A 144,179-nucleotide genomic window follows, 5' to 3' on the forward strand; every position below is an offset into this window, starting at 1 on the left:
AGGTTACTCTTTCTGGGGAGAAAATATTTTCCCCAAGTGCACCATACACACGGGGTTTATCCATTTTCTCCACAATTATCAAAGAAAAGTTGCTTCAGTTTCTTCATCTGTAATAACGAGGGGGTTGGAATGGGTCATCTCAAGTGTATAAAGGAATTGGTGACTTCTAAGGTCCTTTTCAACAAGCAAATCTTAACAAGGAAACAGATTGGGAGGCATTAGGTAATTTGTCCAAGATCAACCAGATAATAGCTGAGTCAAGACTGTTTTTTTTTTTTTTTAACTCAGATCTGACTCTATCCAGGACTCTAAAGCACAGCCAGTCAGGGTTGTGTGGATGACCGCTGCCAAGCTCTGATAAATTCACCAATTATCTAAAGTTTTGTGCGTCCCCGAGCACCAAGTTCAGTACTTTATATACAGTAAGGCAGTAAATGTTTATTGTATTGCCCTCTCTGCCTAGCCCCAGAGGCAGCCAACTTCCATTCAAATCCCTTAGAAGACAGGAGAGCGCTGGGATTTGGGCTGCCATGCGCTGTCCACATTGCTGTATAAGAGGATGATGAAACCAACTCCGAGACTGCAACAGATTCTGCACTCCCGCCCAGACAGCTAAGCATGCCCGCAGGTGTAGATGTGAGGTGGGGAGCGGGGGCAGAGCAGGATTTTCATAAAACTGCACTTAAAGGAAGAGGGGAAGAAAGATACATTTCTACTGCTACAAGAACCGCGTACTCCCCAGATGTCCATCTTCCCTCCTTCCTTTTCTTTCACTGTACCCCAAATAACTCGCTGCAAGCCTGGAAGAGCGAGTCTGGCTCTTTCCCTCCCCGCCCCACCTCCCGCCAAACTTCGGGTTTAATGCAGTGCATCATGGGAACTGTAGTTTCTCCTCTATCTTGCACCTGCGCCACGAAACCCGCTCTGGGAACTACAAGTCCCAGGGAACGACGAGATGCTTTAGAGCCGGCTCCCTGACTTCTCCTGGTTGGAGTGGGAAAGAGGCTGAGAGGGCAGTCTTGTGAGTGGCTGCTGCGGGAATCGGGAGTCGGGAGCCAAGAGCCGGGAACCCGACGCGGGTGATGCTGCTGCTGCAGCCACCGTTGGTGACAGTGTCCGGGGCCAGCTAGAAGCGAGAGCGCCAGGCTTAGGCGCGGGGAGAAGGAGACAGGCATGTGGTGTCCTGCGCCGCCTCCTTTGCCAGCATCGGGTGCCCGGGCTCAGCTGCCGCGAATCGGGCGTACGGAGAGTGCCTCGGTGGCTGCGCTTGCATACGACCCTGCACCCCCGCCAATGAAATAACCCCTCCGCTCGGCCGGGGGGCGGGGGAGGAGGCTGCAGGGGGGCGGCGCCCGGGGGCGGGTGGGCGGTTTGCTGATCGAGGGTTTGTTTTTGCCAGGGTACCGGGCTAGTGGGGCGGAGGACCGCTAGAGCCATGCAGCGGGCAGCGGGGCTGGTGCTGGGGCTGCGCGCCGGATGCTGCCAGCGCTCCCCGGGCTGGGGCCGGAGCCGGGGCCGGGGCTGGAGCAGTGCGGCCGCCGAGGCCTCGACGGTGCTGAAGCTGCGGCCGGAGAAGAACGGACGCGAGCGTATCCTGACGCCCGAATCTATGAACCCGCTGGTGAAGGCGGTGGAGTACGCGGTGCGGGGGCCCATCCTGCTCAAAGCCGGAGAGATCGAGCTGGAGCTGCAGCGGGTGAGGGGGACTGGGAACTGGGAAGGGACGCCAGCCGGGGCAGTACGCTGGCATCTGTGCCCTTCCGCCGCCTCCCCCCCCCCCCCCATGTTCGTGAACTGAAGTTCATGGGGGAGAAGGGCAGAGCCTGGGAGGAATCCCCAGGTTTTAGAAATGGAAAGGATGAAGGGGTAGAGATCATGTCTTCTTTCCATAGGGTCCATTTATAGAAGAGGAAACTGAGGCCCAGAAAAAGAGAGTGACTTGCCTATGGAGGAGGCAGAGTTATCCCAAGTGGCAGAGATCCATTAGAAACTCGGTTTTCCAAATCCAAATCCTGACCTGTTTCTCACTGTCTCATCTTAACGTGGGCAGAATTGAATTCTGAGAAAACTCGTCAGTTTCCTGTGTCCACCCTGAAGATCCGCATTTAAATGACCAAAAAGTGACTCCTCAAGCTCATTACTCAGCTGACTCTCACAGGAGACCCTTGGGACAAGAGATGCCTTTTTGTTCCTTTGTCTTCCCAGGAGGCAAGCTTACTTTGATCTGGAGGGACCTCTCCCATCTGGCCACCTTGCCCTTTTAGTAACAGTTTAGAAGTTTGGGGAAACAATTCAGGTCAAGATAGGGGGAAAATTGACTAACAGAGCTTTCCAAAATTAGAATGAACTGCAGTCTTTTGGATGTCTTCATGCAGAACTTCTTTAGCCATTTGTTGGGGATTGTTGTAGAGGGGACTCGTCTAGAGGGTTTAGATGACCTTATTTGGACTTTTGAGGTCTCTTCCAACTCTTGAGGTTCTATGATTCTGTGGATTTGTTGGTGAAGAACCCCTACTCCCCATTCCTGATGATGGCTGGGTTTGGGCGTAGGTGGGGCTGAGAAAAGTAGGGTATTTGAATTCCTTTCTTCCCTGCCATAGCTTGTCATGTTTGGAACTTTGGGTTATTTTCAGAGTTTTAAATTGAGCCTGTTCCCCTGCTCCCAGGCTCTCTTGCCTTCTGTGTTCTTGGTCTGCTTAGGGTTGATTACTCTGGCCTTGGCAAATGAGCTCAACAGCTCTGCATTTCATTTTTTTCTGTAACCTGGACAAGTTTAGGCTGTTCTGCTGGAGTTCACTGTGGTTGAAATCCAGAATAGTATCAAAAGCAGCGCCATAATATTAATGACTTTCTGTCTCTAGAGAACAGGGCTAGTTAGAATAGGTGAAGCAGGGGACTAATGGCTTTCTGTTCCTTTCCTTTCTGATCTGGACTCTTCACCCTAAAAGTTCTCCTTGTTCTCTATCTGAGGCATTAGTCCAACCCTCTGTAGAAAGGTAGCTTCAATAGTCTGGCCCTATTCTGTATTCTGGGCAGTTCCTCTTCCAGGCATTACCAGTTGGCTCCCAACCCCACCTACAATCAGGCAAAGATTAATGATGGTAAATTTGGTCAAGATGTGTCAGGACACTCAGTTCTGCTGAGTCAAACTAACAGCAATTCAAAGTGCACAACTCTTCTGTTGTAGTTGTCATCATCATCTCCTTTCTGGTGTTTAAAGATCACTGCTGAAGGAGCTAGGTGGCACAGTGAATACATTGCCAGGCCTGGACAATGAAGGACCTGGGTTCAAATTTGGTCTCAGACACTTCCTTGCATTCTGACCCTGGGCAAGTCTCTTATACCCGATTGCCTAGTCCTTGCCGCTCTTCTGCCTTAGAATTACTACTAAGCGTTAGGTAGGGATTACAAAAAATAAAGAAAAGATCACTTCTGTTTTCTGGGAATAATTGTTTCTATTTTTTTTTTAATTTCCTAAACCAGTTGTGTTCTTGGTGGTAGGAAAGGACAGAGGGGGGGAATAAGTAATTTTTTACTACCCTTTGTAATTTGGTCAGCCAAAGACAGTAGTTGAATGTCTGCTCCTAATAAATTGGATAGAGACATCATTTAACTTTTTTTTTGGTGGTGGTGGGTTGTGTTACAAGGGAATCACTTTAAAAGACTGATATATATTAATTTAAGGTCGCCAAGGAATCAGCTATGTAATTCCTAAATGAAAAACTCAAGTCAGCCGTCAGCCTTTTTTGGAGTTTAATTACAATAGGAGCAAGAAAGGAATTAGAGATATATATATAGAGAGAAAGGGGAGAGAAGGGAATAGGGCTTAAATACCCCTTCTGTTTAGGCTGGGCCAAAAGGCCCAAGCCCTTAGATAACTGGGGCAAAGAAAAGAGACCAGTCCCTATTACTCACGTGTCCAAAATGGAGAAACAGTCTCAGAGGCCCCCACCTTCAGCTTCCTTCAGAGCAAGCTTCCTCAGAGCCCAGGAACCACACCGACCCAAAAAAAACTCCACCCCCCTTCAGTCTCCAGACCCTCCTATCTTTAAGGACACCATCCAAGTTGCCTCCCCTCAGTCCTCACATCTACCAATCACTCTTCATCAATTTCCCTGTCAATGGAGGCTCTCGCCAGGACCGCCCAGAGGTTTCTGGCTTTTGCACATGTCTGTTGAAGGTCATATTTTCAAATGATTAAATCTATACTCCTTTGCTACAGCCCTTTCTAAATCCTGTTAACTTGAGTATGGTAGAGATTGGAATAATTAAATTTTGATCTAGGCTGCAGCCCTTACTCAATCCTATTAGGACTGAATAGGGTGGAGATTTATTCCAAGTATCTCCATTGTATCAATTCTAAATCAATCAAGACTCAAAGAAATTCCTGTTCTATGCTTAAGCATAGGTCAAAGTCCTTTCCATTGTTCAGCAAAGGGTTTCTGTCCTAAAGTAATCTTAAGAAGGGAAGAGAAGGAACCTCCCATGCCAATGGAGTTCCCATTCCAATAGACTATCAGTAAGAAATTTTCCAAGTATGAAATATCCCAATGGTGAAATTTTCAACAATTATAAGTCTAAGGAAATTTGAGGTTTACAATCCCCCCTGATGATCATTGGGAGACTAGTCTCCCCATTGATCATTTAACATAATCATTTTGTAGTTCTAAATTCACTTCTAACTAAAGATATACACAATATTCAATTTTCTAAGAGAAATTAGAATAGTGAGAGAGGAAATAGAAAAGAAAAGAAAGCAAAACCAATGTTTGCTAGGCGCATTGACAGAAAGCCAAATTAGGGGCAGTCCCTTTTGGCATAAATGTTACAATAAATGTTCAATCAAAAGTTCATTCCAATCAATCACATCCAAAGTTCATTCTTGATCTTCTTGATGAAGTGTAGGTTTTTGGCATCTTTCTGCAACAGTTCATTCTCTGGATATAAAAGTTTCAAGCTTCTTTCTTGAAGATCTTTTCTCGAACAAAATCAAAATCTTTGAAAATTTTTTATAACAGTAAAATCTTAAACAAAAGTCTTGGATTTTTATAAAAATAAAATCTCAAACAAAAAAAATTCAAAAATTCTTAGATTTTAAATTAAAATACAATCCCCCCTGAAGTAAGTATTTAAAAAAAAATATCAAGTTTAGCTCAGAATGCAATGTTCAGTTATGGGGGTGTATGTGTCAATTATCAAAAGAATAGAAAAATAATCAAAAACATAAGAAAAATTCAAAATAGGCTTTGTATAGGTCCAGTTTAAAGTAATTTCTATCCCACAAGTATGTAGGACAGAATACAGTAATATTTCACTTAGCCATTTGTAGCCAAGACTACAGGAAGTTGCCATAATATAAGAAGGAAAGAATTAGAATTCTATTTTGATGGGGAAATGTCATTCCCTTGTCTGATTTTTTTTTTTCAGAGATATAGGGAGCCAGCATGATAGTCAAGCTTTGTACTTGTTTGAGTACTTCAAAAGGAGTGTAGATACAAGGAAGTCCTACGACTTAAACATAAGTTAAGCGTCGCAACCTTGAGTCTCACTTTAATATTTCATGTGTGCTCTATTGGCACTATTCAGGTTTAGTCTGTGCTCCTTGTTTTTATCCCTTTTCCTGGAATCAGACACAAACATTAATCACAGTCCTATAATATTTTATCAATAAATGGCAGGTTCCCATAGTTTAAAGCTTTTAGGCATATATTGATATTATAGCAAGAGTATATATATTAACTTGTATTACTGCAGGGAAAAAATATTAATATTAATTATGTGTACCTTCAGTACAAAAATGAGAAAAAATCAAATATTCTGATCAAAAAATAAAAGAAAAGAAATAAGAAAAAATAAGAAAAAAATCAGTAATTCAATATATTCTTGAAAAAAAACCAGCATCCATTTGTCTATGGATTATTATCTCCAATTCATATGATAAGATAGAGTCACAATTCATATGATAGGATAGAGTCAATCAGTCTCAGCAGAAGATGCTTTCTTCACATGTGAGCAGTGAATCCAAGAGTCTCTTTCTCCAATCTTTATAGATGTTGGAGTAGTTAATAATATTTGGAATGGTCCTTCCCATGAAGGTTCAGTTGCTCCAGTTCGCTTGAAATTCTTGATATAAACTTTATCTCCTGGGTTCAGGTCATGCAGAGAAAAGTCTAATGGTCCAGCTTGTACTGCAGCTCCGGATTCATGAAGTTCACGTAGTTTGTGCTGTAACTCCTGTATATAGGAAGCAATAGTAATATCTCCCCCTAATAGCGATGTATAAGCCGGGGAGAAAGGCTTAGCCTGTATAGGCGGATGTCCAAAAAGCATCTCAAATGGTGAAATATGTAAGTCTCCTCTAGGCCTGCTTCTAAGATAAAATAGGGCCAGAGGGAGAATTTCAGGCCATTTTAAATGGGTCTCAGTGCATAATTTGCCAATCATAGTCTTAAGTTCTTTATTCATCCTCTCCACTTGGCCTGAGCTCTGGGGGTGATATGGAACATGGAATTTTGGAGTTATCCCCAAGCAAGAATATATTTGATTTAAGACAGAATCGGTAAAATGACTCCCTCTATCGGAGTCAATACGTGCTGGTAGGCCAAAACGAGGAATAATTTCTTTTAAAAGTATCTTTGCAACAAAATCTGCTGTGGCTCGGGTCGTAGGAAATGCTTCCGGCCATCTGGTTAGTTGATCTACAATTACTAGACAAAATTTATAACGTCCAGCTTTTGGCATTGTAATGAAATCTATCTGTAGATGTTCAAAAGGTGTGTAAGCCAGAGGACGTCCCCCAAAGGCTTTTCCACGATATGCATGTTGGTTATATGCCTGGCAAATAGGGCAGGCTGAACATACTTTAGAGGCTACAGTAGTTATACCAGGGGCTATCCATACTCTCTTGACAGAGTCCACGATGCCCTGGGTGCCAAAATGACCATTTTTATGAATAGATTGGCAAATTTGGTTATAGAAACTTCTAGGGAGCAGGGGTTTTCCTTCAGGTGACACCCATACTCCCCTCCTATCTTTAAGGACACCATCCAAGTTGCCTCCCCTCAGTCCTCACATCTACCAATCACTCTTCATCAATTTCCCTGTCAATGGAAGGCTCTCGCCAGGACCGCCCAGAGGTTTCTGGCTTTTGCACATGTCTGTTGAAGGTCATATTTTCAAATGATTAAATCTATACTCCTTTGCTACAGCCCTTTCTAAATCCTGTTAACTTGAGTATGGTAGAGATTGGAATAATTAAATTTTGATCTAGGCTGCAGCCCTTACTCAATCCTATTAGGACTGAATAGGGTGGAGATTTATTCCAAGTATCTCCATTGTATCAATTCTAAATCAATCAAGACTCAAAGAAATTCCTGTTCTATGCTTAAGCATAGGTCAAAGTCCTTTCCATTGTTCAGCAAAGGGTTTCTGTCCTAAAGTAATCTTAAGAAGGGAAGAGAAGGAACCTCCCATGCCAATGGAGTTCCCATTCCAATAGACTATCAGTAAGAAATTTTCCAAGTATGAAATATCCCAATGGTGAAATTTTCAACAATTATAAGTCTAAGGAAATTTGAGGTTTACAATCCCCCCTGATGATCATTGGGAGACTAGTCTCCCCATTGATCATTTAACATAATCATTTTGTAGTTCTAAATTCACTTCTAACTAAAGATATACACAATATTCAATTTTCTAAGAGAAATTAGAATAGTGAGAGAGGAAATAGAAAAGAAAAGAAAGCAAAACCAATGTTTGCTAGGCGCATTGACAGAAAGCCAAATTAGGGGCAGTCCCTTTTGGCATAAATGTTACAATAAATGTTCAATCAAAAGTTCATTCCAATCAATCACATCCAAAGTTCATTCTTGATCTTCTTGATGAAGTGTAGGTTTTTGGCATCTTTCTGCAACAGTTCATTCTCTGGATATAAAAGTTTCAAGCTTCTTTCTTGAAGATCTTTTCTCGAACAAAATCAAAATCTTTGAAAATTTTTTATAACAGTAAAATCTTAAACAAAAGTCTTGGATTTTTATAAAAATAAAATCTCAAACAAAAAAAATTCAAAAATTCTTAGATTTTAAATTAAAATACAATCCCCCCTGAAGTAAGTATTTAAAAAAAAATATCAAGTTTAGCTCAGAATGCAATGTTCAGTTATGGGGGTGTATGTGTCAATTATCAAAAGAATAGAAAAATAATCAAAAACATAAGAAAAATTCAAAATAGGCTTTGTATAGGTCCAGTTTAAAGTAATTTCTATCCCACAAGTATGTAGGACAGAATACAGTAATATTTCACTTAGCCATTTGTAGCCAAGACTACAGGAAGTTGCCATAATATAAGAAGGAAAGAATTAGAATTCTATTTTGATGGGGAAATGTCATTCCCTTGTCTGATTTTTTTTTTTCAGAGATATAGGGAGCCAGCATGATAGTCAAGCTTTGTACTTGTTTGAGTACTTCAAAAGGAGTGTAGATACAAGGAAGTCCTACGACTTAAACATAAGTTAAGCGTCGCAACCTTGAGTCTCACTTTAATATTTCATGTGTGCTCTATTGGCACTATTCAGGTTTAGTCTGTGCTCCTTGTTTTTATCCCTTTTCCTGGAATCAGACACAAACATTAATCACAGTCCTATAATATTTTATCAATAAATGGCAGGTTCCCATAGTTTAAAGCTTTTAGGCATATATTGATATTATAGCAAGAGTATATATATTAACTTGTATTACTGCAGGGAAAAAATATTAATATTAATTATGTGTACCTTCAGTACAAAAATGAGAAAAAATCAAATATTCTGATCAAAAAATAAAAGAAAAGAAATAAGAAAAAATAAGAAAAAAATCAGTAATTCAATATATTCTTGAAAAAAAACCAGCATCCATTTGTCTATGGATTATTATCTCCAATTCATATGATAAGATAGAGTCACAATTCATATGATAGGATAGAGTCAATCAGTCTCAGCAGAAGATGCTTTCTTCACATGTGAGCAGTGAATCCAAGAGTCTCTTTCTCCAATCTTTATAGATGTTGGAGTAGTTAATAATATTTGGAATGGTCCTTCCCATGAAGGTTCAGTTGCTCCAGTTCGCTTGAAATTCTTGATATAAACTTTATCTCCTGGGTTCAGGTCATGCAGAGAAAAGTCTAATGGTCCAGCTTGTACTGCAGCTCCGGATTCATGAAGTTCACGTAGTTTGTGCTGTAACTCCTGTATATAGGAAGCAATAGTAATATCTCCCCCTAATAGCGATGTATAAGCCGGGGAGAAAGGCTTAGCCTGTATAGGCGGATGTCCAAAAAGCATCTCAAATGGTGAAATATGTAAGTCTCCTCTAGGCCTGCTTCTAAGATAAAATAGGGCCAGAGGGAGAATTTCAGGCCATTTTAAATGGGTCTCAGTGCATAATTTGCCAATCATAGTCTTAAGTTCTTTATTCATCCTCTCCACTTGGCCTGAGCTCTGGGGGTGATATGGAACATGGAATTTTGGAGTTATCCCCAAGCAAGAATATATTTGATTTAAGACAGAATCGGTAAAATGACTCCCTCTATCGGAGTCAATACGTGCTGGTAGGCCAAAACGAGGAATAATTTCTTTTAAAAGTATCTTTGCAACAAAATCTGCTGTGGCTCGGGTCGTAGGAAATGCTTCCGGCCATCTGGTTAGTTGATCTACAATTACTAGACAAAATTTATAACGTCCAGCTTTTGGCATTGTAATGAAATCTATCTGTAGATGTTCAAAAGGTGTGTAAGCCAGAGGACGTCCCCCAAAGGCTTTTCCACGATATGCATGTTGGTTATATGCCTGGCAAATAGGGCAGGCTGAACATACTTTAGAGGCTACAGTAGTTATACCAGGGGCTATCCATACTCTCTTGACAGAGTCCACGATGCCCTGGGTGCCAAAATGACCATTTTTATGAATAGATTGGCAAATTTGGTTATAGAAACTTCTAGGGAGCAGGGGTTTTCCTTCAGGTGACACCCATACTCCCCTCCTATCTTTAAGGACACCATCCAAGTTGCCTCCCCTCAGTCCTCACATCTACCAATCACTCTTCATCAATTTCCCTGTCAATGGAAGGCTCTCGCCAGGACCGCCCAGAGGTTTCTGGCTTTTGCACATGTCTGTTGAAGGTCATATTTTCAAATGATTAAATCTATACTCCTTTGCTACAGCCCTTTCTAAATCCTGTTAACTTGAGTATGGTAGAGATTGGAATAATTAAATTTTGATCTAGGCTGCAGCCCTTACTCAATCCTATTAGGACTGAATAGGGTGGAGATTTATTCCAAGTATCTCCATTGTATCAATTCTAAATCAATCAAGACTCAAAGAAATTCCTGTTCTATGCTTAAGCATAGGTCAAAGTCCTTTCCATTGTTCAGCAAAGGGTTTCTGTCCTAAAGTAATCTTAAGAAGGGAAGAGAAGGAACCTCCCATGCCAATGGAGTTCCCATTCCAATAGACTATCAGTAAGAAATTTTCCAAGTATGAAATATCCCAATGGTGAAATTTTCAACAATTATAAGTCTAAGGAAATTTGAGGTTTACAGTTGGTCCTGTCTTTGACAAATATGATTTCATAGGTAGGTCACTCCCAGTGTAGAAACTTCCTCCTTGAATTTGGCAACTTCTCTGTAACTTGAATGTTGCTGAGGGACCTGAGAAATTAAATAATTTGCCAAACTAGCATTTGGCAGGGGTAGGATTTGAATCCAGGTTTCCTGACTTTCAGTCTGATGTCTTCTATCTGTATGGCATACTGGGCTCTGGTCTGGGCTCTGCCAACAACTGACTATCACTGCGTCACCTTCTGCAATTCACATAGTTTCTGTGGGCCTCAGTTTCCTAGTATCATAAATTTAGAATAGAAAGGGTCCTCAGAAGCCATCTAGTCCAATCTTCTCAGTTTACATACAGAGGAGGAAACAGGTCCAAAGAAATTGTTTCTCATACCAGTGGCTAATAGTAGACCCAGGATTTGAATGTAGCTTCTCTAATGCCAAATACAGCACTCTTTCCACTGGACCAGGGTTTCCTAACTTTTAAATCAAGGGAGTCGATTCATTGGTCTCTAATTCTCCTCTCTCATCAAGTTTCCATGAAGTGCTTAATCTGTTTAAGACAGATGGTTCTGTTCTTTTTGGAGAATTTATGGACAGATACACAATAACTTTTTACTGTAGTTTTTTTTTCCCCCCCAGGGTTTTAATCCCATCAGTTAGATTCTTCCTGATGTCCAACCAATCTTCTTGTTTTTAATTTAAATTCTTTTCCTTCCTTTCTGTCCATTTATGAACCTGGAAATAATGGGTTATTGTTATCCTCATAAAATCTCTTCTTCATTTCCTTAAAAGCAATAATCACATTGCTGACTTCTTGTCCAGACTCAAATAGTCTCAGTTCTTTAACTTGTCTATTAACTCTATTTGCCATTATTTTTAATAATCTTTGTTGCTCTCTTTAGAGACAGCTCCAGTTTCTCTGAATCTGTTTTAAATTGTGACCAAAAGAGCCTATTGTAATGAGAGGCTTTACTCTTCTTAATAGTGTTCTGTAATTGCTCATTGGAGGCAAATGATTGATGCAGAATAGCTAGCTTTCTATGGCAAGTCTCTCTAGGCTTCAGTTTTCCCCTTTGTAAAATAAGTTTACATTTGAGTAAGGTTAATCAGAAGGTTAAATGAGTTGTCCAAGGTCCCATAGGTGACAGAGTAAGTAAGGCCTTGAAGTCAGGACTTCTTGTTCCAAATCTAGCACTCTTTTCCCTGCACCCTAAAGCATATCTGTGACTTTTCATCTAAGGATGTCCTAGGAACATTAGATGTTCTCTTACTAATCAGAGAACTTTGTACTGCTATCCAGATTTGAGTTCTTTGCAAACACCTTACAGAAGACAGTTTCTCTGTTCTTTGAGACTTGACTTTGGCATCTAACTTGGACATAGAAAGCTGATTCCCTTTTTTTTTTCCAGAAAGTTAACTAGAGAAGAATGTGTCCAGAGGCCCTAGAGCCCTGAGACTGCCCTTTCTGATAGAGATGAGAAAAAGGTCCATGGATTGAACTTTGTCTGAAAGAGAGACTATAAGAAAAAGAGAGAGGATGAAAGAAAAGTTAACTGAATCTAAATATGGATCATGGAAGCTAATAGTCATTGTAGCTACCCTCAGTGCACTTGTGCTGTTACTTTATGCCAGGCTTCATTTCTTCCCCCAGAATTAATGTAAAAGATGCCTAATAATTTTCCTTGCTACTAGCCTTATACCCCTCTAAATCATCTTCTAAATCAGTATCAAAGTAATTTTCCTAAGGCAGGGCCAGAAAGAAGGCTTCTGACCATGTCGCTCCCCTGCTCAAAGGCCTTCAGTAAACCTTTGTTGCATATAGGAATAAAATTCAAACTTTCCAGCTTAATTTTAAAGCTTCTCCACAATGTCTTCAACCTACCTCACTATGCTTCTTTCATATTACTGCTACCCTCTCTAATTTCCAGCCGAACTGGCCCGTTATAGTCACAAATTTAAGAATTCGAACGGACCTTGGAATGTATCTAATCTAACCTTTCCAATTTGCAATTGAGGAAACTAAGACCCTGAGAAATAAACTGATTCATCCAAAGACAAGAGAAGTTGGAGAACAGGTATTTCAGCCCTAGTCCTCTGACTACAATTCCAGCAACCTTTCCACAGCATCATGTTTTGTTTTTTTAAGCTGTTACCCAGACTTGATATTACATTTACTCCTTCCACAGATTCACATAAATTCCCTTCTCCTCTTTCCCCTCCTACCCAGCACAGAGTGGGCTGCCTCCTCCTTTTCACCTCTGATCTATCTTCAACAATTGTTCACTTGCTGTCTTCCATGATCATTCCCCAACCAGACCCTCGGCTGTCAGTATTCTCTCTTATCACAATCTTGCATTTAATTATTTGGCTTTCATTGGATATATTCTCTTGCCTGCTCTTCCTCTCCCAAGAATATAAGCATCTTGAGAGCTAGGATGCCTTTATTTTAACATTTATATATGTAGTATCTAGCTCATTGTTTTTTGTACCATAACAGGCATTCAGTAAATGTTTGTTGAATTTGAATTGAACAATATTCTGCCTTTAGTGGGTACTCAATAACTGTTGAATTGATTCCTACAATGGATCTCTTCTCCCTGATGTGGTGGGGGCTTTTTTGGCCATCTTAAAGTATTTTCACCCCGAATAGATGAGTACTGGGAGCACTGTGTATATTAATTCTTATTAAACAGGAATTTCAAAATACAAATAGAATAAATGTTGTGAGGTATTTTCTCCTTGCAAAGCTAGACAGTGGGGACAATATAGAGTTTAGGTAAGACATTTCTCCCTTGAGTATGTTTATTCAAAGTCACTAGGCATTTATTGAGCTCCTATATTATACACCACAAGTCTGGGATATTCCAAGATATACTCTATTAAGTATATTAGAGAGTTAAAAAAACAAAGTGCTTTGTGAGAACTAAGAGAAAGCCACCAACCTGGGCTTTTCTCCTTCTTATCTCATTTTTTGTTCAGTGTTTATCTAGCCCATGTTGTTTCAAAGGTCCTTAAAACTAAGACTGGCATGTAAGTGATATGCCAGGGAGATGAGGAGGATTAAATGTTTTTGTGAGATTTTCCTCTTCTTAGAGAAACCTGAAATTTGGACCTTCTGAAAAATAAAGACCAAATCTGGTTTTAGGCATTGAGTTCTGAAAGGAAAATTGTGAGCCCTGCTGGAGGCCTTTCCAGTCCATCCCCCTCTAGGGACTTTCTTCTGAAATTGTTGTTTTTGCTGTTCAGTTGTATCATGACCCCATTAGGGATTTTCTTGGACCTTGTTTACTGTTTTCAAAAACTGTTTGACAAGTGATTTTGCCATTAACTTGCTATGTGAAATTTGGACAGCTACTTAAGGTCTGGACCTTGATTTCTTCATCTATAAATTGAAGATGGCAATACCTACCTTCTGACCCCTGAGTCATGGTTGGGAAGTTAACATGACACCATGTATTTGAAGAGGCTTAGCAAAGCAGAAATCCATCTAGAAATGCAAAGAGTCATTTATCTTAGTTCATGTTGGACTTCCCTTTCTCTTGGACAACGAGGATTCCTTGTAGGAGAGACCTAGTTAAAGGCATTACATACATATCATGGCTTCCCCTTAATGTTGAAGATCACTGCTTCTCAGTCTTTGCTCCCAGCTATCCTTTTTCTTCACCCCCATTCAATCTGAGGCAAAGTGGGCTGACCCACTGGAGCTCCTGGTAGGCTGCTGATGCAGCAGTTCCTTGAAAACTGTCTGCTTGCTTCTTGTTGATCAGATGTACATGTATATTTTCAGTTCCTCTTGCTCCCTCACTGGCCTTTCTGTCCTAAATTAACCCTTCCTGCAGGCCCCCCTCTTCCCTTAAGTTCTGGTACTTAGGAAGTTTGAAAAGGATATAGAAATAAAAGAATTGGTTCCCAGTTATATGTAATGCCTTGTAGTTAATAAAGCTTTTTCTTTATGGCAGTTCTAGAAATCTGGGCCACTGGTCTTTTTGACCAGTCCCTTCTCCTGAAGAAACAGCTGCTACTTACTTAAAATTTTTTTTCCCCCAATTACATGTAAAACCCATTTTTAACATTCCTGTTTTTTAAAGCTTTAAGTTCCAAATCCTCTTCCATTCCTCCCTCTTCCCCAAGACTGTAAGCTGCTACTTACAAAGCACCATTCTTGCAACAACCCCATAAGGTAGGTAGTACAGGCTTATGACCTTTTTATAGAGGAGAATATTAAAGCTCATAGAGTTAAACCACTCAGGGTTATACAGCTAGTAAGTGTTGAAGCCAGGACTCAGACCCAGGTCTTTGACTCCTTCTTCTGGCATTCTTTCTACAATCTTAAGCTATGGGTACAGATGTCACTCTTTTGGGAGCAACTGGGCCTTTGGTGGCCAGACCCATCAAGGCTTCTCAGCTGGCACTGACAGAATACCTCAGCAACTGGCCAGTTTGAGCAGTCTTCCCCTGGAGACAGGGAGCTGCTAGAGTTTGGTGTATACTAGGCAATTAGACACTTGGAACCCTGATCTATAATCTCTTCTTAATAACCTGGTCAGGCTATTTCTGGCTTCTGGCTTCCTGGAAAGGGGTGGGTGGAGGACTTATATAATCCAAAGCCTTATTTCTTCCCCTTGGTTTCAATTGTTGATGTTGAGTCTTACTCCCTAAGTTTCTGCTGTCCTTCTGGGCTGCATATGTACCCTTGAGCCTGACTGCCATTTTTCTCATTGTGATGAAGTTTTGTGAATGAAACCTGGTTTCCTTTGGAAGCAATTGTTGATTGGAAGTTCTAAGGGCCTGGGCTCTTGGGGTGGGGGGGATTTATGAGGTTTCTCTTACACTGAATCTTGGGTTTCTGCAGGAGCCTCAGATGAGCTTTTTGCATTTCCCAGTCTGTGATCCTTTGGGTCAGGAGCAAAGGGCTTTGGCACCAAGGCCTTTGTGTAGTTGGGAGTCAAGGGGGCAGGGGGAGAGAAAGAGAAGAGAGAAGACAGAGTCAGTCAGAGAGATGGCGACAGAGAGAGGAACCTGTTCCTCTTAGTATCCTCTAAGTAAGGCGAGTTCCTTCTTAGTATCTTGTGGATTCAGCTCCACTATCTCATGGGCTGTCTGCCCTGATCCAAATGTTCTTTGTTCACTGTGAGCAGCAACATCAGTGATCAGTCAACAAACATTTAATGTGTTCCTATCATATGTCTAGCACTCTGCTAGGCCTTGGGGGTACAAAAACAAAAATGAAAGCCATCCCTGGCCTCTAGGAAGTTAGAGCAGACAACATGTATACCTGTAAGCACATATAACATATATATGAGGTTGGTAGAATTAGTAACTGGTAGGAGGTGGGAATCAAGAAATTCATGCAAGAGATAAATTTTAAGCTGAGCTTTAAAGGAAATTAGAGGTTTTAAGAGGTAGGGATAAGGAGGAGTACATTCTAGGAGTTAGGGTCAGTCATTACAAAGGCCCCAAGATGGGAGGTGAGTATTGTTTGAAAAGAACAGTAAGAAGGCCAGAAGGGAAATTACGGGTAACAAGCTGGAAAGGTAGTTTAAAGCCAAGTTGTAAAGGGCATCAAATCCCAAACAGCAGTACATATTTGAATCTAGAGATAATGGGGAGCCATGGGAATTTATTGACCTGGAAGAAGCATAGTCAGGCTTGTGCTTTAGGAGGAGCCTCTGTGTGCAGGATGGATTGGAGAGGGATGAACCTGGTAATAGTAATAGTAATAATAACAATAACCCCTTGTTTCAGTGTAGCACTTTGCATTTGTCAGAGCTCATTTACATCCATTAACTCCTGTGCTCTTGGCAAACAACCTTGTGGTAAAGTATGGAGTACAGAGACTTATCAACCCCACTTGGCAGAAAAGGAACCTTAAGCACCAGGATTTAGAAAACTTCTTCAGGATCTTTAATAGCTTGTGAAAGATAAAACTGTATTAAGAACTTTTGTTTTTACCCTGCCTAAATTGCTTTTTTTTAAACATTTAGCAATCACTATCACTAACAAAAAACACTTAACTAAACAAATGCATTAAAAAATTGTGTAAAGCTACAAACTTCACATTGTTTGCAATTTGTAAATTATATATGTGTGGTAATATAAACACCTGCTTTTGAGTACCCTTTGGATGTTTTACTTGGACACTTTTTTCTCCTGGTTTTGTGGCAATTTTTTAAAATGTAGTCATGGTATGTATGATTCTCATTCTCTTTTTGCCTCTTCATATAGTTTTCATTTCCTAAATTTCTCCCTGAATAATGTTCTCATTCTCTGTCTCTTGCTCTCTCTCTTTCTTGTTCTTTCTCGCTCATTCTCTCTCTTTCTATCTCTCTCTCTCATTCTCTTTCTCTCTCTCCTTTCCTTGCTGACTGCTATTGAATCATCTTGGTGGGGCTATGAGAGAAATGGAGACAGATATTGAGTACTCCACCCCTACCCCCCTACCCTGATAGGGTGTTAGTTAGGAAAAGGCAGATTAGACTGGATATTGAAGGAGTAAGAGTAGGACAATGAGGTATCTTCTCAACCTGGTAAGCTTTTTTTTTTTTTAACCCTTACCTTCCATCTTGGAATCAATACTGTGTATTGGTTCCAAGGCAGAAGAGTGGCTAGGCAGAAGAAGGGCTAGGCAATGGGGGTCAAGTGGCTTGCCCAGGGTCACACAGCTGGGAAGTGTCTGAGGCCAGATTTGAACCCAGGACATCCTATCTCTAGGCCTGACTCTCAATCTACTGAGCTACCCAGCTGCCCCCCTGGTAAGCTTCTATGGTTTTACCACTGTTAAGTTGGGAAAGGGGAGGACTATCTGGTGAGTGCTGTGGATGGATTTAGACCAGGGTCCTGTGGCTTGGCATGCAGCACTGGAGAAGGGAAATCGTCTCTGAATCACTGGGGTAAGATATATGTAATTAGGAGTTATAATCTACCCTTGAGGTCTTGATCTTTAAGTGCCAACATAAGGAGACACAAGTAGTTGTGGTCCAGGGAGAGGGGCTCTTGAGGTACTGATAGATGGTATGTACCTCCCCACACTGCCAGATCCCCAAGGGTTTGGTGGGGAAAGCATCCCTTCCCTTGTGGGAAAGCCAGACCTTGTATTATTTGCATCTCTGTGCCTTGGTCCCTGCCTCTGCTTCTGGGCAGCCTGGTATGCCCCTTCCTCCAAACACCCCCAGAAGGGCTCAATAGCCATTTGAAAGGAACTGGGCATGCTTTGGGGGTGGGGAAGTCTGTGGCTGACTTCCCTGCTCCTAAAACTATCGATCATTAGGCTGTGTCAAGGACACACAGAAAAGAGAAATTCAACATTCCCGAGCCCCCTACAAAGCAAGCTTTGAATCCACTGGGTGAAACTGCGAGTGAAGAAGTTGGCCAGGGGAAGAGGACTGGGGTGGGTAGGGGGAGGCTGTTCCCAAGTGTTATTCTTATGCAGGATAATGGGCCTGCAGTAAGGTCCTACAGCTGTGTTTTGGTTGCTTCCTGTCATGCCAGTGACAGATTTTCTTCCTTCCAGTGAATATATTAATTTGGAGCCATGAAAATTTCATTCATTTGGCCATGCCTGGGGAGTCCACAGCCTGGGGGCCAGGCTGACAGAAGGTCTTTGTGCCAGCAAGCCAGGCTGGTTTCCAAGGTGCTATGGGGGTGTGGGCTTAGGCTTCTTTTTTAGGGCCTCTGCTTTGACCCGCTCGTCCTGGAACATGTTGGCAGGGAAGACTGCTGGTTTGTCTTCTCACCAGTATATCACCCCCACTTCACTTCCCACCTCCTTTCTCCTAGCATCTCTGTCTTCTGGTTCTTAAACTACCCTGTGAGACTGGACTCAATTTCATTTATCTGGCTCTCTCTCCCAAGGCTGCCACCCTTTCCCTACCTCCCCACAGGCTGGGTTTGAAATAAGAGAATGTGGCCTAGATTATTAGGCATCTTTACTACTACTCTCTCCTAGGTTTGAAGGATAAACCTATTTGGCTTCCACATCACCTTAAAGGAAGACTTTTGGGGAATCTTCCCCAAGTGATTTCTGGGGACCCTAAAGCAAATGTAAGCTTCAGTGAGCAGGCCCAGATCACCAAGATGGAGGTCTTGGGTTCATAGCCCTCTGCTTGAGAGAGTGAGACAGGGAATCTCAGAGCTAAGAGGTGTCAACATGGAAATCTAGAGATCCCCAGTTTATTTAGTTTGAGGGTGGAAACCCCAGGTTTTGACCTTGTCACAGGAGAGGTTTCCCCAAGGGAGGGTCCCACCAGACAATAGACGTCTGCTTCAGCTTTGGCGTAGTAAGAGGCGCATCAGTCTCTCAAGCTGAAGGTCCCGAGTTCGATCCTGGGAAGGAGGGTGTGATATACTGGGAAAGGCTTCTGGAGACAAAAGAACTACTTGACTTCAGATGGGATCTACCTCCCACCTGAAGTGTTTCCATGTTGACAGGGGCGACTGCCCTTTCCCCTGTTCTAGTGGAGGTTACCTGGCTTTCTCCTGATGCATTAAACTTGTGTTTGTGTGATGACTGGTATTCTTGCTACAGCTTTGGAGGGAGGGGGGGTTGAGGTAGGGGACTTCCTGTTAGTCAACTAGCATATATTTAACACCTGCTTTGTGTCAGGCAGTGCACTAAACATTGGGCTTACAAAGAAAGGCCAAAAACTGTCCCAGCTCTCAAGGAACTCACAGTCTAAAGAGGAAGACAATATGCAAACAACTATTTACAAAACCAGATGTAAGCAGGATAAAATTGGAAGTTGTCTCAGAGGGAAGACATTGCGATTAAGGAGGCCCAGGAAAGGCTTCTTGCAGGAAATGGGACTTGATAGCTGAATCTTGAAAGGAAGCTAGGAGGCAGAGATGGGAGAGAGTTCCAGACATGGATGACAACCAGAGAATTGGAGACGGGAGTTAGAGATGGGAGTGACTGGAGGCTGGTGTCAATGGATTACAGAGTATACATGGGAAAGGTAGAAAAAGACTGGGAAAGTAGGAAGGACTCAGATTATGGAAGGCTTTCCAAGCCAAACAATATTATTTGATCCTGGAAGAAATAGGGAATTCCCAGTTTTGATTGAATAAGGGGATGGCATAGTTAGACTTACTTTTTAGGGAGATCATTAGGGAGGTCATTCCTAAAAATAATAAACAGTATATATCTAAAACCATCAGCTAATATCATCTGCAATGGGGATAAACTAAATCCATTCCCATTAAGATCAGGAGTGAAACAAGGATGCCCATTATCACCTCTATTATTTGACATTGTACTAGAAACACTAGCAGTAGCAATTAGAGAAGAAAAAGAAATTGAAGGCATTAAAATAGGCAAGGAGGAGACCAAATTATCGCTCTTTGCAGATGACATGATGGTCTACTTAAAGAATCCTAGAGATTCAACCAAAAAGCTAATCGAAATAATCAACAACTTTAGCAAAGTTGCAGGATACAAAATAAACCCACATAAGTCATCAGCATTTCTATATAATTCCAACACAGCTCAGCAGCAAGAACCAGAAAGAGAAATCCCATTCAAAATCACCTTAGACAAAATAAAATACTTAGGAATCTATCTCCCGAGACAAACACAGGATCTATATGAACACAACTACAAAACACTTTCCACACAACTAAAACTAGGCTTGAACAATTGGAAGAACATTAACTGCTCATGGGTAGGACGAGCCAATATAATAAAAATGACCATCCTACCCAAACTCATCTATCTATTTAGTGCCATACCCATGGAACTTCCAAAAATGTTTTTTACTGATTTAGAAAAAACCATAACAAAGTTCATTTGGAATAACAAAAGATCAAGGATATCCAGGGAAATAATGAAAAAAAATACAAAGGAAGGGGGCCTTGCAGTCCCAGATCTCAGACTATATTACAAAGCAGCGGTCATCAAAACAATTTGGTACTGGCTAAGAGACAGAAAGGAGGATCAGTGGAATAGACTGGGGGCAAGCGACCTCAGCAAGACAGTATATGACAAACCCAAAGATCCCAGCTTTTGGGACAAAAATCCACTATTTCATAAAAACTGCTGGGAAAATTGGAGGACAGTGCTGAGCAGAGTGGGGACTGGGGCAGGAGGTGGGGGGTGGGGGCGGGGGGTGCATTAGTGGAACTTGAAGCAGGCAGATAAACAGAGAGGCTATTTCAGTGGTCCAGGTTCAAGGTGATGAGGGCCTGCACCAGGATGGTGGCAGCATCAGATGAAAGAAGGGGTCATATGAGATGTTCCAAAGGTAGAAGCAACATGACTTAACAGCAGATTGGGTGTAGGCGATGAGAGAGTGAGGAGCTGAACATTACACTTGGTTGCCAGGCTGGATGGTGTCCTCAATAGTAATAGGGAAGTTAGGAAGATGTCAGAGTTTGGAGGAAAAGATGATGACTTGAGTTTAAGAAGTCTGTGGTATATCCAGCTAAAGATGTGTAATAGGCAGCTAGAGATGTGAGATGAGAGGTTTAAAGCTATACAAATAGATCTAATAGTCATCTATGCAGAGATGGTCATTGAAACGGCCCCTTTATCCAGCATTGGGCCATAGGGACAACAGCTGGAGGAGACCTTATAGATCATCCGCTCCAAACCCTTCATTTTACAGCTGGGAAAACTGAGGAAGACCTAGCGAACATGTGACTTGCTCAAAATCATCTTGGTAGTAAGTAGCTGCCTTGAAATTTAAACCCTTAGTTCTTTTGACTTCCAAGGACAGTACTTTTCCCACCTTATCATACTGCCTTTATCTATGTTGTCTTATCTCCTTAGAAGATAAGGGACTGTGCTTTATCTAACCTATTTTTCCCCATTGTTGAAAGTAGTGCTCTCTACACAGAATTAATGATGGCATGCACATGTTTGATAAAGAGGCGGTTTGTTAGAGTTAATAGTTGACCTAGGTTTCCATCCTGCTTTTGATATATGCAGCTTGTGTGACCCTAAGCAAAGAGCTTAATTTCCCAATGCCCCAAGCAACTCTTATAGTATGTGGTTGCTTACTTCCATTGGTAGAACATACTTGAGCTAGAATCCTAAGCTTAAACATTTTTTTTCCTTTCCCCTTTCTGAGTCTTCATTTTGGTATTTCTGCCCAAACACACTCCCTCCCTCCTTCCACAGCCCCTACCCCACCATAACTACTCTTTCATAGCAATGGAGGATTGCAACCACTTTCCTTTTGCAAGATTAGGAACAGAATCTTCCATTCTTGGTGTTCTCTCTCTGAGTCTCCCTTCCTGGGAGAAGGGAGCTGTCTGAAGAATCCCAGCTATCTGCTCAGCAGGCAAAGATGAAGCTGCCTTCATTGATAGAGATTTTTAATCAGAGTACATGTCTCCAGAGGGCCTGTGTGACCTGATCCTTCTCTGTTCTCTGTGTCCTCTCCTTTCTCTTCTTCTCAGTGAGAGTAGTTCTCTGGGGAGACCCCAAAACCTCAGGAACTTTCAAACCATGTGTATCTTGGGTGCTTCTGGGTGCTCTGAGAAGTGATTATGTCTCCCACAAAGCTATTACTGCAGCCTGTAAGGAATATGGATCTCCTGTGAAAATGGCATTCATCATTTGCCTTTCTAAATCTGAGTCCTAGGTTCCTATCAGTTGAGGAATGACTGAACAAGTTTATGGCATATAAATATAATGGAAATCATTGGGCTATAACAAATGAAGGAGTTAGTTTTAGAGAAAGATAGGAAGACTTATATGAATAGATGCAGGGTAGAGTGAACTGAGCTAGGAGAATGGTTTATATAATGACAACAATGTGGTAAAGACAAACAACTTTGAAAGAATTAGGAACTCTGATTTTTCTTTAAAATCTGGGTCCTACTGGTAGGTGGCTCAGTGGATTGAGAGCCAGGAAGTCCCAGGATCAAATCTGCCCTCAGACACTTCCTGGCTGTATAACTCCCCCTCTCCCCCCATCCTTACCTACCCCTTTATCACTCTTCTGCCTTAGGACCAATACATAGTATTAATTCTAGGTTGGAAAGTAGAGTTAGAAGGAACTTCAGAAGTCACCTAAGCCAGTCTCTCCTTTTTATAGATAAGGAAGTTGAGGCTTAGGGAGATTTAAGTATTTTGCCAAAGATCACAGATATTAAAATTTGGGTAGGATTTGAACCCAGGACCTCTGACTCTAGAGTCATTGTTTTTTCCCTCTGCCTTACCAGTAACCACTTGCTACATTATGTTTTCTCCTTAGGGCATCAAAAAGCCTTTCACTGAAGTCATAAAAGCCAATATTGGTGATGCCCACGCAATGGGTCAGCAACCAATTACCTTCCTCCGGCAGGTAAGGATTCAGGAACAAGCTATTTCTGTTGGGATAAGAGAAAAACAGTATTATTTAATTTTCAGGGGGTGGGATGAGGGTTTGGAGTAGGCTTATGAAAAAAACAAATAGCCTCTACATGCCGTAATCCATGACCACTCAACTTAGTTCTTCGTGGGAAAAAGGAGGCACCAAATGCTGTGATGGTTGTGGTTTTGAACTTGCTTGCATCATCTGCCCAACAGGAGTATCCTTCCAATTCCAGCTTTGTCCTCTTGCTCTTTATCTTCCATCTCCTCCTTTTTCACCACCAAGCCCCATGTTAGCTGACAGTTCTGCTGACCTTTTGAAGCAAGGACTCACCTCACATTGCTGAACTCCACTTCTGAAATTAGAATAATCTTCCAACGGCCCTGGATAAGACTTCATGGAAGAAATAAATCTGATGCTTTGGAGGCTTGATTGGTTTACGATTGAAGGAGACTTAGGATCAAAGATTAGAGCTGGAAGGGATATGAAAGGGCATGTGAGATCATCCCCTCATTTTGCAGTCCCAGTAGAGGTTGGGTGACTTGTTGAAGGTCACACGCATGACAAGTAGCAGGCAAGATTTGATCCCAGGTCTTCTCCATCTGAATGCAGCACTCTTCCCACCTACCACTCTGTTTCCCTTGGTGTGGCGGTACCAGTGGTAGGGAACATGCTTGTAGGCTTCAGGTGTGTGCCTCAGAGTCCATGGTCAGTACTACCCAGGTCATGGGAGAAGAGGGGACCAGAAAATGAGTCCTGGAAGGAAAGGAGATCTGGGGGCATGTAGAGAGAGCGTCCTAGAGGAGGTGGGAGTTAGACTTGGTCTCTTTGTAGCTCTTCAAACAGCCATGCAGGTCTTCTGCAGCACCACGTGGGCTGAATGAAGAAGAAATGGCCTAGAGGCAGTAAGCAGGGATGAGGAGTGCTTTATTTTAAACATTCTCTCTAAGGGATCCTGCTGTATTCTGCTGGGAGAGGTTATTTGTGAACTCACCTGGTCTGAGCAGGATCTGGAGCTGTCCCCAGAGAGCCATCCGTCCTCACTGAATCTTTTTCATCTTGCCCCATAAAATAACCAATAGAAAGATGGCCTAAGACCTATTTTTGTGTAAAATAACGGCCTAGTCACAATTTTTTTTTTTTATGGGCAGCTCATGAGACCAAGACAGCATTGTAAACAAGTATAGAAAACTGACCTGCCCCCACATGCCCTTTTCCCCCTGCAGCCTGCCTGGCTTCCCCCACAGAGGGAGTCCTGGCATTGAGAACAAGTGACTTCACTGTTCTTTTCCTCCTCACTGGGCAACCACTGTTTATATTCTCGCTGGGCTGGTAGGTGAGTGGCTAGCTGAGGCATGAACTAATTGTAATCATAATAATTATAGTAATAAAGAACTTATATTTCTCTAGCGCTTGAAAGTTTACAAAATGCTTTGCCCTGCAACCCTGTGAGATGAACTACTCGAATGTCCTTGTCCCTGTTGGAAAGAAATGGTCACTAAGGCTAAACAACTCACTCAGGGTCACCCGGGAAGTGTTCAAACTATCATGTGAAGCTGGGTTTCCTGATTCAAGTCTAGCCCTTTGTCTGCATCATCACATAGGGGAGACGTGTTACAAAAGGAAATAGTTTTCTTATCCTAAGAAAAGGAAGCTGGATCCTAAAGATCCCAATCAAATGTGACCCACTCTTGCTACATCTCCAGTGGGAGTGAGTAAGGAGTGGTCCAGAAGTGAAAAGACACCGAGGGACAGAGAAACTTTTCTCTCTACACCCTCTTCTCCACCCACCAACCCCACATACCTTAGCAAACTGTTCTACTGACCTTTTCAAACTAGGTTCTGGCCTTGCAATGGCTGGGGCAAGTTGCTGAAATCACAATAGTCCCTGATCCGAGTCCCAGGGCATGGCAAATCATTAAATAAGATTTCTCAGAAGAAACAGACAAAGTAAAGGGGGTGGGGAGAGGGTGAGGATGAGAAGTAAAGGGTGGAAAAAAGTCAAATGGACTTTTTTTTTTTAAGTGTACTGGAACTTAACTTGAGGGGATTTGAAATGGTTCTTCTTTAGAACAAACATTTCTGCACATATAGCCAGTGTGCCCAGGAGCATGGAAAGCTTTAGAACAGAGACTGGTATTATTTTAGCTTTTTTTTTTATCCAGCAAATTATTGCTAAATGCTATTCCTTCTGACTATGCCTCTTCCAAATTGGAAAGCTTTGGTTTGGAGGAGAGTGAGAGTGAGCAAGATAATAGGAAGAGGGGCCCGAGATTATGAAGGTAGATAGGGCATGTCCTCTCTGACTACCCCATATTAATTAGCTTTGGTCCACCTCCATCCAATGCCTTCTTTGGCTTCTTTGTTGAATGCCCATCAGGCTTTTGGTTTCATGCTCCATCAAAATGTATGGTTTGAGCTCCTAGCTCAACCAAGGGCTCTTAACTGTGAGGTCCCTCTCTCTTTTTTTTTTTTTGCTGTTGTTTTAAAAAAATGTAAATATTTAACTGTTTCAATACAGTTGGTTTCCTTTAAAACCCTGTGTATTTTATGCATTTAAAGCATTATGCTGAGAAGGGGTCCATAGACTTCACTAGATTATCCAAAGGATCCATTACACAAGAAAAGGTTAAGAACTCCTAAATCTTTTTTGCCTTCCCTGTCTCTCCACAGGAAACTCCATGAGTAGTTTTCCAGCTTCTACTAATAGAAGGAACTAAAAGATCAAACCATATTTCTCAGCTTCCCTTTTAATACCTACTCTGCCCAAGACTTAGGATGTTCAGACAGTGCCATGGAACTCAAAGGCTTTCTGCATTTCTCTTCTCTCCATTTCTTTCTCTGACAAAAGCATGAGATGTATTAAAAAGTGAATGTAGAACTTGAGGTCAGGAGGCATGAGTTCAAATCCTGGCTTTGAGTCTTATTTAGCCATGCAGTTGTTGGCAGATCACTTAATCAACTGCTCCAAGCCTATTTCCTCATCTCTAAAAACAAAGATAATTCCTGCACTACCTATTTCAGAATTGTGAGGAAAATCTGTTAATCTTATGATGCTATAGAAATGGTGTGTGTGTGTGTGTGTGTGTGTGTGTGTGAGAGAGAGAGAGAGAGAGAGAGACAGAGAGAGAGAGAGACAGAGAGAGAGACAGAGAGATTTTCTTTTTTTTTTTTAATTTTATAGTATTTTATTTGATCATTTCCATGCATTTTTCATTAAAGACAAAGATCATTTTCTTTTCCTCCCTCCCACCCCCCGTGGCCGACGTGTGATTCCACTGGTATCATATGTGTTCTTGACTTGAACCCATTGCCATGTTGTTAGTATTTGCATCAGAGTGTTCGCTCCGAGTCTTTCCTCTGTCATGTCCCCTCAGCCATTATAGTCAGGCAGTTGCTTTTCCTCGGTGTTTCTATTCCCTCAGTTTGTCCTCTGCTTTTGGATAGTGTTTTTTTTTCTCCTTGATCCCTGCAGATTGTGCAGGGACATTACACCACCACTAATGGAGAAGTCCATTACGTTCGATGATACCACAGTGTGTTTGTCTCTGTGTACAATGTTCTCCTGGTTCTGCTCCTCTCGCTCTGCATCACTTCCTGGAGGTTGTTCCAGTTCACATGGAAATCCTCCACTTTATTATTCCTTTGAGCACAATAGTATTCCATCACCAACATATACCACAGTTTGTTCAGCCATTCCCCAATTGAAGGGCATCCCCTCGTTTTCCAATTTTTGGCCACCACAAAGAGCGCAGCTATGAATATTTTTGTACAAGTCTTTTTGTCCATTATCTCTTTGGGGTACAAACCCAGCAGTGCTATGGCTGGATCAAAGGGTAGACATTCTTTTATCGCCCTTTGGGCATAGTTCCAAATTGCCCTCCAGAATGGCTGGATCAGTTCACAACTCCACCAGCAATGAATTAGTGTCCCTACTTTGCCACATCCCCTCCAGCATTCATTACTTTCCATAACTGTCATGTTAGCCAATCTGCTAGGTGTGAGGTGATACCTCAGAGTTGTTTTGATTTGCATCTCTCTGATTATAAGAGATGTAGAGCACTTCTTCATGTGCTTATTAATAGTTTTGATTTCTTTATCTGAGAACTGCCTATCCATGTCCCTTGCCCACTTATCAATTGGGGAATGGCTTGATTTTTTGTACAACTGATTTAGCTCTTTATAAATTTGAGTAATTAAACCTTTGTCAGAGGTTTTTATGAAGATTTTTTCCCAACTTGTTGTTTTCCTTCTGATTTTAGTTACATTGCTTTTGTTTGTACAAAAGCCTTTTAATTTGATGTAGTTGAAATTGTTTATTTTACATTTTGTGATTCTCTCTATGTCTTGCTTGGTTTTAAAGTCTTTCCCTTCCCAAAGGTCTGACATGTATACTATTCTGTGTTTACCCAATTTACTTATGGTTTCCTTCTTTATGTTTAAGTCTTTCACCCATTTTGAATTTATCTTGGTGTAGGGTGTGAGGTGTTGATCAATTCCTAATCTCTCCCACACGAGACAGAGAGATTTTCAGAGAATCATTCTTCTAGTTTGTCTCTTGGGACTTAAGAAGTAAAAGTCAAATGCCAGGATTGAGGTTCTGGGAAGGAGACCCATGCACTTTTCTTCCCTTTTAGGTGGTGGCTCTTTGCACATACCCAAACCTGTTGGACAGTCCCAGCTTCCCAGAAGATGCCAAGAACCGAGCCAGGCGAATCTTAAAGGCCTGTGGGGGGAACAGCCTAGGTGAGCCCTTAAATGAGATGTGCCTGAGTTGGAGAGTGGGGAGGACTTACTTGTATGTATCATGCTGGGGGGGGGGGGGTGGAACAAAAGGGTGTAGGGTAAATTGTGCATGCTCTTGACTAAAATAACAAATTCTGGGTAATGGTCCCAGAGGAAGAAAGTGGGTTACTACAGTCTTGGCTATGCTCAGGTTAATTTTCTGTATTCAGAGATAATTGTTTTAAGTAGAGACTTTCTTAGGTTGATAAGGGCAGTCTACAGACAAAAGTGTTTGTTTCATGAAGCTTTCATTTTACACCTGGGCAGGTTCTGTAAACAGCTTTCATTTGTTAGTGGCCCTACAGAGACTGAAGTCATTTAGCTGTTAGCCTTGGGAATAGGAGAGTAAACAGAAGCAGTTTACATTACTTGGCTTTACTAATCATTCCTTCACCTCAGGAATTAGTTCTAGTGACTTTATACACACATATACACACAGATCTCCTTTTGGCCTTTTTTTTCTGTTTTCTTTTTTAGGACTGAGTTTGTCTTGATCCCCACTTAAATTTTCCATTTCACTGAGTTTGAAGTTCTTCCCACCCTAGGGCTACTCTTGACCTGCTTTCTGCTGCATCCTTATTGAGAAAGCCAGTCTGCAGGAGGGCCTGGGAATTCTATGTACTACAAGTAGGGGGCCAGGAATCTGGGCCCCTTGAGCTGTTGGGGTAAAAATGATATTCTCTTTCCCCTTTCCCTACTGGGAAAGAAGTAAATAACCAGCCAGCTTCCCCCTTTGAAGCTGATGTGCAGCCTCTGAGGTCTTGGGAACTTGTTGTCTTCTTTTTGCCCTGGCCTGCTCAGAGGGGCTCCTCTTAAATGGAAGACCCTGTCTGAAACCAAAGTCTGCCCTATCCCCTCTTGCCAAGTGTTCTCCAGCTGACTTGTTTTTTTTTTTGAACATTAAAGTAGAAGCAGCAGGGAAATGGCACTCAGAATCCAATTGTTCCTCCATATGCATGATATCAACTAGGACATTCAGGAAAACAGAGCTTTCTTGCTGTCTAAAAAGCCTTTCCCCCTTTTCATTCTTCTCATTGCCTTTTATTAGTAGTTTTTGTGTGTGTGTATGTGAAAACATACAAATTTTATTGCATCTTTTTGGGCACAGTTAGTTGGAAATGATGTTGATATTAGATTCACGACAGGAAAATATTTTTTAACACAAAATTGGCTTGACAAAAGCATCTCAATTCACTTTGAGTATAATTGTTCTTCCTCTTTAGATTCAAAATATTTCTCCTTTGAAGTTACAGCTGTAAACCTGTAGTAGATTCTCACAATTCAATTTATCACTGTCTAAAAGATGGAAAAGTACCCAAAGTGACCCAAAGATCATGTGTCTGATCTAGGAAAGAACAAATATTTTTAAGATACAACAGGTCAGGAGGCAGCTGCGTGGCTCAGTGGATTGAGAGCCAGACCTAGAGACAGGAGGTCCTAGGTTCAGATTAATTTGGCCTCAGACACTTCCTAACTGTGTGACCCTGGACAAGTCACTTAATCCCCATTGCCTACACCCTTAACCACTCTTCTGCCTTGGAACCAATACACAGTATTGACTCCAAGACAGAAGGTAAGGGTTAAAAATAAAAAAGATACAACAGATCATAATATTTTACTCTGCTGCCATAAATTCAAATCTATTTATGACAGTAACAAATGCATATAAATTAGTAGCTTCTTTGCCCTCTGACCCTCAGACTAGCTGGGCCTTATCTTTTAAGTTCTCCGTCTTAGCTGAGTCCTTATGTTTCCTCTCATTCACTTCTATTCCTACCCCTCCTGCATTGTGTGCTGATCCAGCCTCCAGGCAGGGGACCAAGAGGCCCTGGGTCGTGGAAAAACTGTGCCTTCTCTTTCTTCAGTCTCCCACAGGCAGCCCCGACTCCAAAGGAACTTGGTGAAGGCCAGGTTGCTCTGCGCTCAGAACTCCTTTGAGAGTCCCTGTGGAACTCCAGGGGTGCTTCTAGGGGCTCCCTCGGCCATGACTTACAAGACGTTTGTTTGTTTTTTCTTCCCTGCAGATGTGTGTTCTCGATCTGTAGAGTGGGGGATCTGTACAGAGACATTTTTCCCAAATAAGAACACATCTGTACTCCTTTCTGCCTACTCCTCCATCTGTCACAGCATGTCTTATACCACGTCAGGTTTTCTTACAAGAGAAACAGACACTTGTCTTTAATTATAGAATGTAGTGAGCCACTCCTCTGCCCTTCCTTACTTTACCGAGGAGAATCTCAAGAACCCAAAGAGGGTCACGGCTGGCCCGAGCGCCCCTCAGTGGTCAGTGACAGAAGCTGCCCATGAGCTAGGGTCTTCTGACCACAACCCGCCTACTCAATCATGCTGCACCCTCATTCAGCAAACATCAGGTGGGGGCTGTGGAAAGAGCAGCCCCTGTGGAGGGTGCTAAGGGGATCATGTTAATAGAGAGTTCAGAGAAGACACTGGAATGCATACTTGTAGGTGATGAATGTAAATGCCCTCAGAGTCAGAAAGAGAGGTATGGAAACATAGTGAGAGCAAAGGCCAAGAAGGAAAGAGAAAAGTCTAGTATGTCTGCAGTGTGATGGGCAGTAAGACTCAGGAAATAAGGCTAGGGTATTGCCACATTTGTCATGGGCCTCGAATGCCGGGCTAATAAGGAGTTTGAACCGTAGGCAATCTGGTGCTGTTGTAGGGTTTGGAGTAGAAGAATGACATAATACATACAAAAGATTATTCTGACAGATTAGAGGAGAGAGAGGAGAGGTGGGGAGACTGTAAGAGACTGTTACAAGAGTCCAGGTTGATCAGATCTGCTTCAGACACTTCCTAGCTGTATGACCCTGGGCACGTCACTTAATTCCAGTTGCTTGGCCCTTACTACTCTTCTGCCTTGGAACTAACACTTAGTATTGATTTTAAGACGGAAGGTAAGGGTTTAAAATAATATTAATAATTTAAAAATAAAAGAGTCCAGGTTGAATTGTTTGTTGCTCTGAGCTACATTGGTTGGAATAAAGTGATGTTGCTTGGCAGCTGCAACTCCAGTTTTTGAAGTGGCTTTTTATAGCTATGTACCACTAGGCTAGAGGGGCCTGGTGGATGGGGTAATGGGTGGGAGGGACTCTACCTGTAGATGAACTTAGCCTTCTGGCCACAGATTTTTAGTTATGGCATCACAGCTCATTTGCCTCCAATGATCAGTAAAACATAAAGGAAGGAAGGAAGCAATAGGAGGTATCAGACCACTGGGTTTGAGATCAGAGGACTTGGAAGGAGGGAGGAAGGAAGATGAAAGGTAAGAAGGAAGGAAGGTAGAAGGAAGAGAGGAAGCTAGAAGGTAGGGAGGGAGGAAGGAAGAAAGGAAGGGAGGAAGGAAAGAAAGAAGGAAGGAGGGAGAGAGGAAAGAAATGAGCATTAAATGCACATACCAAAAAAAGAATCCCTGCCCTGAAGGAGTTTACATTCTAATGAAAAAGACCACATTCAGAAAGGACCTAAAAAGGGGGGAGGGGAATGAAGGTACCAGATGCATGGCCTTGAAGTCCATAAAGTCAGGAACAGATAAACAAAAGCTGGCTAGTCTGGGTCCCTTCATGAAATGGAGGCTCCTGGAGGAACTCGTTAGTGGAGAATGGAGGACTGGCCTTGCCGTGGGCCATAGGAGTGGTTGCAGGGAGGAGGTCCCAGGTGCTGAGGGAAGTTCTTCCATGAGACAGCAGTAAGTGACATGATTTAGAATACCAGAAAGTCAGGAACAGAGCCAAAAGAGAATAAAAGGCAGGCTGACCTGGCCCCTGTTCTAGTTTTTCTAGTTACTGTGGGGTGATCTGTGGCAATGGGCAAGCCACTTCTTTCTGGTTCTTAATTTCCTCTCTTACAAAAGGAGAAGGTTTGGGCTAGCTGATCTCTGAGAGTCCCTTTTAGCCCTTCTATCCTATTTTCCTAGTACCTGCTTAACTTGGGTTTATCAGCCTGGAGACTCTTTGATAGAGGCAAATGGGAAAGTTTTTAATGTCCCCAGCTAAAGTTAGACCTTCATCCCTGTACCAGGCACCTCGTGCTGATCGAGCCAGGCTTGTGACTTTTCTCAGTTGGGTAAAGGATGTGTTTACAAAGCCCAGGTTTATCATTTATCTCCAGTAAGTACTTTTTCCTTTTTTTGTTTGAAGAACAGGTCATTCTGGTATTTGAGCTTCAGTAGGTCTTTGGATCAGAATCTGTAGTTTAAGACGTAAAGCGAGACAACCTGAGTGGCCAGCATGGTGTAATAATAACTGACTTATATAAGGCTTTGGGGTACATATAGTGATTTCCTAGTTATTTCTTTTGACATGCACAACTGGCTTGTCAGTAGGTCAGCACTCACTGTGATACCATCCCCATTTTTGAAATGAGGAAACCGATTCTCAGCAATAGTAAATGACTTGCTCTTGCTTACATAGCTAATAAGTGTCAGAGGCAGGAAATGAACCTAGGCCTCTTAAGGATTCCAGTCTTAGCCTTCTCATCTTTATTTCAAGTTGCCACTTTAGGGGGGGGGGGGAAAAAGAGAGAGAAAGTACTGGCAGGACCACTAGGTAGCACAAATGGATTGGTCCCAGGCCCAGAGTCAGGAGGACCTGGCCTCAGATACTTCCTAGCTGGGTGACTCTGGGCAAGTCACTTAACACCAACTGCCTAACCCTTGCCACTCTGACAGAAGGTAAGAATTAAAAAATAAAATAAAATGGAACTGGAAGGGGCTTTACAGATGATAGTCTCTCCCCTCTCTCTGGGCCTTTGTTCTTCCCCATTTATAAAATAGAGATCACAGCACATCTGCAGCCTACTTCAGAGAGCCGTGAGGAAAGCTCTTCCTAAACCTTAAGCCCCCTAGAAAGAGGGGGTGTGACAATGCTAACAGGGTAAGAGACAGGGCCTGGCCTGGTGATTTCTCTGCTGTGGTGAGATGCTCCCAGTTAGCATATTACTGAGTTTCTTAGACTAACTCACTCAGCTGGGCGGTTGGGGGGTGTTGAGTGATTTGCCCACAGTAAGACGGCTTGTATGTGTCGAAGGAGGGCTTTGGATCAAGGTCCTCCTGGCTCCAAGGCCAGCTCTCTATTCCTTCTGCTGGTCTGCCTCGACTCTATCAGGCTGATAAAGTAATATAATATATTACTTATTATGTGATAGAGTAAAACACTAGGCCACATGAATACTATCTTTTAATACCATAGAAACTCCTAACATGAGCAGCTATCTAAGGGCAAGTAAGCCCTTTAGAACAAAGGTTAGAAGCAAGCTTTGTTGCTCTCCCAGAGCTAATAAACAGAACTGATCCAACTGATTGGAGTCTCCACTGCCCACTTACTAGGTTCCAGGCACTGTTCTAGACCCTGAGGGTCATAGAAATAGGAGAAGGCTTAAAATAAGGCCTTGGGGTGATGGGACTAATATCCATGGGGTAACTACCACCAAAAAGGACTTTGTGCTCAATCTGTGATTTCCTTGTTGTGGAAATCCCTCTCCCAGTGAAGATCTGCAAATGTTCTCCAATTTATAGTCTTAGAGGATGACTTGGTGCCTTTGAAGTTAAGTGACTTTCTCACAGGCACACAGTCACTAAGTGTCAGAGGACAGATTTAAAACCCTTTTTGCAGGCTGCTTCTCTAGTGCCTATACTGGCTTCAGTTTACTACATCTGAATTTGCAGATTCTGTACTGTGCCATTCCAACTCCTTGGGACTAGGCCAAATAAAAACCCAGGTCATATGCTGGAATTAAAGATCCCCCACTCCTCCCATCCCCACCCCCAGACCAATGTAAACTCCTTGATGGTACAGACTATTTCGTTTGTCTTTGTATCTCCATGCCTAACACCTGAAAGATGCTAAATAAAGTCTTGTTCAGTTGATTAGAAACCAATACAGGGGGGCAAGAGTCAGATCTGAAAAGAGGAGGTCCTGCCTGGGTTCAAATGTGGCCTTAGATACTTCCTAACTATGTAACCCTGGGCAAGTCACTTAACCCCCAATGCTTTGCCCTTACCGCTCTTCTTCTTGGAACTGATATCGATTCTAAGGCAAAGGTAAGGGTTTTTTAAAAAGGAAAGAAAAGAAAACAACACAGGTCAATTTATATTGTCTTTTTATCCAAGAAGCCAAATAGGATAGGTATCACATTTTAAGGTGAAAAAACTAAGGTCTACAGATTTACCTGAGGCCAGCCAGCCAGTTGGGAGAGAAGGGTCAAGATGAGAACACGGACTCGCTGGCTTTGTTCCAAACCTTTGCTTTTCCCACTCACCCACCCAGACCCAGCTGGTCATGGACCAGCTCTGCCTTGTTTTCAGGGCAGTGGGTGTGCTTTTGCCTAATGCTTGGTTGCTGTCTTGCAGGGGCTTACAGCGCAAGCCAGGGTGTCAACTGCATCCGAGAGGATGTGGCCGCCTACATCGAGAGGAGAGACGGAGGTGTGCCTGCGGATCCAGACAACATTTACCTGACAACTGGAGCGAGCGATGGCATTACTGTAGGTGCTGGCCTCCGTTGTCCGATCTGGGTGTAGGGAGGAGGGAGAGGGAGCAGGAAGGCTGAAAGAGAGAAAAGAAAGGATCCATCACCCTAGCAACCTGCCCCAGCAGCCTGGCCAATGAGAACGCAGAGTTCAGAGACTCCATAGCTCTTGAAAAGACATCAAATTACGGTGATAAAGAGGGCTGACCTCAGAGTTAGGATGGCCTGGCATCAAAGCCTCCCTTAGACACTTAACTGGATGTGTAACCAGGGTAACACCCTTAATTAACTTCTTTAGGCCTCAGTTTCCTTCTCTGTGAAACAGGAGTAATAACCATAGCTACCTCACAGAATTGTAAATATCAAATCTTCTCATAGGGCTCAGAGGCTTTCTAGTCCAACTCCCTCATTTTATAAATAAGAAAATTGGTTAAGGAGGTACTAGTGTGGGATATACTTATTTGCATTGTATAGATCTTAGTTTTTTAATTGTTTCAGTCAGATCCAACTCTTTGTGATCCTTTTTGGTGTTTTCTTGGCAAAGATACTGGGGTGGTTTGCTATTTCCTTCTCCAGCTCATTTCATAAACAAGGAAACTAAGGTCAACAGGGTTAAGTGGCTTGCCTAGGGTCATATATTTAGTAAGTTTCTGAGGCTGTATTTGAACTCAGGTCCCCTTGACTCCTTGCTCTGCACCATATCCTCTGTGCCACCTATCTGCCCCTATATGCAGGCTTTAAAGCACTACAGAAATTTGAATAATTATTACTTAGACAATAAGTAAAAACATGTGATACCCTATTAGTTGTCCTAGTCAGAATTTTACCTGCTTTAGTTCCTATGTTCAGTTCTAGAACATAAACTGTTACCTACATGTAACTTTTTTTTAAGCCCTTACCTTCCATCTTAGACTCAATACTAAATATTGATTCTTAAAGGCGAAGAGTCAGAAAGGCTAGGCAATTGGGTTACATAGCTAGGAAGTGTCCAAAGCTAGATTTGAACCTAGGAACTCTTGACTCCAGGCCTGGCTCTCTATACCAGGCTCTCTATATACCAGTCTCTATACCAGAACTAGCCTCCAGGGGAGGGAATAGAACTGCAGGCCACAGAATAGTAGAGATGGAATAGCTGGAAGAGACTGTCCAGTCCAAGTCTTTATGGAGAGCCTCCTGAGTCCAGGTACTGTGCTGGGCGCTAAGGATAAGAATACAAAAGTCCCCTGCTAGACACTTCTGAGCCGTGGGACCCGGGCAAGTGACCCAGTCTGTCTCTTTGTGCCTGCATTTTGTCCTCTATTAAATGAGAGAGCAAGACCTAGCCTTCAAAGAACCTTCCAGGTCTAGGCTCTTGGTCCTGGTGCCTCCCCTTGGTGGTGGTGCTGATGCCTCTATAGGTGTCAAGTGAAAACAAAGGAAGAGTACTCTCTCCTCTAGTCTCTGCCTTTGGAATTCCAGGGAGGCAGCTCTTCCAAAAACACAGCTTTGCCTTGAGGGGACAGGGCAGGGGGCCGGGTAGAACCCACTCCTTAGCCTCTGCCCTCATTAAAGGCTCATCATCAGACTCCCAGTGATTCCCAGGCTCAAGTAAACTCAAGGATGCTTGAAAACCCTCATCCAAGTTTTATTTGTTAAAATATAGTGTTCAATAGATTGGAAAACAATATGTGGGGGACAGTAGGGTTGCACAGTAGAGAGAACTCCAGGCCTGGATTTGTGACATCCTGGGTTCAAATCTGGCCTCAGACACTTCCTAGCTATATTTCCCCAGATAAGTCACTTAACTCCAGTTGCCTAGCCTTTACTGCTCTTCTGCCTTAAATTGATATTGATTCTAAGACAGAAGGTAAGAATTTTTAAAAAAGAAAGGAAATAATACAGAGCAATTCTATTACCTTTTTATCCTAAGAGGTAAACGGGACATACATTATCATTCCCAAATTTGGGATATTTTTTAAAAAATTATAAAAACAAATATCAACAAAATACTCTTGAAGTCTAGAACCCCCCCACTAAGGATAGAACCCCTTTGCTTTTTGGATGAAGGTTCAAGCCTGTCTCGTTTTCATCATGTCGTTGGGAGCATAGTTCACAGAGCCTTCCTGGAGTCAGGGAGAACTCAGTTCAATTTAACCTCAAATGCTTTCTAGCTGTGTGACCCTGGGCAAGTCATGTAACTTCTATCTGACTCCATTTCTCAGCTGTAAAATGGGGATAATAATAGTACCTACCTCCCAGGATTATTGAAAGAATCAAATGAGGTAATATTTGATCTGTGTCTGTTGCTTAATAAATGCTTGTTTCCTTCCTTCCTTTCTACTTTACTGTGAGGAGTGAATTACTCATTGGGCGATATCTAGATTCCAGGATTCCTGGGGACTTCTCCCAGGGAGGGAGCTGTCCCTGCCCTTAGCATCTAGCAATGGAAACTAGCCCTTTCCCAGAAGGTTTCCTTCCTCTCTTGCCCTTTTGTCAGATGGGGGAGGAGGGCAGGAATGCTGCATTTGGAGGGAGAAACCTCCCTATCTTTAGAGGAGGCCTGGCAATATTGTTTTCTTATCAGACAGCTGATTAAACTGATAACCAGAGGGGTGAGGTCACTTCTGTGAGGACAGAATGAGTTGAGTGCCAAGGCAGGGACAGAATCCGTGAGTCCTGATTCTCTGCTGGTTAGACCCGTTTTATTTGAGCTCTGTGCCTGTTTCCTTCCAGATGACATTTTGAGTAGGTGGCTTCTGCAGTCACTTGGTGTCATGTGTGACCCTCGGCTAGATTTTCATGGTTAATTTTTAAAAGTTCCAGTAAAACAGCCAATGTGGGAAGGAACAAAAGAGAACACAGGCCTGTGTATGGAGTGGGCGATTGTTCCCACCAGGAATGAGGTTTTAGCTTGTTAAATGAATGAATTATCTACCCCCCAGAAGACCCTGAATTAGGAATTTTTCTCCCACATGGTTTCAGCATGTGTCTTCCACCCACTGTGCCCTTACTGTTCTCTAACTTGGAAAACTGAGGTTACCGCTCCCTCTGCTGGATTAGCGCGGGATCGCGGTGGGCTGTTTGGTTTGGGGGGGCTTCCTTTCTAAGAGCGTAGGCTTTTAAAAAGGAAGGAACTGTAGAGAGTATCCTGCTGTATACCCTCCCTTCTAATTGTCTAGAGGGGGCCAGAAAGCTGAAGTAATTTATTCAGAGTCCTAAAGGGGGCAAACAGCAAGGATGGCATGTGAATCTGGGTCGTGGCTTCCAGAACCACAGTTAGAAGGGACCTAAAAAGCTATCTGGGCCAACCTATCCCCTAGCAGAGCTCGCAATCCAGACCAGGAGGGCAGACTTTGGCTCCTTCCTAATAGAGGCAGGTAAGGGGGTACAGTGGATGGAGCCAGGAAGACAACTTCAAATCCTATCTGAGACCCTTAGTGACTGGCAAGTCACCCTTCCTCTATGTCGGGAGAATCATAATGCAGTAACACAGATCAAGTATTTCGTAATACTTAAAGCGCTTTATAAATGCTGTTGTTACTCCTGGGAAGTTTTTCCTTCCTTGGACATTGAGTATGCCACTTTTGCTCCAAAGCCAAGGCTTTTTTCATTTGCCTTTTCATGATTTCTGAGAGTAAAAGGTCAGCCCAGGCCCTAGGGGTTTCCTTGAATGGGGTGGAATAAGATGATTTCCAAAGACCCTTTTACCTCTAATAACCTGTGAGCTGATACAGCTTGGCATTGTGTGGGAGTATTAGATGCTTCTTTCACAACCGGAACAAAACCACCCATTTGGTTGGTTGGCCTGAGTTTGTGAAAGGTAACCAAGAATAGTTGAGGGATAAAAAAAGCCTAATTCAACTTCCCACTCACTTTCTTCTTGTAGACAATCCTAAAGATTCTGGTATCTGGTGGAGGAAAATCCCGGACTGGAGTGCTGATCCCCATCCCCCAGTATCCCCTGTACTCAGCAGTCATTTCAGAGTTGGATGCCATCCAGGTAAACTATTACCTGGATGAAGAAAATTGCTGGGCTCTGGATGTAAACGAGCTCCGACGGGCAGTGACTGAAGCCAAGGAGTACTGTAACCCCAAAGTCCTCTGCATCATCAATCCTGGGAACCCCACAGGTACATGCTGTTGAAGAAATAACCCCAAGAACTGCCATTTTCACCTTAATCAAAGCATAGCTTTACTTCACATGGCCATAATGGAGCAAGCATTCAGCCCATTCTCAGTGCTGGGTGAGGTTAAACATTTTAATGCTCTTTGAAGGGGTAGGGGTGGGGGGAGAGGCAAATGAGGGTCTTTGGATTCATGGAGGTGTACAAAATAGAGGAGCTAATGGAGGGGTAGGAGGTAGAATCACCAAGGCCCAGCAGGCATGGACAGAAAGTTAAATGGGCGTGTCCATTGCTCCATTTGGAGGTAGCAAAGTTTTCCAGAAGAAGGCTTTTCCATTACTTAATTCACCCATACCCCTTTGCCCTGGCACTAAGCTTCTCCCAGTACAGTGAAGTTGGATTTAACTCGGGAAGATGAGCCTTCATGATTCCAAGCCCAGTGCTCTACCCACTGAGCCATCTGACTGCCTTAATGTATGTTAAGTGCCTACTGTGCTAAACCCAGGGGATATAAAAAGAGACAAAAAGATAGTCTCTGTCCTCAAGGAGCTTACAGTCTGGGGAAGGGGAAACCCAACATATAAATAAATATATATAACATACAAGCTACATATAAGATATCTCAGAAATATATAACAGAGGGAAGGCATTAGAATTAAGAGGGCATAAGGAAGGCTTCCAGTAGAAGGTGGGATTTTAGTTGAGACTTAAAATTCATCAGATTCTCCAGGGTCAGACAGACAGTACATGCTGGAGGCAGCAAGAGGATACTTGTTTTTGATGAGGCTGCTGGGTGCCCCATAAGCCACTGCAAGATGCTTTTCAGGGCAAGCCTAGGGTTTAGAGAACAATCTCCTACCTGCCTCTATAGAGTTAATTGCTTGGAGGCAGTTTAAGCTGAAATTTATCTACTGAGACAAAATCTAATCTGCAGCTCAGTATTTTCAAATTCTTACTTGGTTTTATATGAGCCTGTGTTCAAGGAGGTATGTGTCCCCTCCTTGACCCAGAGCCTACAGTATGTTTTGAGATCTGAATAAGCAATGCCAGGTGATTTCACTCTACTCAGAGGTGGAGGACTGTAGGTGCAGATGTTGCATAACCTATCTAATGTGGTTACTATGTTGGTGGGTTTTGTTTAACTTTCCTTTTCTCTCAGTATTATGAGTGTCCATTTCTGTGTGTATGGGTGAGAGGAAGACTTACCAGGAAATGACTTCTGTCCAAACAAAAGGTTTTTGCTTTTAAAAAAATGATATTTTTTTTAAAAAGAAATGCCATTTGGAAAACAACAAATGAATGAACTTTTTAGACCTTTACTTTTTGCCTTGGAATCAATTCAGTGTATTGGTTCCAAAGCAGAAGAGTGGTAATGGCTACACAGCTATTTTAACTTTCTAAAGTTGTGTTTGGGGGGCAGCTGGGTGGCTCAGTGGATTAAGAGCCAGACCTAGAGATGGGAGGTCCTAGGCTCAAATTTGGCCTTAGGCACTTCCTAGCTGTGTGACCCTGGGCAAGTCACTTAACCCCCATTGCCTAGCCCTTACCACTCTTCTGCCTTGGAACCAATACACAGTATTGATTCCAAGATGGAAGGTAAGGGTTTAAAAAATAAGTAAATAAAGTTGTGTTTGCAGATTGTTTTTTTTTTTGTGAGTTTGTTTCATTATTCTCTTTCTCCTACGATCAGTTCATATTGGTCTTTCTATGTTGCTCTAATCCCATACAATTCATGTACCACAGTTTATTAAACCATCCCCCTCTTGATGGACACTCACTTAGTTTCCACTTCTTTGCTCCCACATAAAGCTCTGATGCAGTTGATTTTAAACAAGTTGCTTGGGGAAAAATACTTTCTTTATCCATAACTAGTTAAAAGGGGAAAAAAAAAAAGACTCACTTGAGTTTGTAAAGAGATTCTGAGAGTAATAATAATAACAGCTAATATTTACATAGCTCTGACCATGTGCCAGGCACTTAACAGATATTTGTTCTTTACAACACTGGGAGGTAGGTGATATTATCTATTTTACACTTGAGGAAACTGAGACAAATAGAAGTTAGATGAAGAAATGGGATATTTACTTGGTTTGCATTTAAAATTAAGTTCAGTTGTCAGGAGGAAGGATGCTGGCCATATGTTTGCACAGCTTTATAAAAAAACAACCTGTGGCTAAGTCAGATCTGAAAAAAAAAAAAGCCTTTATATGGCCTTAAGCAAGCCTCAGAAACTATTCTCTCCTTTCTGTTATAGGCCAAACGGGGCTTTGAGTCTTCCTAACAAACCATGCAACTTGCATTATTCCCAAATAAGTACTGATAAGTTGTGGAAAACTTGGATTTTTCAGGCATTAAAAAGCTATAATTAATACAAAACCTAGATCTAAGGTACTAATCTTGAAAGGCAAACAATAAAACCTCTGTGACTTCTTAGCACCACTTTGAAGAACTGGAGCATTCCCCTGTGCTAATGCTCTAGGCACCTTAGCAGGTGAATAAGGACTTGACACCTGAGCCTCCTAGGTGGATGCCTGAACAGTGATCAGGGGGCGATAATAACTTGTTCCTGATCATGAGTTGGTTTGTGTTTGATTTTGGTTGATCATGAGTTTGGTTGCCTGAGTCTCAGGGAATTTCTATGACTCAGTAAGGCCTGACCAGAAGATAACTGAATTCATTTATTCATTTTCCTTGATTTTTACCCATCCTGCTGTTTGCACAAAAGTGTATGATAATTAACTAGTAATTTTCTCATCTCTGCGTACTGGGGGAGCTGGGTTCCTCAGCAGTTTAAGAAAGGGGACATCTTTGGGGGGAAGACTTATTTTCCAAAGCAGATCACACTGACTCGCATGTTAGTGACTAAAGAAAAAAGGAGAAACTCTGGACATTGTGATAACTGGAAGACTGTAGTGAACCTGGATGGAAATCTGGGCCTGGAGCCAATTTAAACAAATTAAAATTGACTTTCGGTTTTGTTTTCTTTTGCTGGGTGGGGTCCTTCCAGGTCAGGTCCAGAGCAGAAAGTGCATTGAAGAAGTGATTCACTTTGCTTGGGAAGAAAAACTCTTTCTCTTGGCTGATGAGGTAAGGAAGCTTGGACAGTTTCTTCTCTCAGTCGAGCTATGTTTCAGACTGGTCCTGGTGCAGAAACACATGGGAATGCCTCATATGTGTATAGTACTTTCCATCTTTCAGAGTATTTTGCATCCATTATTTTGTGTCACTATTATGACAGCCTTTTGATAGAGAGAGGGCAGAAATTCTTATCCCTGTTTCACAGATAGGGAAACTGAGACTCAGTAGACTCTCGTATCTACAACACTTTTATGGTTCTCAGTAAAAATCCTATCCTCACAACCATAACCCTGTGGTTATGTGTATAACCCAAAAAGGATTTCTGGCTCAAAAGTCAAGTAGTTTGTTTCTGGTCACACAGTTTGTAATCGTCACAGGTAGAATTAGAATTCAGATCTTCTTACTATAAAGTCCAAGTATCTTTTCAGGATACCATATCACCGCTTAGAAACTTGTTTGAGAAAGTGGTAAAGAAATCTTGGCTTCTATGGTTTTATCAGTGCGTGCCCCAAACTCCTCAATCTAAAAAAAAGACATTTCTGTTCCTCCTTCCCTTCCCTCAGGTTTTTTCTGGTCCTACTCAGTGTAAGCCTTAGAAGTACTTTTGTTAGCTAAGCTTTGCTGCTTGCTATAGAAAGTCTTTGTGGTTCTTCTGTAAATGTTAGATTTGTTTACTCACATCTGTATCTACTTAAGTTGTATCTTTATGGCACTTGGATTGTGACACCTTCAGGACTGAGGATGAATGTTAAGTGGGCATCATCAGTCTGTTTTGATGTTCTCCTACTTGGCTACTCGGCAGTTCTGCCTCAGGAATACTATCCTACCAAGCTCCTACCACAATGGTGCCATGTTGCTACCTCTGTGGCCTTGAGCAAGCCCCTTAACTTCCCTGGACTCGGTTTCCTTATCTGTAAAATAAAGGAGTTGGACTAGATGGTCTCTGAAGTCCCTTTCAGCTCCTCTGGCGCTTCTTCCTTCAGATTTTTTTCTTTTTTTTTTCCCAATTAACAAACATCTATCTTCTCTTTCATCTTCTCCTTTTCTCTCCCTTTGAAAGAGAAAGAAAAGCAAAACCCTTATAATAAATATGCATAACTAAGCAAAACAAATTCCCAAGTTGGCTGTGTCCAAAAAAAAAATGTCTGTCTTAGTCTGTAGCCTGAGGCTATCTGCTTTGTCCCTGGTCACATGGCTTGTCGGTGTGGTAGCACGTGTCATCATGGGGCCTTTGGAATTGTGGTTAGACTTCGGATGGACCAGAGTTCTTAGACCTTTCAGAAGTTATCTTTAGAGTTATGATGTTGTATAAACTGACTGTCGTGCTCATTTCAGTCTGTATGAATTCATACATGACTTGCTTTCTTTCCCCATGGTTGCTTGCTCAGGTGTACCAGGACAATGTTTATGCCAAGGACTGCCAATTCCATTCCTTCAAGAAGGTTCTCTATGAGATGGGACCAGAGTACTCGAACAACGTGGAGCTCGCGTCCTTCCACTCCACCTCCAAAGGCTACATGGGCGAGTATGTCGGCATGGACTTTTTTGCTACTTATTTAGGGATGTGGAGAAACTTCTTTTGTCCTGTACTACTCTGGGGTTGACCCACTCGAGCATAAGGCAAATCAGCTAATGTCATAATCCAGTAGGTGTTTTTACTTTACAGATCTGTGATTACATCAATATGAGCTCTTCCTCCATCAAGGCCCATTGCAGTATCTCAGGGCTTAAATACATTCTCTTCCAGAGTTTTTGTGGCCCAATAATGAGCCCCCTCAAAACCTACATAGGCCATTCCTCAGACAGGTTAACAAACCTCTGGTTCATCACGTCTGGTATTCAAAGTGTTTGGTAGTAAATACCAGAGCTTACTCTCTGCTAACATATCCAATGAGAACCAAAAATTCCCTCAACAGTTTTATATGATGTTCTTTCTCTTCATTAATGACTGGATGCATGAAAAAACATTTACTAAATGCTTACTATAGGCCTAGTTCTTTTTTTTTTTTAAACCTTTACCTCCCGTCTTGGAGTCAATACTGTGTATTGGCTCCAAGGCAGAAGAGTGGTAAGGGCTAGGCAATGGGAGTCAAGTGACTTGCCCAGGGTCACACAGCTGGGATGTGTCTGAGGCCAGATTTGAACCTAGGACCTCCCATCTCTAGGTCTGGCTCTCAATCCACTGAGCTACCCAGCTGCCCCCGGCCTAGTTCTATTCTTAGCTGTTGAGATATTAATATAAAAAGCACGGCAATAGATGCCCTCAAAGCACTCGCATTCTGATGAAGGGTGCAGGCCCCTATGAGGGAGTAGTAGCAAGAAGTGTTTTGGACTAGGAAATCACCAAGATGGTGAATGGAGTTATAGAAAATTGATTAAAAATTCTTTTAGGAATGGTAATGTTGACTTGATGACTGTTTCCAAAGCAAGATGGCGAAAGCAGGAGGAGAGATAGGTCTATATATGGCACCAAGGCAGGAAGATGACCAGAATGTATCTTGGAGGGTCTGTGGGCACCTAGCTATGACAAAGCCATCCATCAGCCATGTATCACCTCTTAAAGTTATGATATAAAAGGAAAAAAAAAACAAATATATGAGAATAAAACCCCATACTATTAGAACTGAGGTTCTGCTGGATAAACTAGATGAGGGGTAGCTTTAGTAGATTCTAGAGACTAGATCTAGCCACATGAGGAGGAACATATAAGTGGGCAACAGCCTAGCCTCAGGCATCTGAGGATCTATGAGCTGATAAGTTCTAGGCCTTAGAGAGGTGAAAACAATAAGTTCTTGATCTGTGAAAGATACAATAGACAAAGATCTAAGCAGATTTAGTTGATGTGGGTTCTGGCAGACCATTGTGGAAACTCCAAATTGGGACTAAATAATGGAGCTAGGACCTAGATCCTGCAAGACTTGGAAGAATGGAAGCTCCATGAAATTGTCTCCAATGCCTAGTGCATTGTTTTTTTCTTTTTAATGTATTTTTTTAAACCCTTACCTTCCGTCAATACTGTGTATTGGTTCCAAGGCAGAAGAGCAGTAAGGGCTAGGCAATGGGGGACAAATGACTTGTCCAGAGTCACACAGTTGGGAAGTGTCTAAGGTCAGATTTGAACCTAGGACCTTCCATCTCTAGGCCTGGCTCTCAATCCACTGAGCTACCCAGCTGCCCCCTTTTTAATTTTTAAAAATTTTAATTAATTTTTATTTTTAAATATTTTTCCATGTTTATATGATTCATTTTCTTTCCCTCCTCTCTTCCCTCTCTCCTCCCAGAGCCGACAAGCAATTCCACCGGGTTTTACCAAATGTCACTTGATACCTAGTTCCATATTATTCATTTTTTGGTATAGAGCAATCTTTTAAAGCCTAAACCCCAAATCACATACCCATATATACTTGTGATAAATGATGTCATATGTTTTGCTTTTGCATTTCTACTCCCATAGTTTTCTCTTAATGTAGTTAGCATTCTTTTCCATAAGTCATTCAGGAGTGTCTTGGCTTATTGCATTGCTACTAGTAGCAAAGTCCATTACATTGGATTGTCCCACAATCTTTTACTTTCTGTGTACAGTCTTCTTCTGGTTCTGCTCATTTCACTGCATCAGTTCATGGAGGTTCTCCCAATCCATATAGAAATCCTCCAGATCATCATTCTTTACAACAGAGTAGTATTCCATCACCAACATGTACCACAATTTGTTCAGCCATTCCCCAATCGAGGGACATCCCCCCCATTTTCCAACTTGTTACCACCACAAAGAGTGCAGCTATGAATATTTTTGAACAAGTATTTTTCCTTTTTATCTCTTTGGGGTACAAACCTAGTAGTGGTATGACTGGACCAAAGGGTATGCATTTTTTAAAGCTCTTTGTGCATAATTCCAAATTGCCCTCCAGAATAATGCCTGGCATTGTTGATTAATTGATTAGAATTTTTTAAAAGAGGGTTATGGATCTTTTGGTTACTTGAATCCCAGTTAATTGAGACTTTACCCTAATTTTTGCCCTTTTTTCCTTCCCTGGCTAGGTGCGGCTACCGAGGGGGCTATATGGAGGTGATCAACTTACATCCAGAGATTAAGGAACAGCTTGTCAAGATGCTCTCTGTCCGACTCTGCCCCCCAGTGTCTGGACAGGCAGCCATGGACATTGTTGTGAACCCCCCTGTGCCTGGAGAAGAATCTTTTGAGCAGTTCAATAGGGTGAGCATAAATGGGCACCCTCATCCTTGGCATCCTGGGTATGCCCGCATAGGCAAATAGGATCCTAGATTGTGGGTCTGTTAGGTATCTTAGAGATCTTTGAATTCAGCCTCTTCATTGTGCAGGTAAGGAAACAGAGGACCTGAGAGTTGCCCGAAGTCACACAGGTAGTAACTTATAGCAGAGCTGAGCCTCCCATCTTTGCTGACTGAACTACCAAGAAGAATTGAGGGTTAGGGTTAGGCTTAGGTGGTTGGGCCACCAAGAACACTGAACTTGAAGTCAGTAAGACGAGTTCAGATCCCGCTTCAGGACTCTTAAGCTCTAGGTCACTTAACTTTTCTCTGCCTCAGACTCCTCATCTGTGGGGATAAGACTTGATGGTCTCTTAAGGCCGAGTCCAGCTCCAGATCCTGGGATGCCACGTCCAGTCTTGTGGGCAAACGCCACTTTAGTTAGAATGAGAGAGGCTTTGGTCATGGTTTTCATCTTGGAATAGACCATTTAGCTTCACTGAGAGGAAAAATCCTGTTCCGTGGTAACAGCATTGACCCCCACACCCTGATCCGGCTTCTCTGGGATGTGGGAGAGGGAGCAAAGTATGAGAGTGGCCCTAATTCACCTCCAGGGCAGCAAACACAATTTAAAGCCTGTGCCTCCCAATATGGAGCTTACTGTATTGGTGAAGGACTCAGTGCTGTTCTGCCCACCTCCTTTCCCCCAGCAGTGTTAGGGCAGTTCTCCACCACCCCTGGGACCTAAATCTTGTGCTCTTCCCACTACACCGCACAGCCACAGGTTCCATCACCTTCTAAACTTCGTATTCTCCTACCCTTTGATTCCTAAAGCAATTGGAAGCCCCAGAGAATGACTGACATTGAAAAAGATCCTTCTTTCGTATCTCTCCCATCATAAATGAATAAGTGGTTTAGCTAGAGCAGGGGCTTCTACCCTTTTTGTGGGTCAGAGAGCCCTTGGGCAATCTGGCGATGCCTACTGAACCCTTCTCAAAATGTTTTTAGATGCATAGGATTACAAAGGAAACAGTGACAGGGAAATACATTTATCAACACTTTTTTTTAATGTTCACAGAGCCTCGGTTATGAACCTTTGATCTTATTCATCCATTTATAGAGCACTTTTCTAGACTTTCTCATTTAGGCTTCACAGAAACCCTGTGAGCCCAGCAGGCAGAGCCATTAGCATTACTGCCTCCCCCCCCTTTAAGATAAGGAAAGGGAGAATGAGAGAGATGGAATGCTTGCCCAAGGCTTTACAGTAATAGAGCTGGGACTCAGACTCAGGTCTTCTGATGCCTCAGTCTGTCTTCTGTATCCTGCTTAATCAGTGGAAGCAACTGGAAATGTGCAGCTTGTAGAAGACTCAGCAGAGACATGCTAACGTGTTCAATTTGAAGAACTGTCATGTGGAGGAAGGACTGGCTTTGTTCTTTTGAAGCAAAACTAGGAGCAGTGGGTGGACATTGCAAAGAGGAAAATTTAGACTCAGTGTTCAGGAAAACTTCCCAACCATTAGAGCTGTCAAAAAGTAGAATGAGCTGTGAGGTTCCTTCCTTCCCCAGAGGTCCGTGAGTGGTGGCTGCTGGGTATATTACAGGGGAATCGGTTGTTCGAGGAGCCACCAAGTCATTTCCAGCTCTCAGATTCTGTGATCAACAATGACTGTTGGGAGAGCTCTCCCACAGACTTGGCACACCTGGTTTTGCCAAGGTCTCCTAGTCCAAATGTGGGATGTCTAGTTTCCCAGGTCCTCTGCTACAGCACACCTGGACAATGCAGCAGAAAAGTCATGGTTTTATAAGGAGAAAGGTAGATCTTAAACATGGTCCATTGGTTTTCCATTCTCTGTTAGCAAAAGCAAGGAGATGCTCAGGATTGGTTAGTGAATCAAATTGGGGAAGCAAACCATGGTATGGAATTTCCAAGAAGAGACACAGGGAGGGAGGCATGTCCAAAACAGAGGCAGTTGGCCTCATGTGGGTCTTCTGGGTCTCTGAGAAGTAAAAAATAGCAGAAAGAGTTTTTGGAACTCCCGTGCTAAAAGAGATCAAATGGTGTAAGGCTTTCTGGCATTGGGGACCCTACATGACTAGCGGTGTCCTTTGAGTCCAGAGTCTGGTTACTTTTTTGAGAACCACGGAAGGGTTCCTGTGGGAATCATGGGCAATTCCAGGAAAATACGACGACTTCATTTTCAACTGAAGATCTGAAAGGAGGAAGAATTTCTGCCCAAATTCCAGAGCTAGCAGCAGGATAAAGAAATAATTCTCTCCTTATGAGTGGAATGAGCCATGGGATGGAGAGCAGGGTTTGGAGGGGAAGGAATCTCAGTAGAAACCTACCTGATCACTGCTAGGGCCTTCTCAAGTGTAGGCCACATGAAATCTTAAGACTTTGAGCTAGAAGGAGCCTTGGAGGTCATCTGATACAACTGTCATTTACAGATAGGAAACTGAGGCCTAAAGAGGGGAAATGACTTTGTCCCACAGTCTGGACCTTGAACAGAGCCAGGGATCCCAAGTCTGGTACTCTTGCCACTACCCCACACAGCCATCTCGTGGTTTTATCACCTCCCAAACCTCACACTCTCCTACCCCTCCATTCCTAGAACAGTTGGAAGCCTCAGAGTGACTTTCATTGAAAATAACATCTATTGAGAGCCAGACTTAGAGACAGAAGTTCATATTTGACCTCAGACACTTCCGAGTTAAGGGACCCTGGGCAAGTCCCATAACCTCCATCACCTAATCCTCGTGCTCTTCTGCCTTAAAAGCAATACACAATATTGATTCTAAGATGGAAGGTAAGGGTTTTTAAAAAGAAAGTAACATGTAGGGCAGCTAAGCGACTCAGTGAATAGAATGCTAGGCCTGGAGACGGAGAGTTCTAGGTTCAAATTTGGCCTCACACTTCCTAGGTGTGTGACTCTGGACAAGTCACTTAACCCCAGTTTGCTAGCCCTTACTATTCTTCTGCCTTAAAACTCAGACAGATGATAAAGATTTTTTTAAAAAGAAAGAAACATATGAATTGCACATATAAAATCAATGTCAAATTGCTTAACATCTCAGTGTTAGGGGAAGGGAGAGAATTTGAAGCTCAAAATTTTTTTTAGTGAATGTTAAAAAGTTGTATTTACATGTAATTGGAGGAAAATAAAACATTGTTTAAAAAGTTCAAATATTAAAAAAAGAAAAAAGAAAGTAATACGTGGCAAATGCATTCTGTTTTGGGACCTCCACTGAGCATCTCTGGTTTTGTTCCAGTCAGCTTCTTGGGTCCTCCCCCTGCTCATTTTCCTTCTCTGTAAAAAGGGGAAGGGAATATAATGAGATGATTTTAAAAGTCTGTTTTAGATCTTAAACTTGGGATGATCCTACAACAGGATGGTAACACCACACACATCCTTTCGAGGAAAAGGCTCCTTTCTGAGTTTCTTTGGTATTATTCTTACAGAAGGAACCAGTTCTAGAGACTCATCATTCTGTTACTTATTGCCTTAAGTAAACTTAACCTCATCCTCTCTCTTGCTTTTTTCCCACAGGAGAAGGAATTTGTCCTGAGCAATCTTGCCCAAAAAGCAAAGCTTACAGAAGATTTGTTTAACCAGGTGCCAGGAATTCATTGTAATCCATTACAAGGAGCAATGTATGCTTTTCCCAGGATCTTTATCCCAACGAAGGCAATTGAGGCAGCTAAGGTGTGTTGGTTCTTCTTGCTCTGACTCTTACCTCAATTCAAATCCAGCTTCAAACTACCTGTGTGACCCTGGACAAATCATTTACCCCTGTTTGCCCCAGTTTCTTTCTTTGGTAAAATGGGGATAATAATAACATCTACTTCCCAGCATTGTTTCAATTTCCATAATGATTGTAATGCACCTAGCACAGGGCTTGGCACGTAGTAAATGCTATATGTGAAGTATTATTATTATGGGCAGCTGGATGGTGCAGTGGACACCGTAGCAGTACCAGATCTTAAACTGTACTATAAAGCAGTGGTCATCAAAACAGTGTGACACTGGCTACGAAATAGAAAGGTGAATCAATGGCATAGACTAGAAGTAAGTGACCCTAGCAAGCTAGTATTTGATGAACCCAAAGATCCCAGCTTTTGGGATAAGAACCCGCTATTTGACAAAAACTGCTGGGAAAATTGGAAAACAGTATGGCAAAAATTAGGTTTAGATCAATATCTCATCCTTTACCAAGATAAGGCCCTCATGGGCATATGATTTAAACATAAAGAGTGATATTCTAGATGGAGCAGTGTAGAGGGAGCCAGGAATGGAAAATGGCCTCAAACACTTGCTAGGCTGTGTGATCCTGGGCAAGTGTGTCAACCCTGTTTGTTCCTCATTTGTAAAATGAGCTGGAGAAGGAAATGGCAAACCATTATAGTATCCTTGCCAAGAAAACCCCAAAGAGTCAGACACAACTGAAAATGATGAACAATAACAGTTATTATCATTGCTGTGATGGCTGGAAAGGGGCTACTATGGGCAGGGGATTGGGAGTTGCCCCTAGAGAAAAAGGGGCTTGTTCTTGTTCTCTGCTTGACTCTGCTGGGTCAGCCCCTGGATTATAAATCCAGTCGGTGGCTTACTTCAATGTGTCCTGGTATACAGAGTGCTAAGTTTCAGAACCAGGGCTGTGAGCATGACTGTGCCATGTCATTTTGGCCTATCTCAAGTGAAAGAAAACTCAAATCAGGCCAGATTTCTGGTTATCTTTCTTACTAGGAGTGAAGAAAGTTAATTTTCCAGTTAAGTCTCAAAGACTGTCAAATAATTCATACAGACAACACTGAGTGCAATGCTCAGCGCTGAGTAAGCATTAAATTGACATTGGGTCATCGAGCACCTTCTGGATGTAGAATACTGCGAAAGGTGCTGGACAGGAGTACAAGACAGTTTCTGCTGTCATGAATCTTCTGGCAGGGGAAGTAAAGCACAAAGCAGACAGAAATGATGAACAACAATCACGATAAGTGTATAAAACAGAGGGCTCCATCAGGTCTGACAAGTAAGATTGTTCCTGATGTCAGGGGGAAAGAAGAGCTGACGTTATGGACAGAGAGAGTGGTACTTACTAGTGAACCAAAAAGCAATTAGGAGCCTACTATGGGCTTGACACTGGGTTTAGCATGGGGTGGGGGAGGGGTGGTACAGAGGAAAAAGGGAAAGTCTTCTGTCCTCAACGAGCTCACTTTTTTAAAAAATTAATTTATTTAGTCAATTTAGAACTTATTCCTTGGTTACAAGAGTTACATTATTTCCCTCCCTCCCCTCCCCCCAACCTTCCTGCAGACAACGCATAATTACACTGGGTATTCCATGTGTCCTTGATCAGAACCAATTTCCATGTTGTTGGTGTTTGCACTAGGGTGATCATTTAGAGTCTACATCCCCAACCATATCCCCTCCACCCATGTATTTAGGCAATTGTTTTTCTTCCACAGTTTTTCCTCTGAATGTGGATAGTGGTTTTTCTCGTACATCCCTCCAAGTTGTTCAGGGTCATTGCATTGCTGATAGTAGAAAAGTCCATTACATTTGATTGTACCACAGTGTATCAGTCTCTGTGTACAATGTTTTCCTGGTTCTGCTCCTTTCGCTCTGCATCACTTCCTGGAGGTTGTTCCAGTTCACATGGAATTCCTCCACTTTATTATTCCTTTTAGCACAATAGTATTCCATCACCAACATATACCACAATTTATTCAGCCATTCCCCAATTGAAGGGCATTCCCTCATTTTCCAATTTTTTGCCACCACAAAGAGCGCAGCTATGAATATTCTTGTACATGTTTTTTTCCTTATTATCTCTTTGGAGTACAAACCCAGCAGTGCTATGGCTGGATCAAAGGGCAGACAGTCTTTTATTGCCCTTTGGGCATAGTTCCAAATTGCCCTCCAGAATGGTTGGATCAGTTCACAATTCCACCAGCAGTGCATTAATGTCCCTACTTTGCCACATCCCCTCCAGCATTTCTTACTTTCCTTTGCTGTCATGTTAGCCAATCTGCTGGGTGTGAGGTGATACCTCAGAGTTATTTTGATTTGCATCTCTGTGATTTTAAGAGATTTAGAACACTTTTTCACGTGCTTATAAATAGTTTTGATTTCTTTAACTGAAAATTGCCTATTCATGTCCCTTGCCGATTTATCAATTGGAGAATGACTTGACTTTTTGTACAACTGGTTTAGCTCTTTATCAATTTGAGTAATTAGACCTTTGTCAGAGATTTTTGTTATGAAGATTGTTTCCCAATTTGTTACTTCCTTTCTATTTTTTGGTTGCATTTGTTTTGTTTGTACAAAAACTTTTTAATTTGATATAATCAAAATTATTGATTTTACATTTTGTGATGTTTTTCTAGCTCTTGCTTGGTTTTAAAGTCTTTCCTTTCCCAAAGATCTGACAAGTATACTATTCTGTGTTCTCCTAATTTGCTTATAGTTTCCTTCTTTATATTCAGGTCATTCACCCATTCTGAGTTTATCTTGGTGTAGGGTGTGAGATGTTAATGCAAACCTAATCTCTCTCTTACTGTCTTCCAATTTTCCCAGCAGTTTTTAGCAAATAACGAGCTTACTTTTTAAAGGAGATGGGAGAGCCCAGCATGTGTTTGTAGTAGAAAGGAGTCTAGTTTGGCTAGAGAACTGCATGTGTGGAGAGAAGCAATATGGAAAGGAGCATTTGTAGAGGAGCTTGAATACTGGTCCAAGGCAGTTTGAACTTAGGTCAGTAATTAGAAAGGAGCCACTAAAGATTTTTGAGCAGACTAGAGCAAGGGTAGATTTATAGATAACCACAAAGGGTGATTTTTTTTTTTAATCTGAAAAGACTCTTATGAACTAATGCAGAGTGATATGAACAGAAACAGGAGAAAAATTTATACGACAACAGTATGGTAAAGACAAAACAACTTTGGAAGAACTAGGAACTCTGGTCATTGTAATTGTTAGCCATAATTCCAGAGGACTAATTGTTCATATTTTATACATGTATATATATTGAAAGGGGAAATTTATTTTCCTTTTTTATACAATTGGGCAGGGGGAGAAGGCAGATTTTTTTCCAATTGAAAATAATAAAACAAAAACAAAGAGAACCCTAAAACTCCACACATGGGGAAGAGAGAGTGAAAAGCAGGACCATAGTGACAGAAAAAGTGAAGCCAAAAAAAGGAGCAGATACATGATGGAAACTATACTTAAGCAGTTCATAAGAGTTGGAAACCAAGACCCAGAGAGGTCAAATTACTTGCCTAAAGACATACACAATTGCAGAATTGAAATTCTAATCTGAGTCCTCAGACTTCAAGTCCATTATTTTTTCCACAACAGTTTCCTTTGGGAAAGGGCAAAGTGATAAAAATTACTTATTAAATACTGCTAATATGGGCCTTTGGCAACCTTGATAGAATTTTGTTGGAGAAGTTGAAATTGGACAAAATTCTGTTGGGAGTTAGCTATGCCTTTCAGGTGTTCAGATTCTCCAGCTACCAGGATGCCTCTGTAAAGAAATGCCCTTTTACGTAACTTCAAGAAGGCTTAGAAAGTTGGGGATCCAAATAGTATTTGCTTTAATGACTAGATAAGAATTTTTGGCATACAGATAGATGGATGGCTTGTCAGAACTTGAAAATAGTTCACTTTCTTTTTTAATTTAAATATTCACCTTACATTATTTGAGTTGAGGTTACAAAGCTTTTTGTCTGTTCAGACAACCCCAAAGTCGAAGTTGATGACATTTTATTTTTGTTGGATGCCAAGTTATTGGCATGTTTGGAGGTTGGATAATTTTCTTGATTAACCGTAAGACTGATAGACTTTCTCATCTATGGAGACAATTCTTGTTGGAATTAGAATTACAGAGTAGGAGTTTCTTATCAAGTCCCATGTGAGCTGTTTTGAGATGTCTGGCTGCTGTTTTCTGGGGTAATCTCCTACCCCACAAACCTCAGTCTTTAGCTAAATTCTTGTCTTTGGCAAGGATGACAATACGTGGGTATAGTGCTCTGTGCTTTTCAGAGCACCTTCTTACCCTCTAGTTATCTCATTTCAACCTCATCTTAATCTTGTGAAAACCATAAAACATGTATTACTTTCCCCATTTACAAATGGAGAAACCATGATTTGGAGAAGATGAATTACAAGAATAGAGGTGTTGAGCTGGAAGGAACCTGAGAGATCTAATCCAGGCTTTCTTAACCTTTTTGGTGTCACAGGCCCTTTGGCAATCTGGTGAAAACTATAGACCCCTTCTCAGAATAATGTTTTTAAATATACAAAGTAGGGGGCAGCTGGGTAGCTCAGTGGATTGAGAGCCAGGCCTAGAGATGGGAGGTTCTGGGTTCAAATGTGGCCTCAGACACTTTCTAGCTGTGTGACCCTGGGCAAATCACTTACCCTCATTGCCTAGCCCTTACCACTCTTGTGTCTTGGAACCAATACATAGTATTGATTAAGGGGGAAGGTAAGGGTTTAAATACACACAGACACACACACACACACACACACACACACACACATATATGTAGATAGCTAGATAGACAGACAGACAGACAGACAGACAGACAGATAGATAGATAGATAGATAGATAGATAGATAGATAGATAGATAGATAGATAGATAGATAGACAGACAAAGTAAAATGCTTTGGGTTACCAAGGAAGTTAATTATATTGACTTATAGTTATAAAGAAAAATTAAGTTTGTGGACCACAAGTTAATCTAATCCAATCCCCTCATTTTATAGATGAAGAATCTGAGGTCCAGAGAAAAACAAATTGCCCCAGTGTCACACAAGTATTTAATGGTAGAACTGTAGAATGATATGATATAATATATATAATAGTAGAATGATCTGAACTCCGTTTTTGTGGCACTCAATCTAAGGTTCTTCCCACTGTAACACTGCGTCCCAGGGATGTCTTTGGGAGCAGAATATGTGTCTATTTCTTCTCTTCTGTTTATACCCAGCACCTCACCTCTTCCCAGGACCTAACACTTGCCCATGTGGGAAAGAGCAGTGTGGTACAATGAAAATTGTGTTGAATTTGAAGTCAAGGGACCCTCAGTTCGAATCCTGCCCTTGCCACTCACCCTTTGTATGACTTTGGGCCAGTCACTGTCTCTCCCCAGGCCTCATTTTGTCCACCTGCCAAATGGTGGGTTTGAGTTAGACGAGGGCACTCTTAAGGTTCCTTCCGTCTAATTCTGTGACTTGGGAGAGTAGGGAAGCATCCCTTTAAGTAAATCACTGCAACTTTACTTGAGTTTGATTATATGGCTGTAAAAAGAAAATAAATGACTCTTAACTCTGCTCCACTTCTCAGGCCCATAAGATGGCCCCAGACATGTTTTACTGTATGAAGCTTCTGGAAGAAACTGGAATCTGTGTGGTGCCTGGCAGCGGATTTGGCCAGAAAGAGGGGACTTACCACCTAAGGTACTGCGTGCTCTTCACACCAGAGGGGATGGTTTGCATTTGGGACACACTGTGGTTTCACATGCAGCTCCAAGATTAGCTGAAATTTTAGGTCAAGAGCAATTAAAAGCTCTTTGGAGAAAGACCATCTCTCTCCACACCACTCTTTTTTTTTTAAACCCTCACCTTCCCCCTTAGAATCAATACTATGTATTGGTTCCAAGGCACAAGAGTGGTAAGGGCTAGGCAATGGGGATTAAATGACTTGCCCAGGGTCACCCAGCTAGGAAGTATCTGAGGACAGATTTGAACCTGGGACCTCTCCATCTTTAGGCCTGACTCTCAATCCACTGAGACCCTTAGCTGTTCCCTACCCCATTCCTTTTTTTTTTCCCCACATGGATAGAATATATCTCCTGTGCCTAGAGAAGTCAAAAAATGTGGTTATTCTCTATCTCCTCTGGGGAATAATTTGTTTTCTCCTTGTCTGGTGTTAGTGATAATGATGGTGATAAATTATTGCTAATAGCTAACATTTCATATAGCATTTACTCTGTACCAGGCATTATACTAGGTGCTTTATAATTATTATCCCATTTGATCCTCAAAGAAACCCTAGGAGGTAGGTGCTATTATTATCCCCTTTTTGCAGATGAGAAAACTGAGACAAACAGGTTAAGTGACTTTGCCTGGGGTCACACAGCTAGTTAGGGTTTGAGGCTGGATTTGAACACAGGTCTTCCTGACCCCAGACGGGGTGCCCCATCCACTATACCACTGCGCTGTATAGACTTTAAAGATTTTACAGAGCACTTTTCCCCACAACCTTTCTGTGAGATCATTAATAACAGCAGTCATCTCCATGTTGCAGATGAAGAAACTGAGGTAAGAAATTGTAGATGGAGAAAGAGAGAAGTGACTTGGCTCGGGATATGCAACTGCATCATGTTAGATGAGGTCTCTGACCCAAAAACCAGTGTTCTTTCCCTTATACTAAGGCGTTTCCCATTCTAAAAAGGTGCTACCTTTATGGAAAGATATGATTCTCTTCACTTATGATAATACCACCTTCCAGTTGCATAGTTTCTTATTTTTTAAAATATATTTTATTTCTATTTCTATATACATCAATATCCAACTGGATTTCTGATTTCATCACTTCAGAAATTCTACCAATGCAGATTGCAGCCCATCCTGTTTTTGCATCACATTCATTTCCAAATTTAGCCAGCCCTCATTCTTCCCCTGCCCATTGAGCCGCCATTTGTAACCGCTTAAAAATCATACAAAAGGCATTTCAGCAAAATTAACCAACACGCTGACCAAGGCTTCTGGCTGTAGATTCAATCTACTCTACCACAGTATTCCCCCCTCTGCAGGGAAGGGAGAGAGGGGTATTATCTCCCGCAGATTTCCACTTCAGCTATCCCTTCTCCGAATCTTCAGCCTCCTTCCCCTCCCAGATCTTTCCCTATTTCCTTCACAATATGCCCAAGTCTCTTCATCTTTAAAAAAAGCCCTTCACTGGACGATGGTATTGCCCTATATCTTTCCTCTCTTTCTCAACGAGACTCCTAGAAACAGCTGTCTGTATTCACTGCCTCCCCTCCCTCTTCAGATCTTGGCAGCCTGGCTCCCAACCTCATCCCTCACTCTAACTGCTCTCCCCAAAGGCCCCAGTGATTGCTCTGTTGTTAAATCGGGTGGTCTTTTCTCAGTCCTCTTCTTTCTTGCCCTTCTTGCTGCCACAGCTCTTGAATGCTTATTCCCCTGAGAAATGGCTTTTCTAAAGGCCTAAATAGCTTGGATTTCATACCCTTCTCAGATGTTTGATACAAAAGTTTTCTGGGTTCCCCCATCTCATTTGATGGATTCTTTTCTTAATCCTGCTCCAGTTAGTTTTGTTTTGTTTGTGCAAAAACTTTTCAAGTTAATGTAATCTTTTGTGATTGCCTCTTTCCCTTATTTCATTAAGAATTTCCCTCTAGGGACAGCCAGGTGGCTCAGTGGATTAGGTTGATATCTGGCCTCAGACACTTCCCAGCTGTGTGACCCTGGGCAAGTCACTTAACCCTCATTGCCTAGCCCTTACCACTCTTCTGCCTTAGAACCTGTAATGTACAGTATTGATAAGGGTTTTAAAAAATGATTACTTTTCAGAAATATTTAATACTTATAATTGAATACTTATTTAGTTTCAGCAGGACTGAACTCCTAAAAATACTTCAGATAGAATCATCTATGATTGAGATACAGAAAGTACTTCAGATAGAATCATATATCTACTAATGATGTAGTCATGGAGGGGGTGGGGGTTTTCACATTCACACATCATGAATTTAAACAAATATTTCCTGAAATAACTTATCCAGAAAGACACTACCACATTTTAGACTTAGTACTTCTAAGCCAATGTGTGTCCACATAGAGGATTTCATTTGACTAGTATCGATAAAAATTTTTTCTTTGTAGAAACTGAGGCAGCATGGTTTACCAGAAGGATCAGGATAGGGATTCAGGAAACCTGGAAAAAAGATTAATTTTGCCATTTATTAGCTGCATGATTGTGGGCAAGCACAACTTCCCTGGGATTCAGTATTCTCTTCTTTAAGATAAGAGATCATGTTATTATTATCTTAAAATAAACGATGATATGTAAGGTTCCTTCCATTTATAAAAGTCTATTACCTAGAGACAGAGAACAGAAATGTTGGTCCATTTTCTTTAACATATCAGGCGCAGGGAAGTTGATGCTTCTAAGTTTATAGCTATGCAATTCTGCTAGATAGATGATCCAAGTTTGTGAAAAAAGGATTTTGAACTTAACCTCTGGGTACTCTTCTTCTGAGAGGGCGTTTCCTCCTCTGCAGTAGAAAGACCATAGCATACTGTGCCAGAAGTCCTTCAGACTTAAAGATGCACGGAGCCCCACTTTCTGCTTTATTTGGTGGTTTGGTTGCCTCATTTAAGATAGATCCTTTTTTTCCCCAAACTCTTACTTTCTATCATAGTAACAACTACAGGCCAGAAGGACAAAGGCTAGACAAAGGGCATTAAGTGACTTGCCCAGGGTCACACAGCTGGGAAGTGTTTGAGGCCGGATTTGAACCTAGGACCTCCCGTCTCTAGGCCTGACTCAATCCACTGAGCTACCCAGCTGCCACCTGATTTTACTTTTTATTTATTTTTATTATTATTCTTTTTTTTTTACTTTTTAGACAGCTCTCTCATTTCATTTTCACAATAGCCCTGGGAACTAGGCTGGGCAAGTGCTCTTCACTGGTTTTAAAGATGAGACATCTGAGACACCCAGTTCAGTGACTTGTACAAGGTCTTCCAGTATTTCAAGTGCTGTGTTTGAACAGGATTATCACCTAGGAGAGGGAGGAAGTTTGTTTTGCTTGGCCCAGTGGGTACAGCCAAGAGCAAAGAGTGGGTGTTGCAATGAAGAGGACCTTTGGCTCAGTAGAAGGAAAAGGTTCCAGATAATTATAGCTGCCCACAGTAGACTAGATAGCTTCAGGAAGTAGTGAATTTCCCACCACCGAACAGGACTCTTTGTCAGAGGTTTTGTAAGGGGGTGGGAGTGGGGGTGGGGGGTTCCTGTCCAAATAGGGGTTAGGCTAGATGACCTTCCAGAACCTTTCTGACTCAGGAAGACTGAGATTTGGAAGCAGCTGGGACTAGAACTCAGGTATTTGGATTTCAAAGTCCAAGGATTGTGGATTGAATATAATATAAACCATAAGCTTTGAGAAAGACAGAAAGAACATGAAAGCTATCAGGGAGGGATATGTTTGTTTAGAGAGGGCTTCCTGGAGGAAGCAGTTTGGCTTTGGAAATTTTTGCAAGAAGTTTGCTTGTAAAATGTGTCACCACATATTTTTAAAATAATTGTATGGGTTTGTCCACTAATGCCAGAAGTTTTGCTGAACCATAGATCGTGTGTATTTGGTTTTCCAAAAGGCTGCTGGCAATTTCCTTTTTTGATTTGGGGTGAGTCACTTGACTTTCCTCTATTGTAAAGTAGTAACCAGGCTGGAGAGTCAGAAGACTTGGACTCAGCTCTATCCCGTGTTGTGCTTGCTTAGGCTGTGACTTGGGCTAAGCCACTTCCTCTCCCCTTCACCTCAGTTTCCCCATCTTTTAAAAAAAATGTCATTTTTATTATAGTTCATTTTATTTTTAAAACCTTACCTTCTGTCTTAGGATCAGTGATGAGTATTGGATCCAAGACAGAAGAGCAGTAAGGACTGCAATTGAGGTTAAGTGACTTGGCCCGAGTCATCCATCTAGGAAGTGTCTGAGGCCACATTTGAACCCAGGACTTCCTATCCCTGGGCCTGGCCCTCTATCCACTGAGCCATCTAGCTGCTTCAACATAAATCACTTTAATGTGCATGCAAAAAACAAAACAAAACAAACAAATCTAGAGGCATTAGCCATTGTTGTTCCTGGACCATTGGAGCCATTTCAAACTTTGGATCTTGTTTCTTTTTCTTTGTCATCTCTATCCACCTACCTGCCTCAGTTTCCTCATCTTTAACATGAATGGACTAGACTAGATGATATCCAAGGATTCTTCTGACATGAAAATCTACGAACTTTCCGACCTGCAAAATGGGGTTCCTACTCCCTTCCCTCCCATGCTGGGCTGAGGGTCTGTTGAGATCATGGACACAAAGCAGCTCCTTAGCTAAGCAAGGCACAGACAAAAGGGTTTAAGGGCTTTCCCGCCTTCTCTTCAAGCCTCCCCTGTAAAGTAAGGGGCTTGGACTAGAAGGCCTCTACGGCCCCTTCAGGCTCCTCATACAAGGGGATTGATTGTCGCCTTTCTTTCCTTCTAGAATGACCATCCTGCCTCCTGCAGAGAAGCTGAAGGTTGTCCTGGAGAAGGTGAAGGACTTCCACATAAAGTTTCTCCAGAAGTATGCGTGAGGCCCAAGACCGCACTGTGCACGGAACAGAGACCCGGTGGTTCTGCTTCCGATTTGAGCGTGGCTGGGGAAGCTTGTGGAACCAGAACCGCTCTTCCCCTACAGCTCCGCCGAGCATCTTGCCTGGGGAACTTTGTGGCGTTCATCTTTGTTTTTGCCGTAGGAGACTTTTCGTGCCTTGATGATGAGAATACTTCTCTTCCTGTTCTCTTTCCTATCAAGCTGGGAATTGGTCACCGCGCAGAGGGCCCCGCAGGCCCTGGGGCCCACAGAGCACGCGCGAACTCGATCAGCACGTGTGGCCAGTCAAGTGTCCTCTGGTTTCATTTGAAAATCCTCCTTGAGTTTGTAAAACGAAAAGAAAAAAACGTTATGTTGTTCTGAGTGGTTTCAGGTCTAGGGCAAAAAGCAGGTGCCGGAGAATGTGGTCACTACAGTAAGCATTGAGTAGCTGAGATCTGGGGCTGTGCTGATGTTATCTGTAAAATAAAACACTTGTCCTTATAAAAATCTAGTCATTTGAGGAGGCCTATTCGGAGAGAAGGCTGAGGAGTGGACAGTGCAGAGGCCAGGCAGAGCGCCTTTCCTTTGAGAATGTCGGTGGGGTTCAGAACGGGAACAGGCTTGACTTCTCCAGGCCTTAAATGGACGGTGCCCAGGTAGGCTTGTGGAAGAGGAAGGAGAGGGAGACTGAGACACTGAGCGCAGCACCAATGCCACTTAGCAACATCAAGGGATACACATTTTGTCCACAGGGAGGCGGCAGCCAACATTAAGTGCCCTGTTGGACCCAGTTGGACCATTAGCCCTGTTACGTGGTTGGCTTCTTTTAAGGGTTTGGAGTGTTGCACTAACCCTGGCACTCCTGTTGGGAAAATTCTTGGGTTTAAGGGACTCTCTCTCTGCCACCTGCCATTTTACTGCTCCAAAAGAATCTCTTCATTTCACCTTTGCAGATTGTCTCAGGGGGTGTAAAAAACCGACTTAGCTGTCCTTCCTGTCAGCATAGCTGGAAAGGGGGCCCGGAAGAATGCAGATACGGTCACGCCTGTGTTCGGAAGGCCCTTCAACATCTCTTTATTGGCTAAAGTCTTGAGCATTGAGGGGCCAATAACTTTGCGTCCCTCCCCCTCCCCCCCAAAGCAAACCCAGGCCCAAGGATTGCAAAAGTATTTTCCTTGTCTGACCTTAGAATTACTATGAAGCTAAGTCGGGTTCCATCAGAAGCTGCTTTTCCTCATTAGGGAAACTTCCATGTAGAGCTGATTAGAGTGGAGGGAAATGTTGAGGGAGAACCCGGATCAGATAGCTCCCACGAGGTAGCTGTAGACTGGATCTCAGAGTTAGAGGCCGGTGGGCAAGGAATCTTCCCTCTTCCCTCCTCTGATCCCTCGGCCCCTCAGTCATCTCCGTATTCAAGTTGGGCAGCCAAGAAAGGCTCAATCTGCCATGGGAGGGGGAGGGGCCCTCCCATAGGCCATCTAGTTCCCCGTCTTCCCCTATAACGCAGCTATCTTCTTTTTATCCTAACCCTCTTTGGTGTATCTTAACAGAAACCTGGGATAGAAGCTTAGCTACTGATCACTTACTCCCCCTAAAAGGGGCCGTCGGGGGGAAGCTGAAGAAAAGCGAGCTCTTCAAAGTGGTTTTCCTTACTGAAGCTTCCTATCTGTGACCCCTTGGGCTGGGAGAGGAAAACCAATGGGAAGTCCAATCGAGACTTTTAATCTACCATTATTCACAAGCATCAGATTCATTCTGAAGAAAGCAGTAGAATTCTTAGATATCAAAGGGAAGCATTGAAGGCCCTTTTCCCCCTTAGAAACTTTTGCACTTTTACACGCTCTACGTAATAGCAAAATGTCCAAAAGTGGTTGGAGACTGCCAGTTGGCAGCTTGGAAAAGGCAGCCATGACTGAATATGCTCTATTTGAAAGAAAAGGTTTAACAGTGGAAGTTAGTATATTTTTTATATTTTTGTAACAATTACTTTTTTCATGGGGGGCCGGGGAGGAAGGGTTCATATTTGTAGTCTTAACAAGTTCAATAGATTTTTATATTTCCCTTCAGACAACAGTCCCAAAAACTTTGCAAGGTTTACATGATTTTTAAAGATGCTATACATTTGTTACACACACACACGCACACACACACACACACACACACGCTACAGTTAAAAACAAACAAACAGGCTGTTCTAAGGAGGTTAACTTCATTCAAAAGGACTGAACTCAAAAATTTGAATTTTCTACACCTTCTGTTTAGGTGTCTTAATTTTTTTCTGGCACCAAAGTTGTGGGGAGGAGGGTTCAGCGAACAGCTAGTCAGTCATTCATTGATTCCTGTGGAGCTCTTAATCAAAAATGTAAGGTTTTTTCTACTGTGTCATTTACCACATCTCTGTATTGTAGCCAGGGGAGCCACCCCAAGCCTAGAAAATCCACTCTCATAGTAAGTCCCTGGAGCAGCAAGCCCAGGTTGTTGAATTCTGTGTCCATTGTTAACTGTAGCTTGCCACCAAGAGCAAATACAGGCTTACTTCTGCATGTTTCCGGTTTGGATTCTCAAAGGGATCTCCTGATATGGTATTTAATGATGTTAGTTATTCTATTGGAAGTTTCAAAACAATAAAACGCATACAAAATAGGTGGTTGTATTTAACTTTGTTGCAGAAGCCCCTGACGCAACAGACCGGGCTTTGTGTTCTAAAAAAGCTCATGAGATTTTCTCCAAATACAAACACCAGGCTAGTCTCCTCAGCATCTTACGGCAGGGTTTTCTCTAGGGAAGAGAATTTTATCTCCTGATGTACACAGCTAACGTGTTGTGTTAAAACTGCATTGAGATATAGAGGGGAGGGAGAAAAAACAGCTTCTTTCCATGCTTATTTTCACTAACCTTTGGTTTTCTTTGTAATTCTACAATTTATTTTGTGCCTCTAAAAATATTCCAAGGCGTTCATACGCTTCACTATACACCGGACACAGGAAAAGTTCACTCTAGGTGGATTTCCGCGTAACACACTTGATTACAAATATCTTTTCCATCGGCAGAGGGGCTTCCTTTAGAGGCAGCCAGGTGGCTCAGGATACGGTGCTGTGCCTGGAGTCAGGAATGCCCCAGTTCAAATCCAGACTTGGACACTTTCCAGCTGTTTGACCCTGGGCAAGTCACTTAGCCCCCAATTTGCTTGACAGAAGGACCCCCGGGAGAAGAAAATGGCAAAATACTCCAGTACCTTAGCAAAGAAGAGCCATGAAGAGTAGGGGCTTCCTCCTTCAGGAACACCTTCTCCCGGAGGGGATGCAGCCCGTCTCTGACTTGGAAGATACATTCCTAGGGAATTTGTTGTCTGAGATTAAGTGATTTGCCCAGCGTCCCACAGCTAAGGAAGTCTCAGAGGTGGAATTTTGAACCCTGTCTTTCCTGACCCCAAACCCAAGCTTCCATCCAACTCTAACCAGAGTCTAAGCCCAACATGCCATCTGGGTTGCCTCTGGCTACTTGATTTCTGGACTAATCTGTAATTTCATTGGCATAAGGAAGTGAAGAATCGGCATACTAGTGAGGAGGAAACTTCCTCAGCCTCAGTAGTAATAGCTAACACGTAAAGCTTTTAAGGTTTGCAAAGCCCTTTATCCATGTTATCATTTAATCCTCACAACGACAGGTGGGTGCTATACTTCTCATTGTACATGCATGGAAAAGAGGGACTTTCTCAGTGAGGCAGGGCTCAGGGTCAAGGTAGCCTCTCCCTTAGAGGGTTAGCATTGCCTAGGGCCACGACAGGCCACTTTCTCAGAGCTACGGGGTCCTTACTTTGAGAGGCAGAACTGGACTCCAGCCCTGGCTCTATGCAGCAAGCCACGCTGCCTCTCGGATGGTTGAGTAAGTTGCAATAGTTTCCAACTGTGGTGATGAAACAACTGATAACTTCTTTGTAGTAAACCAACCAAGTATTTTTTTTTTAAAACCCTTCCCTTCCCTTCCCTTCCCTCTTGTACTTAATACTGTGTATTGGCTCCAAGGCAGAAGAGTGGTATGGGCTAGGCAATCGGGGTTAAGTGACTTGCCCAGGGTCACACAGCTAGGAAGTGTCTGAGGCCAGATTTGAACCTAGGTCCTCCTGTCTCTAGGCCTGGCTATCAATCCACTGAGCCACCCAGCTGTACCCCCCCCCCCAAGTCCTTTTGTAGTTTATACAGTATATTAGTTATTTGGTAGAGAGGGACCTGGAGAAAGCCTTGATTGTTCACCATTATTTAAGATTTGTTTTAATCAAGTTAGATTAATTAGTCTAATTTGCAGTATAATGTGATCTAATTAATTCATAAAGCACAGTTTCTTTGTGGTACTTGAACCCTTCCCCAGTCTTGGATTTTATCTCATGCTGGCCTTACCCTGGGATGTGGAGAGATGGCAAGAGGTAGTGGGGCGGGAGGTAAGGTGGGATGGCTTTTTAATGGGATCTAGCTTAAATAAGGATTCTTTTTTAAAAAATGTATTTAATTAGTCAATTTAGAACATTTTTCCTTGGTTACAAGAATCATATTCTTTCCCTCCCCTTCCTTTACCCTTCCTGTAGCCAATGTGCAATTCCACTGGGTATTCCATGTGTCCTTGATCAGAACCTATTTCCATATTGTTGATGTTTGCACTCGGATGTTCATTTAGAGTCTACATCCCAAATCATATCCCCATGGACCCAGTTGTTTTTCTTCTGTGTTTCTATTCACACAGTTCTTCCTCTGAATGTGGATAGCATTCTTTCTCATAAGTCCCTCAGAATTGTCCTGGATCATTGCATTGCTGCTAGTAGAGGAGTCCATTACATTTGATTGTACCACAGTGTGTCAGTCTCTGTGTTCTCTCACTCCGCATCACTTCCTGGAGGTTGTTCCAGTCTCCATAGGATTCCTCCACTTTATTATTCCTTTTAGCACAATAGTATTCCATCACCAACATACACCACAATTTGTTCAGCCATTCCCCAATTGAAGGGCATCCCCTCATTTTCCAATTTTTTGCTACCACAAAGAGCACAGCTGTGAATATTCTTGTGCAAGTCTTTTTTCCTTATTAAATAAGGATTCTTAACTTGAACTCTTCTCAGAATTTTACTTTTAATTTACCTTCTAAATTTTACTTCAAAAGTAAAATACATAGAGGGGCAGCAGGGTGGATCGGGGTATAGAACATCAGACCCGGAGTTGAGAGGACTTGGTTCTAAGTTGGCCTCAGATACTTCCTAGCTGTGTGAACATGAGCAAGTCACTTCCCCCTGTTCGCCTAGCCTTTGCCCTTGAGTCTTAGCATTGTTACTAAGACAGAAAGCATGAGTCATAAAGAAGTTGCATAGGTCTACAAAGGGAATCTAATTTTGTTTTGATACACAGTAATAAAAAAAAAAACAATCTTTTTTAAGACCCCAGACCCTAGTTTAAGCACCTCTAGTTTAAAAGATTGCCACCTCTACTGGGGAAGGATGTGGTCAAATAGCTGGGCCCCAAACCTGAGCTTCCCCATTATGGGAAGCTTTGCAGATTTCTGTCCCCCTTTCACAAGAGGCAGCCAAGTGACTTGCTCGTAGTAACACAACCAATAAATAGAAGGGCTCTGAATCATGGGATTTAGAACTGGAAGGGGCTCTAAGTAATCCAGCGTAGTTTAGATAATCCAGTCTTTTGTTCCACAAAAGGGAAATTGAAATCTTAATTAATCTTGGCATTTCATGAGGGTGAAAAGTGGATATTTTGTTTACAAGAGAGTCCAGAACCTTAGGACTTACTGGCTGGAGTGGGATTACTTCCAACCTCTTCCAGTTCTAAATCCCATGATTCAGGGCCCTTCTATCTGTGAACAAATCACTTGGCTGCTTTTTGTAAAAGAGGGACAGAAATGTGTGTCCACACCTACCTCAGGGCTGTTGTGAAGATCAAATGAAATCATATTTGGGAGAGTACACTGTAAGAGCAAGGTATGGCAACAGGGGGTGGTATTATTCACTGTAAGGTGAGGCAGCTACTGTTTTAAGGCCTTTTATAATTTTGCAGGTAGGATGGAGGCACTTTACAGACGGCTTAGATGGTTTGGGGGACTTGGTTTACCTTCTCATCTCTAATGGCTGCTTATTACACCCAGAGAATTATAAGAACTGGATGTACCCCTGGACCCAGCAATGATATTTTTTGTTTCCCAATATTCCCAATAGATATTGTCTTTCCCAAGCAGACCAGGGAAAAAAGGAATATTTATAGCAGTTCTCTTTGTGGTGGCAAAAATTGAGGAGATGCCCATCAGTTGGGGAGTGGCTAAAACTGTGGTATGTGATTATGATGAAATACTATTGTACCCTAAGAAACAATGAGCAGGCTAATTTTAATAAAACTTGGATAGAACTACATGGGATAATGAACAGTGAAATGAGTAGAACCAAGAGAACACAGCTACAGATTTAATTCTTTTTCTTTTATTTTTTATTGTCATGCAAAACCCACTTCCATATTGGTCATTATTGTAAGATAATCAAAACCTCAAAATAAAACCAAAGATACACTGATGTGAAAGATAGTATGCTTCAATCCGCATCCATTTGATCCAACAATTCTTCCTCTGGAGATGGATCGCAATCCCCATCATGTCTCTCAGGATTGTCCCAGATCATTGCTACAGATTTAATTCTTGAAGAATAAATTGTGAATGTTACCTCTAAAGAGTGAACCGAGACGTGGAAATAGGAAAGACATCATTTTTATGAACATGTCTGTCTCTCGGATGATGCCTTCTGTGATTTGGAGGGTAAGAGCGGCTGGGACACTTGTGGATAAATTCTATTAATAATTTTAAAAATAATATTATTAGAGGAAAGACACAAACACATGGTATGTGAAAAGCACATTACAGATGAAAAGTGAAATGCTTTGATGCTCAGGTCAAATTTTTAAGGAAATTTGAATAAGATGGATTAGTATTGGGCTTCAAAGGATGTATAGGAAAGAATTCAATGAGCAAAGAGAAACATGACACCTTCCAGGTGGAGGAAAGAGCACAAACAAAAGCATAATGGAAGAAGATTATTATTATTAATAGTAATAATAGCTAACATTTTACTTTAAGATTTTAAAAGTACTTTACATATATTCAGAAAAAATAGGTGAATAGAAATCATTTGAAAAAATGAAAATGGAAAGCTTAAAATATAATATTTCACTCCCCTCCCAAAACAAATAAATACAAAGCAAGCTATATACAGCATAAATAGGAGATAATGAATTAAAAGGGAAAGTACTAGAATTTGGAGGGGTTGGGGAAGGCTTCCGGTAGAAATTAAGGTTGTAGTTGGGACTTACAGGAAGCAAGGGAAGTCAGGAGTAGAATGGAAGAGGGAAAGCAAGCATTCCAGGCATGAGGGACAGCTAGAAAAAATACCTGGAGCAGAGAGATGGAGTATGCTGTTCCTGGGACAGCCAGCAAACAGCCAAAGAATACGTATCAGGGAGCATGGCATAAAAAGCCTGGAAAGGTAGGAGGGGGCTAGGTTATGAAGGGTTTTACAGGCCAAACAGAACATTTTGTATTTGACCCTGGAGGCAATAGAGAACCACTGGAATTTATTGAATATGGAATACATTATTGAAAAATAGTGCAATTAGATTTGTACTTTAGGAAAATCACTTTAGTGACTAAATGTAGGATGGATAGGGGAGTGGGGAGAGACAGTGATCGTCTAGCATTATTAAATGCCTATTGGGTGCTATTCATTGATCTAAACTACAAACACAAAAATTAAACAGTCCCTGCCCTTGAAAAACTTACTTTCTACTAGGCAGGAGAAACAACCCATGCATAAATAAATACTGTAAGCCCTGTATACAAAGCAAATGCAAAGTGATTGGTGGAGGTGTGGAAAACAGGAAAGGCCTCCTGTTGAGGGGTGGCTTGAGCTGAGCTTTGCCAAACACTAGAGACTGGGGCGGAGAAGTGCGTTTGACTTAAGATTCTCACTGCAACTCTGTGATGCCAGAATTTAGGACTACTTACTTTATTTGAGTTCCAGGTGGCTAGATTAGTTTCTCCTACCTATTTCCATTTCTTTATTTGGTGGCAAATGCCTCTCCCAATGAATGGTTCTGTGGTAACTCAAGCATCCTCACACAGAAGGGGCAAACCAGACTTGTGTGACCAAAAGGGATTTACTGAAGGATGTCCTCCATAGCCACTTGAGACAACAGTGCGATGCTTTTGGCTTCCAAATCTCTTCCAGATGCAGTGGTACAGCAACCCCTAAATGGCTTCCCATCTTTTCTTTTTTGTGTGTGTGGGAAGGAAAAATTCCATCTGACATGTTAGATATTCTCCTTCGTTTGGGGGATATCAGGATGGTGCTCCGTGGCAAATAAGGTATTATCTGATTCCTCTGCTTCCCGATCTACACTGGGGGGATCTTTGAAGGTAATAAGAAGAGGATGAGAAAGAGTATGGGCCACAAAGGCAGCCTCACCTGTAGCCTCTTCTAGAGGCCAAGGACTATTAACCATTTAACACATTTGAAACTGTACTACCATTTTTATTAGCCCTTATCTCATCTATTTTTTTTAACTCTTACCTTCTGTCTTAGAATCAATACTATATATTAGTTCTAAGGCAGAAGAGCATTTAAGGGTTAGGCAATGGAGGTCAAGCAACTTGATCAGGGTCACACAACTAGGAAGTATCTGAGGTCATATTTGAATCTAGGACTCCAGATCTGGCTCTCTATCCACTTAGATTCCCAGCCGCTCCTCTCCTTATCTCTTTTTAAAAACTTGTCACTGAAAAAAATGTGTCACATCAAAAAAAAGGCAAAGTTTTTGAATGCTGTGCCCTGAACTCCATTTTTTCTGTAAGCCCTGTGGTTTTTATTCCAGATGTTTATATATATATTTACATAGCATATTTATATTTATATTTTTAATATATTAATTATACATATTTAATATATATTTGCATGTATGTGTAGCTTGGTGAATTTTAGGAATGAATATGTCTTTTTATAGCACAATTGACTATTTCAAATATTTGGAGGGTGGTTCTGTGAAGGGAAAGATGAACTTTTTCACGTTGAGTTCAGAGGACAAAACTGGGAGCAACAAGAAGTTTCAGAGAAGCATATTTAGACTTCTAACAGAACTATTCAAGGGTTGCCTGAGGATAGAGGGCGTTGCCTTTGGAAGCAAATGAGGAGCCTGTCATTTTGGAGGTCTTCAAGCAGAGGCTGGATGACCGCTTAGGAAAAGCAAGAGATAAAGATTTTTATCCACAGTCATACAGTTTCTAAGTAGTTGAAGCAGAATTTGAACTTGGGTCTTCCTGACTTCAAGTCTAGCACTCTCTCAGTTTCCTGCAGCTTCCCAGGAGCTGAGCATTCTGGGATGAGCCACACCTGAGGGCAGGCTGTAGCGTAGTAGTACACAGTGTTTGTAGGGGCAGCATGGAAAGATGATCCTTTCTAAAATGTTCCATCCCTAAGAGAGACAAGACAGCTTATTGTAGTGGCTGGTGTAAAATTGGACTTGAACTCTGGACTTCAATCCCCACAATTCCTTGCTCCACTTCCCCAGAATGCTTTGTAATCTCACCTGGGCCCAGATTGAGAAGGTATTTAACCTGATTGCAAAAGCTTTTAGCGCTTTTTTGGATTTCCGTTTTGGAGCAGAAGCGTCTCTTCCGTGATGTGAGGTTATTTTGTCTAGGCCTCTGGCCTAGGCACATGTTTCTTACTTGTATATTCTTTAATCTTTAACCTTTAATAAACCTCTAAAAAATATAATACTTCTTGCAGAGAGAAACCAATTTCTACCTGCCTCAGTCTCCCCAATATTCCCTAAATTTTAATCTTTACACTGGGACACTAGGCTAGAAATCACTGGATGGCCCCTGAAGGTCCCTCTAATCCTGTGGCTTTCTGATTTCACAAAAAACCGGGCCAAAAGATGGGCATCTCTTTAGAATGGGAAAACTTGAGTTCAAATGTGGATTTAGAAATTTTGTAGCTATGTGACCCGGGACAAGTCACTTCACTTCTTCCTGCCTCTGTTTCCTCAACTGAAAAATGGTGCTAATAAAAGCATCCACCTTGCAGGGTTGTTGTGAAGATCAAATGAGGTATTTGTTTTTTAAAAAAGGCATAGTGCCTGGCACAGACTAGGTGCTATATGAAGGTTTATTCTCTTCCCTCCTTCAGTAAATCAGCCTTGAGAAATGGTTCTGAGGCCTGGGCCTGAGACATCACTGCTCAGGAGAAAGCAGGCAGAGCCCAGAGCCAAGTCTCTCTGTCCCTGAGGCGGGACACAGTGGAGACTGTGCTCAGGATCACATAGTGACTAAGTGTCTCAGGCCACACTTGAACTTGTAATAATTAAAATTAAATTATGAGGCTGCTAATAGCTTTAATAACTTGATTAAATCAAAGTAGTAGAAGTAAAGAGAGGGAAAGGTAGGAAAAAGGTAGAGAGTTAACTTAGCTCACTACTCTATTGGCCGACATGATGGGTTGAAGCTCACCACTGAAAGGGTTCCTTTAGGTTCCCTGCTCCAGCCAGAAGACCAGAAGATGTCCTGGCCTTCCACTTATAAGCTGTTTTCTCCACCCACTGGCTCTCACATGTCACACCTCAGGAACCAACCATAGTTTCTTAATTTGCCTGGGCTGCCCAGGGGGACAGTGCCCATGGAATCAGCTTCCTGTCTCATTGGTTCTTGGGTTCTCTAACTTCCTTTCTCTGAGGGCCTGTCTATACCTGCACATCTCAGTGGTCTTTGACCTCCAGGTCACTGAGGGGGTGACTTTAAGCAAAGCGACATCATGGAGAGAGAAATTCTCTTCCAACAAACTCTATTATTTGTGGTGTATTGGATAGAATGAATCAGGAAGGCTCATTTCATGATTTCAAATCTGATCTCAGATACTTACCCTGGGCAAGTCACTTAACCCTGTTTGCCTCAGTTTCCTTATCTGTAAAATGAACTGGAGAAGGAAATGGCAAACTGTTCCAGGAGCTTTGCCAACAATACCCCAATGGGGTCATGAGGAAGAATGACAAAAGTTCCTGACTTCAGCACTCTAACTGATGTGCCACCGATCATCTCCAGAATCAGTGTCATGTGCCTCAGGAAGTAGCTCCAATAGACCTGTAGAGCAGTGACCAGCGGAATGGCATCCCATAGAGACCCCAAGGCAAAAATCAATGGGAACAGGGAACAACATTTCTTTGGTGTTGCTGAACTGAAAGTGTGAATGGCACTTCCTCATATTGAAATGAGTGAGTTATTTGACCCTTAAAGATGGTCAAGTACTACCCTGGATTGCAAAGCCAAGCCTTTCGCAAACCTTCTCTCTTGCTTTTTCTCATTCTAGTAATATGCATCCTGGCCATGTGTCTCCTATCTCTATTTATAACCTTTTTATATGTCTATTTTTGTGCTGATGTTGTGTGTGCTTGTGGAATGGTGGGCCCTAAGTTTATGAGTAAGGTGTTTTGCTATGGTATTATTCCAATGCATGTAGTCTCTATTCTCTGGCTGTTGGAGGTAGATACATCACTGAGGGATCGCCAAATATGGTTCTTTTTTTTTTTAACTCTTACCTTTCCTCTTAGTAAGAACTTTTAAGACAGAAGGGCAAGGGCTAGGCAAATGGGATGAATGACTTGCCAGGTCCACACAGTCAGGAAGTATCTGAGGTCACATTTGAATCCAGGTCCTCTCAACTCCAGGTCTGACTCTCTATCCACTCAGCCGCCTAGGTGCCCCACAAAAAATAGTTTTAGGAGCACATAGATACAGAATTCTTAGAACCTGGGGTAGTTTTCTCTGGGGTGATCTAACCCGCCTGTGTCCATAGTAGAAGGTAGAAGAGGAAACTGAGGCTCTGAGAATGGGAGTACAGACTTCAGTGATGTGTAGGATAAAAACTGATCACAAGTGCCTCACTCAAAAAACGAGCACAAGCACCTCATACCAAGCCAGTGCCCCACTCACTCAAATAAACAAAACCAGAGTCAGAAGGTAGGAGTAAAAAGAGGCAGTTGTTTATTCCCCTTCATGAAAGAGAGCACTCCAATGACGGGCAAAGAAGTGGCGACTGGCTAGGTAGCACATAGGCAGTATATAACCAAGGTTTCTCTCCCCTTCCCTGTCAGATACCAGCACCAGGCTTTGACCTACAAATCACCTACAAACCTGTGCTTCCAACCCAACTCAAGTGAGGCAAGGGAAGGAACTGAGCTGTCCAACCTTCATCAGTCTCCCTCCCAAGTCTGTCCCAAAGGCTTCAACCAACAAAAAGGTAACAATCTAACGTTTATAAGCTAAATGCTCATTCTGACACTAGTACAGTGATCAATCCCTGTATCAGACCCTGGGATAGGTGAAAATCTGCTCACTGAGCCAATCAGCGCCCAAGATATAGAATACAGCGCTGTGGTTGGTTGCCCTTCATACCACCAGCCAATAGTGTGACGTGTACAATCTTACCTTGGCAAACTTGCCCAAGCACTAGTGGGATGCAGCATTTCTGATGCGTAGAGTATGGTATTCCTCTGCAAAATTCCTCCATATAGCGAGAAAATTTGCGATACAGAATTATATTTATATCTATATCTATATAAACCTGCGATACAGTGAAGCCACTGTACACTCAATTCTGTCCCATGAAGTGACAAAGTTTGGAAACTGGGGTTCAGAGACTCAAATTTTTTTCCGGCAAAATAAAATTCTGGTGTATTGTTGGACTACAGCTTTTACACTTACATCAAGCAGTCCAAAAAAAAAAATTTTTTAAGCAAAAAGAAAAAAACCCAACAAAACAAAAACCATCCCAAAAGAGAAACAAATGCTTTTGGCCTTTTTAATCATCTTATTTGAACCAACCACCCTATAGCTAAGTACAGACACACTCTGTACACAAAGTTGCTGGAATGCTTGGAGTAAGACTGTATTTTTTGTTGTCTTTTTCAGTCGTCCATGCCGTGGAGTTCAGTGCTCTTTCCATTATACAAAAGGAAGAGATTATTCTTGCGGTTTTGGTCAGGCCCAGTAGTACTTAAAGGATCACAGAACTTAAGTAGAACTTAAAAGATCACAGTATCTATGGATACTGGTGATAATACAAGTGGTCATGCCACTGATGTGACAGATGAGGAAAGTGAAACTAAAGTAAGTTAAGTAATCCCCAAGTTCAGTGTCCTAGCTAACCCCTACACCAAGTTGCCTCTGGGAGATGGAACATTTTCCATCATTCCAACCAGCATTTCTGGCTGCTCTCTTGCAAACTCCAACCCGAAGTAAAGGAGGTTGACTAACCCAGATGAAATTCCCCTAGGGAAATGAGTATTGTCAGACTGGAGAGGGCAGGAAATGAGGAAATTAGCCAACCCTGTCTTGTGGCTCATGGTGCAACCACTCAGCTCCTGGAATGGCAGTGGGCAGGTGACTCGGAGCAAGGAAGCCGAGTTTAAATCCTGACTCTGGCTAAGCCTGGCTAAGGGATCCTGGGCGAGTGACAATCCCTCAGGCTCCATTTCCCTACGAAATAAGGTTATTAATATCACCTGCCTTCCAGGATTGTTGGGAGGATGAAATGAGATAACTATATTTGTATCCTGCTTTGCAAACCTTAAAGCGCTATGCAAATGCTAACGTGGATTATTCTGGCCGGGCTTTTTGAGAACGAACCGGGTTTCCCTTATTCCTTCAAGATTCCTCTTTTTTGTTGCCCAGAAACGGTTCTCCGCCGTCTCTGCACCCTCCTCGGCCTCCATCCTCGGGGTTCGGGTCGGATGGGAGCAAAGGGAGGCCTTTGCTCCAGTTCCGAGGCAGGAGGCAGGAGGCAGGGCCGCGGAGCTCTAGAACCCAGCCTTTGGTCGTAAATAGGTGGGCTGGTCCTGGATCGTCTTCCACGAGGTGACCCGAGAAAGCCTCAGCCCGGGGCAACTGAACAGTCTAACGAAGCGGGGATTATGGGATGGAACTGGAAAGACTCGTCCGCTCCCGGGGCCACGGCCACGGCTGAAACTCAGCTTCCCCACCCTAAGAACCGGTTCTCTCTCTTTTTTTCTCCTCCTTCCCTTGGAATCAACAGTTTTCACTCTTTTAATTGATCTTTTTGTTTTCATAGAAGGGGCGGGGGCGGCTGCGGCTGCGGCGTTGGGGCTGGTGATTAACAATGCATTGAACTTTTTTCCTGAAGAGTTTGACAGTCTAGGTGAGGTTCTTGGTACCGAGTACCCCCGAACGTGAAGGCGAGGTGCCCCGGATGGGCCCCCCGTGATGGTGGGGGCAGGAGGAGGCCCAGGCTCAGCTGTTAGGAGGGAATTTGTGGGAAGCCCCCTCCTCACCAGGGAGGGGCGGGGGGGGGGGGGGGGGAACCGGGTGGGGTGGGAGGCGGGCAGCGCTGGGAAATTTCTGGCTCCCGGGTGTATTCCTAGGTCGGGGAGTAGGGGGTTAAACGCGTGACTCGGTATTGTGGTACCCAGAATTCAGCCTCCGATTCTGTGGGCGCTGCCCCTTCTCTATTGTCTTCTGGATTCTCTCACTTCTCTCTCGCCCTCTTCTTTTCTCCTGCATCCTTCCTCACGCCCCCTTCCGTATTAAATCCCTTTCCTCACAAATCCTTTTTCCTCTTTTCCTGCATCATCCTTCCTTTCCCCCCTCCCATCTCCACCCACAATCCTTCTCGGGAGGAGAAGAAAGGAAAGAAACAGACAGAACAAAACCAAACAAAAAAACCACCTTATTTAAATTCTTAGAATCAATACTGTGTAGAGTTTCCAAGGACTAGGCAATTGGGGTTAAGTGACTTGCCCAGAGTAACACAGCTAGGATGGGTCTGAGGCCACATTTGAACCTAAGATCTCTAGACTTGGCTCTCAATCCACTGAGAGCCACTACCTCGGTGCTCCGAGAAAGAAACATTTATTAAGTTCCTACTAGGGCCGGGCATTGTGGCCAACAAGCTACTTTGATGGGAGAAATGAAACAGAAAAGTGACTATATTAAGGTTCCCCATCCCTAAGAACTGGCTCTTTTTTTCTTCTCCTTCCCTTGGAATCACAACTTTAATAGATCTTTTGGTTTTCATGGAAGGGTCATTCTTTTGATTCTGCATCTTTGCTTTGACTTGGATGCTTAGGGAAGGGGAAGACAGGAAAGAGAAGAGAATGGTTAGATTGATCAAAAGCTCCAGAACCAGTATCTCTGATTAAACATTTCTGTTATCAGTCAGTCATTCTATATATATTTAAGTGCCAAGTACTGTAGGGATCCTTGGGGAGACAAAGAAAGCACAAGATAATCTTTTCTCCCAAGAAATCTACAGTCTAATAAAGGATGGACATGCTTCAGGCTTCTACAGGATAAGTAGTCATGTTTGCATGTCTCTTTTCAGAATGAATACTCCATGGGAGATCTTCCAGCATGAGCAATAAGAGAGGAGGTGGGATGTGAGGCTTGAAGCCTTAACAGCTAACAGTCAGAAATCTCATTAATTTTTAGGAATGAAGAGAGACTGGATGGTATATGTAACAAAAAAACTATTTGGATTTGGAAGTCAGGAGACCTAGCTTATAGTCCTAGTTTTGCCAGGACTCTCTATATAAGTTTGGGCAAGTAGCTTCCCCTTTTTGTACCTCAGTTTTTCCATCTGTAAAATGAAGGGGTTGGATTAGATGACCTTGTCCTTTCTGGAACTTGTGCTCTATATATCTGATTCTATGGAATTTTGTTACAATCCTAGGAAATAGTTCAGAGTTCCATGGAGTCTGCCGTGATCTGCTGGCAAGATCCCATTGTCTTCTGAGGAGAATCCCTGAGCATGAAGGGGAAGTGATTTGAGGCTAATAGAGCTCTCCTATTTGCTTGTCTGTAGAGCACATAAAGGAGAGTAATGTGCAGTAAGAGAGGCCTTGCCTTTCTATGAGGCCAATTAAAAAGTTCTGTGTTTTTCAGTCATGCCCATTTGGAGTTTTCTTGTCAGAAATACTAGAATGGTTTGTTATTTCCCTTTCCAACTCATTTTACAGATGAGTAAACTGAGGCAAACAGGGTTAAGTGATTTGCACAGGGTTACACAAGAAAGTCTGAGGTCAGATTTGAACTTGGGAAAATGAGCTTTCTTCTTGACTTCAGGGCAAGCACTTTAGCCCCTGTGCCATCTTGATGCCCAATTAAGAAGTTAAGATCCCTTAATATTTTTATTTATTTATTTTTTAAGATCCCTTAATATTAACAATTCATTGTTTTCACATAATTTTCAGGAGAGACACTGTTGTATAGCAGATAAGGGACTAGATTTAGAGTCAGGTTCAAGTCTCATCTTTGACATATGCTGGCTTTGTAATCCTGAACAGGTCTCTAAAGCTCTCGGAGTCTAAGACAACTATCTTTAGGTTGCAAATTGCAGTTAATGTGCACTGGCAGGAGTTTATCACTGGGAGCTCCCTAGGTCAATAAAGTTACAGATTCTACCCAAAACCAAACTAAAAAATGTGTTTTCACATTCACTTTCTCCTTTGCTTTTTATAATAGGAAGGAAACAAGTATTTATCTCAATAATGTGGATGAGGAATCCCAGGTGCAGAGAAATCAAGAGATTTGAGCAGTCAGTCATTCAGGCTAGGGCAGGGCAGGGACCAGGACCCAAGTTTTCTGGCTCCTAGCCCATTGATTTTGTTTTTGTTTTTGTTTTTCATCTGACCTTTCTATTTTAGTAACAATTCTAAGACACCCAGCTGCCTTGCCCACAGTAGAGCTTCTCTTTGATATCTCTGATGTCACTAAGGCAGGACTTGTCTCTCCAGGGCTGAAGTATTGGGGGCTAGATTTCCAATTAGGAGGACATTCTGTAACCATCTATCTTTCAGAGAAAGGTTACTTGTCCTTTGGATCTAAAAAGACTTGAACTTTCATTTATGTAAATATCAGGATCTATCTTCATGTTAAGGGTCAGGCGTGGCATAAGAGCTGCTCCTCAGTGCAGGCTGGGTGGCCTTGAACCAGTTACTTTATCTATTTGGCCTCACTTTCCCCATCAGTAAAATGAAGGTAGTAGACTTTTTTTTTTTAAAACCCTTACCTTCTGTCTTGGAGTCAATACTGATTGGTTCCCAGGCAGAAGAGTGGTAAGGGCTAGGCAATGGGGGTGAAGTGACTTGCTCAGGAGTGTCCGAGGCCAAATTTGAACCCAGGACCTCCGGTCTCGTTTATGGGCCTGGCTCTCAATCCACTGAGCTACCCAGCTACCCCCAAGATAGTAGACTTAATGGTCTCCGAGATCTAGTTCAGTCCCAGATACTGCCATCAAGTTTTTACAGCCAATCAAGTCCGAGTCTTCTAATTTCTCTCCCATCCTATGAAAACACATACTTCTGGGTCTCTCCTTTCACTTCCTTCGACTTCCTGTCAGAGTCCAGCCACCACAGGGGACAAGCCCCTGGCTGGGCTGAAGCTCGAGTTTGGACTGGATGAGATTGACAGGTAAAGGAGTACAGGCCACTGCACCAACAGCTATTCCTGAGGTTAAGGCCATTTCCAAAGAATATGCATTCCCCAGGTACTCATGAATTTACATCATCCACTGCATCAGGGATTATTACCAGCTGTCTGGATTTTGGTCTTCCTATTGGCCTTGGATGACCAGAAGAGAGAGTAAGGCTGATGATGACTTGGTGCAAATCTGCTTCACTGAAATCTTGTTTACACACAAGCGGAGACATCACTCCATGATGTCATTGGTCCTCTTTAAAGAGAAGTGTGAACAACATGACAGGACCCAGTTCTATATTGGCTATGGGAATCAAAGAGTGAAAACAGATTGGTGATTTCTCAAAGACTATTTCATTTTAGCTGCCAATTGTTTTTTTCTTCCTTTTTTAAGGAGAAACTTTGAAAGCCAGGAGAGTGTCTGGCTTTAGTCTTTTTTCAAATTTTATTCAAAGGTATTCTGTCTTTCCAATTACATGTAATGATAATTTTCAACGTTTTCTGCAATTATAAGATTCAAATTGTCTCTCTCTCTTCCTCTCTTTCCTCCCTCTCTCAGAGATAGTAAGCAATTTGGTCTAGGCTATACATGTTTTATCATTTTAGCTACTCATTCAAATTCATAGCTTTGTTAAGAGAGCAAGGGGTCAGAGCATCAGCACTGGCGATTTACCAACCCGTATCTTTGTATTCCTTTCCTTCTTGTTCTATCTGTCCCCTAGTCAGAGGCAAAACATACAGAGCCAAATAGTAATATAATAGCAGTATCAATATTTTGCTTTAAAGTTTGCAAAATGCAATAGTTGTTGTTAAGAAGATTTGATTTTTTAAAAATTCCTAATTTGGGGCTTGCAAGGTTAAGCTAACAATTCCCTCCAGAACTACAAAATGACCTTATTTGCATTCAGTGTACTAACTTCAGTGTTTTAACCAGCAGTATATTAGAATATTATATAATACCAGTTGTTTAGGGACCAGAATACCAACCTACTTTTTGAACTTTCTGTGTCATACTGAGGGAGATAAGCTGTATACTGTTATAATGTGGGTTAAAAGAAGGGTTCAAACTAGTTTATATATACATATATATATATAAATATAATAAAAGGTTTATTTAACTAAAGGGAGAAGGGAAGGGAAGGGGATCAGGAAATGACTTACTTCTAACTCACACCAGATATTGAAATCCTAAACTTTCTATAAACATTCTAAACTAACTAATTAATTAAAGTTAAGGAAGGATTGGTAGAGGCAAGGACAAAGGACCCAAAGAAATCTCACAACACAGGAGTCCTTTCTTTGATCCAAACAGCAATCCCAGTAAGATGTCACCAGCAACAGCAGAAATCCACTTCTCTGTACTAGCAGCAGTAGAAACAGGAAGTATATCAGGACAGCCAAAGAAAGAGGCAACCAATAGTTCTTTGGGTCCCCCCCAGAAAACCAGACAGATACCCTTCGGGGTTATCCTGACAGCTAGAGAAAATGCAGCCTCTCACTCCTCCAGAGTCCACCAACTGCCAGCAACTGCCTCTATGTTCAGTTCCTCATCTCCTGAGAGCTCTGGAATGTTGTCCCTGTCATTGCCCTGTGGGATCTCTTTGCTTCTTGCTTTTTGCAAAGCTAATCCTTTATAACAATATGCAGGGGCCATAGTTTGCAGATGGGTTTGATGGTTCAGGTAGGTATTGGACTAGCTAATTTTTTTTTAAACCTTTACCTTCTGTCTTAATATCAGTTCCCAGGCAGAAGAGCAATAAGGGCTAGGCAATTGGGATTAAGAGAATTGCCCACAGTCACATAACTAGGAAGTATCTGAGCCAGATTTGGACCCAGGTCCTCCTGTATTCAGACCTTGAGCTCTATCCACTGTGCTACTTAGCTACCCTTGAACTAGCTAATCTTTAAGGCCCTCTTTATCTAAGGTTTACAATTCCTTAATATGTCACGAAGCAACCCTAGTTGACAATGCTAAGATTATGACCAGGTTCTCTTGATTTTAGGTCTTTTTTCCTGGTTCTTTTCCCTTTCCTCTTTTTCTGGTTCTATTCCCTTCCCTATTTCCAAGGGACTAAGTCTGAGATAGCATGTGGATTTGTGGCCTTAGAATGTGGGTGCCAGTGTTTATGATTCTATTTTAGGCTATTTTGTTCAGTTTTTTTTCAGTCACGTCTAACTCTTCATGACCCTATCTGGGATTTTCTTGGCAAAGATACCGGAATGGTTTGCCATTTCATCTATAAAATGAGTTTGAGAAGGAAATGGCAAATTATAGATGAAAAACAGGGTTAAGTGACTGCCAAGGGTTTATAGCGAGTAAGTGTCTGAGGCTAGATTTGAGCTTGGGAAAATGAGTCTTCCTAATGTCAGGCTTGGCACTCTATCCACTGTGCCACTTACCTGCCCAGAACCTTGCTATTTTTATATATATTATAAATAAATAAATAATATATAACATACTATGTAAAAGATTAGTAAAATTATATATAAATATATATTTATATAATATAAAATCAATAATATATATTTATTTAAAATCCTTACCTTCCATCTTAGAATCAATACTTGTTCTAAGGCAGAAGAGTGGTAAGGACTAGTTAAGTGTCTTGCCCAGAGTCACACAGTTAAGAAGTATGAGGCCAGATTGGAACCCAGGACCTCCAGTCTATGGGTCTGGCTCTCAATCCACTGAGCCAGCCAGCTGCATCTTATTTTTGATTATATAGTCACTTTAGTTCCCAGAGAGCTACTTAAAGAATGAGAAATCAGAGTTTCTCCATTTGAGTTGTGCATTTTGTAGTTGCAAACCTTCCAAATTAAGATAAAATGAAGCCTAGGTAATCCCTGAACCCTCTAACCCAGGAAATAACCTGCCACTGCTCTGAGGCCAGATCTGCCTTCGGTATAGGTCAGGCACCTTTGAAATGACACCACCACTTACTAAAACACAATCCTTCTCTGGTTGATGTTCTCTTTTTCTTGAGTCTCTTTTTCTTCCCCTTAGTTCTTTCTTTTGGATTTGGCTGTGATGTTTTCATTTCTTAATTTGTTTTGCTTCAGTTAGGTTGCTGGTTTGCTGTAGATGATCCCCTTGCAGAGATTGGAGTTTCCTGTAGGCTCCCTGGTAGAGATTCTCTGTAGGGTGGTGATTGTGGCACTGTGCATGACACATAGGAGGTGCTTAATAAATGTCTTTTAGCTAGAGGAGACAGCGCTCTCTCATAAGATTCCTTGGGGGCAGCATCTTCAAGATCCCTTTCAGCAGGAGAAAAGGGAAGAGCCCTGTATTTTCAAAAAAGAAACTTTTCAGGCTGCATTGAAACCATTCCATTCATTCCATTCATTAATATCCCAGTGGCCAGGAGTAGCTGGGCCTTCAAGGTGTGAGGCCTAGCTGCCCTGGGTGGTGTTGGGTGGAGGCATGGGACCCTCCCATTTCTGCTCTCCCTTTCCAAGGTCCCCTGAAACTAATGATCTCTAACCTCTTTGCTTCATGTTGAAATTGCTGTGCAACTAGCAATTTAATTCCATTGCAGTCAATAGAAAACATGTGGCACCACGGGCTAATTTTGACCCTTTGTTAAGGCAGTATCTTCTGGTTTAGTGGAGGGGGGTTACTTGTCTTAATTCTTATACTTTATCATATATCAGGGTGTATACTCTTATTTAGAATGAGGCGGCAGGGACACTGTTCACACATCTTTATACTGTAAATTTTCACTTAAAAAATAAGGATAAGGGGATCCCTGAGGCTGTGATTTCATTGGTGTGGGGACTTCTGGGTATGGAAAACTCCCTCCACTGAAGCAAATCATCTACACAATTATAACTTAACTTCTTGATGTCCCAAGCAATTTTATGTGTATATGCATGTACACACACATACACCCATCCTTGAAAACCCATTTGTAAGACTGGACTAATCCTCTTCTCTATAAATTTATGAAGCTCTTGATATTATGAATGGTGCTCTGATTAAACCATTCCACATTGAAGTTTCAAGGTTCTTTAGCAGTGGAGAGTCTGAGAATAAACCAAAGGTCAGTTTAAAATGCTGAAATGAAAAGAACTACATATTACTTAACAGATACTAGCTTCTTTTGGCACATGGTAGAACTTAGCATCTGGACATTCCCAAGTAATCACACATATATCAGAAACAGGACTTGAACTTAGGTCTTGCTCTTAGGTCCCTATCTGTCCTCTGCCATGTTGCCTCTCATGTTTCTAGGGGAATATATGTGGAATTTGGTATCCATGGAGGTAGGCACCATGTCCCATGGTAGCGGGAAAGCATTGCGATCAGAATATTTAATGTCCAGATGCTAACTACTAGTGAGCAGAAGTTAACTCCAAAGAACACAAGTCTTGCTAGCAGTATTACTTTTTTTAGATCCAGCATTTTAAAATGGCCTTTTGTTTATTCTCAGACACTGTTCCACTGCTGAAGAACTTTAAAACATCAATGTGGACTGACTTAATCAGGACAGTCATCATAAGTTTGTAGAGCAAGGATTAGTTCAATGGATTTAATTCAAATGAATTAGTTCAAATGGATTTTAAAGGTGTTTTTCTTAAAAAAAAAAAAAACCCCAACCAAATCAGACTATAACACTGCTGACTGACTCAATTTCCTTTAACTCTTTCACCCTCACTGAAAATTAAGTGGAATCTTTTGTTTACAAAGTCTCATGAAGGAATTGAAGGAAATCTCCTTAATCTGGAGAAATTTAGGCAGGAGATCCCTAAATGTTATCTTTCAACATTTGTAGGGTTCGCCATATGTAAGTGGGATTAGTCATTGTGCATGTCTCCTAAAACTAGGCCCAATGGGGAGAAGTTATAGATGTAGGTTTCAGTTCAACATTAATGCAGAATCTGTCAACATTTAAAACTATACAGAAGTGAAATGGGTTGCCTTGTCAGGAAGCAAGTTCTCCAATCATTGGAGGTATTCAAGTGGAGACTGGATGATAACTTAAGACAAAAATAAGGATTCCTACATCAAAAAGGTTTATTGATTTCTAATTTTCTTACAGAGGTCAACTATGAAGGTGAATTATTAAGTCACTACTACAGAATATAGAATATTGGACCTGAAATCAGATTTGTACTCATAAAGATGAGCTGGTTTTAGTTTTTTAAATAGTGAGGATGACTTTGTTCAGTGAACCTTGGGGAACTTGAGACATGCAGTTGAGATCAATGTTTTTGCTAGGTTTTACTGAAAAATCTACTAAGTAGTAAGCAGCTGCCTTTCATAATGTGTAATATTCTTCAGATTCTGAACCAGCTTAGTTTGTATTTCTGTGGCTATCTCCCTAAAGCCAATCCCTACATTTGGGTTCTCTGGCTTTAAAAACTGAAAACACAGTACCCAACCTGGTCTGTTAGAATTTAATTTAGTCCCCTACTATAAGGGGGAATGTTTTCCACCTCCAGAGAAAGAACTGTTGGATTTGGATGTGGATCAAAGAATACGGTCTTTCACAGCAGTATATTTAGTTTTGTTTTGGGGTTGTAGTTTTGTAAGAGTGTGCTCTTATAACAATGACCAGTATGGAAGGGTGTAATACATGTATGGCCCAGAAATATTGCTTACCATCTCTGACTTGGGAGAGAAAGGAGACAATATGGATCTTATAATTCTGGAAAACATGTTGAACCCTTATTACAGTATTGTCAAAATGATCTTTTTCAGGAAGCATCTTCTGTTTAGAGTAAGCACTACATTTCTTCTCTAAACTAATTATTTAAATAATCATCTATTCTAACTGAAGCTTAATTGAACTTTTGGATGATAAAAGAGAAACAGAAATACAACTGCGCCCTCTAGAAGTCCGCGTCATATTATCTAGGACTCAGGATTTCACCTAATTACTAGTCTTTTCCACTTGAAATGATCAAATGTCCTGCCATTGTCCTCAGCTTCTTGTAAACAATATTTTCACAGTCCAAGTGCTAATGGACATTTTATATTGACATAGACACTGAGAAATAAAGCAAGGACAGCTAGGTGGCATAGTGGATAAAATACAGGATCTGAAATCAGGAAGACTGTGAATACAAATCTGGCCCCAGTTTCTCATCTGTAAAATGAGCTGGAGAAGGAAATGGTAAACCACTTTAGTATCTTTGCCAAGAAAACCCCAAATGGGATCATGAAGTTGGGACACTATTGATATGACTGAAGAAACTAAAACAGTATATTCCCTTGAAGCTCAAGTACTTTTAATGAGAATGCAGAGGATTTAACTAGGTCAAGTGCTGTTTTAGTACCCTAAAATTTCCTCTAGATGGGAGATGGCAAAGTGTCACAAATCCAGTAATGAGACGAGAGTGAAGATGCTTCCAGAGAAGCTCCACACTGTTGGTAAAGAGAATTAGGTGGGGTCCACGGGTCAGATAATTTCATTTGTAACTTGATCTGACAAATTGTAAGTTAGATAAGCATGTACCATGTTGTCTACAATTAATTAATCCCATTTTCCCAGGGCTCATTATGGGAAAAAAGCAGCTTCTAGATCCCTCTAGTGAAAATACTGGTCAGCTTGCCTGGACTGTTCATTTTGGATTTGTAATTTTATTTTCAAGTTTCTTCAATTAATTTTCTTCAGCCATAGTCTGAGTAATACTAACATACTATAAAATCAGTCATTTTATCTTTACCCAACTTTTCAATGATCACATTATTTGATTAATTACCACTAAACCTTATCCATATACCTTATTATGGCAGGAACACCATGCTGCATTTTATATTCTTAGAGGCTATGCCATCAAAGTGTAAAGTGGCAAGTACTTTCAACTCAGTAAAACATTTATTAGTGTCCAAAATGGGCAAAACATTAGGAATCAAAGATGGGAAAGGTCCCTCACTTTAAGGAATTTATGATCTAGGGGCATAGAGCCAGAAGGGACTGTACCCCTACTTCTAGTCCAATTCCCTCATAAAAAAGAGGCCTCGAAAGGTTAATAACTGATGTGTCCAACTTCCCACAGCGATTAAATAGCAGTTTGGATCTGAACCCAGGTTTTCTAATTTCAAATATAGTGCTCTTCACATTTAAATTATAATACACAAAGTTAGGAAAGAAAATGAGCAAAATGCTCTAGGTAAGGCTCAAGGGAAAAGTGCAGGTAAATAGAATATAAACTCCTTGAAGATAAAGGTTTATTTCATTCTAGTATCCCTGGCTTAGAGGGTTTATTAACAAATGCCTCTTGACTTGAATTTAGATCACTTTTAGTAGAAGCTGAATAAACCAAGGCTTAAAGGTAGGACCACTGGGCTTTGAGCAACTGTGAGGGGAATGGCTTCTGGGAATACACACTAATGTAGAAGATAAGACCTGGGAAAAATGGGACATAGACTGCCTTTGAGGAGACAGTAGAAAATTGATTCTCAGAAGACTGACCAAAACAATTCATAGAAACCATCTAAGCAGACAGGCTGTTGTCCATTCATGCCCACATGAAATTTCAAATCTTGTAAATAAACCCATAGGCTTAAAGTAAAATACCACTTCAAAATCTACAGCTGTTCTTTTGTCTCTCACACTACTTAGCTTCAACTGGGTAGAAGACTGAAAGAAAGATTACACTGAAACACTGTTTTATAAACCTTTATTGGAAAGGCCACAAACTTTAATGTTAAGTCACTGTATTTTGTTTGTTCAGTGCTTATGGGGAAGTAACCTTGGATACAAAAACTATTTTGTTGATTTCTAGCCAAGGCTGGTTTTATTTTTTGGTACAGTGGAGGTTGTTGGGTAATAACTTAAGTCTCATAGGCCCTGATTATTGTCAGGAAATTTTCCCTGAAATTTTCACTCCTTCAGGTTTTACTAGACCTTGGAATTAATTAACCCAAAGTCTTGGTTAGCCAGGCTAATGGATGGCATAACACATAATTCAATAGTTTGGCTTTGTTTCACCTCCTTTCCTATGTATCCCATTTATAGAAGCTATTAAATGATGTAATAGATAATTGACTTTTACCTTCCCCCCTCAAATTAGTATGTTCAATGAACATCTACTTGGGAGTAAAGGAAAGATCAAAGAGAAGAAAGAACAGAAACATAATAACTTCAAAACATTTTTTACACCTTCATGGTATATAGTTTTACCCGATTTCTCTTACACCAATTTAACCTTCTTACTTTTCTAAAATACTAGTAACAATCATTGCTCCCCCAGTTTCAAATACTCAACTGAAAGTGGAAGACAGATCATTATTAACTTACTTAACACTTATGAATACAGCACTGTAATAGGTTCTATATAGACATGGTTTTACTACTGATTTGCTGTAACCTTAGTTGAGCCCTATAAAAAGGGAATATAGAAAGGCATTAGCCTGGCCAGCATTGCTGGGAGGATCAAGACTTTAGTGGTTATATAACTTGGATATCCTTGGCTGACACACACTACAAAGTCTCATTTTTATACCAATAAAGCCTGTTTCTATGAATGTCCAACTCTTGTCATTTATAACTACAAAATGGGCAGGTGCTTAGAGCACAACAACTTTACACCAATGGGTCTTTTTAAAAGGGCTGGTTAAGAAGCAGAAGAAAAAAATTTTTTCCCTCTCAATGTGTGTGCTTCCCTTTAAAAATGTGACACTTGGGAATAATTTCCACCAACTGATTTTATTACTTAGTTTGGAAACTTTCACAAGATGGCTAAAAAAAAAACAACAAAAAACAAAAACAACCAAAAACAAAACAAAAAACCTAAACCAAACCAACCCTCCCCCCAAAACTTTTCAACTTCTTTCAATGTAGTTTTCCATTGTTCCCACTCAGCTCCAAGCCCATTGTGTGCAAAGCCCATTGACCATGCATCTAAATGATAGATACAGGCTATGAAATTCTTTAAACTATTTGTAGCAGCTTATGCAAGTGCAGCCAAATACAAAGCCTCGGGACAAATTGTACACAAACTTTACAATGTAGGATTTGAATTTAAAATCGGAAACAAAATCTACACAACCGTAAAAATCAAGCACAGATACCAGTACTGAAACTTAGAACCCATGTGAAAGGGAATCTTGTTTTTCCTTTCAAGTGCTTTATTCTGCTACAGAACAGTCAAAATGAAGATGTAAAGCTTTGTGGTTAGTTTAAATTATACACTCTGTAGATACTATAACCAATTTTGAAAGTTACACATACAGTAATAGATGTCCATCAGTTCATTTGGATTGCTTAGACAATCCATCTGGATCGCTGAAAACAAATCAGGCAAAACTGGAAAGTATTTCCTCTTGTGCAACTTTTCTTTCTTTCTTTTTAAAGCAATGTTTACTGATGGGCACACTGTACTCCAGGTCCATGATGGCTACTTTCCTCATCAGAGCTGTCGTTGTAAGCTTCCCTCCTCTGACCACCTGCAGGGCCCCGAGTGCTATCAAATTCCTGAAGATCCACCTCTTCTGTGTCACCAATCACACTAGGAACTTCAGGTCTAGCTGGAAGAAGGTCTTCAAGTTCCTTCACCAAAAAAGTGGGAGATAATTGTTAGGTTCTTCGAGGTGAATGTTTCAGATTATCCTTTGGACAAAATCTAGATGGAAATGGCTTCTCAGACTGCTAATGTAAAAGGATTGACTACTGATCTTGAATTTAGCCATTACCAGTATAAAATCATATCAAGTGGGAATGCAAATGCCCTAAATACAGAATTTAATGAGTAAATCATGAAAAGACACTAGAAAATTTCAAAATCTTGGCATTATTGTAAATTTAGCAACTAAGGACTACCAAATAAAACCCACCTTGTATCATTAATGATATAACTACTAGATCGCTACTTAAATTCATTGGTAAAATACTTACAGAAAGTTTCTCTGGGCTAATCCAGTTGTTTTCAGGAAACTGTACATCAAACTTTATGTAAAGATCACCTTTTTCAAAGGGATTTCGATACTGTGGCATTCCTTCTCCTCGAACTACACGGACACAGCCTTTATATTTGGGAATCCAAAAAGAAAAATACATTATCAGTATTTTATTCAGAAAAAGAATTAAAAGTAATATGCTCCAGACATATTAGCCTACTTTTAACACCACATTGTTATTAACACATCAAAAACAGGATTACATCTAATTATTAGATCTTTAAAACAAAATACCTGGTTCAATTACTTTGCCAGGTGGATATTTCACCACAATTTGACGGGCATCTAGGTGCTTAAATGTGAATTGAAATCCACACAGTGCTTCAACAAGTCCTATCTTATGTGTCATATGTAAATCATTCCCATCTCTCTGGAACACCTGTAGACAGAAAAATAAGGAAACAACTTGACTGTTAACTACAGAAATCATGGGCTAGCATACTACACTCTGGAAATATACAAAAGTCGAGACTGCTATTAGAAAATGCTCTGAAAACTTTCATTAATGTTTAGTTAACATGGTGTTCAGTGTACCAAAACCCCTAGATGCCCAAAAACTAGCACCTCTTTTGCCTACTGTCCTCAGAGATGATAAACTGCCCAGGGTAGGAAGCAGGACTGGAGGCAAGTACCTTTATTGGTTAAGCATACTGGGATCCATCCTGAGGTCATCACTGCTCTGACAAGAAGTGGTTCAGGTTTGAAGATTGAAGTTAACAGTATTGAAGCAAAGTGTGAGGGGCTATATTTGCTATTGTTTGCTTTGTTTTGTAACAGGACCTATGCCAGGTCTTATCAGATTCCCTGACCTGGGGACCTGCATAACTATTTGTTCACACCCATATGTCCACCTTTGTGCTCAAGCTACAATAGAGATTAGTTGGGACAGGATGTGACACATTGCCTTGCCTTAAAAAACTTGCAATCCTTTGGTGGGAGTTAGGAAATGAGAAATGGACCTGAAACAAATACAGAATAAGAATGGATAACTATAAAAGTTAAACTGTGTGGTATAGATTCAGGTAATGAAGGAAGTAAAAAAGAGCAATCAACAAAGGCTAGAAAAGATAGAGAAAACTTCAGATAGTATCTCTTAAAAGAATGGACAGGAATAAGGACGAGGATAGGATATTTTAGTTAGATAATATAGGGGTAAGACAAAATTAAGATGTGTCTGGAGAAACTTATTAAGAACACACTGCTTGTAGAATAATCTGTTAAGGAAGACAGGGTAGAGGGTAAGAAAGATAATGCATAGGTGTGTTTTATAGAGTCATGAAAAATTGTTAATAGTTTAATCTTGAAGTGGTAGGAGATAGGAAATCAAAGATTTCTGAGCATGAGTGAGAACAAATTAGTATGTTAATAAGATTTATCTGATGGTAAGGTATAAGGCACAAACTGAAGAAAGAAAAAAAGCAGAGAGGTCAACAAGAAGGCCACTGCAATAATATAAATGTGTAGTATAAGTGGTGTAGTCTATTGCCAAAGGAATGCAAGCTACTAATTTTATCCAAGTACCACCAATATATTATCATGAAAACTGAAAAATTTCAACGTATTCAAAGAGCTAGGTGGCATAGTGCACTAAACGCTTAACTTTAAGCCAGGAAGACATCAGTTCAAATTTTGCCTCAGACTTAAAAAGCTGTTTGTGACCCTGGGCAAGTCACTTAAACACTCTCAGTCTGTTATCTCATTTGTAAAATAAGAGCAATAGATAGTACTTTCCTCAAAAAAGAGCCCTTAAGAAACAAATGAAATAACATTTTGCAAACCTTAAAGTGCTATATAAACACTAGCTATGAATAATTTTTATGCTGTATATTAAAGAAAAGTTAATATCTTCCTTGCCCCAAATTTTTGTACAAATTTGATTTTACAACTTTGGAGAATAATGAACAAGAGTCTCTAACCTCTAATTATAGTTGGCTCTAAGTGAATAGGTGTATATTAATCAACACAAGACAATTCAAGACAAACTGTAATAAAAAGCAATAGTTAATATTTCCGTTGTAATGTTTTACCAAGCCCATTATATCCGTTTTTGTTTAGTCCTCTCAAAACTTTATGAAGTAGGTACTACAGACAGATATTATGCTCATTTTATAAGAGGAAACGGAACCAGGAAGACTAAAATGACAACCCCTTAGTCACATAGCTAGTTAAGTTTCTAATGGGATTCAAATTCAGATCTTTTCTTACTCTCTTAAGTCCAGTGCTTTTCCCACCAAATGACGCTGACTCCAAACCTACTAAAATGATCTTCATTACTAGCCTTTTGTCTGAAATCTCCACCACTTCTCATGAATTAGGGAGGCCCTCATTTCAAATGGGAATATAGGTAGACCAGATTTATAAGCAGGTCATCAAAAAAAACAATTCAAAAGATGATCTGGAACTCTGAAGCCATTCTCATTATGAGAAAGTTATAACTGGTCTAGTTTATTTATAATATTAGGGACAGGACTTATAGTATTTATTTAGTGAACTATATATAACAAATACCAACTCTGATTAGCCCTTTCTTTTGAAGTCATACTTCTGAAGTTATAAGAGCACAGAGAGTTAAACAATTTAATTAAATACATAAGAGTATTCATCTTGAACTTGGTGAAACTTGAATCCAGGTCTTCTTGCCAGCTCTTTATGTACTACTTTACAGTGCCCCTTATAACATAGGTGAAATATGAAAAATGTTAGAAAACTGCTGTATTTTTAACTCTTAGGAATAAGATAAAACTGGATAGGAAAAAAAAAAGATCCCGAATGCTAATACTTTGGGAAAAGCAGATTTAAATGAAAGAATGGTGTAGCAAATGTAAAGAGAATAAGGAGCAGCAGATTTTAGAGATCTGGTTCTACTATATAAGGCCTATATGCCCAGGGAAAATCCTCCTCCCTATCCCAGGGGCCTCCGATTTCTTTACAAAATATGGTGATAAATGCCTTTTGCTTTAAAATTACAAGACAAGAGTATATATTACCTATACCCCTCCCCAGGTTAATATCAAATCAGAGACTTTGCATGGATAAGTGATATCAAGTTTAGGTTGATAAATGTTGATGTGCAAATCACTTAAGAGTTTCTGGTGTATGCGTAGGAAGAATGTTTGGCACTATAAAAAGTATCAACAAATTTCATATCTGTACAACACACAATATGGGAGTTCTGATGTGAAGAACTTTATTTTTGCCTTTACTTAAATTGTAGCTTTTAAACTTTATCTGGAAAGTAAACTGGGATTTTATTATTATATTAAATATGTTATAGATAATAATTATTATATGCATCTTCTGAAAAAGAATGTTGTTTATTTATCTATTCTGTTAGCAGGATGGAGAAGTGAGTCATGTGCCATTAAGAAATTTGAAGCAATCTCTCTTTGCCAAAAGCATAGCTTGCTGCATGAGATCAGGAAAATTAAAACACCTAACATAGCCAGCTCATGACTATCTATACTATGGTAATATATGCAACAAAATAGCTGATTAAGAAAAACACATTTTAAAATCTCATAGAATATATTATCTGATGTTTTGACAGTAAACTTGGTAGGGAATTATGGTGATGCTATAGAATTCTAAGAGATGTTAGTTCATAAGTGATAATACATGTATTCAAAGTCTTTCATGGCTACTAAAGGTATTGTCTTCTAGGCTAAGACTTCAATAAAGCTTGTGGTCACATTTTTAGGGAAGGGATGGCTATGGTGGCTCAGTGAATAGAGGACCAGGCCTGGAGATGGGGGCTACTGGTTTCCAATCTGGCCTCAGACACTTCAGACACTTCCTAAACTATAGGATCCTGGGCAAACCACTTAATCCCAGTTGCCCAGCCCTTACTGTTCTTCTGCCTTGGAACAAAATCTCAGTATCAATTCTAAGACAGAAGGTAAGCGTTTTAAATAAAAAATTAATAGAAAGAAAGAGAAAAAAGAGAAAGTAATATAATAGGGAAGCACTACCAAAAACCACTTTTTCTACAGCAAATTATCCCTGGAGATATTCAAATTTGTTTCTGCTACAACATAGCATTCCACGCCTAGAGGTCCTCACTACTTCATAAAACATAAGCTCCGTCCCACCCACCCCTCCCCCGGAAAAGCCCTCTTCTCTTTATACTATTTTACTTGGTGATCTCATCAGTTCCACTAATTTCAATTATTACTTTTCTTTAGATGATTATTAGATCTATACATTTAGTCCTAGCTTACCTGACCTATAGTCTACTATCACTAACTGCTTTTTGGACAACTGCATGCCCTGTCCTTTTGACATCTCAAATTCAAAATGTCCCAAACAGAACTCATGCTCTTTATCCTAAGCCCTCCTCTTTTAACTTACCTATTACTATTGAGAGTACTACCACTCTCTCTTTAGCTATCTATATTTCTATATCTAGGCTTAAAACTGTAGTGTCACCTTTGATTACACTCACTTTTCCCACACTAATATGTTGCCAAATACTGGTTCTATGTCACAACGTTTCTTGTCTATATTCCTTCCTTTCCACATAAACAACTATCACTCTAGCTTAGCAAGTCTCATCTGAATTACTACAATAATCTTCTAACTAGACTCCCTCCTTTAAGTCTCACATCACCCCAAGCCACTCTCCATTCAACTGTAAAGTTCCTAAAGAATAGGTAGGCCTCACTCATGCCATTCTCCTCTATTCAAACTCTAGTGGCTCCCTATTACTTATAGGATAAAGTATAAAGTTCTCTATGTGGTATTTAAAACCCTTCACAAACAGATTCCTTTCTATGACCTTACCTTTCCTTTCCAGTATTCTTACATTTTAATTCTCTCTAAAAAGACAATTCAGTTATACTGGCCTATTTGCTATTCTGCACAATACCTTTGCATTGGTTGTCATGCCCACTATGGCCCCCTTATTCCTGCTTCTTCGTTTCCATACTCCTTTAAGACAGCTGTGAAGATTGGATTTGGTTACCTCCTGATTGTAATAATGAAGGTACGTAGCTCTTCCTTTATTGGGAAGATTGAATTGTAACCCCCAGTCTACTTTTAGATTTTTATCCCCCAAAAGTGTTAACTCAGTATTTAAAGTAGATCTATCCATTTTAACTACTAAAGATACAAACTACTAAAGGAGCTAACTAACCACTAAAGGTGATATAACCAAAAAAGGTATAATTTAACAAAAAAAGGTGTGAACACCCATTTCATACATTGAGTGGGCAGTCCTGGAGAGGAACATCTGCTGTGATTGGTAGATATGAAAACTAAGGGAGGTAACACAAAAGAAAAAGGTTTTTAAATAGAGGAAACAAAGACTAAAGGAGATAGAGAAATTTGACTCAAATTTGGTCTGGAGGATCAGTCTTTTGAGCTTGGAGTGAAGAAGAGTCACTGAGGAGAGACTGGAAGACAGACACTCAGACTTGGCTATGGAATTCAACCCTAGAGGAGCTTGTACAGGAGACCTCAGACTGCTTTCCTTTTAGACAGTCACCATGGTGAATGAAAGGCTGACTTAAATTTCCCTGCCTTTCTGGAGGTGTGAACCTCGGAGAAAGGCCCATTGTCTTGAGATTCCATTCCCTAATTAGGGCCTTAAAACTTCTACCTGGCTCTGAGGAAGCAGAGCTCTCTCTCTCCCTTTATCTCATTCCTTAACATCTTCCTAAAAATAAACTACCATAAATTACATTTTGCTTTATTTATTCATTTTGGAATTTGGAAATTAAATCCCTGGCGACCACCAAATTCATATATTCAAGCCCAACCAAATAAAATTCAACACAGCTCAAATCTCACTTTCTTCAGGAGGGCCTTTCCAGAGTTCCCCAACTGACATTGCCTACCCCTCTTAGATTAATTTACATTTACTCTGTATACTTTTTATATATACCTAATTATTTACATGTTCTCTTATTTCCCACTCTTTGGAATGGTTGAAGCTTGAAGACAAGGATTATTTTAATGTTTCTTTGTATCCTCAGCATTCAGCACAATTCCTGGCACATAATAAATATTCCTTGACTGTTAAGCCAGATATGAAAAAACTGCATCAATGCCAAATATATTTATAAGACTTAACACATATTCCCAATGTAACAGTGGACAAAGGTCATAGAAAGACAAAAGGAGAACAGAAACAACTGCATGAAAAAATGCTCCAATTGCCTAATAATCTGAGAAAAGCAAATTAAAACTTTAAGAGAATGCCAAACTAGCTAAAACAAACAAAACAAAACAAGAAAAGAAAAATGAAGCACTAAAATCTTGGGGAGCAGTAGGGAAAATGACCTGTTAACTATTGTTGGGAATGAAGTTTTGATTATCTATAAAGTATCATGAAAAGGCCCTATTATACAAAAATATTTATATCTTTCCTGTTTTTAGATCAATTCATAGGTCTAATTAGAGAATGACTTCTAAATCTGATATAGCAACAGACTGAGAATTATTAAAGTTCTATTAATAACAATAACTATGAAGTATACAAGGAATTAGATGAAGGAATGCATCATAAGTGAAATCAGAACCAGGACCAAAGGTAGCAAAACTTTGGTTAAGGTCTAAAGTGGCCACAGAATGGAATATTTTTTGTTGTTCATGAACTCACATTTGCATTGTTAAAAGGTAAGGGTTCAGTGGAAGAAATCACCTCTTGATTTGTCTGATTTTGTGTGTGCTGTTGTTAGTAAATCAATAATTTTAAAAAATGGCTACTGCATGTTCTAATCAAAAACATTCTGGTTTCCACAGAGGGTGAAATACCCCAATTCTGAATAACTGCTCAATTTCTTTTTAATGATTTGAACAGAAATAAGAAAAAAAAAGAAAACAGGTATGTTTCCATAGTGCAATTCACTCTCTTGTTTTAAGTAAAAAACAAAACAAACGAACAAACAAAAACACAACCAGGCTAATCTTTATCACATCCTTCTCTTTTGTTTTCTGCTTTAGATTTGGTTCATCTGTTCACCAAGCAAAAATCCTATGGTAAACCATCCTCCATTAAAATGCAATGTTCTTCCTACTGTATAAATGGAGATTTTGAACCTTTGACTCCATTCCCCAGAAGTCCTTAGTATTTCCCCAAATTCCCTATAATCTTTCCTGCATTTCCACGTTGTCCAGATCATGTTATTGGTATTTAACTGGCTGTAACTCCTCCCATGCTTTTTTTGACCTGTGACCAAGGCTGAATACAGGCAGTTCTTTTGCTTTAGTTATTATTAATAAAATGATATTCAATTATTTATTTATTATTATATTTAATTTAGTTTATTTTTATTTTATACTGTACCCACAGTTTAATATAAACTAATTAAGCACCTACTTATAAGCACTAATGCCAGCTAAACTAAAGGTACTGAGGTTATCCTCAGTCACACCTCAACCTAAAACCACCCTCCACATTTCCCCCAATAGGAACCATTTTGCCAATTTCTCTCCTCAGGCTCAACCAAAGCAATCTGGTTGCCATCACATATACAATTTGTTAAGAGAAAGAATGTAAGTACCACAAATTTAATTATACCAATTCAAGAAATTACCTCATGCTCCTTCTCTTGTAGTAAAAGAACAATGTCGCCTGGTTCCACTCCTGGTGCTTGATCTGCTTCTCCAGTAAATGTAATTCTCTGTCCATGTTTCATGCCTTTATCTACATGGACTTCAAGAATCTTTACTTCTTTTATCACCTTCTTTCCTTCACATTTTTTACAACGGTCTTTCTCATTAATTACTTCTCCTAGAAAGAAAGGGGGATGGGGGGGGGTGTGTGATTGCTGAGCTCAAGAAATGCATTACAGTATTTTTTGAAGCATATATATATATATATATATATATATATATATATATATATATATATATATATATATTCATTCACTTTTTTTTTGTTATTTCAAAACAAAAACACCAACTTCTTGCTTGAAGTTTCTTTTAAAACATACATTCTATGTTAAAAGGGTGCCATGATGGCTATCAAAGAGAAAGAAATATTCTACTATTTATCACTGAGAATTCAGTTACTTATTCAGATGGTTATTACAATACTACGATATATAGGAAACAGAAAATCCTCAGTTCCCAATGGCTTAAAGACCTTTACCCCCCCCCCCAAAGCTACCTACCTTCATGTACTTTTTATCACTAACAAATTTATTAAATATTTTTAAATAAAAAAATTTTTTAATGAGGAAAAATCCATTTTCTGTCCCTAATCCCACCAACCCAAACCTCCAACCCTGGAAAAGGGGAGGGGAACCCACCACTTTTGTAATAAATATCAAAAGTCAAGCAAAACAAATTCTGTCTGGCCATTTCCAAAAAATTAATGTCTCAATAATTACCCTGAGTCCATCACTTCTCCTATAAGTAGTGGGTAAGCACATATCATCCTATAATCCCAAGTATTTTAGCTAGTCAATAAAGCTTTATTTTGTCTCTACCTCTACTTCTACCCTTCCTGGAAATAAAAATTAATTTTAAATCCTTCACTTATCTAAATGTTAGCTGATTCTAATTTGCTTTTACCCACTCCATTAAATAACCTTTAAAATGAAAGGGAAGAGTGAAATTATTCTAGGACTTGTATTTCAAGAAAGAAATAGAACTGTTTATCATCCATCTTATTAGAGATGAAATATCTCAATTAGTTTAGAACACATGGTAATACTATCATTTATTTAGCCCATAAAAGATTACAGTACTATCCATTCTTCCTGTTAGTACTAAAGCTATTTGTTTCTTATTTTATAGGCAAATAGGTGAATAAAAACACTGAAACATAAAGCAAAATGAAAGCAATGCCTTTCACTGGCTTTTTAGAACCCTTTTCAACAAAAGCAAAGGAAAGGAAGTGTTGGCATACCTTCTCCGTTACAATCGGAGCACACAGACTGCATCTGCTGTACCATCCCAGGAGCCAGCTGTCTTATCATTATTCGTACACCTCGACCCCGACATGCACTACATTTCTGAACAGCTCCTGTTTTGCCACCTTGGCTAAAGATGAGGCAGATTTCTTAATGTAGGCCATTATACATACTTCACGACAAACTTAATAAGTCAAAGCGTGTTCTTCAACTTCATCTTAAACATACAATGTGTATTTGATTCATATTGGTTTTTCATAATTGTGTAAACTTCTTTATACTGGGTTGCTGCTTTCTTGAAAATAAAAACATCTTTAAATACTGCTTTATTTTTACAATAGCATGAATTTAGGAAATCTTCCTAATAAGACAAAAGAAAAATACACTTACCCACTGCAAGCACTGCAAAGAACATTTTTGCTAAGTTGCAGTTTGGTGGTCTTGCCATTATAAAGATCTTCTAAAGATACCCTGAAAATAGACAATATGTGTTTTTATATCTAATTCCACAAAAGCTTCTTATAATACGAAGAAACCTTTAAAAACCAATTAAATCAAGTTTATTTTTGTGGCTAGAATATGAAGAAGTTGATTTTTTTACTATCAGTAAAATGTTAAGTAGGACTTCTCATATACCAGAGTATAAAGCCAAGAGTGCTTTGGTTTCTGTTCCTCTAAATGCACTGATAAGCCTGTTGACAGGAACATTCCATTATGGCTTAGAGGAGAGATTGGTAGCCAGGCAGTTTGTGGAGGGGTCTGACCATATTCAGATACGGGAGGCTTAGTGCATTTAAGTCTGTAGTATAGCAGATACAAAGAGAATCACCCTCTAGATTAAGTCAAACAAAAAAGATGGCAATTTATTCTACTTCCTGTGTTTCAATTCTTTTCAACCAAATCACAGGAAAGGAAAATGGGCATACCTTCTCAAGTTGCAATCAGAGCACATTGCAACTGCTGTACTATCACTGGAGCCAAAAAGGACCATTTAATCATTCAACTTTAGGATGTCCACCTCTGTGTCTGAGCTGTCATGATGGGTGCTTCAATAGGTGGTTGAAGACCATCCTTAAGGCCTTCCACCTTTGCCACCTGTCCCTATGACCACTGTCCTCCCCTTGCTCTGGGAATGGTAATCAAACAAATACTCTCATTGCCTCTAGAAAGATCAATGAAATCAATAAACTCCTTTCATATTCTTGAGGCTTCCCAAACCAAAATACCTACTTTGGTTACCACTTCTCATCAGAATGTAAATAAATTCCTTGAGGGCAGAGATAGCCTTCAACTTTATTCTCAGCAATTAGCACAGTGCTAGGCATAAAGTATCTAATACATGTTTTTCACTCAAATAAAGAAACCTTTGAAGACTATAGTAGATATAACTTCAAAAAAAAAATAAACCCTAAAGTTCCACAATCTTTATTCTAGCCAATTTCAAGGTAGTTTTTATAAACCTTTATGCAATGAAATATTTGAAAAATAATTATAAATGAGCAAGCATTTAGTAAAAAAAAAAAACCCACAAAACTACTTATACACAAAATAGTCTTTAACAACTATTTCCTGTTATACTTTACAATCTTTTGATGAACTGTCAGTTTTTAAGACTTGAAAAATCAATCACTCTGCAGTCAATTTAATGGTCATCACAATGGACAATCTGTCTGAACATGTGCTAGAAAACTTTCTATCTTAACAGAATCTACTAGATTTGTACTCTACTTGAGAACCCAAGATGGCCACCACAAATCCCTGAAAAAAAAGCAGAACTTTAGTTGGAGAATCAAACTAATCCTAAATTCAATTCAGTTCAAAATGATCAATTTGTGCCACTAATGTGTAACAGGACCTACAGGACTTCCTGGATCAAACACTGAACAACATTTATAGTTGATGGCATCTCTACAGCTCAGACAGTACTTCAAATTTGAAAATATCTAATGGTATTAAAGGTAAACATAGCAAAGAAATTTAATACGCATCCCAGTTCTTCTGGCTCTAAGTGACTTTAATATTACAAGTAATGGAGGAAACTCAATATCTTAAGATTGTTCAAAGAATTGCTAGTCATAAAACTGGAACTAAACAGGCACAAGTTTTGTTCTAAGAAAATATAGAGGAACCATAAAACCAAGAGGTACAGTATTTTCAGCCATTAAAAAAAGCAAACTCCCAAACCACAACACTCCAAATTATCTTAATATCAATCCTAGTCTCAAATTTGGAAGCTATAAAGATACAAAGGTATTTCATCTAAGAAAATGTAAGGGAAGCACAAAACCAAGAAATATAGTATTTTCAATCATTTTGACACCAAGGACTAATGATGATGGACTAAACCACTATTTTGACAGAGATCAAAATGAAGTTCAAATAAAAACAATGTGACTGTCTTTATACCTCACTAGAATAGGGCTGGATTTTTCATAAGGTTGCCTGCCCCCAAAGATTAAAAACCCCCAACAACAAACCACATCCTTTAAAAGTATTTTTGAAGATAAAAGACAAACTGATTAAGTTCATAAAAGCTTCTGTTTTTTATTCACATGTAAAAGCTAGATAACTGAAGTATTTGGATAATGACAGTACTTAAATTTTCTGAAACTTGGAATTTCTCTGAAGTTATTGTTGGTCCACAAAACATTTAACAATTAATAAAACCTTCCATGTTACATAATGTGAAACAGCCATTTTCAAATCTTAAGAGGACTTCTAGATTCCAAGTGTAAGATCAAGGTCAGAAACTGATCATATGCTGGCAGGTTAGTGTAGGCTAAAAGCCAACATACTCTACCAGAAACCAATTTAGGGCTTATGCGAAGATCAAATAATCTGTGATTTTACTTGTAAACAAAACCAACTGTCAGATGAAAATCACCCAACTTGATGGTTTCTAACCAAAGTTCAAATAAATATTTAATTGCTTCAAAACAAAACAGCCGTAGGTTTTGGTCATGTAACAAGCAGCCTCAGAAGCACTCTTCCAACATGTAGAAACTAAACACAGATCAAAATCTGAACTAAAATCCAGTCAAGTACCTCATTCTCATAATATTAGTTTCATGAAGGGGCATTAAAAAAACCCAACAAACCTTTTTCTGATACACACTATAGGTGTGTATTTATAGAAATGATTTTAAATTCTCAAATGAGTATATGAGTGATTAACAATTGGATTATTAAAAAAAAATACTCACTTGAGTGGATGCATCATGTCCTCGCCTCTTCTTCTACCGTTTCGACTTCTATTTTGATTACCCATAAAACTGAACAATCCACCACCAAAAATGTGAGAAAAAATATCATCCATGCCACTGCCTCCACCACTACCTTCTCGAAGGCCTTGTTCTCCATAGCGATCATATAACTCTCGTTTCTCAGGATTTGATAAAACTTCATATGCAAAACTTATTTCTTTGAACTACAAAAGAAAATAAAAACAAGTAAGTTTTAGTGCTAGAAAGAACCTAGAGTCCTTTTTAGTTTCTCTCATATTTGGAAGAGACAGGATTAGAATCTGGATCCTCTAATTTTTTTTAGAATTCTCTGTATTACATCTGCTTTCTCAGGCTTTTAGAAGGGGGAAAAAAAAACCCCCACCATCAACTCTCCAGTACCATGGTAATAAAGATTAAAATATTTTAATTTTGTTTTATATTTTCTCCCTGCAGCAAAATGACCCTCTGAATTTGTTTTGCTTTGGCTAACTTTGCTTTCATTCAAGTTTAAGCAGATAGAACCTCTAATTAAATAAAAACCTGCTGTAATGTATCCAAATATTGATAACCAAAACTTACAGGAGATAAGAGTTGATAGTTCAAGGTTGTTATTTTACACATGAGCAAACAAAGGCCCAGAAAACTTAAATGATTTGCTCAAGGTGACATCTGTAATAAGTTTTTTCTATTATATTATCATGTCTCTCTACTTTTGCTCATGCTGTTTTTTTTTTTAAAACATATTTTAGGAACTGTCTTTTCTCCGCTCACTGAATCATTGACCATTCCCCCTTAATGTCTCACCATAGTCTATAAATGCCATAAGGACAAAGGCATTTACTATGATGATTTAGGGAGGAGAATCCAAGATTATGTAGCTTTAAAGCCCAAAGTATTAGAAGCTACAATTTTTAGATCATAATTACTTCTAGTTTTACCACCTTCAACTCTTTAAAAAGTGTTTCCACTATACAACTACATTACTCTTCATGTCAATAAGACCTGGTATTGTTAGCATAAATATGAGAAGATTTTCATTTCAAAAGAAACCATTCAGAGTAAAAGTGAAAAGTGAAACACCTTGGAAAATGAAAAAAAAAAAAACCACAAACATCTAAAACTTACTTTGTCCCCAGCATTTGGATTCTTATCAGGGTGGTATTCCTTGGCCAACTTTCTATATGCCTTTGAGAAAGGACAACAAAAAGTTATTCACAGGAACAGTCAAGACAAATTTAACTTGCATGTGTTTTGGGGAAGAAATCTTAAGTAAAAAAAAAAAACAGCAAAAACCCCACTGGTTTATATCCTAAATACATGCCTCTTTTCCATTAAGGTACTTATTTAATAATTTCAGTTTCAATATCATTTGCTTATGTAACCAAAATATCCCATGGTTACAATTATTGTTGAAGAGTTAAAAATGAGATACAAATAATACAGTTAAAATATAATGTGAACATTGTTTCATTCTCTCACTTATTCTTGAGTGTTTTATTGAAAGGAAATATAATAAAGGCAAATAAATAAATGTTAGTGCTAGTAGTTAATGAATATTCTGAATGGACTGTAAATAAACGGGCTCCAGTAGAAGTCTGAGGGACAGATTCTCCCTCAAAATCAGGAACTGAGCAAAATGAAACTACTGAGTAGTCTTCCAATTTGTTTTCATACAAGAATACTCTGGCTAATTTAAATGATATGGTGTCTCAGTAAAAATGGATAACATACTAAACTATGCGGTTAAATATGTATTTTACTAAAGACTTCAAGCAGAGAAATGAATTATATAATAGTAAAGAACTTCCGGTAAGGTGACAGGAAGCCCATTTTTCTGAGATTTTACTCCCAGTAGTCCTCAGCCTTATTGCTGAGGGCAATTCCATTTCACCCAGCTCACAAACTTTGATACTACCTCCAAACAATGCCGTGAAAATTAACAAAAAAATCTTAAGTCCTCTGAAATTTTCAGATGAAAGACTGCAGCATAATAAAGAAATAATGTCTTCCATTTCTATTTATGTGAGGGCTTCAGAGTTTACTTCAGACTAAGTGCTAGTTTCATACCAGGGGAACCAACAATTTGAATGACCAGGCTTCACAACAATGCACCACAACATGCCCATGTACGACGCCCCAGTTTAATCATCCATGCCGAGGCATTTGCATGGTATGAAACAGCAACAGCGCCCACGAAAACAGTTCTCACATCATTCACGGATGCTCCAATGTCGGTAGGAGCTCGGAGCCAGGTGACACAAGGAGCCCTTTCCTAGTACCACCCCTAAAGTCCTCGAAAGGGGGGAAAGGGTTTTGACAGAGTGCAAAGATCCTTTCCCAACTAGCCGTCCTCATCTCCCCTTTTTCCCCAGTCCAAACGCACACACCCCCTTTTATCTTTGGCTACTTTAGTAAGGTGGAGATAAAAGGCCAGGCCGAGGATGCACCCATGTGCATTGGTTCAACCTGTTCTTCAAGGGGTGGTGACCTCCGCGCCGGGATGCGAGAGGTGGGGCGGTTAGGGGCCAGCCACAGGGCGGAGGTTTCAGCGCCTGGGCCTCAGGGGTGTTCCCTGTTTAGGGGAAGGTGCAGCATGAAAAACGAGTGGGAGGACCCAAGTCGGCTCCCCGGGGAGCCCCGGCCTCCATTTCCGCCCGGCATCGCTGCTCCCAAGGTCAGCAGGATGAGCAGGATCCGAAAGGGGGGGATGAGGGGGGGCGAAGCACCGGTGCGACGGAGGCAGGAAGCCGGAGGAGGAAGGGAGCCGCCTGGAGGCCGAGGCCCTGGCGCCGCATGTGGGCCGCATCCAGGCCTGCTCCGTTTTCGCTGGCTGGCCCCGCGCAGTCTCAGACTCCGGACACGATACAAATCCTCATGGGGCCAGGCCTGCTCGCCTCGCTGGGACTGCTCAGCCCTCAGCCCGCCCCGCGCCAGGCCCGAATGCGAGTCCCAGCCCCCCACCGCCCGCCGGCCAGCCCCGTACTGCACCGCCCGCGCATGCCGCTACCTTCTTGAGTTCGTTCTCGCTGGCGCCTGGGGGGACTCCAAGGATGTCGTAAAGCTTTGTATCGGCCACGTTCGCCATCGCTGGGCAGAGGGCGGGAGACTGCAGAAAGCGGTGGCGAACCGGGGGCCTTGAGCAGCGGCGGCGGCGGCGGCGGCAGCAGCAGCAGCAGCAGCAGCAGCAGTAGCAGCGGCTGAGGAGAAGGAGACGCGAGAGGAGGAGGGAAGAAGAGGCGGGGCTGAACTCTGACCCCACGTATAGCGTCGGAAGCTAACCCCGCCCCTTGGGCGCCGGACGCGCCGGCGCAACCAAGCCCCGCCCATCCGGGAGACGGTTGGGATCGGCAGTTGGAGGACTGGCTATTGGGGGCGGGGAGGGAATCTGGTTTACGGTGGGACTGACTTTCGTGGGTCTTATGGTCGAATATATATCAGAGGGTTTTTTTTTTTATTTTCGGGGTGTAAAAAACTAGGAAAAACTTCAGAACTCCCCTCAAATTCGGAAAAACGCTCACGCGTCATGAGGGCTGCGGGGGACTTTGGAAACGTCAAGTCCTGACTTCTCGGTTTTGCAGATAGGGAAACTGAGGCTCAGAGAGAAGGGAAGTGATTGGGAACCCCACCACCACCCCGAGTCTTTCCAGTTGTGATTTATTACGGCTGGAAGGGATATTAGGAAACCCCCTCACTTTTACTGTCTTCCAGACCTGTGACTTTATCCACGTGGGGACTTCACGGATGCGCACTGACAACTTTCCTGTAACTTGTAGTCAGAGTTAAGTTGTCTTGGACACGAAGGTTAGTTCCCACGGCCCCACAGTTTGTGTGAAAGTCAGAATTTGAACCTAGGTCTTCCTGCCTCCAGGAGCAGCCTCGTTCGTGTCTCCTCTTTTACTTTCCTTTAATATCTCTCAAATTGCGAAACACTTCTTGTTCATTTGATTTTTAATGAATTGCTTTTGTCCATGTGTTGCCCCATCTTCACACCTAATGACAAAATGTTTACCTCTTACGTTATGGAATTTTTCTCTTTTATTATCTAGCCAGGGTTTTCTTCAATCCTTTGCCCTACTGGACACCTTTTCCCCCTTCCACATTTAAAACTCGTGGTCCTCTGTCCTTTTCTCAATTTTTTTCTCCACCTCCCTACCATCTTGACAAAGTTAGTTTCTATCTTTGAATTTCATCTTTCAGAATGAATAGAGATTAGTTTTTTCTATTGGGTTAGGTTTTAGTGTTTGAAGGGGAGGGGGGAACACTGTATATTGTCTCAGTTTTAATTGTATTGAGAAAGAAGGTGAGGAAATTCCTTCCTCAACTCTTGTTCATTAACTTTAGGATGGTGCCAGGTAAATATAATTTTCTCCTTTGTTTCATTGTAGCCTACTTGGTTATTTGTGAATAATAGGCCAACAATCTTTGTCTTGGGGAATTGAGGCCAACTTTGTCTCCTTTTGACACTGTAATTCCACTTCATTTAGTCCCATGTTACCTGTTGGTTACCATGTACCAAGTCACAACCATTTATGCACTAACTACTAAGTTTTTTCAACTATTTGCTTTTTTTTTTTTGTGGTACCTTGGACTCTGGCTCCACATTTAGCCTGCTTAATTAAAAGAAAGGCCTTTATCACACTTGTTTCTGGCATTGTAAAGTGCTGAGTCACAGTGCAGCTGAGAACTGAGATAATTCTGCAAGTGATTTAAAGTTCAAGTCTAGAGGCATTTCAAATTTCTGCCAGGTTTATTTTGTTGCTTCATTTCTTTGTATACTTACGTAGGGGATGGGAATGGGAAAGAAAGGGAAGGAAGGATATTGCAACATTTACAAAATGTTTGCTTATAAATTTAGTCCAGAAGCCTTTAGTGCTGAAGCATTAAGGGAATCCTGTATACCTAATTCTTGTTACTCCTGGAAGGGCAATATTGCATTTTGTAATTTGGCAAAGTTTAAGAGACTGAGGCACTTATCTACAATCACAAAGCTAATAAGTCTCTGAAGCTAGATTTGAAATCAGGTATTCCTTGACTAGATCTAAGGCCTCTTTCCACTGTGATACCTAACTCTGTGTTGTCTCTTCTCTCTCTCTCTACCTAAGTACCTATCTAATCCTATGATAAAACTACCTTTTTATATGGCAACTAATTAAGTAGCATTTTTGTAATACTATTATAGTCTATAGCTATTTACATTTAAATGAGATAATTTATATGTAAAACTTTGTTAATCTTAAAGCAATATAGACTAGGATCCTAATGGTTTTTGTCCTATGTATGGCAAGACCAATGATCCAAGACTGTGTCTTCTAACCTGAATGGGAAAGACTGGATATTAGAGTTCTATTGTATCTTTGCCCTGCTAAATTATTATTGCTGCAGAAGTTAACTTTTGTCAATGCCAACTCAGAACAAGAATGTGAAAATAATAGACCGTGTCAATGACAGAATTTCTTTGTGTCAATAGCTAAATTTGATCAACAATTAAACTGTATAATAACTTCTTTAGTTATTAAGGGCTTAGGTTAGTAAGGGCTTTAGATTCTAAAAAGCCCTTTCATTTCTATAGTAAGATATCATATCTCTTTCCCTCTTCAAACCAATTAATATTTAATGCTTCAGTCAACTCTTTTTAAAGTACTAAATTTATGATCCTAACCAATTTTTTTTTAATATATTTTATTTGATCATTTCCAAGCATTATTCGTTAAAGACATAGATCATTTTCTTTTCCTCCCCCCCACCCCCCATAGCCGACGCGCAAGTCCACTGGGCATTAGATGTTTTCTTGATTTGAACCCATTGCTTTGTTGATAGTATTTGCATTAGAGTGTTCATTCAGAGTCTATCCTCTGTCATGTCCCCTCAACCTAACCAATTTTCTAAATAGAAATGAAGAAACTTTGATTGCATCAGTACTTGAAGCTGTACTTTAACAAAATTTTTCCTATACAATATTATTATTCCAGATAAAATTAGGATGAAATTGTTGGCCAGAGAAACTCAAGACAATAATAGTATTATATATATATGTGTGTGTGTGTGTGTGTGTGTGTGTATATATATATATATATATATGGTAAAGGGTTTTGATCTGTTGGTTGCGATTTGTTAATGGAAGGAATAGCCACACTTAGAAAATCACAGATCTTTGGGATCTTGAAGAAAAACAACAAAAGTATGTAAATTTAAGACTAAATCTAAGAAAAATCTGTCATACTTCTTGTTTGCAACGGCAGTATGACAGTTGAAAGTACTTTAGGTAGGGTTATTAACCTTTCAACTTTTAGGAGATCATATTAGTTTTTCCTATAGCATTCTCCAAGTCTGAATGTTATTTATCTTTAATAGTTTGATTTTTAACAACTGCTTGATCACATGGTTCGATGGGGCTATGATTGGAGATGTAGACTTTAAACAATCACCCTAGTGCAAATATCAATAATATGGAAATAGGTCTTGACCAATGACACATGTAAAACCCAGTGGAATTGCTCTTTGACTATGGGAGGAGGGAGGGAAAGAACACGACTCATGTAACCATGGGAAAATATTCTAAATTAATTAAACTTTAAAAAATAGCTTGGTTTTTAAATAACTAGATTTAATCTAAAGAAAATTACAAATTTCCTTTCAGTCATTCAATATATGTTAAGTGCCTATTATGTGCCAGGAACTGTGTTAAGTGCTGGTGATATTCTAATGAGGGAACCAACCAAAAAACATAAAGCAAGCTATATGCAAGATTAATAGGAAATAATTAAGAGAGTGAAGGTACTAAGATTAAGAGGGGTTGGGAAAGACTTATTATAAAAGAATGAGATTTTAATTGGGACTTAAAATGAAGACTGGAAGGTTCATAGAGTGGTAGGGAGAGCATTCCAGGTGTGGGGGATAGCCAGAGAAAATGCCTGGAGCTGAGATATGCATTATCTTGTTTATGGAACAGCCAAGAGGCCAAAGAGTACTTGGGGTTGGTGGGTAATAAGGTGCAAGATGACAGAAAAGATAAGAGTTATGAAGGGCTTTGAATACCATACAGCTATATTTTCAGCTAGAAGGGATTGCCTTTTTTTTTAACCCCTTATTTTCTGTCTTAGAATTAATACTAAGTATTGGTTCCAAAGCAGAAGAGTGGTAAGAACTAAGCCTAGGGTCACACAAGAAGTAATAAACTTTTAAGAATCAATCTGAAACATATATTAGATCTTGATGTTAGATTCATTTCTAATCAACCAACAAGCATTTATTGAACACATACTATGTTCCAGGAACTGGGATCGGATCTATGAATTTATATGTTCATTTGTTTGTCATGTTCAATGCTTTGTGATCCCATTTGGGGTTTTCTTTGCAAAGACATTGGAGTGATTTGCCTTTTCCTTCTTCAGGCCATTTTACATATAAGGAAACTGAGGCAAACAGGGTGAAGTGACTTGTCATAGTCACAGATAGTCAGTATCTAAATCCACATTTTAACTCAGATTCCAGACCTAGAAATCTATCCACTGTGAACTAGCTATTGCGCTCCTATCATTCCCCACCAACTCTGAGGCTACAAAGACAAAAATGAAAAAGGTCCTATTTTCAAGGAATTTGTAGTCTACTGAGACACAAAATGTACATAATGTAGTATATACAAAATAAATATAAATCAGATGTTTTAGGAAAGTGCACTTGCAACAGGGGAGATCAGAAAAAAATTCATAGGTGTTGCTTGAATTGAGTTTAAAGGAAACAAGGAATTCTAAGAAGCAAAGGCAGGGAAAGAGTGATTTCCAGGTGTTGGGGCTATCTAGCACAAAAACACAGAGACTAGAAATAGAATGTAGTATAAGGAACATCAAGAAGGTCATCTGGCCATATTGTAGAGTGGGACAAGGGGAATTGTGAAGTTGGAAATGTATATTGGGGCCAAGTTGTAAATTGCTTTAAAAGCTAAACAGGAGATCGATCCAGAGGAAGTAGGGAGTCATTGGAGTTTTATTTACTAGGCTCACAGGGAACAACTACCTGATTAGGTTATTATGATTTGGAGTAAGATACTTTGTAAGAATAGCTTTGAATCACAGTTTTCTGGGTTATAGTAATGAAGAAATTTCTTCAATTTTGACTTCAGCTGGTAAATTTCCTTTATTTAAAAAATATGATTCCCGGCTCCTGCTGAAGAAAACATAATAAAGGAATCCAGGAAATGCCTTCCCTAAGTAAGCATTGGAGGTCTCTGTCTTCCTTATTATAATACACAATAAAGTCACTCTGTTCCATGTATAACTCATTGAAATTATTGTAGCAGTAAGCTTGTGTCTCTTTTGGAAAGAACATTGTACTCTGAAATGTTCTGTTACTAAAACTAAAGTGCTCTTTGTGCTTTTCTCAAGTCTTAGCACTTGTTAGATAGCACAAGAGGTGCTTTAAAATACTGAAACTTGAATGGTTTAAATTTAATTGAGTAGGGTTTTCCCCCCCTGCAATAAACTTGGATGCCAGGACTAGACTCTGGTCAAAAATATGTCTTTAATTCTTGCTATGTATGCCTTGAAATACCCTGCTTATTTACTTAAAAAAGCTAGGAAAGTCATACATTTATTTTTGATCATATGGACTTAGGGGTATAGATTTATAGATGAATTGGGCTTTAGCTATTATCTAGCCCTACCCAACCTACTCATTTTATAGATGAGGAATTGAGATCCATTTATCACAAATGTACTAAGTAAGAGTGTCAGGATTTGAATCCATGTCCTTTAACTCCAAGTTATCTCTCTTTTTATACTTCATTTTTGCCAAAGAACTAGGAATTGCCTTACCATCTCTCTAGTGGAGTTAATGAAGTGTATTATGTGCCTATAGTCTGCCTTTATACCCCTCAGAGTTAGCTTAAATTAACTAACCTTCAGCAAAGTTGTGAAATATTCATTTTGTCTTTCATTGCCTTCTCCATTAGTGTTCAGTATCCCCATTCTTTGTTCTGGCATCTGAGGGCTCCTCTACTATGATTCTTTGCCAAAGCTTCCTCCCTTTCCAAATTCTTTAACACTGCCCTCAAAGCTAGCTCTTCTACAAATTGAAGGGTGTAGATTAAATTATCCCTCACTTTTCTCTCAATACTTTGATTTTCTTATCTCAGAATTCTGCTTTCTAAGGTACTTCTCTGATAGACCCTTATTAAAATGTGAATACTACCTTCAGCAATGAAGAATGAAATGTATCTTCCTTTTCATCCCTTATGAATCATGGCGGTATCTTCCCATGAATCATCCAGAGAGAGTCTACCCAATGTACTTTACTCTCCAGACTTTGTAAGCATACTTCAGCTGCTTTCAAACCTTTCTGCCCTTGTAGCTGCCTTCTAATATTGGTAAATTCTTCCTGCACCTTCCATTTTGAGGAAGAGCACAGACCAGCCATGCTTTATTGTATAAGCATTGCAAGCATGGTGGTAATTCCACATTTTCTTTTCAGTTCCCTTTTATATGCTATCTTCCCCATTAGAATGTAGTAAGCTTCTTGAAGGAAGTCTGTAAAGGCAGTTGGCAGAGATGAGGAGAGCTTTCCAGGCATGGGGAAGACTACCAAGGCAGAGGTGATTTGGTCATGGAGGCTTTGTTGGAAGGAATGCAGAGTCGAGGGCAAGGAGAATTATCAGTTGGAAGAAGCCTCAGAGGTAATGCGATCCAACTCAAACCTGAGCAGAAATCTTCCCACTCCTTCCCACCATCCTTAGTAAGGAATCAGGGAGTTGTCCTTAACCCTGCTTCTATAAGAAGGTAAGTTATTTGTATTCAATCTTTTATGTCTTAGTGGGGGTTTTTGACATCTTGTGAGGCAGAGCTACAGGAACTAATGAAACAAATTGACATAATGGTGGCTCATAAGAAGTCTGAATGGGAAGGTCAGACCCAGGCTCTAGAAACCTGTTTGGATATCCGACAACAAGAACTTACCTCTCTTAGGAATTTATTGGATCAGAAACACAAAGAGGTTGGGATGTTGCATCAGCAGATGGAAGAACTGGATAAAACCAAGCAAGAAATGGCTGTAGAATACAAAGAAGAATTGAAAAAACTTCAGGAAGGAACTAACCAAACTAAAGAAAGGCTAAGAAAAGCTTCAAAAAAAGCAGATAAAAGAGTCCAGAGGTGGCATCAAAAATCACAGGGAGGACCCAGCTGAAATGGAGAGGTTAAATGGAAAAATAGAGGACTTCCGTCAGAAATCACTAGAGTGGGAGAAACAGCGATTGATTTATCAGCAACAGGTGGCATCTCTGGAGGCACAAAGGAAAGCTTTGGCTGAACAGTCAGATATTCAGGCTCAGCTCACCAATCGGAAACAGAAGCTAGAATCTGTGGAGATTTCCAGCCAATCTGAAATTCAGCACTTAACTAGTAAACTAGAGAGGGCTAATGATACCATATGTGCCAATGAACTGGAAATAGAGCGTCTCAACATGAGGGTAAATGAATTGGTTGGAACCAACATGACCATCCTGAAGGAACAGCAACGACTTGAAGAAGAACTGAGGCGCTCTGAAAATCGGTTACAGGTTCTACAAGAAGAAAAGAAGGAGTTGGAGGTAACTGTCCGATCTCAAGAGGATTTCATTAATGGTTCAATAATTCAGAAGGAGAAATTACAGAATAAATTTACAAATGTATCCAAAAATTTACATTCTACAGACCTCATCAGTTTGGGATCTGTGAGTACAACATGCAAACAGCTAAGCCAAGAGCTAGTGGAAAAACATGAAGCTCTCAAGGTGATGGAAGACTCTAATAACCAATACAAGATGGAGATTAAAAAACTGAAAGATCAGATATTGCAGAATGAACAGACTTATAATTGTACTCTTGAAGGAATGAAAATGGAAATTTCCAAACTGATATGGGAGGTGCATCAGCGTGACATAGCCATTGCTTCAGTCAGTGGAACTAGCTCTGAAATGGAATGACACCTCAGATCTGAACTGGAAAAAGCAGAAACCAAAACAATGGACCAAAAGGATATTTTGACACAACTGGAAGCACTCAGGTTAGAAAATAAACAACTTTCCGACACTTTGGTGGATATGGAATCTGTTCCTATAGGGCGTCCCCTGTCAACATCTCCCATTAGTTCAATAGCCTCAAGAGTTTTGGAAGAAGAGGAACTGAGATCTCAACACATCCTGAAACGTCTTGATGCCCATACCGCTGAGCTGAAGAGAGAGTGAAAGGACAGTGAGACAGTTCACAGATCTAAAGTAATTCACTGTCAGGAACCTCCCAATACAGTGGCCTCAAAGAGTGTGTATCTTCTCCATTATCCAAGCTTCCCAAAATGTGAACATAGTGTGAAGATAGCTCTGACCTCACTAGTGAAAGAAGTAGTGAAGATACAACCCCCTCCTGAAAAGGATAATCCTTCCATTGGGGCTGATGATCACATGTGTGCTTTCTCTCTGGAGAACAGAAGATCATGTCTAGACTTCTTTGATAGTCTTTTCTGTCCCATGTATATTTATTGTCAGAGAGATTGTGGTGCTGTCCAGGTTTTAATTAAAAATGTGAATATGTCTGTATAATTTAAAATAAAGATTTTGTAATGTGTGTGATATACAGGAAAATCATTTTTTTAAGGAAAAAAATTATTGGAAATTATATACAATGAGAATTCAAGGAAATGATCCAGTCTAACTTTGTTGATATTTTACATAAGTCTATTTGAAGAAAATATTTGGAAAAGTAAAATATTGCTTATGTAACACTTAAGACATTTCTATAAGTCTCACACCCTACCTACATCAAGATAAACTCAGAATGGGTGAATGACTTGAACATAAAGAAGGAAACCATAAGTAAATTATGTGAACACGGAATAGTATATATGTCAGACCTTTGGGAAAGGAAAGATTTTAAAACCAAGAAAGACTTAGAAAGAGTCACAAAATGTAAAATAATTTTGATTACATCAAATGAAAAAGTTTTTGTACAAACAAAACCAATGTAACCAAAATTAGAAAGGAAATAACAAATTGGGAAACAATCTTCAGAACAAAAACCTCTGACAAAGGTCTATTCAAATTTACAAAGAACTAAATCAATTGTACAAAAGATCAAGCCATTCTCCAATTGATAAATGGGCAAGGGACATGAATAGGCAATTTTCAGTTAAAGAAATCAAAACTATTAATAAGCACATGAAAAAGTGCTCTAAATCTCTTATAATCAGAGAGATGCAAATCAAAAAGGGAAGTAATGAATGCTGGAGGGGATGTGGCAAAGTTGGGACATTAATGCATTGCTGGTGGAGTTGTGAATCAATCCAACCATTCTGGAGGGCAATTTGAAATTATGCCCAAAGGGCGATAAAAGACTGTCTGCCCTTTGATCCAGCCATAGCACTGCTGGGTTTGTACCCCAAAGAGATAAGGAAAAAGACCTGTACAAGAATATTCATAGCTGCACTCTTTGTGGTGGCCAAAAATTGGAAAATGAGGGGATGCCCTTCAATTGGGGAATGGCTGAACAAATTGTGGTATCTGTTGGTGATGGAATACTATTGTGCTCAAAGGAATAATAAAGTGGAGGAATTCCATGAGGACTGGAACAACCTCCAGGAAGTGATAGAGTGAAAGGAACAGAACCAGGAGAACATTGTACACAGAGACTTGATCATACTGTGGTACAATCGAATGTAATGGACTTCTCCATTAGTGGCAATGCAGTGATCCTGAACATCCTAGAGGGATCTATGAGAAATCCACATCCAGAGGAAGAACTGTGGGAGTAGAAACACAAAAGAAAAACAACTGCTTGATCACATGAGTCAAGGGGATATGACTGGGGATGTAGACTCTAAATGAAATCCTAATGCAAACACCAACAACATGGAAATGGGTTCTGATCAAGGACACGTAATACCCAGGAATTGCACGTCGGCTATGGGAGGGGTGAGGGGCAGGGGAGGAATAGAATATGATTTTTGTAACCAAGGAATAATGTTTGAAATTGACCAAATAAAATAAAAAAAAAGATTAAAAAAAAGAATGTAGTAAGCTTCTTGAGGGTAGAGCTATTTTTCCTTTTGCATGTATTGTATTTATATTTCTAGCAGTTTGCACAGTCTGGCATATAGTTAATGCTTAATAAATATTTTTTAAGTTGACTAGGGGCCTTTCTACAAAACCCTTTTAATATCTTCAAAGTCAAATAATTTGGCTTGTATAGAATTCATTTGTCTCCCTCCCCACCCCCAAGTATTTTTAAAAAAATCTTACCTTATGCCTTAGAATTAATACTGAAAGTTGGTTCCAAGGCAGAAGAGTGGTAAGGACTAGGCAATGGGGGTCAAGTGACTTGCCTAGGGTCAAATGGCTGGGAAGTGTCTGGGGTCAGATTTGAACCTAGGACCTCCTGACTCTAGGCCTGACTCTCAATCCACTGTGCTACCCAGCTGCCCCCACTCTGCTATCATTCTTAAGTTTCTTTTTTTATATTAAATGTTATCTTTTCAAATGAAGCTCTACATTATATTTCCATCACCTCCCATGCCCAATTGAGAAGACAAGAAAGCAAAACCACTGTTACAACCATCTAGTCAAGCAAAGTCCCATGTCCAAAAATAATGATGTCTCAAAGCTGTACTTTCAATCTGTCATCTCTCAGAAGGGAGGAGGATCCATTAGGTAATGAGTCTCCTCTGGAGTCATGGTTAGCCATTGTAATGATCAGAGTTCCTAAGTCTTGCAAAGTTGATTGCCTTTGTAAAGGCATTGTTATAAATTGTTTTCCTGATTCTGCTCACTTCACTCAGTTCTTTCAAGTCTTCCTCATTTCTCAAACCATCTTTTTCATCATACAGTATTCCATTACATTCAAATACTATACTTATTCAGCCAGCCTCATTTGGTGGATAGTCCCTCATTTTCTAATTCTTTGCCACCACAAAAAGAGCTGCTCTAAATAGTTTTGCAAATATAGATCCTTTTCTTCTTTCTTTTATCTCTTTGGAGTACAGACCTAGTAATGATTTTGTTGGGTCAAAGGATATATAGTTTAATAGTTTGGGGGGCATAGTTCCAAATTGTTTTCCAGAATGACTCGACCTATTCACAGCTCCACCAATGGTTCATTGATTATCTATTTTCCCACAATTGTTCTGGCATTTATTATTTTCCTTGTGTTTTTTTTTTAACTTCAATCTTTTGGTTGTAAAAATGAAGCCTTAAGAGTGATTTAAATTTGCATTTATTTAAGTGTTCTTAGTTTGAAACATTTTAAAATTTGTCTAGTTCTGAAAACTGTTTATTTCATACCCTTTTGTCATTTTATCTTTTGGGGAGTGGTTCTTAAATTTGAATTGGTTCCCCATATAAGAATGTCTTAGATTGGACAGCTGGGTAGCTCAGTGGATTGAGAACCAGACCTAGAGATGGGAGGTCCTAGGTTCAAATTTGGCCTCCAACATTTCCCAGCTGTGTGACCCTGGGCAAGTTACTTAACCCCCATTGCCTAGCCCTTACTGCTCTCAGAAGGTAAGGGTTAAAAAAAAAAAAGAATGTCTTAGAAGATGGTTCTCTAATATGTACATCTCTCTAAGATAAAGGTCATGGAGACCATTATCACAGAAACTTTTTGCAAAGATTTCTTCTCATTTAATCTTTTTTCTAATTTTAGCTGCATTGGTTTTATTTGTGGGAAAAAAAAACTTTAAAAATTTATGCAATCAAAAATGTTGTGCATCTGGCTCTGATTTTGTGCTCCTTTAGTTTTTTATGATCTTACCCTGTAATGTCCAAATCATGTGTCAGTTATCTTAACAGTATAAATTGGTCTGTGCCTACTTTCTACCAGACTACTTTCTAATAGTCCTAATGGTGGTGTTTTTTTTCTTTATTCAAATACTGAGTCATTACCTCAGCAGCTGAGATTGTTGGGTTCATTAAACACAAAGATATTGTGTTTATTTGCTTCTGCATATTTTGTATCTCATCTGTTCCACTGATCAACCTCTAGTTCTTACAAGTACCAAATTATGTCAATGAATAATGCTTTGTAGAGTAGTTTTATATCTGATACTTCTAAGCTCCCTTCCCACAATGTTTTTTAATGCCTTTGAGAATCTTGACTTTTTGTTACTCCAGATGATTTTTTTTTGTTCCTATGGCCCTGAATAAGTATGTTACTTTAGGTGATATTGTCATTTTTTACTAACTCAGCCTACCCATGAGGAACAATTAATATTTCTCCAGTTATTTAGATTTGTCTTTATTTGTGTAAAGGGTATTTTGTAGTTGAGTTCATTTACTCCCTATATAGTTCTTGGAAGATTTACTCCCTTTATATTTCTTGGCAGACAGACTCCCAAGATTTTTATATTATCTTTTTTCTGATGGCTTGCAAAATGATGTTTCTGAATTGAATTGTTAAATTTAACCACTATGCATCTTGGAGTTTTCAGCTTTGGTTTTTTTCTAGAAGAAATTATGAATTCTTCTAATTGGAGTTACATTTTTATGTTTAGAAGTTGTAGGCATTTTTTTCCTATTTCCTTCATCATGACATTAAGGTTTTTTTTTGTCTTTTCATGTTCTAAGAGAGCTGTGATCCTCATGTTGTCTCTGCACAGCCTGTCTTTGAGTTCAGTATGTTTTGCTTCCATTATAAGCATATTTTTGGCTAATATTATAGGGTTTTGCTTCTTTTCTTCTAGGTCAGTTATGTGTATTTACATTACAAAAATCTATTGTTCTCTCTTTTACTTCTATTGTGAGGCTTGCCATTACAAGTTCAAAATTTTCTATTCTGTGCATTATTTTCATTGTGCTGGACATAAATTCTGCATTCATAATTTTCTTTTATCTTTTAAACCACTCAAGAATATTAGGTTGTTTTTCATTTTTCTTAATTCCATGGAATTCTTTGCCTCATCAAGTGCTGGATCATTTCCTTTTTATTTTCAAGGTGTAAGAGTTTTCCTCTTCTTGAAATCTTTGGTACTTTATCTCTCCCCTCCTCTTCCCTATTTTCTTTATTGCTCATTTCCTGACTCTTTCCACTTTGTGGTTTCCATGGGGGCTGGATTTCAAAGAATGTCAACCTCCTCCTATGATGGATATGTCATGGTTCACCAATCTTTGTCTGCCCTAGATTTTCGAGTGGCCAGAACTAACCATAGCTGAATTCTGTGCTCTTTCTTTTAGGCTTGGTGGAGTGCTACTAACTTAGTCGAAGGGAAACACTGAGTCTTCATCAGTCATTCTGGAGAGCAATTTGGAACTATGCCCAAAAAGCTTTAAAACTCTTCATATCCTTTGATCCAGCAACACCACTACTAGGTCTGTAACCCAAGGTGGAGGGGAAGGGAAGGGAAAAGAACCTATTTGTACAAAAATATTTATTGCAACTCTTTTTGTGGTAGCAGAAGATTGAACATTGCCGGGTCATCCATCAATTGGGGAATGGCTGAACAAATTATAATATATGATTATGATGGAATACTATAAGAAATTCTGAACAGAATGATTTCCAAATAACCTGGAAAGACTTACATGAACTGATGCAAAGTAAAATGAGCAAAACCAAAAGAATTTTGTACACAGTGACAGCATTATTTTTTGATGAGCACCTTTGAATGTTAGTTAATCTCAGTAATACAATGATCTAAGACAATCCCAGACTCATGATGAAAAATGCCTTCAGAGAAAGAACTCATAGTCTTACTGCAAACCAAAACATACTATATTTCATTTTCTTCTTTTTTTCCACTTAAGATCTCTTCCAAAAAATTACAGATATGGAAAAATCTTTTACATGATTGCACATGTAGAATCTATATCAGATTGCTTACTATCTCAGGAATGGGGGGGGGGAGGGAGAGAATATGGAACTCAAATTTGTTTTTTAAATGAATGTTAAAAATTGATTTTATACATAATTGGGGGAAAATAAAATATTAAAAACAAAAGATAAACAACAAATGAACACCAAGCCTTCACCAGACAAAAGATAAACAATAAATGAACACCAAGTCTTCACCAGAAATGTTACACGGCAATATGATAGTGCAGTAGGAAAATGAAAGAAGTTGGGTAACCCCCAAGCAGGCTGCAACCCTGTTGGATTCTCAGTAAAGGCAAGAGCTGGAGGAGTAAGATCTGATTTGGGTTACAGAGCACACTTTATAGGGAATCTACACATACAGTTTGGGGCTTACTGGGATGACCTGAAGAGGATTGCATTCATTTGTATATTCTCTCATTAGCATATCTAGTTAGGTGATGTCTACAACAGGTTCAGCTAGTTATATCAGGTCTTCAGGAATCCCTGGAACTGAACCATAGGTAGCTCTGCTGCTGGACTTAGCAGGAGTGTAGTGCATTTCTGACAGTCACACTATTATATTTTAAGCATCTACAGTAATGCTACAAAGCCCTGAATATATGCACAGTGTCCTGACCTGGTGACTTGTCCCACTTACAGTTCAGAACCTGTTTTCCCTGGCACATGTGCTTCTGGGTTGCAGTCCCAGCAGGTGTTTGCTGCTGAAGGGCTATAACTAAGTTGGTTGTTGAGGTACAAGCAAACTTCCTTGGCCAGCATCTCTGCACACTAGGAGGAGAGAGAGAGGAATTTGAAACAGGAGTAGGTTTTGATATAATCCTGTTTCTACTAATGCAGCCTCCCTAATGGTAGTTTGGAGAATGGGTAGGGATGGTAAGAAAGCACAGAGGCAATGTTAGTTCCTGAGTTTTGGTGTATTTTAAATTTTAACCTGGGTATCTTAAATCATGGAAACAGTTGAAGTTGTTCTACTTTGATACATAATTTCTGTTTTGGAGAGATTTTGGAGGTTCTGGGGATCAGATAAAATGTCTCCTCTGCCTTCTTATGGTTCATGTGACTCAGAAGTTTATAGTTACAGGTATCCATTACACATCTCAGGGCTTAGGGACATGGTAGACCTGTGATCTAGAAAATCCACATAAAATTTTTTGGCCCTCCTTTGTACCAGGGAAGTCTGATTTTTTTCTCTTATGAAGTGTTTATAGTACCTTATTATGAAATTTAAGTATTTGGTCATAGACTATATATAAATTAATGTTAACAGCTCTAACCTTTGTGTGTTGTCTTTAAAGTTTTGATCATCTTTACAATATTGCTATTACTATACACAATGTTCTTTGGTTCTGCTCACTTTGATTTGCATCAATTCATATAAATCTTCCTGTTTTTTTCTGTGAAAAAATTTCCCTTATTTCTTGTAGCACAATAATATTCCATCACAATCATATACTATATTTGTTTAGCCATTCCCTAGTTGATGGACATCCCCTCAATTTCCAATTATTTGCCACCACAAAAAAGCTGGTATAAATATTTTTATACACATTAAATACTTTTCTTTGATTTCTTTGGGATACAAATCTAGAAATGGTATTGCTGGGTCAAAGGATATTTACAGTTTTTAGCTCTGTGGGCATAGTGCCAAATTGTTCTCTAGAATTTGTTGGACTAATTCACAATAACACCAGGAGTGCATTAGTGTTCTATTTTTCCACATTCCCTCCAGCATTGGTCATTTTCTTTTCTTTTTTTTTGTCATGTTAGCCAATCTGGTAGGTCATCTTTTTTAAAATTTAATTTTCAATTTTATTATTATTTATTCATTTTAAGTATTTTTCCATGGTTACATGATTCATGTTCTTTCCCTCCTCTCTTCTCTCCTCCTTCCAGAACTGACAAACAATTCCACTGGATTATACATGTATTATCACTCAGTACCTCTGATAGGTCATCTTAATACTTTTTATAAAGTTTTCATCTTTTGAACCACTCTAGAGATTCTTGTTTTTGCACCACGATCTCTAAGAAATCTCTATAATTACCTTTTTCAGTGGGACTTTTGCTTAATTTTCCTTCCCCAATATATATAATGTATGGATTCCTAGGAACACTAGCCCCTAAAGTAGTGTTAGGGGTCATAATCTAGAAAATGGTCATATTCATTTTAGGAATGGAGGGTTATGATGGGAAAATTGGGATAGGATGAGGCTTTCATGACTTCTGGGATACAGAGTTACTCTTACATCACTGCTTTTTAAATTAATTTTCTAGGAATGATGCACACTAGAAAGCCCCATCAAAAAATAAAACATAATACACAAGGGAAACAGAAGATTAAGTGAGAGCTACAAATAAACCAAATAGCAGATAGTTGAGAAGGGGGCAGAAAGCAAAGGACACAATAAAGAGAACATTATATACATACATACATACATACATACATACATACATATATATATGTATATATATATGAGTGGGAGAACAGAATTCAAAATAGACTAGAAGGGAAAAGAATAAGGAGAAAAACTAAAATATTGAACACCAGATTAAGTAGTGATTGAAAATTCAAGGAAAAACCACAATGAATCATTTTCCAACCCCAAATCCTCATAGGCTGTCAGAAGCCTTCAGGCACTGTGGAGGGATCCAGAAAGGTGTACCTCAGAGTCTTTCTGCATAGGGATTAGGATTAGGATTAAAGCACTAGGATTTGGATTAGAATTATAGTGCTCTCCATCCATGGCAGGAATGGGATAGTTTGAGGTTGTGTACTGTGTAACCACCAAGACCACATGTCTAGAAGCTCTGCACTGACCCCTGGAGCTGGGTCATAGAGTCCCTTATAGCTATGTACCAGGGTGAAGAGATGTCTTAAGGTAAAGCAGAGACTGGCCTTAAGACGCAGCCTCTGACATTGGATTGAGGTTGCAGATCCAGCACATAGATCCAGACTGCAGCCTATATCTGAGTAATCAGGGAATACTTAAGACCTAAAACCCTAAAACCCTAAAGGAGTTGAGGCAAGCATCCACTGGATCTCCAATGAAGTTATACAATTTATACACACACTAGGGTCAGGAGCCTAAACTAGCCCTCAGAGATCCTTGACAGCACTCAATACCCAGAAAAAGTAACATGTTGGAGATGAGGGTTAAAGCCCCCGAATTCCCTTGAGAAATGTTCAGAACCTGGCTGTACCATAAAGTCCCAGTTTGAGAAATCTGAAAGGATGATTAACAAAAGACATCCACATTGGAGACTTTCTGGAGCCAGGCATGCCAAAGATAAAAAGCCAGAAGAAAACATCTACAAGCAAAACCTGAAAGGAAAAACGAGTTGGCCACAAGATCAGAATTCTTGGAAGAAATGAAATCAGAGTGCAATTTAAAAAAATAAAATTTAAAAAAGGTATAAATGTTTTGCCCAACTATATCCCATACAATTTAAATGAATGTTTACAAAAATATAGGTCTAGGTGAACAGAATAAGAGAATATGAATAACACAGTGTGAGAAAAAGATACTGAACAAGCCATGAACTCCCAACTTTGAAAAAATTCAGGACCAGATGAATCTACAAATAAACATTCAAAGAACAATCAATTCTAATAGTAATTCTAATATGCCTTAATACAAACTTTTTAAAAATAGGATCAGAAGAGATCCTACAAAAATACTTGCACGATACAAATATGGTCTCGATACCTAAATTGTCAGAACCCAGAAAACCAATATTCCTAATAATGATTAACACAGATTTTAAGAGATATTAACTCTGAGACTCAATATCACAAAGATTACATACTATGACCATAGTGGATTTCTCAGGAATGCAGAGTTGGTTCAGTGTTAAAACTATAAACATGAGGGGCAGCTGGATAGCTCAGTGGATTGAGAGCCAGGCCTAGAGATGGGAGGTCCTAGGTTCAAATCTGGCCTTGGACACTTCCCAGCTGTGTGACCCTGGGCAAGTCACTTAACCCCCATTGCCTAGCCCTTACTGCTCTTCTGCCTTAGGGCCAATTCACAGTATTGATTCCAAGACAGAAGGTAAGGGTTTAAAAAAAAATAAACTATAAACATGGCTGACTGTGTTAATATCAGAATTTAAAAAAATCAAATTTTGAGAAAACATCCATTTCATTTAACCTCTGTCCCCTTTTCCCCACTTTTTTTTGTACCTTCCCTCCATTAGATTGTGAGCTCCTTTTTTAAAAAAAAATCTTTTATCCTTAGTGCTTAGCACAGTGCCTGGCACACAGCATGCACTTCATAAATGTTTTTTGAAGTGAAATTAGTAGTCTTAGAAATGCAAACTCTAGTAATAAAAGGAAATTGGGGAATAAACAAGCAAATAATCAAATTACCAATTTTTGGGGGCAGATATATTTCCTTAAAGAATCCTATGCAATCAACTAAAATGACTTAAAGTTTTGACAGAATAAATCCATATAAATCAGCATTATTAACAAACCCTATCAGGAAGAGATAAATTCTATTGAAAATAGTTTACATTATATAGAGAGTATAGATAACTCTTCCAAATCATTTTATTGCAATTTCAATATGTCACAGATTGGCATAATAAAATTGAATTTTTTCAGCATTTTGCAGAGCCACAGATGACATGTGAAGGCCAACGGATGACAGAAAAAGTTTAGAAACTCTGAAATGCATAAAGCATATTTATAGTATAGTAACATTTTATCTTTGAATACCATAAACACAATTTCCCAAATTTTATAATAATGTAACATAAACACCTGATAAAGAGATAAAAATTCAAATTTCTTCTCTGATATAAAGGGAGGGCCAAAAAATTTTGCATAGATGTTCCAGATCTAGGGGCACCAGGCTCCTAACTCCCTACTCCCAGTAATGTGGAAGACCCCCACGAACTATATAAATGCAACCATAAAAAGTTAATGTGGAATTACTCATGGGTAGGCCAAGTCAGTGTAACAATTACAATATCAGCCAAATTAATTTGCTCAGTGTCATGCCAATCAAAGTGCCAAAAGATTAAATTAGAGTACTAGAAAGGAATAAAAAGCCAAGAATTTCACGGGAAATAATGAAAAGTGGAAAGGGGGTCTAGTGCTACCAGATCTCAAACTGTACTAAAAAGCAGTTATCAAAATAGTTTGGTACTCATTAAAAAATATACTGGAGCAAAGCAGCTTAGATATATGACACCTACAAACCTAGTAGACTCGCATTTGATAAATGCAAAAGACCTCAGATCCAAAAGGAATCAACATTCAATAACCAAAACTGCTGGGAAAACTGGAAGGCAGTCTTGACAAATATTAGGTTTAAAATAGTAATTCACACCATGTGTCAAGATCCAAATAGACACATGACTTGGATATAAAGGTCACAAATTAGATTGAAGAAGTTATCTTTCAAATCTATGGATTGGTGAAGGATTGATATCTAAACAAAGGATTATAGAATTGTAGGATTGCAGAACAAAAATTTGAGTTTTTGCACATCAATGTAACTGAAATTAAAAGGGCAATATCTAAATGAGAAAAAATATTTGTAGCAATACCCTGATCAAGATTTTATATTCAAGATATACGAGATTCAAATTTATAAGAATAAAAGCAATCATCCAGTTGGAAAAAAAAGTCAAGGATATGTACAATTTTTGAAGAAATATAAACTATTGATAAGCATTTGAAAAAATATTCCAAATCACAAATAGGAAAATGTAAATGAAAAGAAATGAGCATCTACATCATTTATCTTTTCTGACTTCCTCTCTCAAATTTCGAAATACGTTATTGAACATCTCAAACTGGATGTCTAGTGGACACCTCAAACTTAACATGTCTGAAATTAACCATTATATATTTCATCCCCAAGCCCTGTCTTTGTAACTTTGCTATTACTCTTAAGGAATATCCTTAATCCTTCAATCACCCAGGTTCACTACCTAGGTGTTATCTTTGACCCCTCCCTCTCCCCATATTCAATCCGTTGCCAATTTCTATCGTTTTTATCTTTGAAGCATCTCTTGGATATACTCCCTTTTTTCTTTTGATGCTGCTGTAAGCCCTCATCAGTATACTTAGATTGTTGCAATAACCTTTTGGTTGGTCTCCCTGCCTTAAGTCTCATTCCATACCAGACCATCATTCACTCCCCCATCAAGTTCAACTTCCTTTTTTATTCAAAGATATTTACTGTGCCAATTACATGTAATAACAATTTTTAACATGTATTTTATGAAATAAGATCTAAATTGTCTCCCTTCCCTCCCCCCCACTCAGAGATAAGCAATTTTGACCTGGATTATATATGTATTATCATGCAAAACATACATATTGGTCATTGTTGTAAGAGAAAACTTATATCAAACAAAAACTCCAAAATAAAACCATAAACTAATGTGGAAGATAGTATTCTTTGATCTCATCTGACTCCCACAGTTCTTTATCTAGATGTGGATAGCATTCGTTGTCATGAGTCCTTTAGAATTTTTCCAGATCATTGTGTTATTAAGAGTAGCTGTCTTTCACAGTTGATGATCATACAATATTGCTAAAACTGTGTATAATGTTCTTCCAGTTTTGCTTATTTTGCTCTGCATCAGTTCATGTAGATCTTTCCAGCTGTTATCATTATCTTATCATTTCTTATAGCACAATAGTATTCCAGCACCAACATATACCATAATTTGTTCAGCTATTCCCTAATTGATGGCCATCCCCTCAATTTCCACTTCTTTGCCACCACAAAAAGAGTTGCTATAAATATTTTTGTACAAGTAGATGCTTTCCCCATTTTCATGGTCTCTTTGGTATATAGACCCACTAGTGGTATTACAGGATCAAAAAAATCAATTTTCTGGCCCTTTGGGCATAGTTCCAAATTGCCCTCCAGAATGTTTGGATTGGTTCACAACTCCGTCAACAATGCATTAGTGTCCCAATTTTGCTACATCCCCTCCAATATTTATTTTCCATTACTCTCATACTGGCCAATCTGATAGGTGGGAGGTGGTACCTCAGTTGTTTTAATTTGCATTCCTTTAGTCAAGAGCAATTTAGAACATTTTTCATATTATTCATAGTTTTCATTTCTTCATCTGAAAATTTCTTATTACTATCCTTTGATTCTTTGTCAGTTTGACTTTTTTTTCTATAAATTTGAGAAATGAGACCTTTATCAGAGAAATTTATAATAAAAATTTCCCATTTGTTATTTCTTTTCTAATCTTGGTTATGTTTTATTTGGGTAAAAGCTTTTTTTATTTAACATAATCAAAATTATTCATTTTGTATTTTATAATGCTCTCTCGTTTTGTTGTAAATTCTTTTTTTCTTCATAGATCTGCCTGCTAAACTATTCTATGTTCCCCTTATTTTTTCTCATAATATTATTCTTTATATTTAAATCATATAAACATTTTGACCGTATCTTGATATAGGGTGTGAGCTATTGGTCCATATCTAGTTTATACCATGCAGTTTTCTAGTTTTCCTGTTTTTGTCAAAAAATGAATTCTCATTCCAAAAGCTGGGTTCTTTGGGAATATCAAACACAAGGTTGCTAAGGTCATTTCTACTTGTATATTGTGTATCTAATCTATTTAATTGATCCACCATTCTATTTCCTAGCTAGTACCAGATTGCTTTGTAAAAATTAAATTATATGTCTAATAAAAATATTATATTTTATGAGGTTTATTAAGGATTATAGCTTTATAGTACAATTTGAAATCTGGTACTGCTAAGCCACCTTCCTTCATATATTTTTTTCATTAATTCTCTTGATATTCTTGGTCTTTTGTTCTTCCAGATGAATTTTGTCATTTTTTGGTGGTTTGGTTGGTATGGCTCTGATCAAATGAATTAATTTAAGTAGAATTGTCATTTTTATTAGCTCTGCCTACATAATGAATATTTTTCTAATTGTTTTTATTTGTGTGAAAAGCATTTTATCATTCTGTTTATATAACTATTGGGTTTGTCTTGGCAAGTAGATTCCTAGGTATTTTTTATTGCCTAGGGTTATTTTAAATGGAATTTCTTTTTCTATCTCTTGCTACTAACCTTTGTTGGTAATATTTAGAAAACCTGATCATTTATGTAAGCTTATTTTTTATCCTGCAACTTTGCTAAAAGTTATGAATTATTTCAACTTTTTTTTTACCTGATTCTCCTGGATTCTATAAGTTTATCATCATATGATCTGCAAAGAGTGATAGTTTAATTTCCTCACTGCCTTTTAAAATTCCTTCAATTTCTTTTTCTTATTGCTAAAAATAGCATTTCTAGAATGATATAAATAATATTGGCAATAATGGGCATCCTTGCTTCACTTTTGATCTTATTGGGAAGGATTCTAACTTATTTCCATTGCAGATGATACTTGCTGATCGCTTTAGGTAGATACTACTTATTTTAAGGAATGGATCATTTATTCTTGTGCTTTCTAGTATTTTTAATAGTAATGGATGTTGTATTTTGTCAAATGCTCTTTTTGCATTTAGTGGGATTTCTGTGATTTCTGTTAGTTTATTATTATGGTCAATTATGCTGATAGTTTTAAACAGCCCTCTAGTCTTGGTATAAATCCTTCCTGGCCATAGTGAATGATCCTTGTGATATATTTCTATAGTCTCCTTGCAACTATTTTATTTAAAATTTTTGCATCTATGTTCATCATTGAAATTGGCCTATAATTTTCTTTCTATTTTTATTCTTTCTGACTTAGGTAACAGTATTGAATTTGTGTCGTGAAAAAAATTTGTTAGGATTTCTTCTCTCCTCTTTCCCCAAATAGTTTATATAGGATTGTGATCAATTGTTCTTTAAATGTTTTATAGAATTCACTTGTGAATCCAGCTGGCCCTGGGGATTTTTTCTTAGGGAGTTCACTGGTGGCTAGCTAGTTCAATTTATTTTCTTCTGAGATGGGATTGTTTAAGTATTCTATGTCCTCTTTTGTTAATCTGGACAATATGTTTTTGTAAATATTCATCCATTTCACTTAGATAATCAGCTTTTGAGGCATATAATTAGGCAAAATAGCTCCTAATGATTGCTTTAATTTCTTCTTTGTTGATGGTGAATTCACCCTTTTCATTTTTGAGATTGGTTTTTTATTTTCTTCTTTCCTTTTTTAATCAAATTAATCAAATGCTCTATTTTCCTTTTTTCATAAAACCAATTCCTAGCTTTATTTATTAATTTAATAGTTCTCTTTCAAGTTTATTAATTTCTCCTTTGATTTTTAAGATTTCCAATTTAATCTTCAAGTGGGAATTAACATTTTTTTCCTGATTATTTTTGTTATATGCCCATTTCATTGCCCTGCTTTTTCTCTATTTTATTTTATTTGTTTGTTTTTCAAACCCTTACCTTCCATCTTAGAAGCAATACGGTGTATTAGTTTGAAGACAGACGAGTGATAAGGGATAGGCAATGGGGGTTAAGTGACTTGCTCAAGGTTACACAGTTAGGAAGTATCTGAAACTGTATTTGAACTCAGGACCTCCCATCTCAAGATTCTTAATCCACAGAGTCACCAAGCTGGTCATCTGTTGTATTGATGTAAGTCGTTAGAGAAGTTTTCCTTTAAGTATTGCTTTGGCTATATCCCATAAATTTTGACATGTTGTCACCTTGTTGTCATTCTTTCTAATGAAAGAATTGATTTTCTTTAATTTGTTCTTTGGCCTGCCCCTCTTTTAGAATTAGATTATTTAGTTAGCAATTAATTTTAAATTATTTTTCTTTCCATGGACCCTTATTGATTTTAATTTTTGTTGGACTATGATCTGAAAAGGATGGATTTTAAAATTTCTTCTTTTTTTGCATTTGGTTGTGAAGTTTTTATGCCCAATACATGGTCAGTTTTTGTGTAGGTACCAGGAACTGCTAAAAAGAAGAGCTATTCCCATTCTAATTTTTCAAAAATTTTATTCACTTCCTTCACTTCTTGTTTATGTGTTGGTTTGATTTATTTAGATCTGAAAGGGGGAAGTTGAGTCCCCACCCCCAGTATAGATTTACTGTTATTTCCTTCTGAATCTCTGATGTCTCCTTTAAAAATTCAGAGGCTATGCCAATTGGTTCATATATGTTTAGTATTGAAATTACTTCATAGTCCAAGGTACCTTTTAGTAAGATGTAATTTCCTTCCTTATCTCTTTAATTAACTCAATTTTTTCCTTAGCTTTGTCTGAGGTCATGATTGCTATTCCTGCTTTTTTTTACTTCAGATGAATCACAACAAATTCTGCTTCAGCCCCTTACCTTTACTCTATGTGTATCTCCCGGCCTCAGATGTTTTTCTTAGAAACAACTTATCATAGGATTATAATTTTTAATCCACTCTGCTATCTGCTCCCTTTTTTATGGGCAAATTCATCCCATTCACATTCACAATTATGATTACCAATGTTGTATTTCCCTCCATCTTATTTTCCCCCTTTAATCCTGTTCTCTCCTTTTCCTTTTATTTTCTCTCCTCACTAGTGTTTTGCTTTAAATTACCACCCATTACTTCCCTCTCCCTTCTATTACCCTTGTCTTATTTCCCTCTTACTCTATAGGGTAAGGTAGAATTCTATACTTAAATGAGTATGGTTGTTATTCTCTCTCTGGGCCAATTCCAATGCGAGTAAAATTTAAGTATTACCTGTCACCACCCTGATTCTCCCTTCCACTGTAATAGTTCTTTGCACATCTTTAAGTGAAATAATTTGCCCCATTCTAACTCTCCCTTTTTTCTCTCAGTGCAGTCTTCCTTTTTTATCCCTTGATTTTCTTTGTTATAAATCATGCCATCCTAATCAACTTAATCCCATAGCCTCTATGTATACTCCCTCTAACTGCTCTAATAATGATGAAAATTAAGAGTCACAAATATCATCTTTCCATGCAGGAATATAAACTATTTGACCTTACTGAATCTCTTACATTTTCTCTTTCTTACTTTTTTATGCTTCTCTTGGATCTTGTATTTGGACCTCATATTTTCTGTTTAAGTCTGATCTTTTCATCAGAAATATTTGAAAAACTTCTGTTTTATTAAATAACCATTTCCACCTTGAAAGAGTATGCTGTTTTGCTGGGTAGCTTATTTTTGGTTGTAAACCTAGTTCCTTTGCCATCTGAAATATCATATTCCAAATATTTTCATCCTTTAATGTGAAGCTCTTAAGTCCCATGTAATTATGACTATAGCTCCATGATATTTGAATTTTTTTTTCCTGGCTGCTTGCAGGATTTTCTCCTTAGCTTGGGAGCTCTTGAATTTGACTATAATATTCCTGGGAGTTGCCATTTAGGGGTCTATTTCAGGAGGTGATCTGTGAATTCTTTCAAAAATTTTTTTTACCTCTTATGAAAGAATACCAGGACAATTTTCTTTGATAATTTCTTATAATATGCTGTCTAGGATTTTTTTTTTAAATCATGGCTTTATGGTAGTTCAATAATTCTTAATTTATCTATTCTGGATCTATTTTCCAGGTCAGTTGTTTTTTCAGTGAGATATTTCATGTTTTTTCTTCATTCTTTTGATTTTGTTTTATTGTTTCTTGATGCCTAATGAGGTCATTAGCTTCTAATTGCTCAATTCTAATTTTTTAAAAAATTATTTTCTTCTATGAACTTTTGAACTTATTTTTTCCATTTGGCTAATTCTGCTTTTTAAGCTATTTTCTTCTTGCATTACTTTCATTTCTCTTCCCTATTTTTTTCTCTGCCTCTTAATTGGTTTTTGAAATCCATGTTGAACTCTTCCAGAACCTGAACTTATTAATATTTTTCTTGAATTTTTGAATGTAGTATCTTTGCTTTTACTGTCCCCTGCTGAGGCTGTGCCTACTATTCTTTTTCACCATAAAATTTTTCTATGGTTGGGCACTTTTTTCTTGATGTTTTCTCATTTTCCCAGTCATTTTCTTGATTTTCTCTTTTATTTTAAAGGTGGGCACTGTTCTGAGGGTAGAGAAGACACTCTCTTAAACTTCAATTTTTTTCTTCCTGCTAGCCTTTGCTCTCATTCTATGTTTCAGTCCTTCCAAGGTGTTATGATGACCTGTAGCCTGGGAGCTCTGAAAGCCAATTCCCACTGTTGATCCAATCACCTCCTGGACCTGCTGAGGTCTTGAAGAGTTCAGGGTACTGTGAGATACCCTGTGATAGGGTTCAGAGTCTAGCTTGCTGACCTCTGGCACATGTGGCAAAAGGAGCATGCAGAGACCTTTCTGTGGGCATGTCTGCAGTCACCTGCCAGAATTTACTAGAAAGCCAGAGGAACTTAGGGCAGAGCTATTCCCCTCCCCCTCTCCATGTGCCTGACAACATTCCTCACATCACCCACCCTTCTGCCCAGCAGCCCAGTGATAGTGCTTCTTCTCTTCCTTGTCTGGGGTTGAGAGATGCTGGGAGGTGAGGTTGGGGGAAGGGGGTGGGCCAGAGCACTTGGTCTCTGGAGGGATGGGCACTTGGTCTGCGGAGTGTGGTTGGATTGGGGCCTGGTACTCTGTTTCTAAAAGGCTCATCATCACTGGTCTAGCCTCACACTTGGGCAGGGGCTTTGGGGTTTTACTCTGGACTTGATCTGGTCAGGCACACTGGATTGCCTTGACTTAGGACTTTTAACCTTGCATTGAGCTTGAGTAGGGGTGGGAACTGCCTTGTGCTGGGGTTCAGATTCTCATTGAAAGCTTGGGCTGAGGCTCCAGGTCTTGGTTTTGGCTTAAACAGGCTAAGTGCTATATAAACAGCTTTGCTCTGAGATTCAGTCCTTACTTCAGGCTTGGTCTAGGGCTCCAGGCCTTGCTTTGGGCTTATACAGGTCAGGCTTACCATGTGGACTGCCTTAGACTGGGAGTCAGGACTTTACTGCAGCTTTGTATAAGGTCTCTAGGCCTCCCCTTGGCCTTGCGCCCACCAGAGACTTTGCCAACTGCTTTGCACAAGGGCTTGGGGGACTTACTGCACTCTTGGGCTGGGGTGTGAAGTCTTAAGGGGTTTGCCTCAGGTTGCACTGCTGTTAGCATAGGTGGGGTCTCAGGGTCTTGATATATGCTTAGGCCTATGTTCAGAATATGGAGCAGTAGATGTGGAGTGGAGGTGGTGGGGCTTACAGTTGGCCTATGCTGGTACTCCTTGATAGAGCCTTGTTTCAGGGTGCTGCCCCCTCTCACCCTAGTTATCAGACTCTTTCTCTGCCTATGTTTCACATTGTTTTCTGCAAGAAAGTTGCTTCAATCCATCCCCTTGTTGTTTCTGTCACTTCATTATTTGTTTTGAAGTATTATTTCAAGGCTGTTTTTAAAGCATTCAAGTGGCTTGAGCTTTCTCTGCTTCTACCCCACCATCTTGGCCCAAATTAATCTTTCTAAAGCACAAATCTACACTATAGTGGCTCCCTATTACCTCTTGGATCAAATAGAAAATCCTTTGTCTTTTAAAGACTTTCATCAACTGCCCTCTTTCTGCAGTCTTTTTATACTTTATTCTCCTTCAAATGCTGTTATTCAATTACTTTCTTGTTGTTTCTTATATAAGACCATTTCTTGACCCCTTGAATTGTTTCTAGCTGTCTTCCATTCCTGGAATCCAAATTATTTCTGCCTTGTGACTTCAGGCATTAACTGAAATTCTACCTTCTACAAGAAACTTCTCCTAGTCTTCCTGAATGAAACCTTCCCCTTGAAATTAACTTCAATTCTGTATGCATTTTATTCTTATATAGTTCTTTCCTTATTTATCTCATCAGACTGAACCCTTTGAGATCTGGGACTGGGTTTTTTTTTTTTGTTTTGTTTTGTTTTTTTGTTTTGCCATTTTCTCTATAGTGCTTTGAACAATGCCTGGTACAGAGTGGGTACTTACTAAATGCTTATTGGCTTTTTGGCTTGATTTGATAACCCATCAAATTGCTAAAGTTGGGGGTGGGTGGGGGAAGGAAAATTACAAATGTTATAGGGCCTGGAGGAAAATGGACAAGTAAACACACTGTTGGTGGAGTTGTCTAGCCATTCTGTAAAGCAATTTAGAACTATGCCCCAAAGTCACTTATCTATGCATACTCTCTGTTTTTTGCAATACCATTTTCTAGGCATATATCTCAAAGACCTCAGGGATCCATATGTGTGTGTGCGCATATATATTATAGCTCTTTTTGTAGTGGCAAAGAACTGGAAAGGGGGTGGGCAACAATTAGGGATGGCTTATAGTAATGCAATTAATGGCAATATGAATATGATGGAATATTATTGTAATTTCAAAATAATGAGAGTTTCAGAGACATCTGGAAATTCCTATTTAACTGATACAGATTGATGTGAGAAGAACAATGAAACTATTTCATACAATAACATTGTAAAGACAACTTTAAAAGATGTGAGAATTTTGATCAATGCAGTAATCAACCACAATTCCAGTGGACCAGCCATGAAATATATGTCAGAGAAATGATGGACTCAGGATGCAGAAAGAAGCATAACTTTTAGGACATAGCCAATGCGAATATTTATCATGCTGGACTATGCATATTATAAAGGTTTTTCCTTCATTTTTCTATTGGGGGTAAGAATTGAGGAGAAGAAATAAAATATTTAATTGAAAAAAGTTTTTACAGGAAGAAAAAGGAAAAGTTCTGGGAAAAGTATGCTCCAAAAATATGCTATTTAAGCTAAAAATATTAGGGACAGGGGAAAGGAATGATTTTGAACCACATATTTATTTGAGTGGTGAATAAGAAGGGTCAAAGAAGACAAGCAAATAAGAAGATGAAAGAAATATAAATTAACTATTTAAACGAATTCATGGTACCTGGGATAGGGAAGGTAAACAGTGAAGACGTTCATGAGAATAGACTAGCATCAAATATGTCTAAGCAAAACTAATATTAGGGACAAAATGTTGGAGAAATCATAAGAGGAGAAAAATAACTAAATAGAGGAGAACAAACAAAAGTCTTAAATATGAATGGATTAAGCAATCTAATAACATGAAAGAAGAACAGAGTGGAATAAGGAAGCCATTGATTTTTTAAAAGAAATATCTAAAAGACAATAATAAGGCTAGAAACTAGTAAAGATGACATTCTGGGAGTAGCAGTGGAGGGATTATAAAAAGCAGGTTCACTAATACAAGCTGATGCTCCTCCTTTATATATTTTAGGATCCATGAATGTGAAATATTACATATAATATCAGTTTTTTCTGTGTTTTTCTTATTTTTTTTTCTCTTCTTCTCTTTGGTATGAAGGATTATATTACCTGGGAAGAGGAAGGGAGAGGGGCAGGGACACATGGGGAAATCTTGATAATGTAAAATGGAATATTGTAATAAAATTATTTTTATAAAGAAAATGAGGGGTTGGAACAAAAAATTACCGTGTCTTAGGTGATTTTTAAAAAACCAAGAACTGCATTAGATTATGTTCAATTCATAAACCACAGTATAAGAGGGACATTGATAAACTGCCATACAATGACAAACAGCATTACAAAGAGCCCTTGAGCCCATGTCATGATGACCAATAGAAAGAAGGACAATAGAAAGAGCCTGGGGAAGAGAAGATTTAGTGAGGGAAGGAGTTAGGGAAAGGAGGCGAAATATTATAGTATTCAAATATTTAAAGGACTATCATATGAAGGAGGGATTAGAGTTGTTCTGTTGGGCCCCACTGAATAGAACCAAGAGCAATGGGTTTAAGTTTCAAAGAAGTCAAATTAGACTGTTACCCGGAAAAGCTTCCTAAAACTGTCTCTAAAAGTGGAATGGCCTGCCTTGAAAGATCATCAGTTTCTCCTCATTGGAAGTCCTCAAACAGAAGTTGTACCACTTGTTGGGTAGGTTATAGTGGGGATTCTTTCATGTTTGGGCTTGACGATCTGGCAAATTCTGTGATTCTAACACAATGCAATAATTTTGAAATTCTAGAAATTTTAGAAAAGCAAAAATAAACATCATTATGTTAATAGATATTTAAAAAACCTTTTTACAAAATATAATATTCATATTATTTTCAGTTGTGTCATTAATGTCTGACTCATGACCCTTTTGAATTTTCTTGGCAAAGATACTAGAATAGTTTGCCATTTTCTTCTCTAGCTCATTTTATAGATGAGGAAACTGAGAAAAACAAGGTTTAGTGACCTGACCAGGGGTCACACAGGCTGTAAGTATCTGAGGCAGGCCAGATTTGAACTTAGGAGGAGTCTTCTTGTTTATAGGCTCAGCACTGTAGCTGATATATATATATGTTCTAAAAGCCTTATAAAGCATAAGCACAGAAGTACCACTTTTACTGTGATGAAAGTATATAATATAAAAATTGGTATCATTTGTTAATAGAGAAACATTAGAAACTTTTCTATTTTAGGAGAAAAATATATAATCTTCCTACTGTTTTATAGTGTTAGAAAGGCTGACAGTAGGGTGAGAAATGAATTACCAGCAAAAATATTAGCAGGGGTGAAATTATTTCTACTTGGAAAAGATCTTCTGGTTTACATGGAAAACTCTGAAGAAAGAAAAATTAATTCAGAATATTAATAGTTTAGTAAAGAGGAAAGGTTCAAAATGAATCCACGAAATCATTGACATTTCTATGTAATAACAAAAAGCAGGTGGAAGTGACAGAGATAAAATACAATAAAGACATAAATATAGTTATAAAATATTATTTATAGAAATAAAAGACAAATAACTAGAGAGAGCTATTCATTGCTAGTGGTTGGGTCATGCAGATGTATTTTTTTAAATGAATTTATAGATTTAATACTATTACAGTCAAAATGCCATAAGGTCACTTTATAAAGCTAGGTAGCTAAAACATTTTATGGATCAAAACATTCCCAAGACTTAACATCCAGAAAATGGATAAAGCTTATAAAAGATAGAAAGGCCAATGTTGGATGGACTGTGGAAAAACAGGTATACTAATAGAGAATGTAGCATTCTATACCCACATTCCCAGTCTTCTCCCACAAATGGAGGTGGGGGTATATTTCCATGTCTCTTTTCCATGGTCAGTATTGATCATTATAATTATAGTGCTACTAGATCTGTATATTAATCCAACCATTCTGGAAAACAATTTGTAATTATGCAAAAAGAATGACTAAAATATCTATGCTATTTGGCCCCAAGATTCCACTGATAGGCACATCACTGTAGAGGTCAATGGTTATAAGAAAGATTCCATAATATATCAAAATTTTAATAGCGAAATTCTTTATGGTTGCAAAGTGCGAGTACCCATTGATTGGAGATGTGACAAATTGTAATATATAAATGTAATGGAATATTACTGTGCCCTAAAAGGCAAAGAACATGGAGAATTTAGAGAAACCTGGGATAACATGTGAAACAATACCCAGTGAAGTAAGTATGGTAATTGAAAAAATATAAGCAATAACTACAGAATGTAAATGAACAGAAATAGAATCCTGCACAATTATAATGGAGAAGAGAAGGAAAATATAACTTTCCTTTATTCTTAACAGCAACAAGAATCTTTTAAGTTCTTACTATGCTAAGTGCTAGGAACACAAAAGAAAGACAAAAACCACCTATGTACTAACGGGGCTCACATTCTCTTTTTCTGATGGACTGGAAACATGGCTACTGTAAATTGCATTTGATGTGTTGATTAATTTTGTGTTTTTAATAGCTTCTTTGTTATAAGGGAACCAGATTACTGTGTCAATCAATAAACATTAAGTATCTGCTATGTACCATGCACTAGAAATACAAAAAAAGGCAAAAATATAATGCTTACTCTGAAAGGGCTCACACTCTCATTTGAAAAGACAACATTCAAACAACTGTGTATATTTAAGATGTCCAGAGAGTAGAGGGAGGTTAATTTCATGGAAGGAACAAGCAAGTTGGTGCTTGGTGGTGGGGAGAACTAGAAAAGAAAGTAGGATTTGAGCTAAATCTTCAAGCTGTATCAAGATATGTTTTTTTGCCAAGGCGATGTTTTTTGAAGACATTTTCTTCTGTAGAATCAATACTTTTTTATAGTCAATAAATAATAAATTGTTGAGGATCTTGTATTCTCTTACCTTTCAGTCAATTTATATCTAGAGATACATTCTGCTATAGAATTTAATTTGTGAAAGCTTCCTTTCTCATAGCTTCATCAAAGATGTCTTTTTTTCCTGATACCAAATTTAATATTACTTTTTCCTGTATCACACCCTCTTTAAAAATGGCTTCCTCCCCATAGCTCTCTAACTGTTAAATCACTAGTTCTCCTATCTGTCAAAGATGTCTTTTGAGTGTTACACAGATTATTTTCATTAACATTTTCTAAGGTAATGCCAGCAAATCAAGATGGTAACCATTTTACGAGAATCTATTAATAGACAAACATGAGTGCATATCGTATGATAATAGATATTACCCTTCCCAAATAAATTATTACATTTTAAGTGTTCTGGAGACAAGGCATTAACTCAAATGGTAAAAATTTTAGACAGTTTGAAAATCTAGGTGACAAAATTTTTGGAACAGGAAATAACTTTTAGGGCTTCTCAGATCAATATTTATTGAATACCTTGTACTATGTGCAAGGCAATGTTAGACAAATTAGATAAGTTGGAAGATGAAACAGTTTCTTCACTTAAAGTTTACAATTATACTTGTATAGTTTTTTTAATTGTTATGTGCATAGAGTTCTCTCTTATTAATATCAGTGAGATTTCAGAGGTAGACCATCTCTACAGAAGTACAGTGATGATAGGTATTTGTTCAGCTACTAATATGGTGGGATCAACTGCTATTTTGGATTAAAGAAAATTTAGGGGGAGCATTAACTCCAGAATACCTCACTACCCTAGGTTCACGGTGAGATTTTAAAGGAAGTGTAATAATATCAATGTAAATACAGCTCAAGTGCCATTTTACTTCATTCTTTACCAATAGATCAGGAGGCCCAAATCCTAAAATTAAACCTTTTAATTATGTCAGAATAGCTGAGTAAACATGGGAAAATCCTCTTCATACACAAAAGGGTACAATCTCTCATGAATTCCCATGCTATCAGTTAGAGAAAGAACAATCCCCAAACAATTCATGTTCCTAGGGTATATTCCCGGTGTGTATACTTCTCATGGTTCCATTTCTTAGCAGCTGGATATATGCCTCCTTGCTCTTCATTCTGCCTCCAAAATCACCATACATCTTTACCACCAAAGCTGCTATTTGATGACTATTTGCAGAGCTGCTTCTGTCATCTTTTGCTAGGCTTTTTTCTCCATCCAGCTACTGCTATCTGACTCGCTCCTTTATGCTCAGAGAGATTCTTGCCTTTCTATGAGACTGTTTAGTCAACATGGGTTGGACTAATTAAAATATTTGCAGGCCTACAGTCACATATCAGAATCCCTCAGACCAAGATCTATTTTTTTTTCTAAGCTTCATTCTCCCATCCCAGTGTGAAGTCTCCAGTCTCTCCTAATATTTAGGGAATTACTTACTCTTTTGTCTCTTGTACTCAGTGCAGACTCAGAAACATATCTTGAATCTTTGATCACTTTCAAGGAGGCTTTTTGCAATACTAGAGGGGATAACACAGAGCTTTGGCCTTTGCTTTACCATTCCTGCCTTTATGCCCAGGTGTTCCCTGTGCTGCACAAACTGTTCAGTTGTTAGGTTTAAGAATACTTAGAAAGGGGAAGAACTCTGTTTCTTTATGGTATAGACAATATGAATCATTATGATTATGCTAGTGGTTAACCTGAACATGTAGCTAATGTAATACTTTCTTGGAAATGTCATTGCATTATGTAAGTTTAATGAATACAAGTTCATTGTAAACATATGTAGGTTGTTATAGAGCAATGGTTCTCAACCTTTCTAATGCCGTGACCCCACAATACAGTTCCTTATGTTGCAGTGACCTCAAACCAAAAAATTATTTTGGTGGCTACTTCAAAACTGTAATTTTGCTACAGTTATGATTTGGAATGTAAATACCTGATATTATTATATTGTATATTATGTATTCTCATTGCTACAAATTGAGAGGTTGAGAACCGCTGTTATAGAGAAACATTGCCCATTAGAATAAGACAGAAATGTACATTTATGCCCTGTAGGATGATACGATGTGCAAAGTAATGGGCATGCCAAGACATAGCTTCTTGGAATCTGTTCTTTGGAGTATATTATATTCTTAATAATTTTTTTACATTGATTTATATTCTCAAAGCCTAGACTGTCTGGAGCAATGAAATTATTTCCCTTAGTTAAGAACTGAATATACCAATATTGTGTCTTGAAACATCTGTCCCAAGCATGAGAGACAGTTTATATAAAGGCATTGAGATGGGAGCTAGATTACATGTATGAGTTACAAGAAGACAGCCAGTTTGGCTAAAGGCTGGAAATGTAGCTTAGGGCCAGATTGTGAAAGACTTTAAATGAAAATAGAGGCTTTTGTATTTGATCCTAAAGACAAAGGAGAACCACTGGAATTTATAGAGAGTAGGGAGGGACATTTCAGGCTATCCTTAAAGGAGAGGTGTGGCAAGCTGTGTGGAGGATAAACTGGAGATACCAATTAAGAGGTTGTTATAATAGTTTAGATGAGATGTGAAGAGAGTCTGAGCTCTAGGTGGTGATGAGACCTGGACTATTATTAATAAAGGGGAAGTATTCTATTATGTGAGTAGAGAGAAGGAGTTGGATAAGAGAGACGTTATGTAGCTAGAAATGACAATGTTTGGCAATAGAATGGATATGTGGGGTGAGGGAAGGTGAAGTCTCAAGAAAAACATTGAATATAAACTTGAGGGACTAGAAGAATGATGATACCTTTACTAGAAGCTAAGATATTTGGAAGACGGATTGGTATTGTGGCAAATATAACAAGATGTATTTTGGATATGCTGAGTTTAAGATATAAAAGGCAATATGGCATAGTGGCCAGGAGGACCTGAATTCAAGTCCTGACTCCAACACACATTATATTATGACCCCAGTAGCTCACCTATCCACTTAGCCTTTTTCTTTCTAGTTGTTAATTAAAGCTTCATTGAATTTGTTAATCTTTTTAAATAATTAGCTTTTAATTGCTATTTCTATAATCTTTTTTATTTCTAATTTATCTATTTTTCTTCTAATTTTCAATTTCCTCTTTTATGTTTATTTGTTGGGTTTCTAATTTTTAAAGAATGCATATTTCATTAACCCTTTCTTTTTCTATTTTGTTACTGTATATTTTTAAGACTGTAATTTCCCAGAGCAGCTAGGTGAGTCAGTGGATTGAGAACCAGGCCTAGATTTTAGGAGTTTCTGGGCACAAATGTGGCCTCAGACACTTCTTAGCTGTGTGACCCTGGGCAAATCACTTAACCCTCATTGCCTAGCCCTTATAGCTCTTCAATTTGGAACCAATACATAGTATTGATTACTAAGACAGAAGGTAAGGATTAAAAAAAAAAGAATGGAATTGTCCTCTCCGAAGACTGTTTTAGATGCATTCCAGGAATTTTGGTGTTTGTTTCATTATTTTTATTGTTTTTCTATCTACATCTATATGTATATCTATTGTCTAGCAAATAGCCATAATTATTATTTTCTTTAACCCATTTGTGTCCTTCCTTCCTTTCTTCCTTATTTCCTTCTTTCCTTCCTTCCTTCACTTCCCCGCCCCCTCTGTCTCCTAGGTTATCTCCTCTCTCCCCACCCTAGAGAAAATAACATTTGAAAAAAGTGTGTATGATAAATCTGTCTTGCTTATTTCTATTTATCAATTCTTTCTCTGGAGGTGGACATATGCAAGTTTTTCTTCAAAAATATTTCATAATTTCATTCTTCATAATTTCATGCAAGCCTTTCCATGTTTAAAAAAGAGTAACCTGCTTGTCATTTCTTACACTGTGTAGTATTCCATCGCAATCATGCCACAGGTTGTTTAGTTACTCCCCAATTAATGAGCATCTTCTCAAATTAATTTTTTGTCACTAAAAATGAACTGATATACATATTTAAAAAAACAGGTTCTTTTCCTTTTTCCTTGATCACCTTAGGAAACAAACCCAAAAGGGTATTGCTGGGTCAAATGGCATTTACAGTTTTAAAACTCTTTGGCATAATTCCATATCTTCTATATCTCTTTGAGAAAGTTCTCAATATATTTTAGATATGAGACCTCTATCCAAGAAAATGTTTATACCCTCCCCCCCAATTTTCTGTTTTCCTTCTAATTTTGGCTATATTAGTTGTATTTGTACAAAAACTTTTCAACTTAATGTAATCAAAATTATCCATTTTACATCTCATTATGCTTTCTTCCTCTTGTTTATTCATAAATTCTTCTCTTACCTATAAATCTGATAGGTCCCTAGGGATTCTTCTAACTTCCTTATGAAATCTCCTTTGATGTTTAAGTCATGTATTCACTTTGATCTTATATTGGTAAATGGTATAAAATATTGATCAATACTTAATTTCTGCCCGATTGTTTTCTAGTTTTTGCAATAATTTTTACCAAATAATGAAACTTATCCCAAAAGCTTGGATCTTTACTTTTGGCAAAAACAAGTTTACTATAATCTTTCTTTTTTAATTATAATCTTTTTTTTCCTATTGATTGTTGTATGTCTGTTCTGTTTCACTAATTTACTTTTTCATTACTGTATTATTATCATCCAATGTAGGACAACTTGGGAAGAAGCTGAGAAGGCCCTAGGTCTGACTGTCAAATCAACAAACAACAAGTCCTGAAGGCAGATGTATAGGCCACAGCCACAACTTTGGAACCTTCGAAAGACTGATTATGTAGGGGTTGAGTGGTTGACCAGAGGAAGATTGCAGAGGCCTACGTACTCTGACCAGACACCATCTCAAGCTGTGGTTGCAGAAGAGGAGGAATGAACAACCCCAGGTGAGTGCAGTTGATGAGAAGCAAGAACCCTAGTAGAGAGGAGTTCCAAGTTGTGGTTCCAAGACAGAGGGGGCTAGCCACCCTTGCTACATTTAGAGAGACAAAAAGGAGTAAGTGTTGGAAGTAACAGCATCGCTGGGACTCTGTAATATAGAAATTTGAAGAACCAAGAAGTCAAAGACTCCCAGAGAGCTCAGGAAATAACAACAACAAAAAAACCCTAAAACCTGAGACATTATCCCCAACACAATGGGAATAGTCTAACACTAGCATAAAGTTAACAATGAAGAAATAGGCTACTAAAAATAAAAAAAAATGTAAAAATGAGTAAGCAAAAGATTAAGTACCAGCCATAGATATCTACTTTGGAAATAGAGAATAGGGTTCAGGTTCAGAAGGTAGCAAAATTAAAATGCTCACTTCTAAAACTTCAAAGAAAAACATAAAATGGACACAAGTTCAAAAGAATTCTTGGAAGAACTTAAAAGAGACTTTAAAAACCATATAAGAGAGGTTGAGGAAAAATTAGGGGGAAAAGTGATGCAAGGAAACCAAGAAAAACTGGAAAAAGAGATCCAAAAACTTCATGAAGAAAATAACTCTTTAAAAATAAGAATTGGATAAGGAGAAGCTAAAGACTTCTTAAGACAATAAGAAATAATAAAAAAATAAAAAAAGAAGAAGAGCATATGAAACATTTTATTGCAAAAACCACTGACATGGAAAACATTGAGGAGAGACAATATAATAATTCTTGGATTACTTGGAAGTTATGACAAAAAAGTGTCCAAATATATTTCAAGAAATTATTAAATAAAATTGCCCTGAAGTTTTAGAACTAGAAGATAAAGTAGAATTTGGAAGAATTCACCAATCTATACTTGAAAGAAATCCCAAGATGAAAACTCAAAGGAACATTTTAGCTAAGTTTTATAACTCCCACTTGTTATTTATAATTTCATTATTATGTCTCCATTTAGTTCTATATATTTTGTTTATGCTTGCTGAATGGATTACTATTTTTGTTATTATGATCTATAAAAGATATTTACTATATCTGCTTTTTTTACATTTATTTGCAGCATCTCTGTACCTTAATACAGTTTTTTTTGAAGTTCCACATGGTACTGAGAAATAAGTATATTCTTTAGTGGTACTATTTATGAGATGTAAGTCTTTTTCTTTTAGTTTCTCCAGCAATTTGATCAATTATATATTTTTCCTTGGTTATCTTTCTATTTGAGTTTTCCCAATCTGAGAGAGGGACATTTAAATTTCCTGTTGAGCAAACCACTTAACTTACTCTGTTCCCTCTTAATTAATTCTCTAGGATTGTGGAATAGTTGCTCATGTGTATTGGTTAAGAGTGTTTCCTAATTAGGAGTTCTCTATCCCAAAGAAATTCTAAGTCCAGACCAAAAAAGAAGTAGTATATGCATATCATGGCAAGTCTTTAATAGCAACCAAACTTTATAAGTGGACAAGTAGAAAAAAGATCACAAGAGAATGCGAATAAATAAATTGTTGTTTTTATTAAAGTTCATATTTAGTATTAGGTTTTACTTGGGATTTTTTCCATTTTATTTATTGTTCATATTTGTTAATATTATTATTAACTTTATTATTAAGATTATTATTAAATTCCATTCCTCCTCAGTTCTGGTTTTTTGAATCCTTAACTTCCTACCAGACAGCTGTGAATTTTGAAACTATTCTACTCTAATCAGACCATTCTTTAGAAGATCTAATTTAGCTATTTCCTAATCAATAACAATGGAGATACATGGAATAACAGAATTAGGTCTTGGAAACTCTATAATCTCCACCCTACTCAGTTTAACAAGATTTTGAAGGTCTGCATCAAACTCAAGATTTAATTATCTGAGGAGATGGCCTTCAACTGATGTGCAAAAAAAGGACCGACCTCTGGGCTGCCTTAAGTCAAGCTAAGTCCTCATTGGTACAGATGAAACGCAGAAAAGTGATGTAATAATGTCCATATAAGGCACGTCACTTCCTGCCTCTTTCTCTTTCCCTGGAGAGACGACTCTGGCTGGCAGCATGCTAAGCATTTTGACATCTTGGAGTGTTGGGTGGTGAGTTTTGCCCTAGAGCTGATTTCAGGTTCGGGCATCTTAGCTGAGCCCCTTTGGAGGTCAGGCTGGTTCCTTCCTCCTTCATACTCCAAACCCTTACTCTCTTATTTCCTGATCTCCTGCCTGATACAAATCAGGCGGGGGAAGAGGGAGAGAAAAAACCCTACTCCTTCTTCCTTTTTCTTAATCTTCTCCTCTATCAATTAAATCACCATAAAATTTGGCAGCTGACTTGGGGACCACTTAAATTTAGATTTTTTCAGCCTCAACCATAATTTTACCCTTTACACAGCTAATGGGCCATCTTTCACAAGAAGCTTTTCCTGATTCTCCAAATTATGGGTATTCTTTCTTTCCTCAAGTTGTCATATATATAATATGTATATTTATCTCTTTGTTTATTTGTTTACATATTATATCACCCACCTCCACTTCTCTAGAATATAAGCTACCTGAGGGCGAGTACTGATTTTTGTTTTGTCGTTGTATTTCCAGTGCTTGGTGCCTTATGCATATTAAGTGTTGAATAATTCTTGTTGAATTAGATTTATATACCTGTATATGTTTGTATATAAGTATATGTGTCTATATTTAAAATTCCAATTTCAAAATATTTTACTCTGTATTCTGCCTGAAAATAAGTTACTCTTAAAGGTGTGATGCTAAATAAAAGTTTTAAGTTTCAGCAGTAGTCCTTTTTCTTTTCAATTATATACAGAATATTATAAATTCACTTTCTACAATGAATAAGATTGAGCTTGAGATAGTTTGAGATTTCCTTATTTTTATTTCTGCTTCTAAATGGAATATCTAGGTAACAATTTAAGCTTTTAATACAAATGCATTTAATTTTAAGCAGCATTGATATAAATGGGTCAGAACTGAAAAGTATTATTACTGATTATAAAGTGCTAAAATTAAAACATATACTGGGAATATTGCTTATACATAGCTTCTGGCTTTGAAAGATTTCACTTGTGAGCAATTAACATAACTGGATGTGTAATTTAGATAAGTTTGTTAAACATCTCATTTAATTTGTCCTATAAAACTTCTTTGGTGAGGCTTCCTCTTGTTATATGTTCATTCTGAGAGATCCCCAACTGTGTTGAAAAATTAAAGTGAAAAATGTAATCTCTTTTCTTGACTTCATTTTTATCTAATCATGGCCTTTCACATATAAGGAATTAAATTAAGGGTTTGACTAAATATGTGAGAATTCTAAAATAATATTGTGGTTACTGATACAAAAATATTATAGCCCAAGTCAAAATGACTTTTAGTAGCTTTATTTACAGAGGTGGAAAGAGTGAAAGTAGTGAAATACAAAAAGAGCGTAGAGAAGATGTCTAGCCTATCACACTAAATATTGCACTGGTGCTCTGTTAACCCTCTACCTGGAGGACCCAGTGTTCCTCCCACATGGCCTCCTCCAAGGGGGGAAGTTCTCTCTAGAACTAATCTCTCTCTAGAAGCCAGGAAAGGAAGGCCAGCTACTCACTCACCCAAGAGGCAGTACAAGTCCCAAGTTACCTCCAAGAGGTAGGTCACCAGTTCAAGATAACTATCAAAGATGACTCAGCTAAAGAAGTTCAGGAAGTTTATAGTCCTTTCTTGTCCCTTCCCCTCTTCACAGGGGCCAATCACAGCTTCCAAATTGCCTAGCACTGCCCAGAGGGGCAGTGTCTGTGTGATCCACACTTCATCCTCTGAAGGTGTAAACTCTTATCATAGGTCTCTAAGGTGTCAACTTTAATCATAGGATTCACAAGTTTCTGATTAATTGGGTTAAAAGAGTGGAGCTCTCTAAATAAGCTTGGTGAATTCTCTTAACTTGATAACAAAATGTTAAGTAGGGGTTAAGTAAGTGTTAATTCAAAATAGACAAAGAGAATAAAGAATTCCCTTTCACACACACAAGCCTTTTGATATGAATTCCAATACACAATGCAAATTATATACAATAAAGTGAAATAAAGTGCAATATTATTAAGTATTTAATTATAGGGACTGCTAGGTGGTTCAATGGCTAGAGAGCAGGCCAAGAGATAGAAGACCCTGGTTAAGTTCTGGCCCCAGACCTTGGTCAAATCACTTAACCCATTCTTTGGTCTTGGAACTGTTACTTAGTATCAATTCTAAGGGCTTTTTTATTTTTTTTAGTATTATAGCAGATATTGCAGGTCAGATAGATGATGTTACAAAACTCTCAGGATAGGATAGAAAGCTTGTGATGTGAATATTTATTTGAGTTCTCTCACATCCACAAAATAAACATATTCCATTATAACAGAATTTTACTCTTCTGAAAATTATATACATAAACCAAACTAGGAAATTTTAAAAAAGAAATCTGCTTTTCTACCTCATTGTTGTCCTGAGGTTTCTTTTTTTAAAGAAAAATCTCTTTATTTTCCTACTTACCAATACATGATGTCTTTGTAGAGTAGCTAAAATAAGCATTGAAATAAAACTAGGAAATTAAAAAAAAACTTGCATTCTTTATATGAGTTTGGTTTTGACTAAATAAAAGACTGGAAAACGCAAGCAATTAAAAAAAAAAGATGAAATTTCAAAGAAGTTTTGGACTGAAAATCTTGAAACAATGGGTTATGTTATAGGATCCAGTTAGACCTTTAAAGAGATCAGCAACTATCTTTTAGTGATTGTGTAACCCCAATGTCAAAGACTCCTTCCTGAAATCAAAGTTCTAGGTACACTTTGAGAGCTATTGAAACTTTTCCCTTCTCTGACTCATAGTGATTATCACTATGATTATCACAGAGAAGGGAAAAAATCTCTCAACAGGGTTACCAATTTCTTCATAATCTACACGAACTCAGGGGGATATAAAAGATACAGGGTTATTTAGCAGTTAAGAGAAATGAATTGGCCTCTTTAGAGGGTCCATAGAAATTACCTATACTTT

General features: G+C 39.3%; 2 protein-coding genes and 1 pseudogene across 5 annotated transcripts; 2 read left to right on the forward strand and 1 right to left on the reverse strand.

Moving 5' to 3' along the window:
• Positions 1-917: 917 nt before the first annotated feature.
• Positions 918-62,582, forward strand: GPT2 (glutamic--pyruvic transaminase 2). 4 transcript variants are annotated; one of them, XM_007474821.3, is made up of 12 exons: positions 918-1,021; positions 1,400-1,696; positions 22,779-22,868; positions 27,515-27,623; positions 34,030-34,163; positions 38,013-38,256; positions 41,258-41,337; positions 42,717-42,853; positions 45,367-45,541; positions 49,106-49,261; positions 54,908-55,020; positions 59,847-62,582. In XM_007474821.3, the coding sequence occupies exons 2-12, from the start codon at positions 1,436-1,438 to the stop codon at positions 59,935-59,937; spliced, it is 1,590 nt and encodes a 529-aa protein (XP_007474883.1). In that variant the 5' UTR covers positions 918-1,021; positions 1,400-1,435; the 3' UTR covers positions 59,938-62,582. The 4 variants fall into 4 exon arrangements, with proteins under 4 accessions (XP_007474883.1, XP_056668231.1, XP_056668232.1 ...); XM_056812253.1 differs by having other exon boundaries at positions 949-1,257; XM_056812254.1 differs by having other exon boundaries at positions 949-1,240.
• Positions 62,583-85,062: 22,480 nt separating this feature from the next.
• DNAJA2 (DnaJ heat shock protein family (Hsp40) member A2) lies at positions 85,063-102,716 on the reverse strand. The gene is made up of 9 exons (XM_001363240.5): positions 102,447-102,716; positions 100,565-100,624; positions 99,419-99,642; positions 96,606-96,686; positions 96,212-96,345; positions 94,893-95,089; positions 87,592-87,736; positions 87,296-87,423; positions 85,063-86,950 (listed from the first exon to the last, which is right to left on the reverse strand). Exons 1-9 carry the CDS (start codon positions 102,522-102,524, stop codon positions 86,762-86,764), a joined length of 1,236 nt encoding a protein of 411 aa, XP_001363277.1. The 5' UTR covers positions 102,525-102,716; the 3' UTR covers positions 85,063-86,761.
• Positions 102,717-109,033: 6,317 nt separating this feature from the next.
• Positions 109,034-115,619, forward strand: LOC100016106 (centrosomal protein of 63 kDa-like; annotated as a pseudogene).
• Positions 115,620-144,179: the final 28,560 nt, after the last annotated feature.

The sequence above is a fragment of the Monodelphis domestica genome, chromosome 1 (genome assembly GCF_027887165.1).
Source record: "Monodelphis domestica isolate mMonDom1 chromosome 1, mMonDom1.pri, whole genome shotgun sequence".
NCBI classification, from domain to species: Eukaryota; Metazoa; Chordata; class Mammalia; order Didelphimorphia; family Didelphidae; genus Monodelphis; species Monodelphis domestica.

Coding starts and splice junctions, on each gene's coding strand:
- DNAJA2 (XM_001363240.5), bottom strand. CDS start 102,524: ATGGCGAACGTGGCCGATACAAAGCTTTACGACATCCTTGGAGTCCCC. Junction 95,090..96,211: donor CTCCGATTGTAACGGAGAAG/GTATGCCAACAC, acceptor CTTTCTTTCTAG/GAGAAGTAATTAATGAGAAA. Junction 86,951..87,295: donor TTAGCCCAGAGAAACTTTCT/GTAAGTATTTTA, acceptor TTTTTGGTGAAG/GAACTTGAAGACCTTCTTCC.
- GPT2 (XM_056812253.1), top strand. CDS start 1,174: ATGTGGTGTCCTGCGCCGCCTCCTTTGCCAGCATCGGGTGCCCGGGCT. Junction 34,164..38,012: donor GAGCGAGCGATGGCATTACT/GTAGGTGCTGGC, acceptor TTCTTCTTGTAG/ACAATCCTAAAGATTCTGGT. Junction 38,257..41,257: donor CAATCCTGGGAACCCCACAG/GTACATGCTGTT, acceptor GGGTCCTTCCAG/GTCAGGTCCAGAGCAGAAAG.